This window comes from Amphibalanus amphitrite, unplaced genomic scaffold (genome assembly GCF_019059575.1).
Source record: "Amphibalanus amphitrite isolate SeventyFive unplaced genomic scaffold, NRLGWU_Aamphi_draft 001200F_arrow, whole genome shotgun sequence".
In the NCBI taxonomy this organism is placed as follows: Eukaryota; Metazoa; Arthropoda; class Thecostraca; order Balanomorpha; family Balanidae; genus Amphibalanus; species Amphibalanus amphitrite.
Genome location: NW_024882694.1, coordinates 111,624 through 216,265, shown reverse-complemented (window position 1 = coordinate 216,265; position 104,642 = coordinate 111,624). Strand labels below are relative to the sequence as shown.

The window sequence follows — 104,642 nt, the reverse complement described above, 5'->3', positions numbered from 1 at the left end:
GGTCACCAGGTTCCGTCAAGTGATCTTATCTCAGAAAAGTTTAAAGGCTCGCTGTAATACATCGACTGAACGATCGCTTTAAAACTTTAGGCGATTGATAAGAGTAGCAGTATGTATAAAATTTATATCTTGGAATTTTGATATCTGTGACCTACGGTCAGGTCAATTTTGCGACCCCTCCTTTATAAGTCAATGGGAGAAAATTGAAATGTTCCTCATTTGAACGAATGTCGTTCTAAGCACTCACAAACATCGGTTTATAAGTAAATATGACACACTGAATCTGCAAATTGTACACATGACCCCTCTCTGTGCCCCTGAGGTCATATCAGGCATAGACCCCTTTAAACATGGACTGTGCACTGGCTTAGCCTAATCGACATTTGAGGCAAAATTTTGCCTCCTATGTAAACAATGAATCTAGCATTACATTCGATTCGGTGCTTTTTGTTGCGCTTTAGATAATTCATAATCACAATAGCTTTAAAAGAAACGCAACTAACTTATTCTAAGGGACATGGCCAACGGAGAGGTCAGGGCGAGGGGGCGACCCCTGCACTTTAATGATCGGGGATCGACTACCGCATAAAGTTGCGTTTTCCTCGAAACTTGACGCTTAGTTAAACCCCCACCTTTCAAACGAAAACTATTAAAGAATGCTGCGAGTAGTTTATTTTGTATTGTGCAAAAATACACATGCATGCCTTCCTATTTACTTTTCTCACTTCTCAGTAGTTTCCCATCCAACTCTGACCCGAAGTCTGAATGTACCTGAGAACCTGAGATCAGGTACCGGAGAACGTAGGCGTTCAAATGTTCACTCATTTCGATCCAGTCAGCTTTCGGATCTTGTCGGAATCCGAGTTTCTTCGACCAGCGCGTCCCTGTGCTTGCTTTGGCCTCTTTTCGGCGTGTGCTAGGCTGTTCAGGTCCTTGGCATGATTGGAGACGCAAGCGTTGAACAGCGCCCCCGCCATGGTGGGCAAGATGAGTTTGCTGAGTTTGTGACCAGCCGCGCACTCCAGCTGGGAGCCTTCTTTTTCTTCCAAGAGGTTCAGCGAGATCTCCTTAAACACTCTCCTGGGGTTTGTGCACCCAAACAAAATGGCGCGGGTTTTAGCCTCAACTCTCAGGGACCTGAAGATGGAGCATATGTCCTCAGTGATTTTGAGACAAGTGGCAGATGGCTGGAGCAGCTTTCCCCGGTTCAGCAGGTCTGTGAATGTAGCGGCAGCCTCCTGCTCCTCAGCTCCGCTGACTGCTATTTTCACAGAAATTTTGCGATGGCAATCCGCGAGAAGGTCACAACAAGGGTTGCATTTGTGCTTCTGCACAGCGTGGGCCAAGTAGCCGGCCATGTGAAACACCGCGTCCTTGCCTTCTTCTGGACCTTCCTCAGCGGGGAGAGACTCCGCAGCGATCTGTGTTAGCTCTGTTGCCACACGGTGGTCGTTCTCCTCTCGCTGCTGAGTAACGAGCCGCGTATCTACCGCTACTTCATCCGGAGTGTACCCAGACAGCCACAGCAGGCTCTTGGCACGGATGATAGCCTCGCCTTCTGTAAACTGGCGCGGGCTGGCCCAGAAGTTGCCACCGGCAAGTTTTCTGAGGTGGCCGAAGTGACTCTCTATGCGGCCCGAGTGTATCTTACCTAAATCACACTCCTGCAGCAGGTACTTTGACAGGCCCACCAGGCCTCTGCATGTCAGGACGAGACCCCGAAGAGTGTCAGAGGAGATTTTTGCCGTTCCCGGTTGTCGATCCCAGTCCTCCATCAGAGCGCCAAACTTCTCCAGGTACTTCAGTCCGTCTTCATTCTCCAGGCAGATGGGCTTGAGTAAATCGTCCCTTTTGGCCACGTGCTTGTATGGCGACTTCACGTTCACAATGTTGAACCAAGTCCTTACTCTTTCTGGTCCTTACTATCTTCAGGAACTCGGCAGTGTCTGCGAATCCGTCACACCCAGGCTCCTTACTGTACACCATGAGCCCTGCTATGGTGGTCTCGTGGGTGGCGGAGTCTGCCAGCTTCACGTTCACGCGCTCTATGCTCGTCGGGTTGAGGACTTTATCGGAGAGACGATATGCCATCATCACTGGAGAGCCGAACTCCATTATGTGAAGCTTCTCAAGGTGACAAGATTTCACCGTTAGGGCAGCTTCGGTCTTTTCGAACGGCGGGCAGAGAAGAGTCTTCTTGTTCAACTAGTTAAAGAAGATGTTCTTGAACAGATGGACTGTATCGAACATCGTGTAGATTCTTCCCAGCCCATCACTGCTCCACGGGTTCACGATGTACTCGGGGTGGGTGCCATCTCCGAGCGCTCGGTGGAAGCTTTGATTTGTGCGATGTCCGTCGGTGGTGACAGAGACCACACGAAATCCGAGCTCCGTGAGGCCTTTCACTACGTTGAAGAACATCTTCACCATCTTCACTAAAATCTACATATCAGCGAAGTGTTAACAATTAAAACATGAATAAACTTACCAATACACTTCAAAAACTGACAGATGGACAGCAAGATGGACAGAGATGTCGGAGATGTCCTTCAATGTGCAATAACAACCATATTTTCCAAAATTTCGCTGCATGTCGCGTCACGTTTGTCGTCTTAAGGGACACTTCCGTTCGGTTGCATATTTTAATCCTGCAGTTGCGATAGAGAACAGAGTCTACAAAAGATCAATTTTATCCAAAAATATTTAATTGTTTATGATTATAGAACTTTCATTCAAAAGATGAAGGCCAGACGAATCTGTAGATAAATTTTCGCGGCCATTCTACCAATTTAAAGTGATTTAACCCTCGCATGTGTGCGGCGTTTTCCAGCTTCTAATGTGTAGGGGGGGGGGGTCGGTTGGACCCCCCCCTTGCCGTTTGGCCCCTGATCGAGCTAGAGCTTCGCGGAAAAAACGAGCGTGTTGCCCGTGACGAGAGGAAGCCGATGATACCCAATTTTAAGGTCCTAGGTCATTGGTTGACCTTCCAGGTCAGGTCAATGACCCAAAGTCGGGAAAATCGGGATCTGTTAGAAAGTCGTAAAGTGTGGCTGCTAAGGGGTTTTTCGGGGTGCTGATCACGAATATCGTGTTAGTTTTGATCACAGATGATGTCTTGAAGCATTTAGACCAGGTCGGGTCAGGTCAGGTCAGGTCAACCAGTAGGCGTCGTGACGGGTATTCGTAGTACGTGTCAACCGCCTCTGACAGCTTCGTAACATGTTACGAAGGCACCAAAACTACTTCGTAAATGTTCAAATGGTTGCTAAATTCGAATTCAGCTCAAAAAACTAGCCTAGAAACATGTAAAACTCAAAAAAGTGACCCGAGGTCACCCGAGGTCACCAAAGGTCAATGACCTGACCTGACCTTCAGGTGACCTTGACACACACGGGAGTAACATCAAATCACATGTTTGAACGTTTGAAACCACGAAAAGCTTGCAAACGCGCGGCTAGTGCGAGCCGACATACGCGAAATCGCGATTCCGGCCAAACATGGTCTCGGAAAAGAGGTCACAGGTCAAAGGTCATTAGGGTCAGGGTCATGAAATTTTCAGGGTAGGTGTAAAATTGATCAATGCGAGGGTACTGAAAGTTTCGTCGCGATCGGCCGCTTTTTACGCGAGTTATTCGCGAAAAACCATGGGGGGGGGTCCATCCGACCCCCCCCCCTACACATGCGAGGGTTAAGAAGCTTGTAAAATTTTGCCTCAAATGTCGATTAGGCTAAGCCAGTGCACAGTCCATGTTTAAAGGGGTCTATGTATCAGGTCATTAAAGGTCACCAGCAGTTTTTACTATAGCTTTTGATAGAGAAGTGCTAGAGCGGTGAAAACATGTCAGATGTGTTCAGCTCGACGATACGGATCGACTGATATGCAACATGACTCTTTCTGGTCAGGTCATGACCTTGACCTGAGGTCAAATTTTCAAAATGACCTTTCCAGGTCAACTTATAGTTCATTCCACGCTTCTCGACGAGAGGAACACGATGCTGGTAAAATTGATGTCGTGACTTATTTGAGTCAAAAGTAATTACCGAAAAACTTGTTTTCGTAAATACGGCTATTTTGGGAGTTTTGACCTCTGGAGGCTAATCCGTTGATCTGATGTCAAATCTGAGAACATTCCTCAGATAGGCCTGTAAAAGAGGTATCGAATGCGATCTTCCCCGGCGGTGTAGCTCTATTGGTTCCCGATTTATGCGCTGGGTATTTCGAAAATTGTTGAAATATATGAAATTTGACATTTGATGACCTCTAGTTACCTGACCTAAAAAGTGACCGAAGTATTTTCATAATTGTTTTACGCTTTTTCGAATGCCGTTTACCGCGTGTCGCTACGAGCCGAATTAGACGGGGGAGTGGTGAAAACGCACCCCCCCCCCCTCCCCAGCACGACACGGGAAATTCAGACAACCAGCACGGCGCGGTAAAAAAATAATATAAAAAAAAACATTTCCAAAATACATATTATAAATCTGCTGCAGTGCGTGCTTACCTCGACTGCGAGATGTATTTTCACAGATTGTCCTCATAAAGTCACGTAGGCTGGTCGTCCAAACCTGGTGACAGGTTTCCCAGCGATGAGCTCAACCTCTCTCTTTCTCTCTCTCAGTCCATCCATGGCATAAAGATGGATTCTGTTTGTGTTCCTTAGGAAAATATTGCTTTTACACTGTGTCAGAAATATCAAAGAGTGCAATGGGAACAAAAACTTCGCTTGCGAAAGTTACAGGCCTAAAAAGCACACTTAAATGCCCGAAAATGCAGGCCCCGAAACGCGGTCAACTCCACCTCACAGTTACAAACTGTCATGGCGGCGATAAAATGGCAGTTATGACCTTTCCGGGAATCATAGTGACATAATTGGAGAATCATGAGAGAGTCAAATGGGAATCGCGAGACAGTATTGAATCGTCAATGATTCTCGTAGCTGAGAATCATTGGAGAGTATTGCATTTCTAATCGGGTGATATTTACGTTCTATCGAGAGGATCAGCGCCACTGGTATAATATGAGAGTATTACGGACATATTTGGGGACTCGGATTCCCTCTGTGATGCCCGCATAATCGAAGGGAATGAAAAAATGGGTATAATCTATGGATCAAAAGGGAATCATGCGGGTATAAATGCCCATGACCAGGGCATCATGAGAATCATTTTGGTTTTCAGTGTTTTCACATAGCTGATAGTAACTCTTATGGTCTCTAGTTCCTTTTTATAATTGCGGCTGAAAAAAAAAAAACAGGACACGGCACATACCAATGATGCAGTGTCTATTGTGTCTAATTAACCTCTACCTCTACTGTGTCACTCGTGTTCTTTTCTGCGGCAAGCCATCTCGGCACTGTTGACAGCAACAGGAAGAAGTTACAGCTGGGGTCAGGGGACGGGACAGGGGGGGGGGGGGGGGCGGGGATTCTCTCGACGACCCGCTGAGCTCTGTCGTCGGCGCCGACGCTGTTACCGTCGCCACCGACGCTGAGGGCGTCGGCTGGGCTATGCGCTGTCCGACAATACCTCGGAGAGGCGGTGGAGACGGTAGAGACGGTAGAGACGGTAGAGGTAGAGACGGTGGAGGCGGTAGAGACGGGTCCAGCGGTCGTTAGTGTAGTTACATGGCGACAGAGCAGCTCTCGTGGGCGGCACAGCGGACTGATCAACACCACATACTGATGTGGCGTGGTAATGTCGAGAGGGATAGAGAGAGAGAGAGAGAGAGAGAGAGAGAGAGAGAGAGAGAGAGAGAGAGAGAGAGAGAGAGAGAGAGAGAGAGAGAGGAGAGGAGAGAGAGAGAGGAGAGAGAGAGAGAGAGAGAGAGAGAGAGAGAGAGAGAGAGAGAGAGAGAGAGAAAGAGAGAGAGAGAGAGGAGAGACAGACAGACAGACAGACAGACAGACAGACAGACAGACAGACAGACAGACAGGCAGGCAGAGAGACAGACGCCTATTGTTAGGTATGGAACGTAGTTGATTGGTATATGGCTCTGAATTGACTATAATTGTAGGTCATGGACAATATGATGTTATGTGCGGCGTAGAACACGTAACATAGAAACTTCGTTAGCCGGTCTCGTTGTGATCTAGTTCGTAATGATGCGGTTAGCAGAAACAACAATAGCCGAATGGGGGATCTTCCGGCATTTGTCCCTGATTGGAAACAGTCGCTTTATTACTATTCCTCCCACGCATGCGGGCCCAAATGCGGTCTGACAGAATATTCCACTCAAGCGAATGAGCGAGTGGCGACAAACAGCCGCCCTGTCGACAGAGCGATGCAGAGTGGCGAACGGGGGTCGGCCGCCGGCAGTGGATGACGGCCGAATGGGTCGACTGTCAACTGCTGTCGCCGCGTGGTCCGCACCCGTGGCGTGGGGAGGGGGGCGTTCTACGTGCCGTGCCGGACGTGGGTGGGACGTGCGCGGCGTGTTGGGGTGGGTGTTGTGGGGCTCACGCAGCCTGACATACCGGTATAGATTGTGGGGAGGGCGGTGATATTGATAGGTTCTGACAGCGATTTTTGATGTGCAAGCGTGGCGTTTGATGTGTTGATTTGGTGGAAAATTGATAGGCTGCTACGCACGCAGGTGTGATGCTGTGTTGACGGGCAGTGTCAAACGAAAAAACTCCGCTTACGCTACGCATATATATGTTACGGGTCATATGCTAACTTGGGCAGTATGCAAACTGCCCGGGCAGTATGCAAACTACCCAACAGCCCGGGCAGTATGCATACCGCCCGGGTAGTATGCATACTACCCGACCCCTTGGGCAGTATGCATACCGCCCAAAAGCTTGGGCAGTTTGCATACTGCCCGGCTCTCGTCTTGAAGTTGTGTATTCCATGTCCATTTTAAAAATGAAAAATGGATCTCTGAGTAAAATAGCTTAACTACGCAAATAAATAGCTGTTAAATAGCAAAAAAATAGCTGTTTTGCCGTCAAGTACGTTTTATCGATTGAAGGATGGAATAAGAATTAGAATATACAGACTTAAATTTCCCCCCAGATTTTCATTGTTTATTAGCCAGCGGCCAACAAGTCATTTTCATCTGAAATGACGACAGATCTATAGTATCATCACTCGATGGCTTTGGTTTGGCATCTGGACCTGTATCGAGGGCGTAAGTACAGTTTCAATAGCTAATGCTGCATGAAACCATTGGCATGTAAGTAAGGCGTAACAAGTTCTTATGGTCAGGTAACTGCAGGGCAGATCAAGTGACCTTACCTCAGAAAAGATTAGAACTTGTTTGACATAGCTACCCCGACTGAACGATCGCTTTGAAACTTTCAGCGATCAATATCAGTAAAAGCATGTATAAAATACATGCATTGGAACTTCGATGTCCAACCGATGACCTAAGGTCAGGCCAATTTTGCAGTCTCTTAGAAGTTGTCAGGAGAAAGTTGAAAGCCGCCTTTTTGGGTAAAAGTCCTTCTAAACGCTCTCAAATATCGGGTTCCATGTAAACACAACACAATGAATCGGCAAATTGCACTTGTGGTGCCCCCTCTTTATGGTCATGAGGTCATGTCAGGTCATAACAGATCTGCAGTAGTTTTTTACGATTACCTACTTTTTATGGAGACGTATTCGAGCAATGGAAATAACCTTAGATGTGTTTAAGTTGACGATAAGGATCGTCTGATAACCAACATGACCTTTTCATGTCAGGTCATGACCTTGACCTTAGGTCAAATTTTAAAGTGGTCTTAAAAGCCAAATTAAAGTTAACTCGACGCGTCTCGACGAGAGGAACACGATGCCGGCAAACGCAATGTCGTGCCTTTCTAAGGTAAAGTAATTTGGCCGTGAAATATATAAATCGTCAAAACAGCTATTTTAGGCGTTATTGCTCCCTGGAGGCTACACCGTTGAGCTTAGGTCAACTTTAAGGGCTTATTCCAGAAAGCGTTAGAAGAGCTACTGAATGAGTATCTCTGCGGCGCTTTAGCTCTATGTATTAGTTTCCGAGCTTGTGGGCCGATTTGTAAAAAACAAGTTAAAAATGTGAAAATTGACCTTTGATGACCTCTGGTGACTTGATTTGGTCTGACCTAAAACATGACTGGAGTTTTTTTCCATGATTGTTATGTTATTTGTAATGCCGCTTACCGCATCTTACGTGCAGCTTACTCCTGTGCCGCTAAGTGGCACAGGAGTCAAGTTATCCCCCCTCCCAAAGTCAAGTTATCCCCCCCCCAAAAAAAAAAACCGGCACGGCTGGTGCCGAGCGCGGCCCCGCGCGGGGTCAAGTGTCTGCCATTGACATAGTATGCGAGCTATTGCATTAACTAGCCTCACGAGCCACGGTCAGCATACTGCCCGAGTAAACATCTTGCCCGTGAGATGAAAGGTGGGTAGTATGCATACTACCCGGGCAGTATGCAAACTACCCGGGCGGTATGCATACTGCCCAAGCGGTCGGGTAGTATGCATACTACCCGGGCGGTATGCATACTGCCCGGGCTGTTGGGTAGTTTGCATACTGCCCGGGTAGTTTGCATACTACCCGAGTTAGCATATGACCCGTAACATATACATACCTACGCTGCGAAAGGATGTCGTGTTATGCGCGTCAATGTGCAAGGGAACGCAAAACCAACTAGCATTATTGACACATCAAACAGTCGGTTATATGGCATGTTGGCACTGGCACCGTCGAGTAGCAAGCTTCCGTGGCTAGTTAAGTAATCTGACTCTTGTGGACACGAGTTGCTCCATAATTCCTTGTTTTACGGTAGTGCATTCTCTGCTCCTTCCGCGTTGATTTTTATGTGATTCGGTAGTTCAATGGCTCCGGCGGATGTAGTGGAAAATCTTCACAACATAAGATTTTTCCAGTCCTTTCATCCCTCATATCAATAATTAATGTGTTGTTGTCTTTTCTTGACGCTAGATGTCGCTACTGATAGCGCCTGAAGATATGCTGCACCGCACAGCTTGACTATATCTCTGTGTAGTGTGTATTGCGCATTCCGGTATCCTTAGAAGTAGGGCACATACATACATAGGAAGTGCATGATCAATGATCGTCGATTGTTAAAGCCCAACCGTGTCAGGCTGGATTTGTTGCAAAAACCTTAGCTTTAGTGAATTCGGTGATGTATATCGATCCTTTTTGCACACACCCGTGAGAGTGTGGTTTCCAAGCACATCTGTCTCTCATATCGACAAACATGCACAAAACTTTGTTACAGTGTGAAGCAGAAGAAAAAATGACGAAATCGTCACAAATTTCAATAATCCCTTATGCATAACAATAATCTGATAGGTACCTCTAAAACCTCATTGAAGCTGGTAATTATCCATTGCTCATTAAATTGTTCTTATCACAAGCGTTTTACAGTCATTTCCGCTTATATGCTCCACACCAGTGCTTTCCATAAAACTCCCACGGGTGCGCGCGTCGCTGAACCGTTTGTGACCCGTGGGTCAGCACTGGACCCACAGCGGAAATGCGTCAGGTAATAGCGTGGGAAAATCGACCCATGAGCGGTGGGGAGGGGAAAGGCAGGAGTTGTACGGTTTGTGGCTGATCGAAAGGCTAAGCTGAAAAAAGAAGGGGACGACTCAACTAAAAAATGACAAGTCGTCGCGATCATGAGAGAGAATTGGGTCAGTCTTGGCAGACCATCGTTGATAAAAACAGTTGACGGGCAGATGTGATGATATAACGGATAACGGTTATAAGCCGTCGATGGAGTATCAAGATAGAAGCGGAAGGACAGAGTGAGGGAGGTGAGTCATAGAATGGAGACACCGTTCACATCACATCATATGAAGCTGACAATCAGTCTGTTGATCGGAACAGACGGAAAGATACCGCTTAAAGACTACTGCATGCGAATGGTAAATACGATTCTCATGCGCTTTCTAACTTCATCCAGGGACCTGGCCGGGCGCGGCCTCCTGGCGGGGCGTGAGGGGGCGGTGGCTGCGGGCGGTGGCCGGCGACGGGGCGGCGGTCGGGCGAACTTCTGACTGAGCGTATGTTCGAAGTATGAGAGATGATGAATGTGTTCATGCGTGTACGTATATATGTATGTATGTGTATGTGTATGTACGTATGTGTATGTATGTAAGTATGCATGTATGTGTGTCTGCGCTAGTATTATACCTACATATTTCCGGTGCACTGCATTACGAGAGTTGGCACCGAGACTTAAGCCCTTTGGCTTTTGTGCCTCCTCTTATTTTACTATATATTATGCGTTTAATTTGTATTACCAATAAACAGTTGGATGGATGGACGATGGTACACAACTGTTTAGTGTTTACGCCTCCAAGGCAAATCTGACCTAATATGATGATGATGTGTTGACGTCATCGGGAAATCGCGAATGTCCAGCCCATGGTCTTATGGCGCCCATTATATAGTCACGTGACCTGTTCTTGTCACGTGACCTGCGCTGGTCACGATTCAGGCTCCTGAACACTCCTTCGAGTGGAGGCATGACTTGATATCATCTGCGTAAGCGGTTCGCTCGACTTGCAAACGACAAACGATATGCTAATAGCTGCCACAACTTGTCGAAGGTATGCTGCTGCTTCATGGTAATGCGATGTGCAGTGTTTTGATTGGGTGAAATCATTCACGTGAGTCTGTTTAGGTCGTATACGATCGCTGGAAGACGCACGTATTATCCTGCTTACGTAGCCTGAAAATAATGTAAGTGCATAAATAAATGGAGTTCGCTGAACATGCTACGAATCTCCTTTCTGAGATTTTGCCCGATTCTGCAAGTGCAAACCCGGGAATGTATCAGAGATAAAGCGCCGATGCGGAATGACACTTGGTATGCTCAGAAGACCCTTGGGGTTTACTCCGTATAACATCTGCAAATGCTGTCTCGACACCATCCGGCTCGTTTCACAGGAGTCGGCAGGTAACCTTTTTGATCATTTATGCTCTACAGTCTACACTAAATTCTTAGCCTACACTCTTGATTCGTGGGTATGGTGTCAGTTGTCACCAATGGCAACGTTTATTGTAAAACATGTCGCAAGTACCATACATAAATGTAACATTATAAGTCAACTGATAATGTTTTTTTCTCCGCGGTGAGGGAGAGCGCCGCCCATGTGATTGCGTCATACCGCCCGCTCGCCAGGTCCGCATGACCCGAGCCCGGGTCATTCGCGCTCGCAGCGCCGCCGAGAGCAGTCAGCCACTGAGCCGTGGGCTGAGCGCGGCGCTTCCTGCTCTTCGAAGCATCATCCAACGGACACAACACTCGAGCTACATATACAAACAAAACAACAGTAATTTTCTAAGTGTCATTCTGCCAATATCTCAGGCCGGGTTACTCTAATGGACTCTGAAATGGTCGTGTATCAGGCGAGCTATTTTAGTGCACCGATGCTCCAGCTCAGAGAATGTTTCTGCCAGAAACTGCCATAGTTTTAATCTGCTCCGGTTCCTGTTCCCTCAGAAGTTTGCTGGCAAAAGGTCAGAGATATCGCAAAAAGAATGAAGCGTACCATCTGGTATGAGGAGTCTCCTTGTTAGGATCTGAAAAGTAGTGTAGGAGACCCAGTGGTAGGTAACGACCTCGGAGTGGAACATTATGAGGAATTTATCATAAAAATGCTGATATGCATTGGCGTTCATTATTCATGCTTCATGCACATTTACAAATGTACACCGTAAACAAGCACATATTCATGGACTCTGAAAAGGTCAACAATTATCATATCTTTACCCTCCTCCGCGTCTGCATATAAACCTCCACCTCACACAGCTGTGCGGTAATCAGTGCACTATTCCTCGGAGAAAATCAGTCGCCACAACACTACCTTTTTTGCTACCTAGCGACGCTAGCATATCCAATCTTTGCCTGGTCCTTGCGCCGTATTAGTTCAGTTCCACACACTCTAGCATTATGGTCTAAGTACCATCTTCAGGTCTGAGCCATGTATCCTCTATTCCGTACAGCGCACTATGAAGTCCGAACTGCGCATTTTCAGGTCGTCACCGCATATCTAAGATCCATGCTATGCTATACCCTCCGCCGCCGTCACAGAAGCCAGTAGTGTGGGCGGTCGTCGGCACCTCTAACGTCACAAGCTGTGACGTCGACAGGCATTTCGTGCGTCCCCTGGGACCAACATCGACTCTGATTACTAGGAATACAATCCAGACTGTCCGCAGCAGTTGTAACCATAGATAATGGGGACTGAACTGCTCCCAGACCCAAAGGGTGCAGTCAGGTCACATTTGCATGCCGTCTTGGCACCACCGTCAGCGGACTGACGTCACGTGCTGTCACAATGTCACCAAATTGGTGGTATTAGGTTGATGCTAGTAATAGACACTCGGCGGTCTGACGTCATTATGAGACTATGAATGATATCGATTGCCATCAAAGGGATTTCTCATAAAGTATTGACTAGTGCCAGCTGCTGATGGCGTAGATATAAGACGGCCTACATATTTTGTGATTTGTATCTAACATTTCCGGACTTAGGAACATTTAAGGCATCTTGTCTATCACATCTTTTGCATTGCTTCATGCTTATTTGCTAGCCAAGAAGCAATGAACACGGTTCATGACAAAAAAGAGCCAAGCCAGTTTCCAACAAACACTTTGAACGTCCGATGCCAATGCAGCCAGTAAAAAAGCTAAAGCTATGACTGAAACTAAATAACAACCTGACAGAGGCTGACAATAACGGTAGCGCGACTTTCCGCATGTTCCCTGAAGTGAAACAGCCATTTCCTTTTACAAAACTTATGTGAATCGCCATATAGGTTAGATGGTTGCTTTATTCCGCTATCGGCTGAAAGTATTTGAAAACAAAACAATATTCAACAATCTAAGACAATCACGCTGCGAAATGCATCGAATGATTACGACCACAAGTGTTTGCGGCTCCAGTTTGATTCCAGCGCAGTCGATCTGGACGTTCAATTTCATTTTAATTTTCCTTTCGGTCGGCCCTGCCCGATGTAAAATGTCGGAGAGGCCGACCATTAATTACCGATCAGTGGCAACGCCTCCGCGGGCTGAGTTGTGGCAATCTTTCCGCTGGTTGGAGACCCATCTGGCTCACATCAAATTTCCATTCCGCACGTCGAATGTCTACCAAAGCCACTGCTCTGCCTTGAACAGACTGAGCCACTTCCCGAAATGGCTGGAGGCTGGCATGCATGGATAAATCGGTCGCCAAAGCGAGCCCAACTGATATTTGGCTACCGCCGCCATTCACTTCCTCCTTGGGTGGAGCAGCGTTTTGATACCGTGTCATCGAAGGGTAAAGCCAAAACATAATTTGAGATTCATAGAGCTTCAGATCTTGTTTTGATATCTGTCCGTGCCCGTGGTGCCGGTAAGGTCCGGGGTTTCTATGCAGTGAGCTGTCTGGTCATATCATTTTCAATCGCAAATCTGTCTTTCCTTCGTGTCACTGCTGCAGTATAAAATCGTTTTGCAGCATTAAAAACAAAATAAGTGCCTTGCTTACTTGTTCCCGAGGGTACATGTGAGCAAATAAGTACACTCTACTCCCAGCACATTTTCGATTCAACTGTTACTCGAGTCTTAGCCAACACAAATTCGTTTTTGATTGGCCTAATTCCTCGTTAGCCTCATTTTTATATATACCTATATTTTTTTTGGGTGGGGTATTTAAATGTTCAATAGTTTTTCTTTTGCGATTTCGTTCTATACCTCAATCCTTCACGCAACACAGGCATGCTCCTGGTGCTTAGCAACGGCACACAATTACACAATAGCATGTATTCATTCGAGTTTGTGATTTCCCTGACGACAAATCATTCCAGCCTTAGAATAAAGACACAAACTATGAGGAGCGTAGCCCTTACATAAATGACGCGAGATACATATAACACAGAACACTGCGCTGTTACAGAATGGGCCATAACATTGAGACGCTGTCGTCTTCCATGTGACGTGCTATCAAATGTCGATGACCTTACACACATTTGGACACATTATGAGCAATTTCGAGATGGGAATGAAAGCGGGTGCGGTGGTAATTCAAGTCAAAACGAATTATGAGATGGTTTGGAACGAAGCATGCTGATTAAATTTCCGTTGAACTAACTACTGACACTTGATTAACGTCACAGTTAAATTCACGCACATATCGAAAAATGTCGCAAAATCATGCTTCCTATATTCATCGAAGATTGAATTCTTAGCATTACAAGATTTATGGTCGGGTCGGCACATGGTTTCACAGATGAAAAAATGTTCTTATGTGGACAAACGCACACACAACACACGTCGACTCTTAGCTCCGCTACCTGCACAGAGTTCCACGGAGACTCCAGTGAGCAATGCTGATCCGGTGGCCCAAGGTCAGGCAGTTACAGAGGCCTTCAGTTTCCACAATGGATGCCGCCAGTTGTCTCTCCGAGAGCAAGGGCGAATAGGGACTAGTGTTTGTGTGGCGCAAACCGTCCCAAAATTGTCAGACAATCACCAGTAGTTGCCACACTCCCGCACGCAAATATTTTCGAGCAACACTCCCGCGCGCTATCTGGACTACGATTAACACCATTCCCCGTATCGTAACATTATTTTTCTCACTTTTTTTCTCACCATGTGCTGCACTGCCGGGCTGATGCCACTCTCTCCCCCCCTCCCCCAGCCGCCACTGGGCGCTTCCCTAGACACCTCGTCTGTGTCTGGCACGCTGCTGCCGCCGTCCGCGCACTGCCAACCTCAGGCAGTCCCCCAGTCTCCGACAGCGGCCCACCAGCTGGTGCTGCACCAGGCTGAAGCACATGGCCACCACGGCCAGTCCGAGCGTCAGGTACAGACAGCAGAACAGCAGCAACGGCTCGGGGTGGGGCGACAGCGCGCCCGGCGGCCGGCGGCCGAACCCGATCGTCAGCAGCGTGACGCAGCAGAAGAAGATTCCGTCGGCGAAGCGCCAGTCCTCCCACCAGACAAGAGCGGCTGCGCCGAGGCAGAGGTAACCCACCGCTAACACTAGTACCAATACAGCCGGTACGGACACCGGGGCTGGCGGGGAACTGGGTGCAGTCCTCTGGCCGCTGCAGTCAACACAATCACAGTCGCAGGCGATGTCGGGGCGCTGATCGACGCCCGCAGAGACTCCGGTAGCTGCAGGAGCCGCCGACCGAGGCTGTGGCACCAGCCGCTGGGTAGAGACGGAACAGACACCAGAGTCTCCGCTGGAGGAAGCAGAGAGCGGTGCCGGGACCGTCACGATCGCAGCCGACGTCGATGGCCGCTGCATCACAGACAAACCCTGGTCTCCAGTCTCTCCGAACCGCTGCCGGACTGCCGGCAGGGTTAGCGAGCTGCCGCCAACCGTAGCCAGCAGTGGTGCCTCGCACGGTCGCGGCCAGGAGGTCGTGTCGATGTGACTGACCCCCGGACACTGCGCGGCGGGCGGGCGCGTCTTTGCGCAGCTGAGCAGACTGCTCTGGCGCAGCGGAGGCGCCGGTCGCGCCGCTCGTCTCCGCGAGCCGGGCGTGACGAACGTGACGTGATTTCCGGTGGTTGTCGTCACGGCGCTGCTCTCTGGAGGTTCTCTCGGAGATGGTGACAGCGTGTCGGTCTTCACTGGCTCGGCCGTGAGTTGGCTGTCCTCGCTCACGGCAGAGCTATCTGCGTCCGACGGGCCCGAGCCCGGCACACCGCCAGTCTGCTCCTCAGACGGCTCCGGCAGGGGTTCCTCGGCAATGGAAGGCACTCGCTCTAAGAAACTCACGCTGAGCTGCATGGATGGATGCGCGGCTCTGCTCGCGGCTACAGAGCCGACACCCGCTGCACTCGTCACAACTCCAGCGCCGGATTTCCTGACACCTTCTGTCCTCTCACTAGAACCATCAGTTGGTTCCACCCACACCGTATCGCGGTCATGACTCATGCCCATATTATCATCACCAACTCCACTGGTGATCGTCTCAGCACCACCAACCGCCACACCAGTTACCGCACCTTCACGCGACACCATCCGTCCATCCGCCCGTTTCGCAAACGTCACTCCTTCAGCAGCCCCTCCCTCCGGCGTCCGCGAGCTTCGCTTTGTCGTCCGATATCCCACTGCCGTTTCCGTCGCACCCCGAGGGCTCACTTCAGTTGTCCCAGATGGCCTCCACACAAGCACCTGGGTCTCACGGCCCTCCACCGCAGCTACTCCGCGGCGGCAGCACTGGGACGGCCCGCAGGCAGGCCGCTGGTCCGGGTCTCTCTCCGCGGGCGGCGCCGGCACGCAGCGCTGGTAGGAGCGTCTCACGGAGTCCGCCATCCGGTGTCCGCTCAAAGTCAGGCAGAAGAGCATCAGGGGTACTCCGAGGAGGGCGTACACCACGGTGGCCAGCCGACCGGCGTCGGTCTGGGGCGCCAGGTGGCCGTACCCTGCCGGCGGAAGGTGAGACTGGTGTCAAACGTGGAACATAAGGGAGGAATAATTAGATACAGTCCATCAAAAGCGCTGCTCGGCGCTAGTAGGCCGGTCTCTGTCGAAAAACAAGTCAATTGTCAAATGTGGGATGTAATACATCGCTTCAAGTCATGGAGTCAATCTCAATCTTATAGGGACAGATCCTGCTTTGTACCCTTCATTTCGTTTCGGGGCCTCATACATGCAAACTTATGCAACGTCATTTATGCAAGAGGTGAACCGCCGAAAACCAGACTGACGATCTGGCACGATGAACCTGGAATTCCTTACCCCTTTGCACCTCGGAATGACATCGACGCTTTTTCATTATTTACCACAGTGGAGGCCCGGCCGATAGTCGTCACCGAAGGAATTTGTGTATGACAGAATAATCATCGACTGGTTGCATCATGAAAGGATTCATAAGTAATTTTCCACTTCTCGTATGCGGCGAGGACTGTAATGCCGCATATTTCTATCTGCAAATGTATGTGTTGTTTACTATTTCTAGTCTCGGCCGATTATACCGTAGTTTATAACTTTGTCGAAAAATAAAGGCGCGTCCTGCGTGGTTGAGCAATGAATCACAGATTAGGAAGTAGGTGTTTGTTCTGATTAACCTCGCCAAATGACTCATTATTCATTCAGATGTTATGCAATAGGAAACAGCAAACACGAACCCGTGCTCATTAATTAATTACCGTGTTTGCCACACATTCGGCATCCCGGAGCGAGCCTCAGCGAGCGCCACTGATTCGTTCAGTGTTTTTCCATCAACTCTCAGACAGTCTGGGACCTCATGACAGCTTGAGGACATCTCAGACCGGTACCGACCAGCCAGCACCGGTGCAAGTTCGGCCCAGCGAGCGCTTCCCTCCTGCGAGCCCCTGGTCGCTGATGTCTGGATGACCCGCCTCAGAGAGGATGCTACTGCGCCGCGGCCGCTCCGACCTGCTCGCGGTGCTCAGTGGAGACGGTGCCTATCAATTCTACCGGTCAGATGCGGCAAGATGCAGTCTGGTGAGGTGTAGACGGCCATGGAGATGTGGCATTGCCGCCCCTCACATCGGCAGGCATATCAGAGAAAGGAGGGTGTCCGCACCTGTGTGTCTGAGACGGGAGGCTACTGCGTAGGAGTTGTGATGGCTGCGGATTGAAAGGTGATTATTTGACCTCCCTCCTTCAACTGGCTCCATTCAATTATAGGTGCCGTGCCAGTATCATGGAAACCCCGCTGTGAACTACATCTGTCTTATCGGTACACTGTTTGGTAAATAAAACATATCAAAAGTGTATAGGAAAGCCCGGGGGCCTAATAGCAGGGGTAGCCAGTAACAGTTGGTAGCATTAGGCTAAATGGGCGCTCAAAAACTACTACCCCATAGGGTTTCCATGTTAAATCGACCTTTTTCAAGCGAGCCCCATACGTAAGCTAATAAATAAAGTGCCAATATTATTGTGGGGAAAGGTAGCCTCAAGCTTCCCCTACAACCTTTCTATCTAGCGTTTTTCGATGCGGAGGGCATAACAGGTCCAAAAAGCATTGGGCGCTGCCCGAGGTACCAAAAGCCCCTCCATGAGAGCACAAGTTCCTGCGCATGCGCACATTGCCTCAACCCTGTACAAGCGTGAATTAGTGATACTGCTCACGGACTCGCTCAGCCAATCAGCATCCACGATTACATTCATAGATGTCGCTAGCATCACGTAAATCCTGCTTGCGAACACATTTCAAGAATGAAACAGCTGCGCCATTTCCGCCTTCCATGGATTCCTTCCATTTTAGTATCAACTATACGCTTTTCAACTAACTTTAAACTAAGTTTTAAACTATGGTTAGTATGTTATTTCTGGTACATATAATTTAAAAATAACTGCTTTATGAATTTGGCTTTACTCTTCAGAATGGAATACTCTATTTTTTTGATAAACAAAAAATATATCACCTACCCTGTAACTTGTCCAGGTAAAATGGGCGCTTTCCGCGTCGTTGGTGTACCCGTTGTTCTATATACCCTGCCTAATAGACCTTCTAAGAACAAATCAAAAGTCAATGGTTAGTGGTTCACGTTTCATGCCAACACGGGAAAGGAGTGCTTCAAACAACTTTGCTGTAGAAACAAAAATATGTGACAGAAAATGAACGGAAACTTTCAGCCACACTTTCAGGCAATTTCTGAGAAAAACAACCTTGCATATTTCAGGATTCCCAGACATTTTCATAATTACATAAGAGTGTTTAATTGACATCGCAGGATCGCTGAACTCCGCGAGCTCTACGCACAGCACGCATTAGCCTAAATTACTGCATAGTCTTTTCTGCGACTCAGTTTGTGCGCTGCCCAAAGGCCGTTATCCGTCACCTAATTCGGAAGGGAGCAGCTCCGTCAGATTTACAGGCAGCAATACACCGTCACGCCAAAACCAGGCACATAATAAACCGTGCTGCGATTCTGCTGTCAATAATTCAATTTGTGAACGTGACGTGGCTCCAAGTAACTGACCGGGGCGGGCAGCTACAGCGGCCACCATTTCCGCGCATGTCGGTATTGTTCCTCGGCGTCTGGCGGTTCTCCCAGCGCAACAATGCCTCTCTGTGTGCCGCTGAGAGTTGTTTTGTAACAGAAGACTGAAGGACGCAGACTCTGTTTTCCAGACCCCACCATCAGTTGCGAGGCACGCGATGTCATGGCATGCCTGCCGTCCCAAAGAAGACGCGGACTCGTCTGGGCTCTGTATGGCTTCCTTTGGAACGAGTACATCGACTAGGAACTATAGTTTCACGGTGACGAGGTGCTGCCCAAGGAATGCTAATTACTAGATAGGAAGGTAAAAATGACATAAATCTGATGGCCTATAAATCAGTTGCAAAAAAAAAACTAAAGGCGAAATGGGTAAATACATCAAAATCTCTTTTCCTGCAGCGAAAGTTTCTGGACACAGAAGCGAAACGTGACGAGTAATATGCGACAACAATTTTCTTCACTAGAGAGAACCAATAAAGACGAGCTGACAGCCTCCAAAGACCCTAAATATTTACCAGCAATCACGGCCAATACATGGCGCACTTCCCCAAAGCTGCCAGTTTCTGGTCACGCACAAACACGTGGGAGCGGCAGGGTGTGCTCAGAATTGGGACATTTATCAGGGACGGCGCCGCGTGTGGTCGGTCGTGGTCGACACTGCTAGTTGACCGCTGCGCGTCCTGTCGGCTTACAGCACTTGGTGACCCCTAACTGACCTGCTTGGTGGTGTGCTGGGGATGGGACCGATTGGGCAGATGGTTGATGGGAAGGAAGGGACGAACGAATGAGCTTGATCAACTATGTAGGTATAGAGTTTAGAAAACTGGAATAGGCGTGAGCACTGGCGACATAGGTATTAGCGCTAAATATGCTTAGCTCGTCCATCTGCTTTTTACTGTGGTGTAAGGTGTTTGACAGGTTTTTATATGTAATTGACTGAATTTCTACAAATTCTTCGGCAAGACAGTAAATTTAGGAAGTATGTTACAATACGATATGATTAGCTGCAGGACAGGGTTTTCCCATTTAATATTTTCTTATCATAAAAGTATGCAGCATTAGGCTGACCGTCCTTTATTTACGGACCAGCTTTTCCTCGTGATAGCACGAATGTTGTTCGAACTGTGTCATAAATACCTACTGGTGTTTATATCAGATGAGTCATTGTTTGTCTTTTATCGAAAACCGGCATTATTCATATTTGTGGCGCGGGCGGCATCCAGACGATCCTCTGTGTCTTATCGGTTGGAAACAGGGAAGGGCAGAGCTTGGTTGAATATTTTTTATGCATTAGTAAAAAAATATTCGGAGCCTCCCGCCACACCTTGACTACTTTCCCGGACAGTGACATGGTCCGTTACATTAGCCGTCCTTCATAGCTCGCTACGGTTGCACTGCAGATAATACAGCTGTCTGGAACAATAGCTTTGGTTATTCTCATTTTACAGTCACTCGTTGAATTTGATGAATGTGCACTGGGAGGTGCACTTGCGGTGTACATTATGGAATCGCCGAAGTCCAAGCAAAACTATTATGACATTTTTATATCTTCATGGACAGATATAGTTCATAAGCGATGCCTTGGTCGCCAACTTTTTTTCATAAAATGTTTGGGACGTCAAACAAATCCTGATGATTTGTGGCAGCCAATTACGACAATTCCACGGCAGACCTCGGAGTTATATTCGCCTGGCTCTGGCAGTTGAAGAGGCCACCGTATCGATTTGGACGGGTCTCGCCTGTCGGAGCGTCGTTATCTGGCCCGTAACATGGCTCGTTTCGCCGGCCTTGGTGACATGGTCTGGGCACACGACACCACGGCCCGTGCGCAGGTCAGCCACTGCAGCCCCTGTCCGCCTGTATCTGCGACATTGACCGTCACCGCTAGTCAACGACCTTCAGTCTGCCAGTCGGCCATTTCACATTATTTTCACACCATTCACATTCGCACTGTTCACTACGCACATTTCACGTCGTCTTCATGCGAAGCCACCGCCGGAGTCAGCGCACCGCACTGTAGACTATCCACAAACTCTCCTCTGCGTGCGTGTCAAGGAACAATCAGGCCGAGATCACAGCCATCACTACCGGGTGGAGCACCACAATTCCTCTGGAGGGAGAGAGGAAGAGGGAAGGGAGATGAATGGGAGAGGATGTGCCGACTGGACGAGTTAGGGTTAAAGTTAAATAGGTTAGTGGCTGTGGCAGTCATGCCACACTCCAGTCCAATCCCACTAACTGTAGCCCAGTTATGGATCCGATCTCCCCAGGGTCGGGGCGGCTGGGAGACACGTGCTTCAAATAGCTGCGTGGAGCCCCACAATCTAAGACTTCCGCATGGTCTCGACCGCCGGCGCACTACGGACGGGAGCTTTGCGCCGCCCAGTGACGTCACATGGCAGATTGATGACGACATGGGACCGGCCGCAGCCGACGGCTCCATTGTGATCAGAGACTGACGGCCAATAACGGGAACCCATTAGTATGCGACGAATGATCGGAATTTTGGTAGAAAACTGCAGACATTCGTGGTCGTGACCACTTGCCAGGGTAGTCTCGAGTCTCGGGCATCCTCCTTCGAAAAATTTCCGGTGGGTAATTAAAAGAAGGAAATGAGTCCATTAGTAAGACGTATGGGGTTATTGATGTTCCATAGGCGAGCCATCATTTCGCCATTGTTTGGCGGCCATGGCAATCAATGTTGTTGCCTTCAGTTGCAATGCTGCACGATTTCCAATTGCAATATACCAATGTCTATTTATTTGTTTATTCAGTCACAAAGAAGCATTTGGACTAGGTCTGTTTTCAGCTCAAGCTGTTACCTTCTTCGTTATCGGCACTGATATTTTTCAGCACAGTAATTTTGCCAGCAGCGTGACAGTCCCCAGTCAATTGCTTACTCAATTGTGAGAAAATAACACAAACACACGGTTGGCCTATCTTTCAGGCATCCCCAGCTGTTTTTGCTCGATGACACTGCTCATTTGGAGCCCGCATTTACTGCCCACGCAGTTCCAAATAACCCCTCCGCCCAACACGCATCATAACAGCACGCAGGGTACAACTCCACAGAGCGAGGCACCCGCCCAGCCCCGTGAGTCTGGCCAACAAGGACACATAAATGCGCTGATGACCTGAGCAGGAAAAACATAAGGGACCGTTACCAGGTTAAGGTCATGGCAAAACGGCGCGACACCTCATATTATCAGGTCACTAAATGACCATACCTTCACCCGGATGGCGTCACATCCCCTGACATGGAACCTTGATGCACATGCATGACACACTGCCTGAGACCGGCTTCTGAAGTCAGCCAAGGCCGGTCTGAAGATACGGATCCGTTGTTGACTTCCTCCTCTCACTAAGGGGCTCTTACGGTTGCACGGAAGTTGCGAGAGTCATACACCATGACCCTGCACGGTGCCACTGCGGGCTCAAGTCCTAACCCCATAATCACACATCAAGCGACTATATACTTGTAAAATAGATTCCAGACATGACACCTCTCACAAATTTACTGTCGTTTAATATAAAACAACGCCCTCGAGGGACGGCCGCATTTCTGGAGGAAGAGGCGCGCTGCCGTACCAGTTGGGAATATTTCTCGCCTTAATTAACTCGTAAGAGTGGCGTTTCTGACGCCTCGCAGCGCCTCCTGCAGACGCCGGACGGGGAGGGGCTGAAATATGGAGCGGCGGGATGAGTATCGCAGCTGAGACAATTGATACCGGCCCGGCTGACGGTGGTTCGGAGACTGGGCTTTCATGTGGAAAACTAGGCCACACCTGGCGAGAGCAGAACGATACAAACAACCACGATTGCCGAATACCTAAGTAATAAGCAAGGACCGATGAATAGTCCCAGCGTATATTTTCAGTCACATCTCTGATTTGCCGAATGACCCTTTTGTTGCAAGAAATCGAGCGATTTAGCCATCGATCATCCCAGCCATATAAGTAGTCCATCCTATAACGCCTTGGCGCATCTCGGATCGCAGTAATCACCTTTCGGGGACGGGACGGGCGTCACCCTCTCTCCCATCCACCCTTCTCCCGTCAAACTGGCTCGATCCGGTTTGGGGCTGTCACCTGGGCCGGCCCGTGAGGTGGGCCATGGGCGGGCGGCCGGGCAGGCGGGGCGGCCAGCCGCAGTACCTCGTGCTACCGCCGTCCCACTGCCTCCACCGCAGCAGCGGCGGGCACTGTCAGTGAACAGCTGATTTATCAGGCTCCCCGCTGCGGCCGGGGTTTAGATGAGGCCGACCGCTGCCGCCGCTGCCGCCGCCACAGGCTGAAATTCACCTCACTGGCTGGTTTCCACCTCCCTAGGCTCTGGGAATGGGAGAATGTGACCACTGATTCGTATAACGCAGTGTTGGTGCATAGCTAATTGTGATCGGATATGGATCGAAGGTCGAAGGATAAACAACAACAGCAACCGATCCAACTGCAGTGATAATTCAGAAAGCTGCCATGCGAGCGGAAACAAACACAGATGATAAAACATATAAAAAGTTCACCGCTGATTTTCCGAGCGAAATTTTCAAAATGCATATGCAATCTATTTCGCATCGTTCAAGTTCAATGATGTTCCAATACAATAATTATTGTAACACCCAGTCGTGCTGAAGCGTTGCGTAGAGTACTTAGCTCGGTAAAGACTGTCTGCTCACAGTGAATACAAATTTCCCCAAACATCCAGCAACCTAATATCATTCGTAACAGTTTTAATCCCGAGGTGACTGAGCAGTGAGCAGGTGCACGGACGTGACAAAATGACAGCATCCACTGCCGACAGGTGTTGATAAATGACCCTTTGGCATCCTTCAGAGACCAGAGACCTCGTCTCCATGCCACCAATATGACGATCAGCCGCACACCTGCTCAGGACTTGTAGCAAGGACATCCACACCCAGTGACAGGACAGGTGCCTCATTAGAACCCTGTAATATGAAGGAAGTGGAGGAGAAGACTTGTTATCACCAAACGACGGGACAGGCCAGGGCCGCCACTTCACTGACAGCTCATATAAAAATAAAAGCTTTTTGTCTCTTGTGATGGGGCAAGATGATAAGTTCGCAAGCATGGTGTCTAAAATGGGTGCCCATTTTGTCACTTGCCCTATTGTTATGCCTACTCTTTGCATCTATTCTTATTCTTCCCTTCTCGTTTCTCTTTAAGCTGGTAATAATGTCCTCACCGAGCAGAACTGGAGCCTCTGAGCGTAAAAGAACATACCCGATTTCTTTTTTCTCGGTCCACCAATGTGCCTGATTGTTGCTCAGGGAGCGAATCAGGGTCTTCATCCAATCAAGTAAATGTATTGGCCTTTCTTTACTCAAATGACAGACCTGAGCCGTCTCCTGCTCGGTGACAAGCGCTGACCATTCTCTGGTCGGTGACAGGTCAGATCCGTGTCCTGTTTCTATGCGGCGGTCGAACACGCTGCCTTCACAGCGCCATCAACTATGTCACCCAGTGATGGTATACAGTGCCTGTTGCCTTGTTGCCAGCCAGGCCACTGTTGCTAACCTTAGAGTCAGAAACCAAGACAGCGCGTCTTGGTTCACTGATCGCTGATAGGCCTCCCAGTACTCGGTGAAATATAGGTGATGGGTCGCGCCCGAGGCAGTCAGTTACAGGGTGTGAGACTGAGCTTCTGAAACTCAACGATGGCTTCTTTTAAACTTTACTGCCACACCACTCACTTAGATTTGTTTATTGCCAGGGCAAGTAACATTCGACGTTCAAAACATTCGGCTTTCAATTCGCTTATTTATGCACAAGCCTAAAATTGATCAGCATAAACATATTCTGTTTTATGCACTGAAATGATATGTGGGCTAGCCTCTTTTGCTACTTCAAGCAACGGTGCAGCATATAGGATGCGCGCTCATACGAATACATTGTGAAATACTCGTTATTAGATTACCGGCAAGCAGCGTAGTTTGAAAATAGCCCACTGTAACTGATTTAGTGCCTATAGCTACAAACCCACGTGCACACCGGTGAATTTATTATCAAATAAGGCTGTCACACGGCTGAAGTTACAGCGAGCAGGTTCAACAAACATGGGGCTCCGTTGTATTTGTAATATGCCCAGAATGGAAAAGCTCCAGGTTTCATGCAACCACAATCCACAGCATAGTGTTATGTATATAGGGTCAGTCCGCCAGAGACTGCATTGTCTGGTGTTACTCGCATCGTTGGATAGACTGTGCCGCAGGGCATAGCTGCGGCCGGTGCAGTCTACACCACACATCCGTTTCTCCCGGGCACGGAAGGAGGTTCCATGCCTGCACTCTGCAGTGAATCATAAAACTGACCGACTCCCAGAGCCTGCACTATTGGCGAGTGCGATTATTATCTCCAAGGTTTCTGACCGCAATATCCCAAACACTACTGAGTCATGTAGTGGAATGTTAGCGCTTGGACGGCATTGAGGTTGGGCAATTGACGCGTGAAATTGGTGGTGAAGAAACATGGATATTGTTGGACGAAACCATGCTCATGAAACTGAAGATGATATTTTACACCTGCCTGGAGGCTATGAGCATAGACAGAAACAAAGCCGTTTGATATTCAACACAACTCTTCACCTATGTGTTATATTCTTAGAGCTACAAAGGCCCATTTTTCGTGGACCAGAAATCCGTCTTCTAATGAATACACAATGGTACACGTTGAAGAAATTTCGTTGAAACTGTCTGACGTTGCCCGGCGTAAGGCCCGTCCTACCGCGAGTGACGTCATATGCATGGTGGTGACGTCATTCAACGACCGAGATGACGTCACATCTTCAGTGAAGCGCCGGTGGCTCTGGGCGGTAAATTAGCATGACCGGTTTTCACTGAAGGTGCGGCGGTGCGTCTGGATTATGGGCGATGCGCCAGGAATGCAGCTGCTGTATGCTGAAACTGACCGGTGACGTAGGAGATATCGGATGATTTCGGAGCTACTGGAAACACGAATTGGATAAAATATTGCGATGTGACTAGAAACGGGATACCTTGAAAGGGCATGCAACAAGATAAATGTATACCTCAAGGCCGCATGACCTGGGCATAATCCAATGTCGGTTGCAAAATTCAACAAGGTCGACTGATTCTGTGACATAATCGTCTAACGTAACGGTGCATGCCACACGCCATTATGTCAAAATGGTATTTTTATCTAAATCAACTGCAAGAGAAGCTAAAACACATCTCACGCAACGGAATAAAAAACGGAGCAGCATTTTTACAGCAAGAGCAAGAACACTCGTCGACTATCCAATAACACCAGCACACAGGCGCAGCGCACCATTCATCGCTGTGAAGCACGGCCTCTTCTGGCAGCGATTGCCTCATTACCTCTCCTCCCCGGTCATTTCTCCTGGCAGACAGCACGTCGCCGGGGACCGGTCATCGCTCATCCGCGGATTATCATCCGAGGACGGACGCTCGTATCTCCCGCGGGGAGCGAGCCCGCTGATCTGGCACCGTCCCGCGGCGGGTGGTGACCCTTCCCAGTGCAGAGCACCCTGGAACCACAGCTACCAAAAAAAAAAAACGGGTCTACTTATAAATATCTCGCGCCCCACTGGTGTCTGCGTATAACACGCCCTACTGGGGGGAGGGGGGCTATTCATAGCCCCCCTCCTAACTCCGAAACTAGTGGGCCGATCGTCAAAATTCAAACGGCGTCTGATAGCCCCGGAAAAACTGTCGAGGGAAACCTAATTTCCTTGACCTCGAGGTCACTGATGACGTCACAGGTCAGGTCAAAGTAAAAATATTATTAGCATTTTGGCTTCTTCACGTTTTGGGCTCTGGCCGCCGTCTTACAAGTCAGATGAGGCTCATTTTTGGTTCACACACTCTTGAACAGATGCTCAAGATACTCTGATGGTACCAAACTTGTACTTTGATTTTCAGGTCAAGGTCAGGTCATCCCAGGTCACGAAAATATTATATCATCCGTCGGTCACGTGACACATGTTTTATGGTCCACTTAGGCCAAAAATTTCGAATTGGATGTCGTCTGTGTCATTCTAGGTCATTTTGAGTCAAATTTAGCTTAGGTCAGGTCACTTTCAGGTCAAAAAAGGTCAAATTTTGAAGCTAAATTTTTTCAACAAAAAAGGTGTCTATTGGATGCATTTTGAGCTCAGGAACACTATGGTGCTATTTATATTGGCGTACGATGTCAAATTCGTGCTGAAAAATTGATTTGAAAAATTAATAATTGTTAATTTTTTGCAATAATGCGTATAACTTGGCCATTTTTGAAGATGTTTAGCTAAAACTTGCTAGAGTTAGTCATAATAATGTGTTCTATCACATATATTCCGGTTTTTCGAAAAGTCAATAAAAGTTTGAAAAAATGTAAAAATATAAATTTTGAATTTTATTATATAAAATTTTCGAAATTTTCAAACTTTCGAAAATCCGAGATAGAAGTTTGATAGCGACAGGCGCGGATACAAGGGGGGGGCCATGGGGGCCATGGCCCCCCCCCCCCTTGGCCGATTTTTTTTTTTCAAAAATAAAATAAAAAGTTAAAAAGTTAAACAGCTGAAAAGGGGGCCTCCTGAAAATAAAGTGGCCGAAATCCGATGAGTTTTTTTTAACCTACCCACTTAGTTATTTCTTAAGCCCGGTTCCGACTATGAGGTTGCTTCAGGCCACATCAGGCCACATCAGGCCAGATCAGGCCAGATCAGGCCCAATCAGGCGTTCAGGCCAAAGTTGAGCGTCGGACGCTCGGCCTGATCAGGCCGTTTCGGCTGGTCGGCGTGGTTGTGTGTGTTTTATAGGCGGAACATGTGTTTTATTTGTGTGTTTTTTTTTGTGGTTGTTATATTTTTTTCCTCAGAAGAGGAACTTCAAACATTTTCTGCAGCATTTCACCTCGACGAAAAAGCCACTTGGCTCGGTTATTACACCTATTACACTGAGCACGACGAATATTTGGATGAGCATTAATAATTAGCACGATGAACGGTTTGGTGAGCAGGGTTTTATTGGTTTGATAATGTAAACGTTTTTCTGCTTTTTTTTGTCATTTAAAAGGTAAAGCTTAAACACTTCTTTAGAGGAATAATATTAAGTCGATTAAAAATGTCAAGTGACAGTGATGAGGAAGATATGCTGCTTACACTGCTTGCAAGTAGTGGAACTCATGCCACCAAGAGACGACGCCCCTCCATTTGGGTACGAGAGGCGCTTCAGGCGCGCGATGATGATGGAGAATTCTCCTCATTCTTTTTGAAAGAGTGGAATGATGTTGAAGAGTTCCATGCTTCTTATCGGATGAGCCCTGACTGCTTTAGCGAGCTGCTGGACAGGCTCCGATGGAAGATATCCCACCAAGATACGCATTTGAGGTCTGCGATTCCATCAGCCCAAAGGCTGGCCATGACCATACGGTAAGCTGATAACGTTAAGATCGGGATACCCATTGTATTCACTGGCGCGGGTTTATTATCATTGCTTATGTATTGTGTTATTCAGATAACAACCTAATAATAGGTGACTACTGACTATACGAGTACTTAGTCGGGTACACATACGTAGTTTTGGCTAAGGTAGGCATTCAATATAGGCCATCAACTCCCAGTCATTTAGCTATAGCTGTAATACGCGTACCATAGGTCCATAATACTACAATTTGATATAGACTCTGGCCTGGTGCAATACACGCAACTTGCATTTATGTTTCATGTATTCTGATTTCTGATAAATGTTGACTTGATAGTACCTGTTTTAGGTTGGTAAGCATTTATGGTTACATGTAACTTGCACTGTTTGCAGATACTTGGCAACGGGAATGAGCCAAAAGGAAGTGGCCCGATACTTCCGAGTGGGAAGGAGCACCATTTGTTCCATAATACCGGAGGTCTGCAACGCCATATGGGAGGAGTTGGCGCCGACAGAGATGCCCTTCCCTGACACTCAGCGGTGGCGTGACATCGCCGCCGAGTTTGAGGACCGCTGGAACTTCCCCAACTGCCTCGGTTAGTATTGTAATTGCTAAATACATGAAGCGATGAAACACTCACCGCTGTGTTAGGTATGCATTACGGTACATTTCTAAGGGAGGATATTATTAATCCGCACTCCGTCTGACTATTCTCAGGCCCTGTCACCCGTGGGGGGGGGGGGTGTCACCCCCGCCGTAAGATTTCGGAAAGTTGCGTTCCGACTATAAATAATTGAAACGGCATTCGATAGCCCCACCGAAAACTACAATGTGCTCAAACTGCATTGACCCAAGTGTCACTGTTGACGTCACAGGTCAGGTCAAAGGACGCATTTTGGCCCGTTTACATTCGCTCATGTAAACAGGAAGCGTTAAAACAAACCAGTGCTTTATTGATGATGCAACGAGAGAGAAAATCAAGTAAAACGTTTAAAATTGGTGGCCTACAATTGAATATGATTCTACCCAGTGATAAGGCCTTCTTCTAACAACCAGTCCTTTTTCAGGGGCAGTTGACGGTAAACATGTCGTTGTTCAGTGCCCTAAGCTGTCTGGGTCGCAGTTCTACAACTACAAGGGCACGTTCAGTACAGTTCTTCTCGCTGTAGCGGATCCAAACTACTGCTTCACATATATAGACGTCGGAGCTTACGGAAGCCAGCACGACAACACCATCCTCAGCAGCTCGAGCTTTGGCCAGCGGATGGAGACCGGCGAATTGAACTTGCCGACGCCACCCGCAGGAGGCCTGCCCTACGTGTTTGTAGGAGACGAGGCCTTTCAGCTCCGACAAACCATCATGCGACCGTACCCAGGAAAGAGCACGGGAACACCGCGTGAGCGTCTTAAGCGCGTGATCTACAACTACCGTCTGTCACGCAGCCGCCGCGTGGTTGAAAACGCGTTTGGGATACTCGTTACCAGGTGGCGCATATTTAGGCAGCCAATAATCGCCAATATAGAGACCGTAGACGCCATAGTCAGAGCAACGTGCGTTTTGCACAACTTCTTGCGCAGGAGGGATGGACGGTCGAATGACAAGCGATACATCGAACCGGGGGATGTTGATCTGTATACGGGTGATCGCATGGCCCCCGGCCTGTGGCGCGAGGCAGGCTTTGGAACAGGGATGAGGGAGATCGGTCGCATGGGGTCGAACAACGCCACGCAGAGAGCTTTTGACGTGCGGGATAGGTTGGCTGAGTACTTTGTTTCGCCGGAGGGCAGGGTGCCATGGCAGGAGACGGTGGTGAATCGAGGGCGTCTGGAGTAGTGTGGTGTTGTCGCCACATCAACGTCAAACTGAGCTATTGGAGCGACAGCACCGCTTGAAATGTCAGTGTGATGGCCGCCGCCGTCATCGCCGCCGTCCCGGTCGCTGCTGTCGGGGGACCTGGGCTGCCCGCCCTCGCCGCCTCCGGAGAATGGCTGCCGCGGCCTGGCTAGGCGTCGCCCACGTTTCGGCTTCCGCGTCGCCGCGGTGGCCGCGTTGGTGGCCGTCCCCTGGCGGGGCTGGTCCGGCTGCTGTGCGCTGATGGCGCCGCGCCGGTCTGACATTTGTAACCGGGACGGACGCCGGCACCGATAACCGAGTGGTGTCGTGTCTGTCGGCCGACGCGCCGCGCTTCCGTATCGCAGTGGATGGGGACTGTCGGCTCGTCTCAGCGCCGTTCGTCCTCGGCCGGCCGGTGTTTCAGTTATGTAATACGCTGTGACTTTATGTGAGCTGTGACTTTCATGTTTTGTGTATGCCGCGTTTGTTCGCTATGAAGAAGCGCCGTCGTGGTTCGGGCGCGGTGCTTTCGTTTTGGCCGCATGTCAGCGGCAGTGCTGGGACGTCAGTTTTGAACCGCGGGCCCACAGAGCCGTCGGCAGGTGGCTCTCCGGCGGCGGAAAACCGTCTGCCCCTAACTGTGTTGACACTTGCCGCCTGAGAGTGTGAGCAAAGCAGGGTCGTGCTGTGACTGGCGCGGGACACGTGCGGCACGTGAGACAGATAGACAGAGATACTATTTAGTGCAGCTGCTGCTGCGCGGGCGGCGGCGCCGGCTCCGATTCTGTTAGCCGTAGCGGCAGTCGTTGGAGCTGTTATACCGGTATATGCGTTACGATCAGTGTATTTGAATTTCCGTTCAATTGAGATCGGTATATGCAATACACAATATCCGAAAAAAAAACAAAGAGCTATCGGAGCTATTGCATCAATCTCGCGGTGGTGATGGCCAAGCATTCGACCGCGAACCGTTTGGTCCTGGGCCCATCGTCCCAATATCTCATCCTGTCCGGTTTGTGCGACATGAAACACCGGAAATTGGGTAAATATATGAAAATGCGAGGGCACGTTGAACGCATGACGTTATAGCTCTGGCCCTCTTGGGCCGAATAAGCGGGGTGCTGGGTGGTGTGTGTATGGGGAGTGAATGATGCTGCCGCCTCTGACGTTGCTTTGTTTTGTTTTTGTTTTTTGATTGGACACATGTAGGGGGCTAATATTTAATGTATGAAGTTTTATTCGACTCTGATCTTTGTGCACTGCCGAATGCTGTATTTCTATCAAATAAGATTGACACAAGCACGTTCCAGTCGTAACAGTTATATTAAGATTTGATAGCCGAACTGCATGTCCTGCTAAAGTGTGAGAAGCAAAATACACGCGATAATCATGTGGTTCACACTACGCAATGCGCATTACACAAAACAAGTACAGCCAACCGTCAAAGATGGCCTCTACATGTCGTCAATCATGTTTAACGTCTCAATCACTTTGACCTGCGCTAAGTTTGCTTTCCACTGAGACATACGGCGAGTTCGGTCTGCCACGATGTTTCCCAGGGCATCAAATATGTCGGTCTTGTCCCGCCGAGCTTCCTTGGTGCGCAAGTAGGAAACAAGGGTCTCCTGCCATTCCTCTTGAGACGCTTGGCGAGCTCGCTTTGTACCGCGTGGTCCGGTAGGAGTCCGTGAGTCGGCAGCGGCAGGAGGTCGGCCACGTGCGGCGGCGGATGGCGACGGCGACTGGTTGCAGTTGCGGCCAGCCGCCGCCGGGAGCGACTGCGGCATCTCAGCAGAGGGTGGCAGCGGCGGCGACGGCGGGGAGTGGTCCCTTTCGAGCTGCAGCTCAGAGAGTTGGCTGTCATCCTCGTGCGGTGATTGCAGCGACGGCTCATGTGAGTCATGGTTGCCTGCTTGGGCTTGGGCTTGCAGGCTTGGGCCCGCTTCTTCCACAAGCAGCTGACCATTGGCGCTGTAATTGAATTCGGTACTCTGAGAGGAATCGACGTCGAGTGCCGATCTTGGGGCGTCCTTCTTTGCGGCTACCATTATGCTGTCGCCACCTTGCCGGCTGGGCTGGATGTGTTGGCTGAGCACCGCGTCCATTGACTCGTATAGCCACCATCGGGAGCCTTGATGTTTGGCGGCGTCAGTTGCTCCTGACCCGCTCGGCGCCCCGGCATTCACCCGAGCGTGGATCTTCCGGTATGAGTTCCGTAAATCAGTCCATACTTTCTTTGCCTCATCCTCTGTGGTCTTCAGGTTTTTGGAGATCTCGTGCCAAGAATTAGTTTTTTTAATGTTATCCTTATATGACCTGTGACTTTTATCGTACAGCCATGGGTATTTTGCAACAGTATGTATCAAGAGCTCCTTGTCAACTGCCATCAGGCCGTGTTTTTCTTAATTAACTGGAAATCTAATCAACTAACACCTGCTAGGCATATTTTCCGTAACAACTGTAGGCTTCAATGAATGAAATGCCAAATGCCGACGAAATGAATGGCAACAATAGTCATCTAAAAATCATGTGCAATGTCTCGTGCTTAATCCATGATGAATCTATTTTTGCGTGTATTTGCAAAAATAAAAATGGTACCTTCGTTTCGCAAAAGTGACACAAAAAAACACGTTTACCGTGAAATGTAGCATGTGCGCCAATGCAAATTCAAAATGGCGGGCGCAGCGTCAGGCCCGATCAGGCCCAAAAAGTTGACTTGAAGTTAACTTCGGCCTGATCTGGCCTGAAGGTCCGATCAGGCCAGTTCAGGCCGGATCAGCCGCTCCGGTTCGCACTGGCATGTCGTCAGGCCGAACGCCTTTTTCAGCCTTTTTGGGAATGATTGGGCCTGATCTGGCCTGATTGGGCCTGAAGTGACCATAGTCGGAACCGGGCTTTAGAAGACTAGCTGAGAAGACTTCTTTGTTAGAAGATTGGTAAAGCTTTTCATAACTTGGAGGTCTCTTATACTCACAGAGATGACCACTTTTACAGGGCCTCCTAACCTGCACAGAGGGCCTCCAAGCCTGCACAGATGTTGAGATGTTGCCTGAACAGCTAGATAAGCTCAATAGACGCAGTTTTTTTTTTTGGGGGGGGGCCAACAAGTGGGAAGATGGGGCCTCCAACAGGTGGGATTATGGGGGGGGGCCTCCTGGTTTCTAATGGCCCCTCCCTTGGAGATTTTCTGAATCCGCCCCTGGATAGCGAAGTCAATTCTGAGTCCTTTAATACAAATAAATTGGATCTAGCTTAAAAACTGAGCTCTTGGGAGCGATTGCCGTGGTTCAATGTTTTGCGTCGAAATCGGCCGAACATGACGTCACTCTGACGTCATTTCCGGCCGACCTATGGTAGGTACGAAGTTCAAATTTTGACACAAGGTGTCAAATTGATGCAGCCGAAGGTACTGAAAGTTTGGCGTCGATACGTCAAGTGGTTTGGAAGTTATTGCAGAAAAACAGGAGGGGGGGCTATAAATAGTCCCCCCGGCCCAGTGGAGCGCGGGATATCATGCATAAATGACAGCTTGGCTCTTCTGAGGGACATGAGAGGCAGCCTTATGTGGAAGAATGCAACACTTGTGGCTGGTCAGTAGAGCTTTCAGTATGCAATCCCAGTCTCAACAACTGGTTGGCATGTGACGTCACACATCGAGTGACGTCACTGAGTGTGAGTGACGACATCCAGCATCCTGTGTGAGGAATGACATCGCTGACCGGACAGTCGGACACGCCCGGGGGGGGGGGGGGGCTGACGAAGTGACGTCATCTGGTGTGACTGACGTCACCTGACCGGATCCGCCCGGGGCCGCTGGGTCGAACTCTGTTCCGACGAGCCCCGCCTGCCGCACCGTGCCCCGGGCGAGCAGGTGAAATCAAACCGGAAATCGTCGCGATGACTCACAGTAACACGCAGGGTTTGAGTCATCACCGGATGGGGAGGGTGGAGTCATCAGTCAATTGTGAGACGTCAGATTCAGTGGTGCTCAGACTGGCGTCACAGAGCACGCAGTACAACCATTCTTCATTCACCCACTCACCAATGTCAGGCCTCACTGCGTCTTGCATACAGCTGAGCAAGGGCTACCAGTCCTTCGTGCAGCGACGAACGAATGCAACCGACAAGGACACCTAACGGCCCTTGGTGATTCAGGAAAGACAAACTGCGACTCCGTCCACGGCAACAAAGCTCGAGCAAAGGCCATCGTTTTCATTTGGACAAAATCGGTAGCCGACATCCACACAGCCTGCATAAATCACGGATAGCGGTCAGGCCACATTTGGTGGATCGGCACTGGTTATCGCATAGACTGAAAGAAGTCGACGCTGTGCCAGATTGTTGCCTTATGTAACAGAGAAAGCCGGGAATGTCTAGATGCTGTGACACATGCTTAGCATCACATGGTAGCGCTAACGTCAAAGGCAAATCAGAATCTCCGAGCAGCTGCGTTGAAGAGCATTGGAATCTTTTCAAATGTTCATGCATTGTTCGGTTTTACCTCACCTGTCGGATTAAAAGTAATATTTCTAGCAAAGCACTTTATGAGTAGTACTTGAAGTTTCACTCGCAGTGTAAGGCCTTCCCAAAATAAGCAAATTAAAACCGTTTTAATGAAGGGTTAACTTTTAACAAGAGTACATACGTGGGATCTTTCCCGGAAGCATTATGAATGCAATGTGTCTTACCTTTCTCATTCCATATTCCTTGTTTGCATATGCCTCATATTAAAATGATCTTAATATTAGGTACTCATTTTACGGCGTCATTTCAAATACTGGCAACACACTTCAACTCCATGCAAGAGGCGATGGTAATAAAACCACTTATGTACATAATAACAAGAGTCTGATACTTTCGTTAGTTTGAAGAAGACGCTCTCCACAAACAGGTGCCTAATTTGTAGGTGTTCGTGACTATTCACTTTCATTCCGTCCTTGAGAAGTTGTTGAAACGTAACAGTCTAAACGCCACATGCAAAAGGAGTGACTAAATTGGCTAATGGTAGACCATGTCAGTCTCACTTGGCCGGCCAATCGTCAGAAAGCTATTGTTTTTCGTGGCCAACTCGGTGTCGCATTCTTGTCGGTCAGTGACCATGGCAATTCTACCGGACGTAGCCACATGCATTCATGCCAAAAAACGATAGGAGACAAAGTTTAAACGTGCAATCAGCTGCTGCTCAGCCTGTGGCTTTGCATGTAGGTACACACAGTTGTGCCCGCTAAATGCTCTTATGATACGTCCTGCGTATAAGTAGAAGGGACATGAGCCGTTCAGATCTGCTAGTACGACGTCTTTCGATGAAATCCGTAGCGTTTAACTATTGTCTTATGTTTATTGGCCTCCGCAATGCAGACAGGAACACACTGTGCAGTGGAATAACTCGGGTCAAAAGCTCCGTGCCGCCGCTTTGACCCGCGGACATGCATACAGCTAATAAAACAGCCACGAAAATGAACGCTCCTCTATTTCATCTGAATCAGCACACTGCATCTCTGCGCTCAAGAATGGTTTTATTATACCAGCTCAGAGTCGGGCAGATCCCATTCCTGAGCCGAGGATACACGAAGCGTCAAGGATCTCGTCGTCTTATATTGCTCTTATACCGCCACGCAGGTCCTGCCTTACCATGTCACTCAGCGACTGAAGGAGGTATGAGACGTCTTTTTTATCATACTTTATAAGGAGCAATATCGGGGATATTAGAGTGAGGACTAGTGGTGTCAATCGGAACTTGAATCTTCGGAATTCCGATTTTGTCCAATGTCCAATTCGGAATTCGGTTGGACAATGGCAGCAGGCTTTGGACAACTTTGGACAATCGCTTGCTACACCTCAACATTTTTAAAAAGTAGTCGTGTTTAACATTGATTGGCTATTAGAAAGCTCAGCTTTCGATATGATTAACACTTTTGAGCTTGTAACGGTACATGAAAAGCAAATTAAATAACAGTGTTGAGTGTAAACTATTGCGTAGGTGTCGGACATCTTTGGACAAATGGCTGGCTTGGACATTTTTGGACGGACAATCGACGTAAGCATTGGACATTGGACGGACTTTGGACATACGTTTTCTAAAATTGACACCACTAGTGAGGACCAGGGCAGCGTTCACAAACAATTGCAAACGCTTGAAGCTAATATTCGCGCGATAGAGCAAACTGTCCCGAGCTTCCTCCAAAATGCCATCGTCAGATACTCATGACTGGCATGCCAGCCATGCCTGTAGTATGGAGCTGACCGTCATTCCAAAGAGCGGTATAACAGGTAGGCACCTGAAGAGTATTGTGTCACTATGAGCTCAGCGATTACGTCATCGATGACAGCACTCTGATGCAGCAGTGATGTGACGTCACATAATATAGCTTCATCTCTTGCTGTTGTGCTACCAGCTACCGCCAATAAATTAGCGTGGGTTCGTCGGGACTGACCGCCCACGCAAACGCCGAGCTTTGGCCATTTGGCCGGGTTGCAAGGTCAGCTGACTCCTTCTCCCAGTGACGTCATCCTCCTGTGACGTCATCCTATGATGTCATCCTCCAATGAGGTCAGGGACCGGGGGCGTTAGAAACGTTCAGCCGGGTCGGATGAGCCGGTCGGGTCGACCGGTTCGGGTCGCCAGGTCTCCCTGCAGCGGAGCCCAGCTGGTCTGCCCGAGACCCGCCGACAGCCTGTTCGAAACCCGCCGACAGCCTGTTCGAAACCCGCCGACAGCCTGCTCTAGACCCGCCGACAGCCGCTCAGTGGCGTGCCGCGGACCTCTGACACGGTGCTGGTCGTGTCACCGGCCCGTGACATAGCGCCGCCCTAGTCAGCGTCAATATAGCGACATTGACGGTCATCGATCACACCCTCGGGGCCTTGTACGGACCAGCTGTCGGCGGGAGCTGGTGAAATTCGGCTGACGATGAACTCAGCCGCACCGGCCGGCGGTGGAGCGAGTCCGGCAAACTCCAAACCCTGACTCTTTCCCAGAGGGGATGGTGAGCGGTGCCCCACAGCTGGGACCTCCGTGATGTCTGATCTGCCTGAATGATCATCTCCCGGCGGAGCTCTGATCGCCGTCTGGGCCGATCTCCGACCTCTCCGAGTGGTGAGCGATGTCGGTGTCGGCACTGGCCGGCGGGGTCCGCCCTCTCCCGGCGCGACGTCCGCCGGTCCGTTCGTCACCACTGGCGACGCCGCTTTTTGTCATCGACGCGGACATTGTCCCCTCGTTGGCCAGGAAAAGAGTCCGGACAGAGCTAGGTCGAGCTGCGGCGAGAAAGGAGGCCGAACGAGCTGGGATCGAACGGGGTCGGATGAGACCAAGCGGGACAGGGCGTGATGGTCTAGACGATACAGCACAGTCCGCTTGAAGTCATGGACTAACAGCAGACACATCCCATCGGTTCAGAGCCCCAGAAGGACGGCATGATCTGCTCGTTGTCTGGGGACAGCGTTACAGACCGGTCGCAGGCTCGGAACGACAGTACGGGCCGTCCCGACTTCGAAATGGCAGCACTCTACTGAATGAGACCCATTAAGGCCTCCAGAATAGCCGCATGGCGTTTTTAGTTTATTGATGGGGACATGCATCAACATAATTTCATTAGATAATAACAATATTCCGCAGACGAGCACTTCGAAGAGGTACTTAGGAAATCAACCATGGCGTTTCCATTGTCTTCCATCATAATTTTGATTTTGTGTCAAGTAAACATACCAGCACATGACATGTAGACCAGAACCAGACCAAACATTGTCCTCTGTAGCAATGATATTTGAGTCATTGGAAAACTATCTTGCCTCCGGAAGAGTTGTCACGATATGCATTTCTCGGTTCATGATTTTAGGCAGAATCATCATTTACAAGAGCGTGAATAATTCATATGAACTGTAACCTCTAGGTCAAGACTTGGAACATACTGGACGTGGCATGTATGTGTTTGCGGTGATCTATGTCAGAAAGCACATAAACTCACAGGAGACGTGCTTCGGAAAGCATAGAAAGGGCTAGAAGGTGATTGAAAAATTTAATTCCGACTCCGAACACACCATTGTACTGCTTAAAACTTACCAGCCCGTTTTCTACCTTCTTAACACAAGCAAGCATGCATACATGCGAGGGCAATACGCAGCAGCACAACGCATGAGGCGCACCGAAGTCCCCTGTCCCGTATATCGGCCTGTATCAGGCGTTAGACAGCTCCACCAACGGCCCACCAAAATGAGCAACACCCTGCCGCAGACTGTAGACAATGGCCTAATTTGGACCGCGCGACTCCCTTCAGCCAAGACACTGCTCGGGATGCTCGAAACTTATTTCAGCTGTCATGGGCAGGCGCTCAGTTTGAGGAAGTGTTTGAAATGGCGGCGTGGTCAAGACTTTCCGAGCTGCTTTCTCGAACAGAAAAGTGAAAACGTTATGAAAGCATTCCCATTTAAAGTTGGATGATAGTCTATTCAAAACAACTGGAGTATCAAAGTAAAAGTGATCAGTTGGGGACTCCCAGGAAATATAAAAATTTGAAAAAAAAATGATTAGGATAATTATCTCCTGATTCCCAAGATTCAGCATCGAAACTATTTGGCTACAGACCCAATACAGTATTGCTACCTATTCTGGCAATGGGCACATTTTCCTTTTCCCTATAGGTAATACGCAACGAAGTGTATGCAAATGTGCCGATCTCACCTGATTCTTCCTCAAAGGGTGGATAACAAGGTAATCGCAAAAATTGAGCACAAAATATTCTTTTTTTCATTTCCCTTAGCCGGATAAAGACTATCACACGTATCTTTTAGAAACGGATATGCAGCTAATACTCAGTGAAATGCATTTAGTAAGGGTAATGCGCGATCACTTGCTGCAGCCTTTAACCTTCCAGGCGGTGGGGGGGGCATTTTTTTGCCCCCCCCCCCTTAGTTTTTTCGATATATCTCGAGAACCGCTGCACCGATCGTCACAAAACTTTCAGTATCCTCCCGGGAGCAGCTAGCGCACATGGTGACCAAAAATTTTTCCAAAGGCTATGATAGGTTGGCCGCTAATGACGTCAGAGTGACGTCATTTTTGCCATTTTCGACCCAAAAAAAGGTTTCGCGGGAAGAGCTGTCAGGCCTACAGCTTTAGAGATACAAAAAAATGCTTCAGACATAAGAGGTGTGGAATTTAACCCGCGCCCCCCCCCGTTTTTCGCCAATAACTTCTAAACGCGTTACGCCAGCGACGTCAAACTTTCAGTACCTTATCATACATCAATTTGACACGTTCCCTGAAAATTTGAGCGAAATCCGTCGGAAATATTTTTGAGAAATTGATGTTTTAGTGACGTCATGTTCGCCATTTTCGCCTCAAAAATGGCAAAATTTCAAACGCCGCTAACATCTTCATTTTTAAAGGAAGCAAGACGTAACAAAAAAGTTTATACGTGATTCTTCCTTGTCTATCAAATGGCTATCTCGATTTTTTGAAAATTTTGGATTTTGGCCAAAATTTTTCCAAAAAACTGACTTTTTTGGAAAAATATTTATAAAATCCAAAATTTTGAGTTTATCTAAAAAACCGGAATATATGTCAAAGAAGTTGTCTATGTGCACCTACATACCAATTTTTAGAACAATCGGTTCAAAAATGTGGGAGTTATTCAAAATTTTATGACTTCACGACACACAATTTTTTTGAAAAATGATTTTTTTTGGAAGTTCTAGACCTCGTACGGAAACAAAAATAGCACCATTCGATTCGCCGTGAAAAACTGCATCGGATAGACATCTTTTTAGGCCTTAACAACCAACTTCAAAATTTGACCTCACTTGACCTGACCTTGACCTGACCTCGACCTGAAATTCATCCAGAGGTGGTCCATATCACTTATTGAGTGTGCCCATTGAATTCCATGAGTAAAATGACACATAAAACATGTGTCGCACATGCCCTTTTCTATATTTTGTTTTTGGTGACCTGACCTGACCTGACCTGACCTTGACCTTGACCTTTGAATGACATTGTGTGCAACGAATATTGTCGTGGTAGTCTAAGAACACGTTTTGGGCAATCAGTCTTAGTCCATTCTTCGGCAACTACGGTGCAAGGCCGATACTGTAGAAACTTGCATTTTGTACCCTTGACCTGACCTTGACCTGACCTCTGACCTACTTAAGCAAAAAAAATTGGGCTCTTAAGATCCGCCTTGTTGAGAGCTTTCGATTGCCGTTTTCCCCGTCTTTCTACGACCATCGGTTCGGAAGTTAGACAGGGGGGCAGAATCTGCCCCCCCCCCAGCAGGGAGCGTATGGCTGAATAGCCCAGCGGGGCGCGGGTTAAAAGGCTACAAAACTGCTGTTTCGGTTTTTCGATTTTTTTGGATTTTGACCCCCAAAAATCAAAAAATATATTTTTCAAATATAATAGCCAAAAAATCCTAAAAGTTTTTTTGAATTTCGAAAAAACGGAATATATGTGATAGCCCCTACCACCTTCTATCTACATACCAAATTTGAGATCGATATCTCTTTTTTTGGCCAAGTTATAGTGAAAAAAACTGTTCAAAATTGATGGCGTCAAATTTTCAAACTCAATTTTTAGCAATTGTAGACCTTGTAGCGCAAAACAAAGACCACCATTAGACTCCCCGTGACGAGCTGCATCGAATAGATACCCATTTTATGCAAAAATATCAACTTTGAAATTAGACCTTTTTTGACCTGACCTTGACCTGACCTCCACCAGAAAGTGACCTAAACCGTGCCTGATGGTCTTATAACCAACACCATTGAGTTGGAAATGAAAAACTGGCCATAAAACATGCATCGCATAACCTTAGTAAAGTTGGGCTCATATGGTGACCCTTGGTGACCTTTGGTGACCTGACCTGTGACCTGACCTGGTATGACCAGTGACCTCTAATAGCAACATATGTACAAGACAACTGACGCCTTATCGCTGATTTTCGACAAAATGCGTTTTACTCGGTGTTATAGCGCTTTCCCTAGAACGGTGAACGGTGAAACATTTTATCTTTGACCTGACCTGTGACGTCATCGGTGACCCCGAGGTCAATGAAATTTGGTTTCTTTCAACAAATTCGACAGGGCTATCGAACGCTGTTTGAATTTTCCGGATCTGTCCAGTAGTTTCGGAGATACGGGGGGGGGGGCAAAAAAGTGCCCCCCCCCCACCGCGCGGAAGGTGGCTGGTAGGCCCACCGCCTGCCGGGTTAACACCGGCACAAAAGGTAGACAACATGATTCATATGCGCCGCGGACACACCAAACACAGGCCGGATCTGATTTACACATCCATTTGACATCGTTACAAATGACTGTGAATAAGAGGGTATGCTCGTGACATGCCGGAACGAGAAGGATATGTAATCAAATGCCTCCACATTTGAGGCGACCTTTTTCTATTCCTGCAGCATTCACGTCGCGTTGAGGTGCAAAACAGATATAAATCAAATCAAAGATGGATGAACCTAGCTTCCATATTTTGTTTTACACGAACATTATGCCGAATATGTATGCCCATTGCCAATTGCCTCTGTCCTTTTTTCGTTTCAGCGTTCTTATTTTCCTCCTTGGAGTTCCAGCCTTCAAATCCCACCAAACTGGTGCGAACCAGTTTAATTCGGGCCATCGCTGTGCTGCTGGCTGTAAGAACGGCGGCGGGCTGGGCAGACAGGCCAGCATACGGTCCGGTTCGCGCTGGCTTCGTCTCTCCCTCTGAGGGCATAGAGGCCGAGCTGGGCCCCTCACCATCTGTAGGTCGGGCCAGGGTCGGCCTTACCGCTGCCCTTTACCGGTGCAGACTGGACTGACAGTCTGACCCAGACTGATACAGGAATGTCAGACTGTCCTATACTGGTACAGACTGAACTGACAGTCTGCCCTTGACTGATACAGGACTGTCGGGCTACCCCATACCGGTACAGATTGGATAGACCGCAGAGTGTACTAGACTGATGCAGTGTGGACTTCAGACTAATCCCAGGCCCAGACTGTCCTTTGAATGGTACAGACTTGACAGACTTCGAGATTCCTTAGACCAGTATCTACGAGTAATACGTCAAGGCTGTCTGTTAGTGCCGAATCCGCAAATAAATTTCTTCGTCAAGATGCAAGTTGTTAGGCACGTTTTGCACATGCCTTCCATCGTTTTGTTCGTTTACCAGTTCTGTCTCGCGATTTAGAGTCAAAAAGAAAATATTAAGTAGGCTGAGATATGTTAGTTTAAGTTAGATTTGTGTTGTTTAAGTTATCTTTGTCTTCTGTTCTGTTGATTCGAAAGAACGAAATACGAAGCGAACGAACGAAAATACGAAGCAAAATTGAAGAAACGAAACGAAAAGGAAACGATAAATGCAAGTTGTCGCCCAAGAGCCTGAGCCGAAACAATCCGTGAGTGAAACGATTTGAAACAACCAGCCTATTGTATTCTTGTAACATTGTTTCATAGTCCAAATTGTGTATGTGTTTATGGTTTTATGTTTATCTTCATCGCAATTGATAGTGTTTTTCTACGTTTTCAGAAAACCAGTTGGAATACATGGACTAATTTGACAACTGTGTATTGGAGGGCGGCGGCGACAACAGTTTTGGATTTGGTTACTCGACCGAAATCATGAAGTAAGCGGACGACGAGAAGCTGAACGCAAGGTACGGTGCCGTTTCAATGATATCGCTGTTATTATTTCAATTATTTTAAATTCGCTGTCGTTTCGTCTTTTCTGCACCTGCCTTCCTCTGCTAATATGTCGGGAAAACTCAACAAATGGACGTTAGGACAGTTGCGGATTCGGCACTAACACCCGGCCCATTTGATGTCCTCGGTCATCAAATCATTGTGTCGCCGATCCTTCTGTTATTTTCACCACCTTGTGGATGGGCCGCCAGAAAGTACTTCCCTGTGATCGTACCTTTACCGACCTGACTCTTCCATCGGAACTTTCCTTCGTGACCTCGATCACACCCAGCGGCCACACACCTCTTGGGACCAAGTTGTCAACAATGAGCACAACGTCTCCGTGCCGTAAGTTGTCGTGGCTCCGCGTGCACCTCCCGGCCCGTTGCTGAAGCGGTTTCATCTACCGAATTTAGAAATGTCAACTGTTGATGGAGAAGTAGGCAAATACAAATGCTTCATGCGCGCTTTTCACAGTAATATAGTGTCAAGAGTCAGTCATGAGGAGGAGAAATTACATTACTTGCATCAATATACTGTTGGAAGACCACGAGAAATCGTAGCCACATGCTTGCATCTGCCACCTGAGCGAGGCTTTGCGGAAGCCATGAGTTTGCTGGACCGTCGATATGGGAGTCCAGTTCAAGTAGCAGCCGGACTTGTAGAAAATTTGTTGAGATACTCCAGTGTGAAGGCAGATGACGTAGAAGGCCTGGAGACGTTTGCGATTCAGCTGAGGGGAACTATGAACGCACTGGGAAGTCTACCTCATGGGGTGGGCTCTGTCGATGTGAAAACAATTCGATCGCTATTGGAGAAGGTGTTTATGGTTTTATGTTTATCTTCATCGCAATTGATAGTGTTTTTCTACATTTTCAGAAAACCAGTTGGAATACATGGACTAATTTGACAACTGTGTATTGGAGGGCGGCGGCGACAACACTGTCTGTTTGGTATACTGTCTGGTCTGTCCATTGATTCGTCGGAGCTAGTTAGTCTGATCCAGTTTCAGTCTGTCCACCACGGCTTACAGTCTGGAAAGCGACTATCACCCAGACTTTCCTGGCATGTGAAGGTCGGCTCCGCCTCCGTTCTTCATTTCAGCTTTGATGACTCAAAAAGAAGCCTGTACCAGCCTCACAGAACAACAGTGCTCTATAACGGAAACGGTGTCTGGAGCCTTTCACATTTGCAACCGTTAGCGCAGATTGTGATTACCAGGTATATAATGTTATAAAACAGAACAAGGAAGGCTGTGACGCAGTTTCTAGCTTTGGTAACGAGCATCAAGCCGAAGGCTGCATTGTTTGCCCTGCTTGTCGCAATAAAAGTTGCTTTAAGTAAGGCAGAAACAGCAGCATTGCTTGTTAGCTTAGGGCAGTTGAGCTATCGAGGTAATACAAGGGAACTCAGGACAAAGGTAGTCCATAATAAGCGTAAGACACTGCAGGTAACATTTTTCGTAATCAACTTATGATTTTGTTTGTTTGTTTTGTTGGGTTAGGCCCTTTCGGTCCAATGAGACCATTTCAGAGCCGGGAGGATGATAGGATATAGGGGGAGACATTGGTCTGGGCAGGCACCCTAGTGAGTCGCCGGGGCTGAGCCCGTCCAGAGGACAGGCCACCCAGCCCCAAGGCACTCACTGCACCCGGCTACGGGGTGCGCTCCCTCGGGAGCAGCGGTGCCGCTCCAAGGGAGCAGCCCGCATGAGATAAAGTTGCCTGTCCAGCCCGGAGGGGGTTGCGGCGTGGAGGAGAAGGATTTCAGTATCCTGAGGATAGAAGCACCGAACGGTGTCAACTTATAAATTGAATGCTAGCTTATATAGGTGAAACTGAGCTCATGAGAACTGCATGCAGCCTTTTCGTCGCCCACGTTGGCTCCCTGCCAAGGAAAGCATTAGCATTTTCACTAGAAAAGACATGCAGTGATAGAACATTTCAAAGGTGTCGCAGGCGGCGTTTCCGCCATTTCCACAGGGGAGGAGGAGTGGAGAGGGAGGGGGGGGGGTGAATCGGCACTGGAGTCCGAGCCATAGTTGACACAAATTACACTCGCGCGCGATTGATCAAACAAGACGTGATGGAAGCACGCACAGTCCCCGAAGCCGCTGGTTAAGTGAGTTTGAGGTGATTTATAAGGCACCATTTAGTTTTATTGACAGAGCGCAGTAAGTGTTTCTTTTCTAGTGAGGTTGTCATTTTCCATTTAAATGAGTGGCATGTTCGGTCTTTTATATTGGTTAATTATATGTTTTATACCTACTCGTACTTTCCTCCAAGAACGATAGGTACTGGTAAGCTGCCCAAAATGATTTCATATTTACATAGATACCAAACAAAATCTTGCTAATGCTGCTTCTGAAAAGTTAATTGATTTCATTATGCCATCAAACTTAATTTAAGTGGAAACAAGTGCGATAAAACATAAATAGCGTTCCTACTTCCCCGAGGTTCTACTGAAACATCACCATTAGCCGCCGCATATGGACCGATCGGACCTGGTGCGCGTGTCACTGTCACCTGTCTCCACTGGGTGACACGGAACGGTGCCGGTCGCGACCAGTATGGTCCCGCGGTGCGCACCCGATGGCCCAACTTCCCGGTCCGCCACCCGTCCAAACTGCCGACCGCTGGGTTACGACCGGGACGCGCGCGATGGCTCACAGCTGGCGGCGCGTGTGACAACTCCGGCGCAGAACCCAGAGCACCATGACCTGAGGTCGAGAGTCGATCATCAACACATCCGGGCTGAGCAATTGCTCCAATGGCTATGGCACTTAGTAAAAAAAACATTATTTTTTCTTCTTCAAGACACTGAACACTTCCCGCTTCCCGCAATGTGACAGACAGCCCTCACGTCCGTCCAAATAGCTCGCCAGCATACTCCATCCCGTTTCTCACCCTGTGCCGCTGACTATTTTGCTAACATTCTCTCTTCTCTTCGTATACTGCATTTCAGGCTCGCGGCTCGAGACTATCCCTCCTCAGCCGCACAGGGCCTTGGGCCGCACATCTGACAGCACCATCCTCTTCCAGGACCTACCCCTATCCATCCAGCATAAGCTGAGGCTCCTAACTACATTCTTCCTAGAAACAGCAGTCTCCGAAACGCGTCCCCTCCGACAACGAGCCGCCACGGCACTTGACCCCAATGGCACTAGTGGCCCACGACCTGCACACGACTGCCAGTGAGCGCCGAAAGAGGCGACATTTCAGTCCAACCTAGGAGACATCCGTCAGACGATCCGCCCCCGCACGAGCTTCAATCTGACGGCTAATGACAAGGGGCAGGAGCAGTGGCCCGGTTATTCTGCGCACGCTAACAGAAGCTGCTACTACAGACGCGGGAATGTGGACAAATGGCAGTGGAACAGGTCTTTGGAGGGTTGGGTATGGGAATGGGAGAGAGAGAGAGAGAGAGAGAGAGAGAGAGAGAGAGAGAGAGAGAGAGAGAGAGAGAGAGAGAGAGAGAGAGAGAGAGAGAGAGAGAGAGAGAGAGAGAGAGAGAGAGAGAGAGAGAGAGAGAGAGAGAGAGAGAGAGAGAGAGACAGCGAGATAAAATGAGAGTGAGATGATAAATGTGCGTTTTTTTAGAAGCTGAATAAAAATTATATAATTTAACAGATTAAATTCATCATTGAACGAAAAACTCTGATGGGCGTATATCCCTTACAAAACTGCCTATAAGCCGATTTTTATTAAAAAAACGTTCAGAGTTAATCGTCGTTTAGTGATGAAGGCGAGTGTTTAAGGTTTTCCGAGACAGAACATCAAGGTCCGCACGATTCCTTTCATCTAGGCTAACGCTTTCCGAGCGATTGTTTGCAATCCCTTGGGAGACGCCGAAATTGGGATCCGGCGTGGTGGCTATTTTGTCGGTGTGCCGACATTGAAATGGGCGTCGTCACTGTCGCCAGTGAATGGCGAAACGCGAGGAGGTGGGAGTCTCCAATGGCTTTAGGCAGGCGCGCTGAAAGTCGCCACATTGTGTATGAGCACCGGTCCCAGCACATTTGAATTTAACGCTTGAAATAGTGCGCTGCTGGGTCGTGCCACTGCAAATACGAGGCTGTGTTTCGGGCTGTTGGAAGGAGTTGTCACCTTATATTTATAAAACGAATTATAGTGGACGCGGATATAGAGCGTCTTGATTAGGTTTACTGACCGGCACCGATGCTTGTCAACAAGCCTGAGTAGAGCTGACAACTGAATGAAACCCCTCTGATAACCGCTCCGCTGCCATTGTCGGGGGCACCGCACAGCGGTGGCAGCCCACGGGGGCCATCTCCCCGCCATAGGCGCCGGCCTATCTGCCGGGCGCCGCTACAAAGCTCCGCTATCGTCCGGCGGCGGTCGCGGTTCCCTCGCCATCGGGGCGGCGGGGACGGCCGGCCAGCGGCCCGGCTCGTTCACGGCGCCATATAGCGGCCATCAGAGCGCCGTCGAGCTCGATAGTGACATCAGCGTCGCCCCCGATGGCCGACGGGCTCGGTGACAGCCGAGGGCAGTGTCAGACAGTGTCACACGGTGTACTGTGTGAGGGCGGTGGACGGGGGACGATATGGAGCGTGCAGGGTAGGCGGTGGAGAGTGGTGGACAGTAGACAGTGGATTGCGGCGTGCGGTGGACGGTGGACGGGGATGGTGGACGGTGGATGGGACGGTGGATGGGGACGGTGGACGACAGTGGACGGCAGTGGGCGGTGGACGGTGGACGGTGTACGGTGGACCGCGAACCAGGAGAATATGGAACCGACACCTTGAAGTGTCAGTTCCACATTCAACCCCCCACCGTATATTTCACACGACCTTCTTAGAAAATCGAACACTCCTTGTCACTAATTCCGATACCTGCGGTCTCCTCAGTTTGACCACCGAGGACGGTTCCACGTACGCAGTAACGCAGGTCATCACGCGCTCGCTGCGTGGGTCCGTGACCAGTTTGGGCAGTGACATTAACCGACATGCTAATACGCTGTTCGCTAAGGCGGTGATCGGTAACGGTGCTCAGACTGTGCACGGCGCCGTGCACAGACTGTGCACGGCGTGGTGCACGGACTGTGCACGGCGTGGTGCACGGTGCACGTCGTAGGATGTCTTTTTATGCGTAGTCAGCGTGCGTTTTTGCAAACTAAAAGCCAGTCCATCTAGGGAAGATATCCGTAAGGGAGTCAGCCGTGTTTCGTCCATAACTCAGGTCAGCGGCACATGCATCCATTCGTGGAGCCTCACGGGCGCGACCTGTTTCACGAGGTAGAACGATGTGCTCGGAGCATATCGCTCGGAGCACCAGCCATCACCACGACACGGTGTAACTGCCTGCCTCAGATATAACACCGCATTCTGACCACACACGAGCCGGAGCGTCCCCAAAGTGTCACACAGGCGCCTCAGGTGGTGGACGGAGCGGCGGGCAGACGGGTCACGTTCGCCAGATGTCCGTCCCGCCTGGAGGCACTGTCACCAGGCAATGGCTCGGCAGTTTACGGCACGAGGCGCCGACAGCACGCTGTGGGACGCCCAGCTCTGGCGATGATTCTATCGTGACAGCACCGCGTGAGGTAATTTGGAGAAAAAAGAAAACAATTACATAACGCTGTGCTCGTGACGTGACCAAATGAAGTAGCGTCTTCATAAGAATTGCGTGGCACAGTGAATCTTATCGTGATTAGGAAAGCCATAATTCGCCGTATTGGTGGAAAAACATGATCTAAAAGGGAATAAATGGCACAAAAAAAATGAAAGCCATGCACAGGATAAAACATCTTGTCTAGGGACGACAAACAAAGAGCCTCGAAAGAGGAGCAATAAAAAAAAACTATGCAATGCCTTACGTGTCAAATCGGCATCGCTTTCATCAACCACTCTGCTCTCTGCACTCAGACACGTATGCGAATGATATAATGCCAATGTGAGAAATTATACCAATACTGTATTTGGTGTGTTACATTCAAGCTGCACTGTAGCTGAAACCAGAACTAGGCGCGAATCGACGACCTTGTACTGTCCAGATTCGAGCAGAGCCGGGTTAACGACCCGCCCAGGAAAAATACGTGTAGTCAGCTGGGCAGGAGACTGACCTCGCATGAGCAAAGTAGCCCATCAGGGCACGCACATACAGCCCACACGCACACAAAGCACGAAATGTAACCCAACTTTTGCGAGATCAAGTATAGAGCACAACTGCACATGTCTGTCCAGCCTGCCATGAATACCAAGCGTTATATCTTTGTGATTTTAGCCACAAGCGGCAATTTATCATGTAGTGATGGACTTTGAGTTGTAGCTGGCCTCTCAAACTGAGACCATTTTAGCCACTTCAGGGAAGTGTCCTGCGCATCGTTTTCTCGGTATAATTCGATGGTGAAAACTCGGCCGATTCTATCGCAAATGCACCATCTAAAGTTGCAGAGTGCAGTTGGGCGACCTCTCTGGAAGGCCTGAGTGGCCTCAGGGCAACTCAGGCTGATGGGGTTGAACATGGCACACCCTAAGGTTTCTGATGCCCGTGTGAAATTGATCGTCAGGCCGATGCCCGACCGTCGAGGTCCCCACGTGTACATATTTTAAGCCACAGGTCACAACCAGGGCCTCGTCTAAGGAATTTTCACTGGGGGGGGCCAGAGACAACCCAGCCAAACCTAGGGTACCCCCAAATCCTGTTTTCTCACCGGATTTCGACCCCTTATTTTTCATCACAGCCCTGATACCATGATTTTTTTCTTAACTAAGAAAAAAAATAGTAGACGATCCGACCAATGCTATTATATTAGTTTGTAGTCTCCTCACATTGCCCAATTAGACAGTAATAATCACACTTCTCGGTGTTGAGCGTTTGTTCGAGTGGCATGGCAGTGCCTCGTCTAAGGAATTTTCATGACGAGCCTCATGTCGATGGCCCGCACGCATAATTTCTTTTGCGAACCACATCGGTTTCTGATGGGCTCCGCCGATTCTGAGCGCTCGGTACCGAACTCTGAGGGTTAATTCCAGCTTCTGGACCCACGTCGGCCTCTACATATGGTAGCCCACACTGGTTTTATATGATCCATACCGATACCAGGCTTTAAAGATCATTCTAAGTAGAGACCGTACTCTCCCACGTAGGGCCCCCTCAGACCAGTGTATTGCCTGTGTATCAACTTGGAGACTGACTACTGAGGGCTTCTCAGGTGGATTCAGGTGGATAATCGCCGTAGATCTCCGACACAACCTTAAGGTCGTCAGAGGCTATAATGTGAGACAATCGGGGCCCCGTGGCCGTGTAGTAGCGCAATTTGAGGCCCGTTGGGACCCTAAGTGACTGGGATTTGCCCTCCGGCACTCCATTTTTGTTTTGTTTTGTTGGGTTAGGCGCTTTCGGTCTGACGAGACCATTTCAGAGCCGGAAGGATGATAGGAATTAAGGACAGACATTGGTCTGGGCAGGCACCCCAGTGAGTCACCTGGGCTGAACCTGCCCAGTCGGACAGGCCGCCCAGCCCACTGGCGCTCACTGCACCCGGCTGCGGGCTAGCTCCAGTGGAGCCGTTCCCGTGTGGGTTAGAGTTGCCCGTCCCGCCCGGAGCAGGGGGTTGCGGCGTGGAGGAGAATGATTTGACTGTCCTGAGGATGGAAAGCACGGACCGGTGCCGGGACTCAATGCCGACCTCTTTAGATAACCCAGAGCTGTCAGTTCCCGTCCCCACAGACAGACCACCAATCTGCGCCTATGTACGACCACCCGGAACGGGAACCTGCTTCATTATGATTAGGAGCTTGACTCTAGCCGCACACCGGTGACCGTCCAGCCAGAAGTTGGACGCTGCATAGTGAGGACGAATACGATGATAGGCAAAAACAGATTGACGCCCCGAGGACAGAAACAACAGATTAATAGGAGAATTTGATACGTTGTTTGATACGTGATTGATAGGAGAGACTAGGCAAAAAAAGAGAATTTTTGCCGGTAGAGCGTTGGACCCCTCGTGGCTCGTGGTGAGGGCACGCGTCCCGGTTATAACAGTCCGGGTTCGAAGCGCGACGGAGTCGCTCGATGTTTATGAGCCTCCTGGCGAGTATAGTTGCGGTTGGTAGCGGGCTGCAGCCAGTCGAAGTCAGTGAGGGGACCGGCCGTGCGCGGCAATGTGCATATACGTTAAACTTTGGGCTCTAAATGCTGTCATAGATCAGGAATTGCGCGATCGAAGGGTAGAGGGCAGGGCCAACGCAACAAGCTCTGCTTAGCGGGGACTCTGTCCTTGTGAATCCTTCCATTCAAAAGGTTCGGACTTAATTTATAAAAAAGAATATCCAGGACACGGAGTTGGGCCACCTGAAAAGACAAAATGTAACGTATTGCTGAGCGAAAAAAAGGTTCAGGTAAGCAAAATAAACACTTGATAACAACCCTAGGTAATCGGGTCAATGTGCTCACATTGCATCCATGTGTCGTTTACGCGTTTGTTTTGATGTGCACTGACACCTTGCAGTAAAAATTCGTTTGCTCTTTCGCTATTGCCGGCCCCCCCAGTAGTGACTTTTTGCCCTGACTGGGGGGGCCAGGCAGGTGACTGCGGGGGTTTGGCCCCCCCAGTTAACATGTTAGACGAGGCCTTGGTCACAACTGAGAGTTTTACTCAGAAATGCTTTGCTTCGTTAAGTCGCCCTCACGCACAACATCGCAATCTTCATTTAAATTATCAAAGGTTAAGTTTGTAATCACAAGAAAGTTGATGGTTACAGAAGCACCATCCAATTAACTATATAACTAAAACTGAGAGCCACTTGCAGCTCACAACTACGCTGAAGCCAATAAAATGCAGCTTTGTTTCTTAGCACAGAGTAGGAAGGCATGCTATGTTCCAGATCAGAAAACATTGCATGCAAGCTAGATTAATGCAGCGTTATTGAGTATACTAAGAAAAATATCCATAAATTACGAAGGTGTCGCACCGATGCCAGCCTCGGCTGAGAGACTGCGAAGCAAAGCGTAAGATTTGGTAAAGCTTATATTTGTAAGATTGTTTAAAATCTTAAATCTTAATCTTACTTGTTTAAAAAGTAAGTTGGTATAGATTAGATAAATACTTGTAGTGAAATGTTTCTAACTATATTGTATTTAAATTCAGCACACATCAGTTCCACAACCAAATTCAGCTCCTGCTTGAACGCTGCTCAACACACAAGCATACGCATGCGAATCGCACTATTATTCGTCTGAAAGGCAGAATCTCTGCCCTACCGGCGTTCCGTAATCGCCGGTTAAAAATGGTTCACTGCGTTTGACAGCACTCCTGTATATCCGACTGAGCGGCCAAACGGCGAGCTCCGAGCTCGGAGTGGGGCCGGTGCGCCGCTCGCGGCGCGCCCGGTTCGGCCGCCGACGCTCTGCAGTTCCGTCTCGGTGGCGTGCCGGGGGCCCATTCTCAGGCGCAGGACACTGCCGAGCACCACGCGCCAAAAACAGATAGAAGCGCGGCACAATCGAGCCTGATTAGATTACGACCGAGCCACACCAAGTGGAAAGGCGTCGAACTCAAGCTTGAACAGGCCAATTAAACCCGCTCCTGAACAGGATCTATTGCTACAAATAAATACTCGGTCTCGATGGCGGAAGCTTCTTGGAACTGGGAGGCACCAAAAATTGTTATTCGCAATACATGTTGAGGCAATTAATTCAACATCAAGAACCTGAATGCCACGGGCGTCCCAAAAACACTGCCCGGAGGCTGATTGAAGCCGACACATCAATCGAGCTCTCGCGACTGGAATTAATTCAGTGTGGCTGGTGCACTGGGAACACTGGGTATGAGCCGACGATGTGGCAGCTTCGGGGCGGTTCACAGGGGCTGCCCAGGCGGATATCGACGGGCCAGTATCGTCCGAGCCGCCCCCGCGTCCGCCCCACCCCCGCTCGAGCGGGGAGACTGACAGCTTTGCGAGGACCGCGCTCCTTCCACACGCTCGTTATCGCCCCCACACACACATCCACCAGTGTGTTTGACGCCGCCCATCATTGCTCATATATGATATTTTGACTTTATACACTAAAAGCCTGGCCTTGTGAAGTATATTGCCCAGCCGATACTAAATCCTCTGTTGCAGACTTGTCAATCAGTAGAGGAAAATGTATCCCCGCGTCATGAGCCGGCCAAAGTGAATGACGATGTTTGGTGGGTGGTACCCACTAATATATTGTTCACGAAGCATGGTCCAGACAGAGTCTATTTCATATTGTTGGTTTCAGCTGCAAGTTAACCCGCGCCCTGGTGGGGGGGCTATTTTTTGCCCCCCCTCCAGACTTTTCGATATATCTCCAGAACCGCTGCGCCGATCGTCACCAAACTTTCAGTACCCTCCCGGACGTCAATTTTACACATTGTGACCAAAAATTTTTCCAAAGGCTATGATAGATTGGCCAGAAATGACGTCAGAGTGACGTCATGTTCTGCCGTTTTCGACCCAAAAAAGGGTTTCGCGGGAAGAGCTGTCAGGCCTATAGTTTTGCAAATACAGAAAAACGATACAGACATAAAAGCTGTAGAATTGACAGGGCTACAAAACTGCTATCTCGGATTTTTAAAATTTTTGGATTTTGACCCCCAAAAATCAAAAAATAGATTTTTTGATTATAATAGCCAAAAAATCCAAAAAGTTTTTTGAATTTCGAAAAAAACCGGAATATATGTGATAGTCCTTACCGCCTTCTATCTACATACCAAATTTGAGATCGATACCTCTTTTTTTGGCCAAGTTACAGCGAAAAAACTGTTCAAAATTGATGACGTCAAATTTTCAAACTCAATTTTTAGCAATTCTAGACCTTGTAGCGCAAAACAAAGACCACCATTAGACTCCCCGTGACGAGCTGCATCGAATCAATACCCATTTTATGCAAAAATATCAACTTTGAAATTTGACCTTTTTTGACCTGACCTTGACCTGACCTCCACCAGAAAGTGACCTAAGCCGTACCTGATAGTCTTATAACCAGCACCATTGAGTTGGAAATGAAAAATTGGCCATAAAACATGCATCGCACAACCTTAGTACCTAAAGTTAGGTTCATGTGACCTGACCTGTGACCCTTGTGACCTGACCTGTGACCTGACCTGGTAATGTCAGTGACCTCTTATAGCAATATATGTACTAGGCAACTGACGCCCTATCGCTGATTCTCGACAAAATGCGTTTTCTTCGGTGTTATAGCGCATTCCCTAGATGACCCGTGAACGGTGAAACATTTCATCTTTGACCTGACCTGTGACGTCATCGGTGACCCCGAGGTCAATTAAATTTGGTTTCCTTCGACAAATTTGACAGGCCTTTCGAACGCCGTTTGAATTTTGCGGATCCGTCCAGTAGTTTCGGAGATACGAGGGGGGGCAAAAAATAGCCCCCCCCCCCACCAGGTCGCGTTATAAACAGACCCCACCAGGGCGCGGGTTAAGTAGCAGCAAGTACCACAAATCAATATAATTAAAGACATGCCATACACATCCATGCGCTCCATGCATTGATCATAACGAGTCTCCACCTAATTCAGGTTTTTGGAATCGTATTAGGAATGATTACCGTAACAGCTAGAAGAATGAATTTATATCAGAAACATATTTTGGCGCTACCTTACCTTGACGCTGTAATATTTTGTTATCTGAATTCATCATTATCGATCATTTCTTTCTATCAATCCTTTTTGGCATTAGCCAGTTCGTTTTGCGTTATTCACCTGCAGTTTGAGTCCCCCTGAACAGCTCTGCTCTCTGCCTGCTGACACGGGGATGTAGCGAGACTTCTTTTGCTGACGGCACCAATAAACTCGTCACCCGCTCTTCATTGCCGGCGTCCGGCCGGGTCTGAGTCGGCCCCAACTTGTCCGGGCGGAACAGAAAATAGACCGCTTGATATGCCATGTTCGACGGCGCTATAGTTCGCTGCCGATGCAACTGTGAGGCAAGTTGACTACGACGGCGGACGAGGTTACGAGCGAACTTCGGTGTAGACTTGTGTCCGACAATGCATTTCGGCTAGTGGCTAATTGAAAGTTATCGAAGGGAATGGAAATGACAGACAAGCACGGAAGTTGAGCGCTGTTTTAGGTCGCCAAAAGTTGCATCTGAATCGTTTGAGCCACAGCCATAGAGGCGGCGACAGCGGCGTCTGTCCAGCCGTCAAACTGTAAACACGGAAATATCCATCCCACTTGATCTGAGAGGCGTTGTCAGTGGGATTCTCCACCGACATTGCAGTGGTAAATGCAGGCAAACTCTATTCAGAGGTCTGATGTTTGTCCATTATGTCCCTTGACAAAACAAGGAGAAACTCTTGCGTTGGTCATATACCGTCGCGCAGTTCCCATTTATGCATTACTATAGGCACAATTATGTTCCTGATTGACAAAAGATATACTGAAAATACGACATAACGTATTTTTTATACGTCAACTTTTACGTTCGCCTACGTTTTGATTGCCCTTGGAGTTGTATCAGCTATCTAGCATATAACAGCGTTGTAAACAGGAAATGAATAATGTATGGTAACTAGAGGATGCAAATAGCTGAAAATAGGCTCTAATACCCCCCTCCCCTCCTCCCAACAGTTCAGCAAATGAGGTGAGCCCTAAAAAAGCACATGCCCGTGATTTTACAAGCTTGACACACGCTAAAGTCTAAGTGGACGAATTAAAATATTACGGGCCGACGTTGCTCATCCACCTCTTGTCGTCATGCCACTGAGAATGTATACCAAAACCGGATAATACCAGTGAGCAGGTGGATACCCACGGATACCGTCTGGATCCTGGGTCCTGCCATCAGGCTCTGCGCGATGGCCGCACGCGACTGTGACTTCGTTTTCCTGAGTTCTGCCCGGTTACTTTCACCGGGCTGGCTGAGTCAGAACATGTAAATCGGTCCTAACTGTACTGCACCCTCTGCCTTTGTGTGTATAGCCTCTTGGTTCTTTTTGTATACTGGGGTATACATCGTCTTAAGTCGATCTCTACGGAATTCACTAATGGCTAGGCTATTTCATGGCCATGCGTTGCATTCTTCATGCCATGGTCCGCCACCTGGTGGCTGAATTTATATCCTCAAGTTGAATTTGTTGACGCCTCAGCGCTACAATTTTCCCGGTATCTAGGCGGTCGCAGCATAGAGGTACGTCTCCTAATTATTTTCCTGTTATTTCTTTTTAAGAGCATGACTCATCGAAAACTGTTGTTTTGCTAACATAACCATTCGTTGTTGATCATTGCTCGCAGGTTTTGTAAACAAAATTGTGTGTTTGAAACTTTTCCAGAAAGAATTAAAGTTCATGTATACTAAGGTATACAAATGTCCTTGGCCCGAAAAATTTTGAGGTGTGCTTAAGGAGTAGCACTACATTTATTGGGAGGAATTGACCTCTGAAAAAATAAATGTACACCCGAGTGACCAACGGGATCCTGCACGACGGAGAAATGTAAACGTCAGTATACAACGGACTGTGCCTAGGACTAGTCATGTATACTGTAGTATACATGGTTGCTGGGTTAGTTAAAGCCATTTTTTGTGGCTCACAAACAACATTATGCCTTCAAGTGGCTCTGTGGTTGAGCGTTGACATTCTTCGAATCGTTGGCGACCTCAATGACCGTAGATCCCCACTCAAAGTTTGATAAATCGCCCGATGAATTAGAATCCGACCCCTAAGCACAATGACATAGGCAAGCACCTCTCTAAAACACACCATACGGCGATTTTTTAGAGATGTCGCTTCAGATAATGCTGCAAGGTCTTCCTCTACTGTTTATCGATTCGCAACAGGTGCTACAAGTTCTATATCTTCAAAGGAAATGGCAACTAAAGACCTAAGAGCAGTGGGCAAGGGGCAGAAGAAGCGGAAGTTAAGGGCGAGCGGTGTTGATAATTAAACGTGTCAATACTATTAGCCATTGTACGCCCTAAACAAACGAAAAAAATACACTTTGGTGGTTGTATGGAAGTTTTCATGGGTTGCATTTCAGTCAGATTTTATAGGCTTTGAGTATTTTTGTATATCCCAGTATACATGTCATTGCGCATGCGCGATGACCTTCACGGCTGAAATGTCACCAATCTGGTCATTATTGGCACCAAAGCTCTCAGCCAAAAAAGTTTCGTTGCTCTCCATTCATGGGCTAATTGGCGGGACTCAAGAGGATAGAGGATATCGATACAAGAAGCCGAGTGGGGGAAAATCATAGATCATAAATCGTCCCTAGGGACATAAATCGTTTTCATATGTTGTAGACGCATTGTCTGTTAGCCCGCGCCCTGATGGGGTCTGCCGAGCAACGCGGTCTGATGGGGGGCATTTTGCCCCCCCCCTAAGATCTCGAGAACCACGCAACCTAGCGACAAGCGGTAAACGGCGTTAGATAGCCCCAACGGGGAACTACCTTGTGAGTTGTGACCCAATTTCATTGACCTCGGTCAAACCGATGACGTCACAGGTCAGGTCAAAGGTCGAATTTTCACCGTTTACAGGCATTTCAAGAAATGCGTTGCAAAATCGAGTAAAATGCATTTCATTGAAAATCATCGATGGGGAAATGTTCTTCAAACACATATTTTGCTATTTGAGGTCACTGATACCAGGTCAGGTCACAGAGGTCAGGTCACTGGGGGGTCACAATATGAAAGTGTCGTGTGATACATGTTTTATGGTCCATTTTACATGACAAATGCAATTGTGTGGGTCAGGCAGACTTTTGGGCCAGCTTAGGTCACGTTTTGGTCAAGGTCAGGTCAAGGTCAGGTCAAGGTCAGGTCAAGGTCAGGTCAAGGTCAGGTTAAGGTCAGGTCAAGGTCAGGTCAAATTAGGTCAATTTTCAAAGTTGATATTTTTGCATAAAATGGGTATCGATTCCATGCAGCTCGTCACGGGGAGTTCAATGGTGGTCTCCGTTTTGCGCTAAGAGGTCTAGAATTGCTAAAAATTGAGTTAAAAAAATTTGACGTCATCAATTTTTAACAGTTTTTTCGCTATAACTTGGCCAAAAAATGAGGTATCGATCTAAAATTTGGTATGTATATCGAAGAGCGCAGGGACTATCACATATATTCCGGTTTTTCCGAAATTCGAAAAAAATGGGAATTTTTTGAGTTTTTCTGAAAAAATCACTTTTTTATTTTCGGGGGTCCAAATCCCAAAATTTTGAAAATCCGAGATAGTAGTTTTGTAGCGCCGTCGTTTCGCTACACAACCACATAAAGAACTTTAAAATTGCTTGTTAACTGTAGAATTGGTGAGCGTTTCAAGATGTCATGTTTTTTGCCCATTTTTACTCGAAAATGACCTCAGTTTGACCTCAATAACTCCTGAGCTGAGGTGACCTGTGACTTGAAATTTTGTGTGAAGGTGTCAAATTGATGCCCGGTAAGGTACCCAAAATTTGGCCGCAGCGCCGCTTTCTCGCTATTTAAGAAAACCCACAGGGGGGGCCAAAATGGCCCCCCCCATCAGGGCGCGGGTTAGATGGACTACAAGCATGTGATAAAAAGTAAACAACCAAAACAAAAACAAGAACAATGTATTGATGGCCTCATCCCACGAATTTCTGGTTGGCACGTCTACACTTGTTTTCTTCTTTTTTTTTAAGTGTTAACCCGCGCCCAGATGGGGTCTGCCGAGCAACGCGGTCTGATGGGGGGGGGGGCCATTTTGGCCCCCCCCCCTCAGATCTCGAGAACCACGCAACATAGCGACAAGCGGTAAACGGTTGTAGCCATGTACTTCTGCCGGTCACCGCTAGGCCCATGTTGCTTCTGCCGGTCGCCGCTAGATGCTGTGAACCGCTAGTTACAGTTTTGTTAATAGGTGTCGCTTTTACCAGTCTCCAAATTGCTAAGAGCCTTCGATTAAGTTGTGCGCCCCCCTTTTAACGTTCCGTTCGCTTAAACTGCTGTATTGTTTGGACAACTGCATTGGCTATGTGTATATTGAAAACCATATGTATTCGTTTATTACATTCGATGTTCTCGCCAACATGTGTGCAATACTAGATAAGTAAGTTCGTATGTAAAACTATATATGTCTCGATTTTGTGGCGAAATACAAGAGATATCTGTATGTTACAGTGTTTCTACTGGCTACACCAGCCAGATTGGTGACCCCGCGTTCTACGCAATATGGGATCGCTATCCCCTCGTGTTCCCTGGCACACCGACACTGGCCTGCACCCTGAGCTATCTCCTCCAGCTCTCTTTGTGTAGGAAGGAAGTGGCGGATGGTGTGTCTTCACGAGGATCCTTCTTTTGTGCTGAGTGTAACTGGATAACGCCGACTACTACTGCTGCACTACGATCCAACTACTTCATCGGCTCACCTTACCGTCCGGCTACCTCTGCAGCTGCACCGCAGCACCTGCCGATCGCCGTGTCGCCGTCGCCGCCACCGATCTTCCCGACCATTGCTCTCGGCAGCCATGGACCAGAAGACCCAGCCTGCCGGCGCCGGTGCAGCCGCCGGCACCGGTGCAGCCGCCGGCGCCGGTGCAGCCGCCGCCGCCGCCTCGCATGCCGCTGCTGCTGCTGCTGCCGCTGCCGCCCAACCGGACTACCTCCGCGTGGCGACCGCGCCACGCAGCCACGTCGCGCCGCCGCGCTTCTTCGAGGAGGACCCCGTGATCTGGCTCGTCCAGCTCGACCTCTTCTTCTCTCAGGCAGCTGTGGACGATGAGCTCAGCCGCTTCCGGATCGCCGCTACTCTCCTTCCTGGCCACCTCCTGCGCGACTTCACCGACATCCTCCGCAACCCTCCTCCAGACCGACCTTACACCATCCTTTCCGACGCCATCCGTCAGCGGTTCGGCAAATCAGTCGAACAGCGTCTTCGCTGCCTGCTCTCTGGCCAACAACTCGGCGACAGGCGTCCTTCCCAATTCCTTCGGCATCTCCTGGACCTTGCTGAAGCTGAAGACTCACAAGATTCCCCGCTCATCCGCCAGATCTTCCTCAATGCTCTTCCGCCTCGGACTCAGCCCTTCCTCCAGTGCCTGCCGCCTGGGACGGACCTTGCGACCATCGCTAGCACTGCCGACCGACTCCTGGAGCTTCCGCAGCAGTCGGACGTCGCTGCACCTACCTCAGGCCTTCTCGCCGCGGTATCGACTTCTGCGCCTGCTGCAGCCTCACCTGCTGCTCCTGCAGGACCCTTCCACCTCCAAGACCTGATGAGCCAGCTGCTGACTGGTATCACGGCCCTCACAACATCAGTCGCCACACTGGTGGACGAGACACGCCGCCGAGAGAGGTCTGCATCCCGTGCCCCCGGCCGCGCTCGCCACCGTCCATCACGCGACCTGTCTGCTGCTGCCCGGTCACCCAGCCCTGCAACCAACACGTCTACCGGCGCTGGTGCTTCCTACTGCTGGTACCACCACAAGTTCGGTGCCAACGCGCGCTCATGTCAGTCACCGTGCTCGTGGTCTGCAACCGCAACTCAGACCTCGGGAAACCAGCAGTAGGACAGGTGACACAGACGTCTGCACCTGCCCTGCTCAACCCTGACGTCCCTCCAGCCAGCGGCCTTCTGAGACTCAAGGACAACAACACTGGCATCACCTTCCTCATCGACACTGGAGCCGAGTACAGTGTTCTTCCAGCGACACCCACCGATCGTGCTCGCGGAACCAACGGACTGGATCTGCAAGCAGCCAACAACAGCAGCATCCAGACCTATGGTCAGCGCATGCTCACGCTTTCTCTCGGCCTCAGAAGAGACTTCAACTGGATCTTCATCATCGCGGACGTCTCCCATCCTCTCCTAGGAGCCGACTTCCTCTCCTCGTATGATCTCCTCGTCGACACCAAGAGAGGCCGTCTCATCGACCACCTAACTGAGTTGTCTTCACCTGCTTCCCACTCTTCAGTGCCATCCACCGGACTGACAGCCGTCGTCGGAACCGACAACCCAGCATTCCTTAACCTCCTTCGAGAATTCCCCAGCCTCACCCAGCCGTCACATCATCCGGAGCCACAGCACTCAGTCCGACATCACATCGAGACTACCGGCCCTCCGGTCTTCTGCCGCCCACGCCGTCTGGATCCAGCTCGACTCGCCACTGCCAAGGCAGAGTTCCAGCGCCTCCTCAGTCTCGGAGTCATCCGACCCAGCAGCAGTCGGTATGCATCACCGCTGCACATGGTGCCCAAGTCGTCTGGAGATTGGAGACCCTGTGGTGATTACCGTGCACTGAACCGCATCACAGTGCCTGACCGGTACCCACTACCACATCTTCACGACTTCACTGCCTGCCTCGCTGGGACATCGATCTACTCTCGGCTCGACCTCGTCAGGGCCTTCAACCAGATACCGATGGCCCCAGAAGACATCGCCAAGACAGCGATCACAACGCCCTTCGGCGCCTTCGAGTTCCTCCGTATGCCGTACGGTCTCCGGAACTGCGCCCAGACCTTCCAAAGGTTCATGGATCACATCCTCCGTGGCCTGGACTTCGCCTTCGTCTATGTAGACGACATCCTCATCGCCAGCAGCAGCATCTCGGAACATCTCACACACCTCCGAGAGGTCTTCAGCCGTCTTTCCCGCAACGGTGTGCTCCTCAACCCATCGAAGTGCGCCTTCGGCATGGAGAGCATCTCCTACCTCGGCCACCAGATCTCCAGCGGAGGCATCACTCCTCTCGACGATCGAGTCAGCGCGATCAAGAACTTCGACCGTCCAGAGTCAAAGAAGAGCCTCAAGAAGTTCCTGGGGATGATCAACTTCTATCACCGCTTCATCCCACACGCTGCTGCTCTTCTGGCACCTCTCCACGGCCTGACTGCCGCAGACGACCGAGCTGCTTCAGTCACGTGGACCCCAGAGGCAGACGCCGCCTTCTCTGCAGCCAAAGCCGCCCTCGCTGACGTCACCCAGCTCGCTCATCCCGTCAAAGATGCAGCTCTGAGCCTCAGCACTGACGCCAGCAGCACGGCAGCCGGCGCCGTGCTCCACCAGCGAGTTGGTGGTTCTCTTCAGCCTCTCGCCTTCTTCTCGCGCAAGTTCACGCCCACCCAACGCCGCTACAGCACCTTTGGACGGGAATTGCTCGCCATGTACCTCGCCGTGCGACATTTCCTGCCCTATCTGGAAGGACGCGACTTCGAGATCCTCACGGACCACAAGCCGCTCGTCTTTGCTCTCAAGGCCAACGGCAACGCCAACCATTCTCTCCGTGAACAACGTCACATGGACCTGATTCTGCAGCACACCAGCAAGATCGGACATGTTCCTGGACACCTCAACCCGGTAGCTGACGCCATCTCACGGATCAGCTCAGTGTCTGCGCCAGCTTCTGCCGCAGCTACACCTTCACCCGGCCTTCTGAGCTTGGCCGACATCGCCCTACACCAAGCCAACGATCCTGACCTGCCGAAGCTGCAACAATCCTCATCTCTGGTCATCCGTGACTTCCCAGTCCCTGATCATCCGCATCTACGTCTCTGGTGCGACACCTCAACGGCCACACCTAGACCTGTAGTCCCAGCCAGACTCCGCCCTTCCATCATCAAGAGCTTCCACGACTTGTCTCATCCTGGCATCAACGCTACGCGTCATCTCATCTCATCGAGGTTCATCTGGCCCCACATCAACGCGGACATCCGTGCCTTCGTCCGGAGCTGCCAGCACTGTCAGCGTGCCAAGATCCAGCGCCACACGAAGCCACCCATGGGCAGCTTCCAGCCACCTGACTCTCGCTTCCTGCACATCCACATCGACCTTGTCGGACCACTTCCTCCGTCCCATGGCAACTCCTATCTCCTGACTGTCGTCGACCGCTTCACCCGATGGCCCGAGGCAATTCCTCTGCCCACCATGGACGCCGTCACGGTGGCTCGGCATCTCGTCAGCGGCTGGATCGCCCGCTTCGGAGTACCCGAACTCATCACCACCGACAGAGGATCCCAGTTCGAGTCCCGCCTCTGGACAGAAGTCTCCAAGCTTCTCGGCACCTCTCGGATCCGGACCTGCGCCTACCACCCAGAAGCAAACGGGATGGTAGAGCGCTTCCACCGCCAACTGAAGTCAGCTCTGCGGACCGATGACGACGCCGTCTCCTGGTCGGACCGACTTCCTCTGGTGCTACTCGGAGTGCGCACGGCCCTCAAGGAGGATCTCGGATGCACCGCTGCAGACCTAGTCTATGGTTGCAGTCTCCGACTTCCTGGTGACTTCCTCTCCCCCATGTCGTCGGACACTTCTTCTGATCCGGCTTCCCTAGCCTCTCGTCTCCGTGCCGCCATGTCGGAGCTCCGTCCAACTCCTCCTCGTCCTGGCTCCCGCCAAATCTTCATCTCTCAAGACATGCAAACCTGCTCCCACGTCTTCATCCGACGCGATTCGCATCGCTCTCCTTTCCAATACGTCTATGACGGTCCTTATCGTGTCCTATCCCGCGACCAGCACACCGCCACCATCGACCGTCTCGGGCGACGCGACACCGTCACCCTGGCTCGGTGTAAACCGGCCTTCACGGACAACATGCCTGCCGCAACGCCGCCTGCAGCACCGGACGTCCTGGTGAACGACACGCCTACTACAGCGACAGACAGCTCGGTGGACCGCCCGCCTGCTGCATCGCCTGCACCCAGCCGCTCAGGTGCCCCCGGCGGCTCTCGCCCGGCTCGCCGCGTGCCGCCGGACCCGCCGCCTGCTTCGCCACCCCCTCTCCGCCGTTCGTCGCGTACTCGCCGCCAAACATCTTTTTATGGTGTTTAACTAGGGCGGGGGAGTGATGTAGCCATGTACTTCTGCCGGTCACCGCTAGGCCCATGTTGCTTCTGCCGGTCGCCGCTAGATGCTGTGAACCGCTAGTTACAGTTTTGTTAATAGGTGTCGCTTTTACCAGTCTCTAAATTGCTAAGAGCCTTCGATTAAGTTGTGCGCCCCCCTTTTAACGTTCCGTTCGCTTAAACTGCTGTATTGTTTGGACAACTGCATTGGCTATGTGTATATTGAAAACCATATGTATTCGTTTATTACATTCGATGTTCTCGCCAACATGTGTGCAATACTAGATAAGTAAGTTCGTATGTAAAACTATATATGTCTCGATTTTGTGGCGAAATACAAGAGATATCTGTATGTTACAGTGTTTCTACTGGCTACACCAGCCAGACGGTGTTGGATAGCCCCAACGGGGAACTACCTTGTGACCCAATTTCATTGACCTCGGGCAAACCGATGACGTCACAGGTCAGGTCAAAGGTCGAATTTTCACCGTTTACAGGCATTTCAAGAAATGCGTTGTAAAATCGTGTAAAATGCATTTCATTGAAAATCATCGATGGGGAAATGTTCTTCAAACACATATTTTGCTATTTGAGGTCACTGATACCAGGTCAGGTCACAGACGTCAGGTCACTGGGGGGTCACAATATGAAAGTGTCGTGTGATACATGTTTTATGGTCCATTTTACATCACAAATGCGATTATGTGGGTCAGACAGACTTTAGGGCCAGCTTAGGTCACGTTTTGGTCAAGGTCAGGTCAAGGTCAGGTCAAGGTCAGGTCCAATTAGGTCAAATTTCAAAGTTGATATTTTTGCATAAAATGGGTATCGATTCGATGCAGCTCGTCACGGGGAGTTCAATGGTGGTCTCCGTTTTGCGCTACGAGGTCTAAAATTGCTAAAAATTGAGTTCAAAAATTTGACGTCATCAATTTTTAACAGTTTTTTCGCTATAACTTGGCCAAAAAAAGAGGTATCGATCTAAAATTTGGTATGTATATCGAAGAGCGCAGGGGCTATCACATATATTCCGGTTTTTTCGAAATTCGAAAATTTTTTGGAAATTTTTTGAGTTTTTCTAAAAAAATCAATTTTTTTTATTTTTGGGGGTCAAAATCCAAAAATTTCGAAAATCCGAGATAGCAGTTTTGTAGCGCCGCCTTTTTTCTACACAACCACATGAAGAACTTTAAAATTGCTTGTTAACTGTAGAATTGGTGTGCGTTTCAAGATGTCATGTTTTTTGCTCATTTTTACTCGAACATGACCTCAGTTTGACCTCAATAACTCCTGACCTGAGGTGACCTGTGACTTGAAATTTTGTGTGAAGGTGTCAAATTGATGTCCGGTAAGGTACCCAAAATTTGGCGGCGCTGCGCGCCGCCGTTTTCTCGCTATTTAAGGAAAACCACAGGGGGGGCCAAAATGGCCCCCCCCATCAGGGCGCGGGTTAATCTTTAGGTGGGTTTGATTTTATTTATCCATAAACCTCTGCATACCTACCGTCTATGTTATAAACAGAGTTGTACAGAGGTCTCTGTTTGATCATAATAAAATGAGCTGGGCTCTTACGATTGTTGAAACTACTTCGATCAAGTCACTAATTTTAATGACTGCACTGTCAAAAACATTTTTACTTGTCTGGAAAGTGATTGAATGCAAACAGTTTTAAAATTTAAAGCTCGTGTGAAGACGCTATAAAACATCAGTTTGTTATGTTCAGTAGTACTAAAATGAGTGAAATGTTTATCGAAATTAACTATTTTAATTTCAATGCCTTTGCTTTCTCCCAGCTATAAAACGGAATTAGCACCACAGAAAGCAGAATTTTGATGATGAAAATTATACTGACCAATATGGTCGTTCCAGCCATGTCACGTTTAAATCACGATGACACTAAGCAGTGACATAGAGCACTACATAGCACGTTGTCATCACATGCTCATCACGTGATCATTACATGGCCACCGGATGACGCCAGTCCAGCGCTCTGACGCTAAAATGCCCATATTGACAACAGCCATGGTCACAGAAGCCGTCGGCGCCTGGCACCATCTTCCCCTTTCGATGCTAAACCGACCGGTTTTGACGCGTGATCGTCCCTTTTTCCCACCAGGAACAGGCCTTTACCCTAGAAACTTCGTGGAAGAAGCTTTGAAGGACGCGGCGAACAATACCATGACCATTTTTCATCAAATTTGTTGGTGAATCCATGCACAAAGGGACGGTGCATAAGGCTGGAGCAGACAGAAAATGAAAGTCGACTTATGCAGTAGCAAATGGAAATGTCCCTCAGGCACCACGGGCGACGCAAATGTAAAAATGTATATTCTACGCACCAGATTTTGTTCTGGTGCAAGTAAATCCCCGATTCGTGCACTTCTTTTCTCAGTGATGCACATTTGTTTGTCATTTTGTTGACTGGTTTTTGTTGTAAGGGAGAGTTCTTGTAAGAGAGACGTTTTCACAAAACACAAAAAATGGTTTGTTTGGTTGTCACTTAGCCCGTTTATAACATATTCATTTCGGACGGAGGGATCCCACACTAACATGAAAATTGATTTCGTGAAATGTTATTTTCCTATTTTCTCACGCTGGTCTGACACCGAAAAGAAAGACCACAGTGAGCCAGTATTTCGTGAAGAGATCAATCTACTTGACTGGAGACGTTATCAATCCAAGTTTATGTCGAAGAAGCTCAATTACAGTTTTAATACCCAATTTAAAGCGTATGCTTATTCTCTCGTCTCTATCATCGCTTATCACAGTTTCACGTAAAAAAATGATAGAACTTACGCTCCATTTGATTTGAATCTAACATACGCTGCCTCAACTGTTGCTACTTCCGCTTTGTTTGCATGTCTCATCCTCAACTCAGCCCAGTCGGCAGTCGCTGTCAGCATCTTACCACCCTTCTGACATTTCCGCAACACTTCGGTCAGCTCCACTCAGCAGTTGTAATGTGATACGCCGCCGGCGGCTGAGCCCAGTGACTGGGTAACGGAAGTGGACCAGTGAAACCGAGACCGAGACTCGGGCGTGGGAGCTGGTTGACGACGTGAGAACCCGGCGGCAGTGGCACGTGTGTGAAATGACCGACTGCCGACGCCTCATGCCGTCTCACTCACACACCCCCTCCCCGCCTCTGTCGTTCAGATCGGTGTATGTACGAACGGGGTACCTACTTCACTTGTGACCACTGTTTCTCAATGGCTGAGCAGACGTCAGCAGAAAGCAGTGGACAACTGTGATGTATGCGGCTTGACCGACCGAATGATTGTCCGGGCTTCTGGGAAGCTCATTGCGACCCAGAGTATGCAGTATGCATGTATGCGCGGTCGATGCTGGGTCGTCTCGTGTCTTGGGGTGGACAGTAGACTCATGGGCTGATCCATGACACGCCCAATCAGAGCGAGCCGGGATTCAGCACGTGGCGAATTTGCACATCCCAACAGCACTGGTTGGTGTTGGCGGCACGTTTTGTGATCTCATGATAGTCAAATTGAAGTGCGTGATGTAAAACAGAGCTTCTTTGGGGGCACCGGCGCATGGCAACGGCATAACGTATTCACAAAATTCCACAGGAGACATCGAGCCGTATGTGTTGTGTTCTGGGCAGCGACCACACCTTTAACGGGAATCGTCCTGCACCAGGACGCTGCTGGCTGCCAAAGTTCCCACCCGATCCGGCCGCGGACGGGTGCCGTCTGCACGCGACTCTGGTCGGCTGTTTACCGTCAGCTGATCGCTCGGGGACCGGGTGGAGCGGTGACCACTGAAGGAAACAGTACAGCACAATTGCATGACGTCGCCGGCCGCGACGGCTGTTCTGGATCTGATCCGACGTGTCAAATGCACACGCTATGGTTAGACACGCGACTGCCGACATGAGAACCCGTGTGGCGACCGATACCCGCTCCGGTGTGGGTAGGCGAAAAGCGCCGCGCCCGGCCGACGCTCCGGGCAAAACCGGTGAAGACCAGCGACGCCGCCTTGGTTTCCTCCACTTTCAAAGAATGCCGGGGTAAAAGACTGCCATATATGGATGAGCGAAGGTAAATTGTCCTGTTTGTGAAGGTAAGTATAAGACGCTTGGTCGGAAGGTTCTGGTTCGGCTGTGTGGCGTGATGTTTCGCCGTTTACTTTTCCAAAGGCACCCGTTGTTCTCTACGTAAATTCGCATGATATGAAGCGATTGGGAATATCCGAATCTACATATTTTTGTAGTGTCAATTTACATCTTGACAAACAATGTTACACATAAGTTCCTGCCAATGGCGACATGAGCGAATCGATTCCTGTGAAGGAACCGACATTCCGCATGTGACATTCGCTGCTGTCAGTCACAGAAGCACAGACCTACCGATTGTGGTGATGACCGTGACGCAGTAGAGCAGCGCCGAGCAGAAGGACCAGGGCGGCCGGCGCGGCGGCTGGGCGGGGGCGGCGGCGGGGGCGGGCCGCCCCACCGTCAGGCTCAGAAAGCCCTCCTCCAGCTGCCGGAGCCGCCGGCCGGCCAGCTGGGTCCAGTTTCTCCGACGGAGCAGCGGCGCACTCACTGTGGCGGAAAAAGCATAGGTTAGACTACCCAGGGAGCATAATTACGTGGCTATAGAAATATCGTAGCAGGCACACCCGTGTCAGAATGCACAGAAAGTACGACGATCTCAAAGATACCACAATATACAGAGTTAGCTAGGCGTATCATCATTCATCAGAGAAGCTCACAGCAAAATACTCGCGTCAGCAGACTACACAGTACACACGGGACAACAAGCTCAGAGTCACCACGGTTCACATCCAAACTGCAGGACGTCCAACCACGAAACGAAAGACGCAGAGACAGATAGGGGCCTTGGGTATACCCTGGAAACTATTGGAACAGCAGTCCCTATGGTCATTATTGGTTAGATTTAGAGGACGAGCCACAGCTTCAAACACTTCATACACGGCCTCACACTAAGGGCGACAGCTTGGGTACTTTCACCTGCTACGGAGAAACCCTGTCGGCAGTCACAAGACAGATACGGCACGGTTATTGCTTCTTTTTCTGGCGCACTTACTGCGACATTTACTGACGCCGTTACCATTGCGGCACTTACTGGCGCAGTTACTGCCACCGAGCCATCGAGTTCAGGGCAGCTTCGTGCCTTGGATGGGGTCAGAGGCACTTTCTGCGGCACAGAATGCCTAATTGATTGGCTTCGGGGTCATTGACTGAAGGGCATCAATCGTGAGGATAGGTCGAAGCCGGTTCTGCGTTCAGTCGCTACTTGTTGCAACAACGTAAATAAGTGGGATAAGTCAAGGGAATATATTGTCATGCTCTCCTGTTCGCACTACGCCGACCGGCCGCCACAAATATGTAAACAATATGACATTATTATTACTTATTATTACTTCGTTTATTTCCACTAACCACCAGACCGTGGGCATTACAGGTATCGATATTTTGTGGGTATATTATAAAGAGGGATATCAAAGGGATATCAAATATCAATGAAATAATGCTTTGGTATTGTCACTTGCTTGGCTAATTGTCTGATTTTGGGTCTATCCGGCTTCAGCACATTAAAACAAGGCGCTCAATGATGATTCTTGGAATGTGTTGATAGTCGCGTAGTTATTCAGGCCCCAGGCTCTGGTTGCTGTGAAGGCTCATCGCCCATTAGGTGCCACCTTTGTTGTTAAGCGGAACTTAAATAACTACATTCCAGGAACCATTTAGTCCTATGTATAGTTCACACGTTAATACTCAACACTATTCTGCGAACGGAGGGCGTTATTAAGTGTTCGTGCGAGTCACCAACTGAACTTCTAACATAAAACCAAATGTCCTATCTAAGACCAAAAACTGACGGTAACACCAGTGTCCTGGAACTATAAGACAAAACCGCTAACAGTCCGACCAGCCGGTGCCATGCCCAGTCAACCACTTCCTCGGGCGCCATTGTGCTCACAATAGAAGAAAGCAGTCCATCAACAAATGGAGCGCAAGGCCGCGTCGATGGAAAAATCCGTGACCATATCGGGCCGCGCCGCGGCGGCTGGCCGGAAAAGTGCAGCTCGCTCCGTCCCATGTCGGCAGTTCCAGTAGCCAACAGGACAGTGAAAGGACCCCGCGCGCGGCCTTCAGGGCCGCCCTGCAACAGTCCGCCGGTATGGGGTCTATTTTCTCCAACTGTCCGCATGCCGGTCCATTTCGGTAGACGTAAGACGGATGCACCGATTGGTCATGATGGAGGGTATCATGCCACTCCGACCACGATCGTTCTTCAGTTGGCAGCCATATGTCGGTACAGAAGTTGGCAGCCATAGATCGTCAGTCAGCTGACAGCAATGAGAAGTGCTCCATGGGCTCCGTTACAATTTGTGTCGGACCTTCTGACGCCTTTTGGTTGTTCCATAGCCATGAAAAGACAAGTGAGTCACCTCAGGTCGCTGCTACGCTGTGTGATTTCCAGACCCACACTGTAGACTTTAGAGTTAGAACTTGCCTCGCGTGACTGTGAGGCGGAGAAGCAAGGTCTGTAACGCATTTGAGTACGATTTTCACCTAACGAGGAAATATAGGGTGTTCACTAAAAATTGACACAAACTTTGAATGGCTGCATATCAAAAGTGAAGCAAGCTATTACGATGCAACTTAGCATAGAGATAAAAGGGACGTTTTTATCATACCGAGCATAAAATTTCACGGATGTAATGAAAACAGTGGCGTTGGAGGTCGTTTTAAACAAGGACTACCAAAAGCCCATTGGCAGGCTTTCCGAAAATAGCACGTCAATGGGAGAGTTTGGCACGTACAAATACCTAATGAAAACTTAAAATGTCAAAATTAGTTACATACCGTACAGTGGGACGAACGTTCTAGAGGGTGTGGGAGTCCGAAAAGCTGAAGTGGTGTAATTGTGAAGATATTGACCTGAGGAAGGGTCGGGGCCCCGAAAGTGCACGTGGAGGGGCTTTTTGACACCTCACGGCGCAATGCTGCTGATCAGTAAGGTATTAATTGTGCCTAAGCGAAGAAGATATATCACACCTGAGACTAGGCTGAGTTACAACCGGCGCAAATGATTTCTCGATGCGACTGGGAACAACATAAGGCCAGAGAAGTAAATATGCTATAGTCAAAAAAGGGACAAAAATGCAGAAAAAAGTTAAACTATTTAAGGTAGAAAAATCATGTTTTTAGTTAAAGGGCGACAATTAGCTAGACAATGGAGTGTTCTGTTGTGATGTGATCGATGATACAACCTGGCTAATGTCCATTTCAGTGTCAGCATGCAAGCTAACGCTGGATGCCGTGGTGTATGTGTTATTTCAGAGAATATCATCAGTTCGACTTTATTCCTCCAGACTGGTCCTTTACAATATGATACTTTTTTAGCCAAGTGTATTATTAAGCACTGGAGGTTCATGCAGAACAACATATGTAACCAGAAGGTGATTTTCTGGTCCGACCTCGCGCCAGCACACTAACCAAGGGGCGCCTTGAGGGCCCCGGCCGATGTAAAAATTCCCATTGGAACGAGACCCGATAAGACATTTTCCACGCCTGAAATCTGACAAATGAGTATCTAACGTTATTTGCCTAAGGCTATAACGTATGTTGGTGTCTTTCGATTTCATACAAAATATCAACTGGTTGCTCATTACCACCATCAACTGGCCAACATCACGGTCCACTGGTGCCAGAGCTTGTGACAACACTTTCAGGGAAATGTCCAGAAAATGACCTATGGGGATCAGGCAAACCTGTTGACGCTCTACGGCTTGCAGCAGATGCAATGTGCATTACAACAATGCCTCGTTTGTTTAAATCGGTACATTTTTACCGAAGATACAGCCTGCTAAGCTTTGTGTCAATTTTTAGTGAACACCCTGTATGACGCGGGACGCAGCCATTGTTTTAACACAATCTGACATAAAATGAAATGAACATGGGGGAACAATGGCTCACAAAGTAACAAATTACCTATTATTAGTCCCAGTACCTACCTATCATAATTGAATTTGACTCACCATGGACTTCCAAGAAGCCATGAGGCTTCTTCGAGCCGGCAACAAAGAGTTTGTCTCTTAGAGCTGAACAGTTTGCGCTAGAGCTGACCGGTCTAATGACACTGCCGTCAGACCGTCGCTGTTGTGGAGAGCGTCAAGGTGACTTAACTTGGGTAGCAAAGCTACTGCGGGGAGAGCACCTACAAAGGACCTGAGCGCCATCTACAATGGCTATGAAGTGAAGCGCTAATGCCACCTGGTGGATAGACCTTTGACGTCTATCAGACCAGACAGGCAGTCCAGGGAGGTGAATAGAGCTACTGATAAAATGGATTGCAATAACAAGTCAGATCAGAACTAAATCGGCTCATCACGCACCCTTGACGCACTTATCGACGATAGAGCTCCCACTGAGATAAATAGCACCTGGAGCCATATTTGCGTCGTTGCCAATCGTTTTTCACGCCGCTAGCTTCAAAATGAAATCAGTGAACCTGAGACCATATTTCACGCGCGTTACGCGTCTCACTGACCGTATAAAATGACCCTCGTCTCTCTTTGGACATCCTCGGAGTGCGTCGTTTTTACCGGCCGGATCGGGCGGCGTCGGCGGCGACATCTCCGCCGGGTTCCCATCGACCGCCGCCCCAGCCCACCGTCCGGCCGTCAACACGGGTCGGCCATACATCATGCCCGCCTGTCTCCGGTGGCCAATCCATCGTCACCTGTCTGACCCGGGCCCTCCGACGCCGCGGGGCACCGCACGAGCTCCACTGGGGCGCCTGTTGCTCGGGGGAGCGGCAGACTGCGCCCATCAAGCCCCATCGCGAGGCCTTTTGGCGAGTACCCCTCCAGCTATCCCAACACATCGCCTTCGACACCCGCTTTCCTGCCGGCCTCCTCTGAACCCGCACCTCACAGACATCTCAGCGCCCGAATTCAGCGCCGCAGACACCATATTCAGCCATCCCATCTAGACTCGTGTCAGCGCCAGGTTCAGCGGGTTTTCAGCGGCCGTCGGCACCAGAGGAGATGGGGAGAGAAGGCGTCTCATTTCGGTCCCGGTGGGTGCTCATTTCGTCTCCCCGACCGACGGCTGACCGGCCCCCGTGCGCCAGTGTGCCGATCCATCAGCGCGGACCCAGGTGGTGGTGTAATTCGCGAGCCAAAAGAGCAACGCCCCACATCAGCCTCTCCTTCCAAAATTTATCCACGAGAGCCAAAAGAGCAACACCCCACACCAGCCTCTCCTAATTTTCTCCACGCGCCGTCTTTCTATGTATTCTGGGGGGCTGATGTGCGAACTGCGAACCATGCACGGTTACATCTCTGTTTGATCATCAGAGCAGTCCGAAATGAAAATGGGTCACTTGGTCGGGTGGTTCGGACATTATCAATGTCCACCACCACAGTAAGATTGGCCTTACATAAAAACAGTGGTGACTGTGGTGGTGGCCCTTACAGAGCTGCTGTTATTTCCTCTTACCTACCAGTAAGTTGTCCAAATGACGTGGAGAGTCTAAACGACAGCTTCGATCTGTTACAAACTTACATTCCAGGGAGTTTGGTGGTCAGCGTGCTCACTTTGGCTGAGTTACGGAAATCACGACTGTACTGAATTAGGGAACCGGCGACAGGTGAAGTGGGATCGGACCACACGGCAAGCAGCAGATTACAAAGGATAGTGTGGATCAAAACACAGAGCAAAAAGGAGTTTGCTCCGGGTCAGTGACTATGAAGGATAGTTATTAGAGCACTTCATGGGCCGGATAAATCCGTTATCCACGGATAAATCCGTGGACCGGATAGGATTGGATCCCAAATTTGGAAAAATAGAACGGATCTGGGCAGGCCGGATTTGGGAATTGAATGTTGAACACGGATCAGAACGGATAAAATTGTAGCATTCAATATTCATGTTAAGAATTAGGTAACTTAACTTGTTAGGCACTGCAGCAGAAGTATTAATTGATTTACATGAGATTTATAAGCATACCTTTGTGAGCCATGATAGTCTGTAAGGTATATGGCAGCACCAACCAAATTTTTAAATATAGATGGTCACAACATAAAATCTGCAGACTCAGCCATGTTCCTAACCGAGGAAGCGAGAACAACCGCCATGGCATCATATCCACCATGGCTCGCTGGTTCCTGAATGAGATACGAATCATGTAAAAAAATGTGTTAATAACTCACTTGTCCTGAGAACAGTCCCCATATAATATGTATAAAAACGATAATGCGTTCTCGAATTTTTCAATCTTCCAGACAGCAACAAACACTGCGCAAGGTTAGAAACACATGCGCAATAACAGATGCTTTTAACCAGCTGAATAAAACGCTGCAAAAAAAAAAAGTTTTAAACTTGGCGCAATGCCTCGTGGATGATTTTTTTAGAAATAAAAACGATCCAAGACGATATTAAATTCTGATGTTATCAACATTTTCAGTGTAAATGACGCCAAAAAATATTTCTGATCAGAAATTCAACTGAAAGGGTAAACGAATCAATATTACGTCATCAGCTCGCCTATTTCATAAAGAGAGAGCGGATCTTAAAAAAATCAATCCTTGCTTGCTTTTTTGCGCCACTATCGTCAATTTTGTCTGTGTATTGTGTTGTGTCGTCTTGTTGATACGACAAAATGCCGGTTTAACTTATCTTCCTTTCATTTTAGGACCAAAGTCAGGCTCAAGGCTATTTAATACCTACCTTTTCAGCTGGGTTTTCAGTGTCAAATTCTTTGTAGAGTGTGTCAGACCACATTCCAAGGCTAGTTTCCAAACAATGTGTTTTGAGGTGTTTTGATTCTGCCTTTTCCCATATAGAATGTTGCCAATGTCATGAAACTTTATTTATTCATTGTATTATACTTATTATTACCTACCATTTGACTTACTAATTGATTGTGGTTTTGCTATATGAATAAGTACTCTTCCTTTTATAGACCACAGTAGATTCTTAACAATTCTAATGATAGCCAACCTTGTGAAATGCTGAGGTCCATGTCAATGTGTTACCCCTATCCTTAGCAATGCAGCTTTTACCACAAAATGTATTTTGCAGTGGCTAAGATTGCTGTTATTACAATTTGATAGCTTCCTAGTGTCCAACGTTTGGATCTTATGGCGATATGCTGATAGTCTCACAACCGGTTTGTAATGAAACGGATTATTATGGATATTTTTTGGATGTATGGCTGAGATACGGGCCATGGGCGGGCCGGATTTTGAAATTCAAAGAAACACGGATAATGGGCGGATCTGGATATGACTTGCCGGATATGGGCCGGGCCGGATCCTGAAAAGCCTATCCGTGAAGTGCTCTAATAGTTATCAATCTGGACCTCTGACAAACGCACTTTATTTAATTTTGTGAAACTTCAATATGCGAATATTAGGAATTATGTTCTTGGATACTCGAAAATAATTCGCGGTATTACGTTGTCACGTGTATAAAAGCCTTAAAATGAGCGACCATTTTGAACGATCTCGGAAGTTTTTGCGACACTACCTTATCACAAAATTGATCGCAAATTTTTGTGAAAAAGGTAGTGCGTCTAAGAAGGTTATGTGGAAGAAGAGCTAAAGGGGCAGCGCCAGTAATAAACACAGTGTGAAATGAAATCTAGAGCGCTTAAGACATTTGCATTGTAGAAAAATTATAAATCAAAAACAGCCAACGGTAGCCAAATTGAAGCTGGAAAACTTTGCAACACAAAGCGACAGGTTCATCCGTGACTGTAATGTCTCGGAAAAAGTTCCAAGCACAATTCTTTTTAAGTTCGCGACTTGTGTCGGTGAGGTACAAAACAACAGTGCCGGATCCGAAAACCAGCGGAGCGACCTCCGTCGGCGCCTTTGGGTTTCCTTGCGCACTGTTCGACTGAACTCCTGAGGAGGAGCTGACAGGTATACAGACGGTGTCGTTCTAAGGAGCTTCTGGTGTCCCAGAGACTGGACATGAGCTGGAGTTGTGAAGTTTGAAGCCGGTGCGGAGAGGGATAAGCCGTTGCTAAGAGAAACCAGGAACCGCTACGGTGATGGCCGATCAAAAGCCGATAGTAAATAATGAGAAGGCGCTGAAAGGTTAGTCGGGGCTGGGGGGATAAGAACCGATACCGAAAAGTGATTAGCCATAGCTGGGCCAGTGGTAGAGATGAACTAACTCCCTTGTAACCGACCGAATACGATAGCTAAGAAATAACCGCCCAGCCACCAGTTTTATTATGATAGATGTCTCTATGTCTCAGTGATGTCTCTATCAAAGACATCGCTGTGTCTAATTTTGTTCTGCAGCGTCCGGTCTGAAGAGTAAAATACTTTCCAAAAAAACTAAAACAGTGTTGCTATTTCCACTAGACTTTGATCAACCTAAACAAATAACTCTTGAACGAAGGTTCGCAACGGAAGCAGAATAATTGAATAATCCCATACCGACTGACGACTGCGCCCTCTCCGAGGCACTGGCGTCCCTTCATGGGCAGACAGACGACGTCCCATCGACGGAGATAGCTCAATACTGCCATCAATTCCCAGCTTATTTCCCCATACGTCGCCGGCACTGCTCGATGTCACCACTGACCTTTACATTCGATATTTTCCACGTGCGCCGCAGCGCAGTTGGCGACGAAATTCACGAGAGATAGGCACAGTGGAGGGATGAAAAAGGCGATCGGCAACTTATATGGGAATGAATTGATGAGTTTCAAGATTGATTAACTCATTATTTTTATCAAATTAGAAGACTGCTAAAATTTATCTAGAGGAAGTGTTGAACGTTGTAGCACTTGTAACACAAAAAAAAACAGATTCACTATTATAGTTGCGTTTATTTTTTCCTAATAATGGGAACAGTTATATGCGCCATGTGCAGCCCGACGCTGAAATAACGTGCGGTTTTACCAATCTCAATGAATGGCTTTAACTGACGATTTTTTAATGCGGAGTGATCGAAAAGAAGACGTCAATAGATACAGTTGCAGCTGCAAGGGTGACGATACATTTAGGCAACATTCAAAGTTTCATTGTAGTCTGGCTAATCGTAAGCTTCAGAAGCAGAGCATATCCTTGACCGAAACTGCACATTTCTTCTGCTGTGGACTGTACTTTGTACTTTTTACCTACGTCAATTAATGCGGAATCATTTTCTACATTAAGGAATGACGCAGCCTTACTTTGTATAATTAGGTGTACCTATTTTTAGCTACAATGACCTCCAATCCTAAAAATGTCGCACCAAGTCATGAATGTCTGACACAAACTATGCTTGAAATGAGTACCTGTGAAGGCCCATTCAGCGACGCAATGCATAATTTACGGTAGTCGGGTCTGGGGACAGGCAAACCATTTCGCGGCAACATTGCCGTGTCATTCATGCCGTTGCATAACGAAGACGTGTGGCTCCGTAAGGACTCAAGTGAAGTGACTCGGGCTCCGTCAGGACTTGGTACAGGAGCTATCGCTCAGTATGTAATCAGTGAAGAGCTCAGGTTCTGTCAGGATTAGATGAGTCGCAAGGCTGCATTAAAATTTGAAAACAATTTTCGTTAAATTTTCCATTGAAAAACAATCTGTCCAGCTCTATAAAGGAGCTCGGTATTTTCTGCAGTTGATCTTGTCTTGGCATACTCTACCAGGCTTTTGCAATCTAAACAATTGATAATGTTCGCTTTGAAGGCCAAGTGTGAGAAACACTGCAGCTCTGGTACCTTCAGTACTGTATAACACAGTTTTCTGTCTTTCAGTGTTTGAGAATGCCTCACCACAGATCGAGAGGGGGAAAGAGCGGGACAGATGATGCTAGAGGGAAGGGTGAGAGGGGGTTCGGGAAAGATGACGGACCTCTAGCAAACGACCACGGTAATGGTGCAGAAGCGACACTAATGATCGCAGGGAGGCCGGGCTCGACAGGGTAATCGCCCACTAATTCTCCCATGTGGTAGCAACAATAATGAGAAAGGCTCGACGAGCATAGCGCCGACCGACAATACAGCGAGGTGTCGCTGGTGTGAGAAAATAGAACACGGCCGTGGAAATGGGTGGCCATTTGTGTAGTAAGTAGCATATCATTTATCAGCTATTGTCGCTTGAAAATAAACAAGATTTCTCTGAAAAAATTGACAGTACTGCTAGACGGCAGCTCTTTTTTACATCTACCAACAGGCATCGGACTTGCTGGGTTTCGTTGACACAGCCAAATAACTGAGCTTGCCAAGGGTATTGCGCTAGGCAGCATTATTGTTTGGTCAGCGGTATTCATAGAATCACTTCGATAGATTGCATTTGTCTGCGGTTCTCAACGCCCTACTATTCTCTGGGACAATCATCTCGCGTGCCTCCTTCCGTCTCCATACGTCTGTATCTTGTCTTTATATTTGTGATGCTGTAACACTAAAAAGAACAAAAGACAAACAATCACATCAACAGTCCCAGTCAGCCCACACTTGTGGCTAGAAGTGGAGCATCAACCATATATTGCAATGATTCCTCAAAGCCGTAAAAACAGTTATATGGCTTTTTTACGTCAGCAACTAAGCCACCGCCAGATCCCAGCTTTAGGGGAAGGCTAAAATTGCATTGCTTTATTTGTGCAAAACATTGACAAAGAAGAAAAAGTAAGATATGACCTGATTATATAATTTAGAAAATTATGAATGTTAGATGTAAGTACATACATACAACCAATCACATCAGAGTGGCAATGTTAGTTCAGGAGGAAACCAACTGAGCTGGCATATAAACCAACCAAAATGTCATTGTATTGTATTCATTTCGGGCTACACTAAGGTAAAAATTGTGTTATAACAACTTTTTACCTCAGTGTAGCCCGAAAGGAACACGAATTATAATCATTTACCTGAGGAAGATTAGAAATGACACTTCGTCAATACAAAATGCCATTGATTATAACGGTAACCATATTTGATCACCAGAAAGGATAAATGCCGTTACAAAGAGGCCAAGCCATAGGCCTGACACTTCAATCGGAATATTTCGGGTGTTGAGCCTCGTAATTGTCACACTGAATTACAAAACCACCATTCCGTAAATGTGAGCTACTGAAAACAGGGCGCAGCTTTCGATGATTGCAATTAAGAGTTCCGATGACTGTGATTAAAAGATAATCCTTCACCTAAATTAGTACGATGATGAATGTCATAGCGTCCGACGTGGATGCTGTTAATGACAGAACCATCCTGCAATGAAAGCCAGGCTCATTTGGGTCTATCCTTTTATTTCTGTATCAAAATCCTCTCGGATAACGGCTCCCGTAGCTCTCCTTCCCTAGCCTGACATTCTTGGTGGTCGCCAAACCAGCCGAACGAACCAACACATTTATTACGAGTTAATCTACGAGCGGGCCATTAAGTGCAGCCGGGCTGTGGTCCGAGCAGAGTGGAGCTGCGAGCACGAGTCGCCATACAAGCTGGCTAGGCCGGCTCGCGCTTGTGCGTACTGTGCGTTCGTACGGGGCAGGCTAGTTGTCAGTTGTCGGACAAACGGATGTTATTTTATGTCAGGTCAGGTTTTACCGGTCTATTTAGAACGTGCCCTGGAATGGACAAATAAGTTAAGAGGAATGTACGCTAGATTGACCACCAGCTGGTGCACTGCAGTGGCTGAGCCCATCCTTTTTGGACGGGAGTATACTCTGATGGGAGTGGACAGGCCACCCACGCACTCGAGAGGTCATTTCACAGTGGAGGGACCTGCTCTCGCCGGAGCTGCCTACCATCATAGAACAGGAAAGCGTAATGAAATTTTCGTTTAGGTTTGCCGAGAGGAAAGGAAAGAAAAGAGGAAAGATCCCATTCTTTTCGTTACGAGGAACAAAGATTGAAATTGCTCAGTCAGTTTCTTGCTGATCCCAATGTAACTTTTTGCGCTAGAAGAAAGACATTCTCAGGTTTGGGATGCTATTCTGTAAGTCATTCAATTACCCGCAAGCGGAGGAAAATAAATTAACGATGGGTCGTTTGGTGCCAAAGTTAATCAACTCAAGATGAAGGATGGAGCCCAGCCGTCTCCTCGTGGGCTCAGACCGTTGAATCACCGCACCGCAAAATGAGACAGGTGCTTCAGTATTTTTTTTTCTAAACCCCAGACCATCCACCTACATAACCGGCGGCCGGCTGTATTTTGCTAGCATACAAAAATGCATAGCAGTCGTCTCGTGACGCAATGAGCCCGTGTGAGACTGTCGATTTGTCAGTTGTTTTATCCATTATCTGATGAACTGATCTGGCATTGAGAACATTACAGCCGCCGCATTAGCATTCCACTTGCTACGTACTTGGGACTTCAGGTTGATATAAATAGACATCCAATTAATCAAGCGAACACATTCAACTCCCAAGCTATTGTCAGCAGCCAGAAAGCATTGCCTTAAATAAATATCTAACGTAACAAAAGAACTGAGTGATATCCTGTGATACCATGATACCGTGATACCATGATATCATTATATCACATGTGATACATGTGATACCCTATAGGCACTGCAGCTCAGTGAGGCTACGACACATAACATTACTAGAGAAAAGTGTGCTCCAGCAATACACTAAAACAATGTGTCTGACATAAGGCGCATACGACACGCGCCGGTATAATTCGGTCACGGAAACGTCCTCAATTCTGCGGACCGGCACAGCAGTCAACGGTCTGCATGGCGTATATAGGCCTTATCGCCGCACAGGCGCCCACAATTCAGCTGCCGAGACGGGTGAAAACTGAAAATATGCAATTGGGCAAGCATACGCTGACATCACTTTGCAACGGCGTGGTATATGGAGATTTGAGGCGAATCATTTTTTTATGAAATTATGTGCATATCGGCTTTACGGTGCAAAAGAAACTCAGTGTGATGAGCTAAAATGTCTATGCTTACATAATTTCACCAAAGTCATAACCCGCGCCCTGATGGGGGGGCCATTTTGGCCCCCCCCTGTGGTTTTTCTTAAATAGCGAGAAAACGGCGGCGCGCAGCGCCGCCAAATTTTGGGTACCTTACTGGGCATCAATTTAACACCTTTACACAAAATTTCAAGTCACAGGTCACCTCAGGTCAGGAGTTATTGAGGTCAAACTGAGGTCATGTTCGAGCAAAAATGAGCAAAAAACATGACATCTTGAAACGCTCACCAATTCTACAGTTAACAAGCAATTTTAAAGTTCTTTATGTGGTTGTGTAGAGAAAAGACGGCGCTACAAAACTGCTATCTCGGATTTTCGAAATTTTGGGATTTTGACCCCAAAAATAAAAAAATTGTTTTTTTTAGAAAAACTCAAAAAATTTCAATTTTTTTTCGAATTTCGAAAAAACCGGAATATTTGTGATAGTCCCTACGGTCTTCGATATACATACCTAATTTTAGATCGATACCTCTTTTTTGGCCAAGTTATAGCAAAAAAACTGTTAAAAATTGATGACGTCAAATTTTTGAACTCAATTTTTAGCAATTCTAGGCCTGGTAGCGCAAAACGGAGACCACCATTGAACTCCCCGTGACGAGCTGCTGCATCGAATCGATACCCATTTTATGCAAAAATATCAACTTTGAAATTTGACCTAATTTGACCTGACCTTGACCTGACCTTGACCTGACCTTGACCAAAACGTGACCTAAGCAGGCCCTAAAGTCTGTCTGACCCACATAATCGCATTTGTCATGTAAAATGGACCATAAAACATGTATCACACGACACTTTCATATTGTGACCCCCCCAGTGACCTGACCTCTGTGACCTGACCTGGTATCAGTGACCTCAAATAGCAAAATATGTGTTTGAAGAACATTTCTCCACCGATGATTTTCAATGAAATGCATTTTACTCGATTTTACAACGCATTTCTTGAAATGCCTGTAAACGGTGAAAATTCGACCTTTGACCTGACCTGTGACGTCATCGGTTTGACCGAGGTCAATGAAATTGGGTCACAAGGTAGTTCCCTGTTGGGGCTATCCAACACCGTTTACCCCTTGTCGCTATATTGCGTGGTTCTCGAGATCTGAGGGGGGGCCAAAATGGCCCCCCCCCCCAATCAGACCGCGTTGCTCGGCAGACCCCATCTGGGCGCGGGATAAAAATGATAGCCCGCGCCCCACTGGGGGGGGGCTATTTATAGCCCCCCTCCCGTTTTTCTGCAACAACTTCCAAACCGCTTGACGTATCGACGCCAAACTTTCAGTACCTTCGGCTGCATCAATTGGACACCTTGTGTCAAAATTTGAACTTCGTACCTACCATAGGTCGGCCGGAAATGACGTCAGAGTGACGTCATGTTCGGCCGATTTCGACGCAAAACATTGAACCACGGCAATCGCTTCCAAGAGCTCAGTTTTTAAGCTAGATCCAATTTCTTTGCATGAGAGGACTCAGAATAGACTGCACTATCAAACTGCCATCTTGGATTTTCGAAATTTTGAAAATTTCGAAAATTTTATATAACAAAATTCAAAATTCATATTTTACATTTTTTCATTTTTTTTTTTTTACTTTTCGAAAAAAACGGAATATATGTGATAGAACGCATTATTATGACTAACTCTAGCAAGTTTTAGCTAAATATCTTCAAAAATGGCTAAGTTATACGCATTATTGCAAAAAATTAACAATTAATAATTGTTCAAATCAATTGTTCAGCACGAATTTGACATCGTACGCCAATATAAATAGCACCATCGTGTTCCTGAGCTCAAACTGCATCCAAAAGACACCTTTTTTGTTGAAAAATGTTAACTTCAAAATTTGACCTTTTTTGACCTGAAAGTGACCTGACCTAAACTAAATTTGACTCAAAATGACCTTGAATGACACAGACGACATCAAATTCGAAATGTTTGGCCTAAATGGACCATAAAACATGTGTCACGTGACCGACGGATGATATCATATTTTCGTGACCTGTGATGACCTGACCTTGACCTGAAAATCAAAGTACAAGTTTGGTACCCTCAGAGTATCTAGAGCATCTGTTCACGAGTGTGTGAACCAAAAATGAGCCTGATCTGACTTTTAAGACGGCGGCCAGAGCCCAAAACGTGAAGAAGCCAAAATGCTAATAATTTTTACTTTGACCTGACCTGTGACGTCATTGGTGACCTCGAGTTCAATGAAATTAGATTTCGCTCGACAGTTTTTCCGGGGCTATCAGACGCTGTTTGAATTTTGACGATCGGCCTAGTAGTTTCAGAGTTAGGAGGGGGCATGAATAGCCCCCCCCCCCCCCCCAGTAGGGCGTGTTATACGCAGACCCCAGTGGAGCGCGGAATAGCATTGCTTAATTATTTTGTAAAATAAATTAAGTCCGAATCTTTTGATAGAAAGCATTCACAAGGACAGAGCCCCGCTAAGCGAAGCTTGTTGCGTTGATCCTGCCTTCTACCCTCCGATCGCGCAGTCCCAGGTCTACGGCAGAATTTAGAGTCCAAAGTTTAACATGCGCGCATAGCCACGCGCGGTCGGTCCCCTCGCTGACTTCGCCAAGGCGGTATGTAATTAACACGTCGTCACCATTTCAAGGGCAACATCTGGGGGTGAACCTCAAAGGAATAGAGTTCAAATGGTCAAACTACCTGTGACGTAAGGGGGCTGAGTTCTTCAGCTGCTGAGCGCGTACATTGGTGACGCCTCGATACTTCAGAGAAGAAAGATATTCCATCTAGCCCTTTTGAGAAGACTGATCAGCTGAGAGAAAATAATAGAGTGTGTTCTGTGTTCGACGGGACACCGCTCCGCGCGGCGCCCGACTCTCCTCTGGCGGAGCGGACTGTAAACACTCCTTTCTGGGGCTAATCAGACCAGCGGGTCCACGGCATTTGGGTGAAATGAAACTCGTGCACACCCTATTCAACACAAGTAGGTAGGCGAAGGGTTTTAGGCAGATCGATCGGATATGAAGGATGGCCACAATTCAGCAGCCAGGAGCCACGGCAATTCAGCGTGACACAGGTGAGAGATAGAAGTCACAATTCAAGCGACAAGGAGGCCCACAATTCAGCAGACCAGGAAGGGTAAATGGGAAGGTTAAGTGAGTAGAGATAGAAGTCACAATTCAAGCGACAAGGAGGCCCACAATTCAGCAGACCAGGAAGGGTAAAATGGGAAGGTTTAGTGAGTAGAGATAGAAGTCACAATTCAAGCGACAAGGAGGCCCACAATTCAGCAGACCAGGAAAGGTAGAGGAGTGAAGGTAAGGTAACTTGTGTAGAATGAAGAGTTGCGCACGCGCCGCACACGCCCGATTCTAACTCCGCCCGCTCACTGTTGCTCACTGTGTCTCGTTGCTTCTACACTTCCCGACACAGCACTGAAGAGGTATTTCTATATTGCGGTGTCCAACGAACGGTGCGACGGCTACGACAGGACAGAGGCACGTCCGCACGCTGCGGAGGCCAGAACAGAACAGGACGAGAAACATGTTTACATCAGTTTAAATATGGCGAGAAATGGGGTCACGAAGAATAGCACAGATGGGGAGCTGAAAGAATCCAGAAACTAGGGAGAAGAAAAAACACGTCTAGCGACGCGCAACGGTCCCAAAATAGCCGCACCTGGCCGGTCCGCGCGCCTACCTGGGACGGGGACGCCGGCGTGGACAATACACATTCCAGACGCCGCCGTCAAAAACAGGGGGGCCGGTCTCGGCCCTCCCAGGCTGCGCGGCGGCGGAAGGGTCAGGCGGCCCGGTCAGGCCGGGCCCGGGCGGCCGGCGCCCTCGCGGCCGGCCGGTCCCGGCGGTCTACCTGGCCGGCGACGAGCCACAGCCGGTGCATATACATTCATACGTACATGCGGCGGTCACAAGAGTTATCAGAGGTAAGAAGAGAAGAGATAATTTGGTTATTGGCAAGGTGACTAAAAAGGCGGTGAGATAACTTCAAGACGAGATGTAAACAAGCAGAGGAGCACGGTCATGAACAGATAAAGATGTCGAGAGGAACGGGACGGATATGAGAAGATAGAGGAGCGGTCCAATTGATGAGCATCGACCACAGACAGACACACATATGAGCCGCTCAGCTGCATGCCAACTGAGGCTGTCATCGGACGGAGACGAGGGCCGGTTCGATACAGCACGACAGCAGACAGAGGGGGAGGGAGGCAGCGTGAGGAGTGGGCGGAGGGGAGTTAATGGGCCGTGGGTGATCGGGACAGAGGACTGGAGGCTGGCGCACCAGTGCCGCTATACTCGAGTCCATTGGCCAGTGTCCCTGTGGAATGTCGGCGTGGTCTGGACATCGCGGTGTCGGTTGGAATGGAATGGCTCGTCACTCGTCAGTACCGCAGAATTTTGAGTGACGAAAAAATAATCGATACAGATCTTCGTTGTATAGGCTTTCGTGGAGGATTGAGGTTTTTCGGAGACTACTATCAGACCTGAACCCATAGCACGAGCAAAATGAAGACGCTGCCATTCGTGGTTAATGATGCAGTACAACACACAATACACACAACAAGGTCAGCAACACACACCATCAACGCCAGTCTGTTCAGCGAGGGAGGCAGAAAACGGAGACCAGTGCGTGATGTGTAGCAGATTTCCACAATTCACTGAAGACAACACAGAGGTCTGCGACTAGCTAGTGACATTTCGGAGATTCACCCGCTTCTCGCCGGCGATGTAAGTTGTAACAGAGGTGCGAGGCGCACCGATGGCATCCCTGAGGTCCGCGAGTTACACCACTGATATCCCAGAGGTCCACAGATCACCATTGGTGTTCCAGAGGTCTGTGACTCACCAGTGATGTTCCAGAGGTCCACAACTCACCAGTGATGTTCCAGAGGTCGTCCAGACAGGCGGTGCGCAGGCCGTCGGTGCTTGGTGCAGAGGTCTGCAACTGGTCGTCCTCACGCCGCTCGCGGCCGGCGGAGAGGGAGGAGCGCTCCAGCCTCTCGAAGAGGACGGCTCCCGCCACTGAATAGGCCACCACCAGACCGCAGAGTCCGGCGTGTGAACAGAGCCGAGCGCCGCAGAACCGGAGACAGCGGGCCACGCTGCTGCCGCCGTCACCGGCCGTAGGGCGCCGCGCTGGTCTCATCGTTCCGTGAAGGCTACCGGCGCGGTTCGATCGGGTCACAACATGTCAAAAAATAGGTCTTAGGTCCATGTGTGCCCGAAGAGAATCACTTGAAGCTATTCAGGGGTCAGTACATCGTTTGGCTGCACAACATTATCTGCATTGCAGAAAATCCATACTTCTCATTCAAAGAATTTAGTCAAAGCTGGAGTATGAATGGTCCCATCTGAGCCAGAACAGTGAATGCAGTTTTTCTTTAGACCTTGGGGTCATCTGAGTGCAATGCCCAGCCAGATCAGTAAGAGGGCCGAGGGATCCGCAATTACGAAAGAGCCGTGATGTCACTGAGTGTCACGAGGTGTGTTTTCTCACGACCGACGCTCACAGATCACGGTAACCAAATGTCGTCTGCTGTCTGCACCCGTTCTCGTAACGCAGATCTGATTTGATCTGACACTGAGTTGACCTGACCTGACCAGGGTCACCAGCTCGGCTTTGTATCGCGAGGAGTATCACTCAGTTCACAGCGGCGTATCACTCTTCCGAATCTCACTATGTCCGTTCTTCTTTCGCACGATCCTCGGCAGCTGACGGAACGATAGCCTCGCCCCTGTTGCAGCTGACTACCGACCGTCGCGTCGGTTCCACCGCCCGCGACCCCGCGAGCTGTCCGCGCCGACGGTGGGGGGGGGGGGTCAGTCTCCTCGGGGGGGGGGACACGAGCCGAGCCGCCGCTGTCGACGACAGTAGCCGTGACGTCACCACACCGTCATGACGACAGTTACGACCACGTCATAAGCCGCCTGCGGGCAAAAGAAGAAATAAGGGAGCGTCATACGGCGGCCGAGGAGGCGCGTCCGGACGATAGTTAGGGACGCGATGGGGCCGTTTGACCCAACTGGCCACTGGATATCTCAAAATATGCGGCGTAAAACAGAAGTGCGACGGTTAAATATAGAAAGGAATTGATATACGCCCGTTGTAAATGCAGTAATGTCATGGATATAAATTAGTGTGATTGGAGATCAGAAATGTAACGCATCGAAAACAAAAATAGATTGTTATAGTTAGGTACAACAGCAGTGGTTTCAGCACTACTTAATAATTTAATAATGAAAAAAGTCTCACTCTTCCAGATTTTGAATATTATATTATGGAGTGTCTGAAAAATGGCATGATGACAGTTCATAGTAAAACACCTAACTCTTCAGCATATAATGTGACAGAATTTGAAGCCGCTTTGGCACCCTGCATCGAGCCGCTATGCTCACAAACTTTCCAGTAGTTCCCCGAAGCCATCCGATTATCATCGCCAGCTTCGAGGAAAGTAATTAGTTTGGAGCAAGTCGTTTTGTTGTCAATCTGGCGTCAAAATTGGTCTTCCCACACCATTCCGGAAGAGACGGACCCGGACGAGTTGAGGACCACGTCACGTTAAGGCTGTAATTATCACCATCAAAAGAGCGCGCGGAGCAATGACAGTGTCATATCTCAGTCATACGATGGTTGTGGAGAGGCGTTGTGGGTTCAGTCTCTTTTGATCTCAGCAATGGTTTTCCAGTTCAGTCTTCATTGAGGAATGTAAAGGAGCATTGTAGGAAATATTATACGGTTAGACTGTTTGAAAAATTGACAATTCGTGAAGATGGATTTAGCATCTGTCTCGTATGAGTGATGCGCCCGTAACAATTCCGGCGCCGTGGATCGCAGATACGCTGCTTTATCTCTCACCAAAACTTTTATCCGCCCTCTCCCGCCGGCGGTCTGCTGTTAATTACCGCTCAGTCTTTGGTGGCCGGAGGCAGTGGATCCTCACACAGACACACACCGCACGGCCACTCAGAATCCGGGCCGTGGGCTCCTGCCAACTCCGCGGCGAAACTTGGACGGCCTTCCGACTCCGACCACAGCTCGTCCGTCACTTATGGCGCACGTCTCGTCATCGTGTCCTAGCCCATATTCTGATCCCAGTTCGTTTAGGTTCTCCGTTCCGACATCACTCCTACTCATTACTCCTTGTTCCTGCCCGGCTCTTGATCTCCATTCCTCGATGCTCATTCCCTATTTCCATTCCTCATTCCGCAACCTCAGTTCTCCACTTTCCGTTCCTCATCCCACGTAATCCCTTTCCTGTTCCAAGTTCGCCTTTTGTTCCACATTTCCCGTTCCTCATCACTGGTTCCCGTTTTCTCGCTCCCATTCCTTGTTCCCCTCTTTCTGTTCCCCGTCCCTCGCACCTCGCTCCCCGTTCCCGTCCTCAACCTTCAACATCGTCCCTTGTTCGCCATTTCTGTCCCCATCCCTGTCTTCAAATCTCACTGACACTGGACGGTGATACGAATATGACGTCACAAAACTCATTTCGTGCCAACGAGCTCGGATAATGACAGGAGCTTCAAAAGAAACAACGGAGCTTAAAATGATGATAAGCTTATGGATGAATGGGATATGTAACAAGCTGGTCACACATAGGATAAATGTCGTTATTTAAATCAAATTAGCCCATTTTTGTGACGCCACATTTTGATTGTAAGTGTGTCAAACTAGCAATTTGATGACCGACGCACTACGGTTTCCAGGGCAAGCGTTACATCGCTTAGCAAAAACAGAAAATTCACTCATAAATATCCGGAGAATGGGCATAAAATGTTGACTAACAGAAAAAATGACAAATCTTGTCTGCCGTTCATTTTTCTTTGCCGTCATAGGTATCTCTGTAACCATTAATGCGAGCTGCCAGTTTATTTCACCATAAAGTTAAATAAACTTGTTTTCGTGCGTCGTATTCCTACTTTCCAGCGGCTCAAGTGTTTGGGGCGCAGGTGCAGGCTTGGTGATCAATGTTTCTTCGGCATAAGATTTCAATCAAGCTAATTTTGTTTTTATTCTGTAAGTGAGCATTTTAGGTGCCGTAAACTGTCTAGCAGGCTGATCTTGTATGAGCGGGTAGGCAGATGCAAACTTTGTCAGATATTTCCTCTTCTTAGCCAGCCTTGAGTTTGCGCTTTTGTATCGTGGACCATTTCCATAATACTAAGCCAGACACTTGGAAACTTTGTTGCATCAGTGATGTAGTCTAACTTGGTTCATTCTCATACACTTTTACAATATTCATAGTAGATGCCAGTTATTGTGCAGAGCTTCAAACTTTTCTGACTTTTAAGTCGTGCTACTCACTGGCTAATTTGATAACCCGTGGGAGTCTGCATTATTTGGATGATCTAATTATCTTTCATTCTGCCCCAAATAACTCACTTTTTGCATGTTTCAGAACAGAATAAAAATTGACAAAAAGAGCTGCACAACTTGTAACTTAATTATCAGTTTTCGCTTATCATAAAAGATTTATAAGAAAAATGTCAAGACCACCTGCTTTGTAAGTAGCATTAGACTACATTGACGTATAGTACGTCACATTACAAGGGACAGCCATTCAATTACATCACAATTTTGACGTGAACTAATGGGACATGCCTCCTGGTTTTAGACAGCAAATCAGATAATGGTGATGTTTTAATGATCCTGCACAGGTGCACACGCTGCTAAAGCAGCTTTTTACCATCCCGAATAAACAGCTACAGACGTAATTCGGACGTACATACGTCGTCCACTCCAGGAGTTTTGAGACTGGCCTCGTAAAATCCCTATAAACAGCGCTAGATACTTGTTGTTCTCAAAAGTCCTTACAACAGTTGTTATAAACGTACTTGCGTAATTTTGTTTTTCTGCGTTGCAAAAGACGGCAACGGCGTCACCCTGAACATGGAAAGTCGCACGTGGTTTGTCACAGTGACCAATGTACAGCACAGTCAGGCTGTTCATGTGAAGAACAATTGGAGGGTCGCTATGCAATAAAGTTTTGGGATTAGCTTGGCAAAATGCCCGAGAGATATAGCAAATTGACTCTCAAGTGACTTGATACAAAAGCTGGATGTATTTTTACCATCATGAGACCAAGAGACAGAATGTCTAATGAAAACACACTGACTCCTGCATACCCAATATAGACAGACAGCGCAGGTCCACTGGGAAGCTCAAATTAATCCTTTATTTAGAACAAAAAGGCTAAAACTTCATAATCTGGGTCCCCTACACGGCCAGATGGTTAACAAGAAATGATTGTTGTCACGTACGTTCACGTGTCACATACGTTCGGCCGTAATCACCTTCACATTGCATCACCGGACTGGAACTTACGCATCAGCTCAGTCCATTAGCTCTATAGGATGAGACACATTGCGAGATTGGTCAGTTATATGACAGCAACTCAAGTGCCCACCCCGGCACTGCAACTGACCGCCGCCCCTGCCACTGCTGTACTTCAGTGCCGGTGGTGAGCGCAATACGAGTGTTGGCAAATTGGAGCCGTCAGCGCCAGCCTGGTCAATTGACAGGCATTGAAGGAAGACGGTAAAAACACTTAGCGGCTGGAGGACATGTTACCAGGGCGCTATGACTGCTCACCGCTTAATATGGCGTGGAAATGATGATTCGCTTATCCAGCACACAGGATATAACGTTTTTAAGGCCCCTACTACTATGCGATGTTTCTAACAGAGGTATTCCCAAGCTACGTATTGAACATAGAGATGCGTCTGATCAATGAGAAGAACTACACCCGTAGCTCTTTTCAACAGAAGAAAACAAATTACTGCACTGCAGTGTAAACTGCCTTTGTTTATAAGGTACAATGGACAGGGAGGTTCTTTTATTTCTACAACGGCCGTCATATGTATTTAAAAGTTATGTGGTCGCTGTACGTTGTGGGTGGAACACAGAGATAAAATATGAGCGGGTCGTCTGAACATGATCTCGAAATTACGAGCTAGCACTTAGCCCTATGACGTCATCGTTGTATTTGAAACCAGTGACGTCATGAAAGGCAACGAACCATGCCGGAAAACGGAAATAGTGCTGCATTAGCATTACTGAGTTGAGACATTATCTAAAATTATGCTGAGGGCAAAGTACGCTGTTCACAGCTCATTTATTGTGCAGACGACGCGGCGCTAAGCTACACTGGCCGAGTTTCGCTGGTTCGCTGTCCGTCTTTGGTCCGTTATCTTCCTCCTAAACTTCCCCGAGCAACGTTTAAGTTTCGCTGGTGCATCGTCATAAACGTGATAACGACGTTCTCGGCCCGGATCCGCGATTCAAAATGGACAGATAAAACATGCAAATGACATTCGATGCGGCTGACACAAAACGGGATGGTGCGCCCTGTTGAATGAGTTCTGTACTTTTCTGGTAATGTGCACGCTATTGAGGCGTTTATAATTCAATTTACTGTTTGTTCAAAATGTTATACGTCACGATTTGAATTCAAATAAAGGACAACAGTCTTAATCAGTTAACCCGCGCCCTGCTGGGGGGGGGGGTTGAACACCCCCCTTGTGGTTTTTCGCGAATATCTCAAAAATGGCGCCCGTTTTTGGTACACCTTATCATACATCAATTCTACACATGTTGTTAAAATTTCAGACCAAGGTCATTCAAGGTCAGGTCACCAGGTCACTTGAAGTGACCTCAACTCATAAAACGTTTCAATGTCTGTCATAGCTACACCGAGTGACCGATCGCTTTGAAACTTTCAGCGATTGCTAAGAGCAATAACATGTACAAAATGTATATCTCAGAATTTTGATATCGATGACCTAAGGTCAGGTCAATTTTGCGACCTCCCCATTATGTCAACTGCAACGGGAGAAAATTGAAATGCGCCTCTTTTGGATGAAAGACATTATAAACACTCCCAAACACCGAATTACAAGTTGTTTAGACACATTGAACATGAAAATGGTGTCCGTGACCCTTGTTTATGCCCTGAGGTCATCTTAGGTCACGAATGGTATCTAACAGTTTTTCGCAAATAACTTTTGATAGAGGCATGCTAGAGCGATGAAAACGCCTTAGATGTGTTCAGCTCGACGATACAGATCGACTGATATGCAACATGACCCTTTCCGGTCAGGTCATGACCTTGACCTGAGGTCAAATTTTCAAGTTGACCTTTCAAGGTCAAGTTATAGTTCATTCGATGCGTCTTGACGAGAGGAACACGATGCCGCACTGAAAAAAATCGGGGAACCCCATTTCTTACAATCTGACACCACACACTCCAAAATACTCCTAAATTAGGCTCCGTTTTCATGATTTTAGGATGTCATGGGTGTTGTGACACCCGACACGGGTGAGCCCCATTACCTTTTGACGCCGCAAAAATGTACATGACCCCCTTGGGAGAGGTTCGGCTAGCGAACTCCCCAAAAATTGCAGGCCAAAAAATTGGAGTGTCGCTGAGACACCCCCGTTGAAACCCCTCTGGGGTGTCATTATCCTGGAGTGACACCCCGTGTTTTCAGCTTCAAATCCTACCGATAGATGGCGCAAACTAAAGTTGGTAAAATCGGGACCTGTTTTTCACGAATGGCTGGTGTATGTTTGGAGCTAAGGCTAAAGCGTGCATAGCGTAGAGTGGCCAACTATATCATGATGATATCTAGACTGATTACCGTGTCATACGTTGGTCGTGCACACTACAGGGCGCCGCAAGGCCGCGAACGGAAAGAGTAACTCCTCACCCGGTTATAAATATAGTCTGAGATTCTCGTTCCGAAGGACATTTAATCCTCGCCGGGAGTTTTTTGGAAGTATAGGAGAGTGAAACTTCTCTGAGAGATTCCCTGCTGAAGGCGCGCGGTTCCCCGCGTGGGGGTCAGGAACAATATGGGGAGTTATATCAGAAAAATAGGGGAGTTGAGCTGCTATATTTTACACCCTAATTTGGGAGTTTGACACCCTGTCGGGTGCTTAGGGACCAAAAAGGGGTGCTCGGCTGATATTTGAGGGGTGTCACCTGCAGTCTAACGGAACCCCATGTGGGCCGGCGCTGACCCCCCTTTAGCGGCTGCGACTCCCCACTATGCGTCGAAACCCTCCTGGGGTGTACGCCAAACACCCCATTTATAATAGCTCAGCGACTCCCCTCAAAACACCCCACTCGGGTGTTATTTTTGACATGACCGTCAATACCCCGTACAGGGTGTCATTTTTTCTTTCAGTGCGGTGAAAGTAAGCTCGTGCAAGGCTTGGGTCAAAAGTTATTGCAGAAAAACTGTTTCCGAAAAAAAATCGGCTATTTTTGCAGTTTTTGCCCCCTGCAGGCAAAACCGTTGACGTTAGGTCAAACCTGAGAGAATCACTCAGAAAGGGCGTTAATAGGGCTATCGAATGCGCTTTTCTGCGGCGCTGTAGCTCTATTGGTTCCCGAGTTATGCGATGGCTTCTTGGAAATTTTCTACATTCGACCTGGAAATCGGCGAAATTTCGCCTTCAATGACTTCTGGTGACCTGATCTTTGACCTGGCCAAAAAAGTGATCAAGTGATTTCGTCATTATTTTTTACGCTCTTTCGAACGCCGCCTTCCGCGTATCGCTACGTGGCCCATGAGCCGAGCTACAAGGGGGGTGTGTGTTCAAACACACCCCCCCCCCCCCAGCAGGGCGTGGAAATCCAGGACCCCCAGCCGGGCGCGGGTCTACATCTTCTGGGGGTGACCTTCGACAGACTTCTACATTTTAAAGACCACTGCGACTCTCTGCGGCGGAAGGTCCGGCCGCGGACGGCACAGCTGCGGAGGATGACCGGCCGGACCTGGGGTCTCCGCGAGGCGCAGCTCAGGACAGTCGCGAACGGGTATGTCCGGGGAGCCCTTGAATACGCGGCGGGTGCCTGGCTCCCGGCCGCGTCCCCGTCACACGTTCAGCTGGTGGAGCGCGAGCTGCTGGCGGCCGCCCGGGTGGTGACCGGATGCCCACGGTCCACCCCCAGGGATCCCCTGCTGGCCGAGGCAGGCATCCCTTCAGCATGGTCCACCAGGAAGACGCTGGCCGCGCGAACGCTCTGCCGAGCGCTCGCCCTGCCGGAGGACGACCCTCTTCGCCGCGTCGCGGAGGCCGACCCACCCACTCGACTGCGGTCTACCACCGGCTGGCGACAACTGGGGCGATAGGCGCTGATCGAGGCGGGCGCCGAGGGAGTGACGGTGGAGCCGCGCCTCGAGGTTCCCCTCCTCCCGTGGACAACCTGCCGCCCGATCACCTTCAATCTGGACGTGGGACCCGGCGGTCGTCGAGCCTCCTCCAACGAGACGCGACGAGAGGCCGCGCGGCAGCACCTGGCGGCGCTCCCAGCCCAGGCCACGTGGATTTGGTCCGACGGCTCTGCGGACGCTGGGGTCAGGCGAGGAGGGGGCGGCGCCGTCATCTTTACCGCATCGGGGGAGACTCTCGAGGTGGAGGTGGCGGCGGGAGGCCTCTGCTCCAGCACCCGTGCGGAGCTGTTCGCCCTGAGGGCGGCGCTGGAGCGAGTCCGGGATGAGCCGTCCCCCGCCCCGTTGGTGGCGTGCTCTGACTCACGAGCCGCCCTGAGCCTCCTCAGCGCGGGAGCGGCCGCCCAGACTACCACTATCGGCGCGGCGATCTGGAGGACGCTGCTGGACATTGCCGAGCGCCGGCAGGTGACCCTGCAGTGGGTCCCTGCTCACTGCGGGCTGGCGGAGAACGAGCGCGCTGACGCCCTGGCCAAACAAGCGGCCACCCTGCCCCAGGGCGCCGTGCCCTCGGACGCTCGGTCCCTGACACGGGCAGTCCATCGGACGGCCACACGTCAGTGGCGCGAAAACTGGCCCGACTCCTTTTTTAAGACTATCTTCGGGAGCACCCTGCCGCTCCCCATCCCCGGAGAGGACCGAGAGGCCGCCATCTCGGTGCACCAGTTGAGGGCGGGCCACTGGGGCCGCTCGCTCCAATACCTGCACCGGATCGGCCGCCACCCCTCCGTGGCATGCCTGCAGTGCCCCGATAAGCGGTGCCCCGCGGCGCTCTGCGCCGTGTGCCGGGAGGAGGCGGACGTGCCGGAGCACGTCTTGCTTCGCTGCCCGGCCCTCGCTGGCGCCCGCCTGCGGCTAACTGGCAGCATTTACGTCGACCCGTCGCGGCTGCGGGACGCCGACCTGGTGGCTGCCTTGGAGGCCGGCTACCTTCGCCATAGGGAGCCTCTCGGCTATGGTCCTCCGTAAGGAGGTCCCAGGGGGAACAACAACAACAACAGGTGCCATGACCGCCTCTGCGCAGGGGTGTTAGAGGTGCCGTGACCGCCTCTGCGCAGGAGTGTTAGGAGTGCCATGACCGCGGCAACCGAGCACGGCCGGCAATATCAGCTAACTGGCCGAGTTAGTGGCCGATAACTCGGCAGTTCCAATACCAGTGACAGGGCTGACTGTTCTCGGCCCACGCGGCCCCGCGCGGATCGAGCTCCCGGCGCCCCGCGATCTCCCCAATTCCCCATTTCGCTGACCACCTCTCCCATCTTTCTATTTCCCGTGTCATCCACAGTACTGGATGCATGACATACATTCTCAACAGGGTGGCAAAACTCTCGAGCCTCACAGCAATATAATGCGGCAAATAAAAGCTGTACGGGTAACAAATCCTAATCTACATACGCCCTTTTGAGAGCTAGTTTTACATGATGATATACAGAACACCCTTTTGCAGATACCAACAAATAAATTTCAGGAAACATAGATAACACAATTTCCTCTCCAGATTGTTCCTGCCTTACTTCCAAGTATGGTCGATCGAGCGCAACGAAATGTCGACACAAGTCCTCTTCACATCGGCGGAAAGAGGCTCCTCAAAGGGTCTTTCCATCGCCAATGCAATCATTGCACACTGATGATCAAAGCCTTGTCCACTTTTCAGTAGGTTATCGGCCGTCAATTGCGGGTACGCTCTACACTGATCTTCGTTTATCCTGGATAGAAATGGACCAAGACACTGACTCGGACAGTACCCTGACGGGGATCGGTCCCGTCGCGAGCCAAATAGGATCCGGAACCGAAGCTCGATGGGAGCGGACGCGGGCCATCTGTGGAACGCTGGCCGACACCGGGAGGTCGATCGTCTCTGAAGTACCGCCATCAGCGTCCAACTGGCGCCAGTCATGCGGTCATTCTTAGAAGACAGGCCTCCTTGGACGACAGAGAGTTGGGTGAGGACACCATCCTCGGAGGATGGGTTGTCTTTGGAAAAGAGAGGACGAGAATTAGAATTGAACAAGGATCGTTGTATGGGGAATCGAAGGGAGAGGACAAACAGTCGGAAATATGAGGCTGTCCAGAAGCAAAGAGATCCGGCTTTTGAATTGGAAGGAGATCTTTTACGGAGGAGAGAGAGAGATATCATTATTGAAGAGGACATTTTCCAAATTGTTATAGGTATCACTGGTTCAACAGTCTTCTACGGATCCCCTCCCTCCAGTCTTCTACATATATATATATAGCATTAAAGCTACCTCCTGCAGTCAAGCATCAACAGTGAGCCACATCCCTCGCCTCTGGTGATCCATCTGACATCTCACACAACCGCCCACCACAGCTTGCTATTGTGGAGGCCGGTCGGCGTCGCTGTCTGGTCGGGACGAATCGGATCGGACCGTCGACAGAGACGGACCGCGGTCGGGTCCGGACCAGATGGTCTGGGACCGGAGCGGACGGTCTGGGACTGGATCAGACGGTCTGGGACCAAAGCGTGTTTACGGGACAGACGGTGTTTGGTTCGGCGGAACGGAGGCGCGACCGACGCGCAGTGGTGGTCTGTGAGTCGTATGGTGGTCTATGATTCGTATGGTGGTCCGATGGGCCGACAAAGGGCTGATATGGCTCAGAGGTGGGGGCGGTTTACTGACTAGAGTTGAAAGAACAATGGCGGAGAGAGAGAAGCATAGAAATGACAGCTCTTAGTGTCATTTCTATACTTCTCTTCTACTTATTGATTGTGATTGACAGATAACATACCATTCATATTCTGTTGTTCCCTGGTCCACAACGACGACGTGAATAATAAATAATGTGGATATGCTATGCTCCCTGTATCATCAAACAATCACTCATGAAAATGCAATCACAACAGCAATTCGCTTCATTCAGCCAATAGACAGCGCACTGTCGATCAGAAGCTCAGCGGTCGACTTCAAATCCAATTGCAATTTCATCGCCTATATGAAGTGCTCAGTGCTGGCTCGATCCAAGGAACGTCCTTTTCATTAGTACTTCTATGATACATCGGCCGTCCAAGCTCATTTCGAAGGCCATAACTGTCACCCCGTCCTATTGACTTCCCATAGCTTGTCCCATATTTCTATGTAAATGTTAAATGACTCGCGGGCAGACCGGTGGTGCGCGGTCGTCGTTACATTATTCGCTGTCGTACTCGTGGGTCTCAAATAAGGAGCAGCGTAGTCGCAGTCAGCGACCTTAGTAAGGCCACGAGTCAGAAACATAAAGCAAATATTAATGAAATAAAGGACGGAAAGAACACAAGTAGAAGTAGAGACCGGCACCTGAGAGAGAGAGAGAGAGAGAGAGAGAGAGAGAGAGAGAGAGAGAGAGAGAGAGAGAGAGAGAGAGAGAGAGGGAGAGGGAGGGAGAGAGAGTGAAAGAGAGAGAAAAAAGAAAGAGTGAGGCGTGACAGAAGAGCGAGAGAAAGAGAGAGAGAGAGAGAGAGAGAGAGAGAAGAGAGAGAAAGAGAGAGAGAGAGAAGAAGAAGAAGAAGGAGAAGAAGAAGAATAAGAAGACGAAGAAGAAGAAGAAAGAGTGAGACAGGTCAGAGAAAAAGGGCATGATGGGAGAGTCAGAGAAATGGATAGAGTAAAGGGTTTTTGTTAAAAGCGAGGGAAGAAAAACTTTACATTGTTGATCTCAGCAGCGGGGGTAGATTACTGAAAGTTCAGTCAAGAATTACGGTAGTTAGATCCGTTGTCTGCTGTTTTGTGTCTCAGCCTAACGACTTCGGAGTTAATTACGTTGAGGATGCGTTGTGATATCGATCAGGTATCTAAAAAGGAATTGGTGCCTATTTGTTGCTCTAATTTTCTTGCTAAAAAACGTTATGAATGAGAGTAAGCTTTCTTATAGATTAGTTAAGTCATTCAGGATGTTTTTTATTCGATAGTTTCAGACCAACTTGTAATTACACCAGTATCAAAATGTGCAGTAAAAGTAAAACGAATACTTTAAGCCAGTTTCATTAAAAGCTGCTAAGACTGTCAAAGTCCAATGATAGTCATCAGGCTATCCCTTCACCACTCATAACCAGTAGGTACTCACCTTTCTGTAACGATGCGACTGCCAGCCGACCTGACCTGACTTCTGTCCCTGATCACCCTCCCTCTGCGCCCGCACCACGTCCGCCTACCTCCACTGCCGACGTCCCACTAACCACCGCCGCCGTTCGACTGCCGACGAGTCGAGACCGACGAGCTGCCGGCGCATCGAAGTCGACGGACCCGCCACCGGCATCCGCGCGTCCGTCGAAACCCGAGCCGGGGATGGACAATCCAGGGGGCGGGGACGGTCCGGGGGTCGTGCGGGTGCCGGCGGACGACCCCGGTCCGAGCGGACCCCGCCGGTCATGGAGGTCGCCACTGCGCACGGCCCGTTAAATTGGCGATAGAGTCGGTCTGCCGTCGCTCGTCGTCGCCGCCGTCGGTCGACTCGGGCCGATTTATCTGCTGAGTTGACAGCTCGAGTCGAGCGAGACGATACCAGGCGGACGGCCGTCGGCCGCTTCCGGCGACCGAAACGCACGCCTTCTGCCGGCTTTATGGCTCATTTATGCCGGAATTTTACTCCCATGAGCCATTCCGGAGCCTTTGTGGATATTACGTCTGCCAGAGCATAGAATTAGCATACTGTGGAAATGACTTGGTGACACAAGGATGACATGAGTTTGTGAAGGATTGTGACTTTGATACGGGCCAATAGTAGTAGACTATTGTATGCGTACATATTTCATCATCTTAGCTGTTGACTGTCTACAACGCTCACGTGTACCTACATGTTTGGCGAAAATGCACAAAAATGGCATGGTGTCTTAACCCTATTCCTGGCGGGGGGGGGGGCCTCAGGAGCCCCCCTGAGGTTTTTTGGTTATTTCTCCCAAACGCGTTGAGCTAGGAAGCTCAAATTTTCTGACTTTTCCTAAAAGGCTTCTACGCAACATGTCTGAAAATTTTTAGTTGATCTGACCTCAGGTCAGGTCACCAGAGGCGGTTTGGTGACCCTACCTCAGAAACGTTTGCAATCACGCCAGAGCTAGAGTTTTTGACCGATCAATTTCTTCTCTTCAGGCTTTAGTTAGGGTACCAGTATGTGCAATTTTTATATCTCGGAATTTTGATATCGGTGACCTAAGGTCAGGTCAGTTTCGCGACCTCCCCATTATAAGTCAATGGGGGAAAAATCAACTCCCTGTTTTTACCACTAAAACGGGTCGGAATGGCCCCATATACCATACATGACTTCATATACGATCAACCCTCACTACCTTGAGGTCTGTTTTGCTGTTGCGCAGCTGTGAGGTCATGTGACGTCATCAAAGGTCACCAAAGGTTTTTGGCCAATAACTCCGTACAGGAACAAGATACAGACGCGTGGATGGTCTCATTGTGTTCAGCTCGTCAAGACGCATCGAATGATATACATGATGACCTCGAGGTCACGTGACCTGAGGTCAACCTTTGACCTTGACCTTTCGAGGTCAACATATATATCATTCGATGCGGATTGACGAGAGGATCACGATGATGCCCTTAGTTTGTTCCTATCTTGACTAATTCGAAAGTTATTCGAGAAAAACTCTCTCCATATCTAGCGCCGCCATTTTGACTTTTTCGACCCCTGTGACGTCATCTTTGACCTGACCTGAAATTGACCTTAGTAAAAATTGTAGATCTTGACCGTGCGTATCCGATGCCGTTTACCGTTTGTCGCTGCGATGTGTAGTTTTTTAGATCTGAAGGGGGGGCCGAATCGGCCCCCCCCCCCGCCAGTTTCTTGTCCCGGCGGAGCCCGCCAGGAATAGGGTTAATGGACGAAGCAAAATTTGAAAATCGGTGTCTGATTCAAGGTTCCTTCGTGTAAGCTAGAGAAACTTTATAATAGTGTATTGTAGTCAGTAAGCTGAATAAATATCTCCATTCTCCATTCAGGTGGAGGAATTCCTTTGCACTTTCTTGGAACCGATCGGAAACTGTCCCTGTGTATCGAAAGCCTATAAATATCGGACAAGGCGCCACAAATTGCGGAAACTGATCAAGTAAATGCAATAGAATCAGCCGCCGGCCGGCCGTGTAATCAGGCTTGGGGTAACAAAGATGGACACGTGTGCCTAATTATCCACCAGTGCGGCCGGTGAGGCGGCAATGTGTGGTCTCGCTGCTACACCGACCGGGCTACTGCGGTCTGAGATTAGACAGCATAACACCAGCCGAGTACTCTGGAATAATGCTTAAAATTTTTGAAATTTTGTGTTATTTATAGGTAAATATTTGTATTATAACAGGAGCGCGGGAACTACTTTCAGACTGGGGGGGGGGGGGTACACCATAATAGAGATCAACCTAGGGTAGCCCTAAATTTAGTTTTCTCACCGGTTTTAGGTCACTTATTTTTCATCCCTTGGCTTTTTCAACAAAAAGAAAATATTTGCAAAAAAGTGCGGTATTTCGTCTCAAAGTTGTGGGGGCACCACCCCCACGGCCCCAGATTTGGGGGGGGGCAAGCTGCCCCCACTGCCCCCCCCCCCCCGGTTCCTGCGCCTATGCATTACAACACTTCACTCATTAGATGGTTTGTATCCAAACGGATTGGTTCAGATCGCAAACAATTATATTACCACTACTCTTAGATAACTGCAAAATATCTGTTGTACATACTACATATGTATGGCGGTGTGGTGTGTTGTTACAAAATGTGTTGAGCAAAATCAAGCTGGGAAAAAACGAAGCAATACTTTTAGAACGTACTTAAGTTGATAAGAACCGTTAAATTGATAAATGCAGCTGCTCTCCTATTTATTGATAAAACATGGAATAAGCGTTGACGTATGTATAGAGGGTACCTATACAGCCGCGTCGCGCAGTTTCATGGGTCGGAGGTGTCACCACCGCGTTAATCAAGGCGAGTGTAGGTCTTCAGCCACGTCCGGCGATGGAAATAAGTGCTCTGCCGCTGTCGTCTAATGAAATCGCGCTCCACGAAAGGCACCGTTGTCAGGCTATCGTCATCAAACGAACGATTACCAGCAGTAAAACAATGGGCGGTCAAATTTGGTATGTAAAACTTTTCCTTGGAATTAATTTCAACGAGGTTAATGAAAGGGGCATGGAAGACCTTGACACAAGCAGCACAGCCCAATTACCAGCATAGCTGGCAGATCATTGATAGTGCCCCAAAATGTGCTCATTGCTTGTTCATTAGCTGCCTTCCAGCCTCGCTGCTGGTGCGCCTAAAACTGCAACTCATCTGCCTTCCACCGACGCCAATGAAAAACACGATTCTAAGGAATAATGTTTGCCAGTTTTCAAGCGCCCTATGGTTATCAACAAAAGAATAGACGAACAATATACCTTGATTTTGTTTTCATAGCTTCGACCAATTTGGGTGGTCACTGATCATGCAAACACCCAGCCCTGTGACAATAGATTTCAATCGAATAAGCGAATTATACTAAAGTAAAGCAAATAATTTAATTTACTATCAAAGTAGGATTAGATCAGAAAGAGTACCATCAAATGACACCTAATGGAGTCTGAGGTGTTTCACCAATCACGAAATGACGAGGGATAATATAATGGGCAATGGACATTGTGTTGTACCATCATCAATCGATGCAATAATTCGGGCGTCACTGGGTGCCAATCTAATTGGCGCGGAGGGGCGTTAGAAAAACAGGATGTTCCACCATAGCAAACTAACTGTCACGATTTGATTATTGGCGGTAGGTGGATGGGATTACAGAAACTACGGACACAAATACAGAGCAGGAATCCTTGGAGCGAGCCGGATAGTGGATGGGACGAGATACCAAGGAACTAATCAAGAAACCGTAATGAACACCAAGCGTGGCGATAGTTTTTAGACACCGAAAGGAAATTAACCCATTTACGCCCTTCGTTGCGTTTTCGCAACGCAAGCAAGCGTCGACGTGATCGAAGCTTGAGAAGTGTGTAAAAGAGACTAACCGATGAGACAAGTTTCAGCGTGTGTAGCATGGTTGTGCGCATGATACTACGCAGTTACAAGTCTGTGCGGCCGGTAAGTTACTGCCTAGAGCTCCCAGAGGGAAGTCGAAGGTTTTGTGAGTGATGACGTCACGAAAACCAAGATAAGTAGGCTAAGTGCTTAATAATATCGTAATGAAAATTGTGTAAACATATTCTGCAGAGTCCCTACAATAGCGTAGATATGCATTTTGTTAAGAAATAATGCTACAAAAAGGGTTTGTGACTATTTTCAAATATGACTACGGTCGCGTTGCGGGAACGCAACGAAGGGCACATCGGAAAGACAGCGGTGTTGCGAAAACGCAACGATGGGCACATTGGCAGGGTAGCGGAAGTATGAATATCAACAGTAGACTTCACTCGTGATACGCTGTGGGTTCTCTCTTTCTCTCCCCCATCTTCCTCCCTCTCCTCCTCGTTCCCCAACTCTCTCCCCCCCCCCTCTCTCTCTCTCTCTCTCTCTCTCTCTCTCTCTCTCTCTCTCTCTCTCTTTCTTTCTCTCTCTCTCATTTTGTAGCCATGAGGCTGTAGCGGCGGAACATCTTCAATTAAGGAGGGGGGAGCACTGCTGACTTTTGGTCTCATTCTTTCCATTTCCATTTCCATGCAACGCCTATCGGGATAATGTTAAAATGGCAAAATGAAGGGGGGCACGGTGCCCCGGTGCCCCCTCCCCCCGCTCCGCCGCCTATGCCATGAGGGACGTATATAGGTATGTTTAGTGCAAGGTGCGTTCGCACGTAAAATGTTGCGACACATTTCATAAATTTGCTGGCTCAAACAGCCACAAACACTCCTTTCTTTTTCTCTCGCAGATTTTCGGCCTCGGGCTGTTCGTTCACTAAGCAATGTGTTCCCATGCATCTGAAAATCGCATGGTAGGAAAAGGACCCATGCATCAAACGGTCGGCGATGCTAACGGAGCTGAGAGATAATTAGGTCCTTTGGAAATTGGATCTACTATGTACATTGTGCATAAATAATGAATAACGGGGATGTATTTCAGGCGACAGATAGGCATCGCCATTCTCTGGATAGAATCTGCTGACTACCAGCATTTACGTTAGAAAAGATACCTGAGGGTCGGCAAATAGTGGGATAGGCCCCCTCTGAGGGTAGCTGAGCCCTTCGGCAGGGGTAATGAGGGCGGACCCATGGGAAAATAATAATTTTTAGGATTCATAACTCGCATAAATTCATAAGCTGCTTGATGTGGAGTATACGCATGTTTTCTTACTTTGATAGGCTTTTTATCTAATCAGACCATTTTTAGAGCTAGCAGGATTATTGGAATTAGGGGAGACATTTGTCTGACCGGACACGGTCAATCGTAGACTGGAGACTGAGCCCAGCCAGTGGGCAGCCGCCAACCCATGACCCACCCCCTTCGCCCCTCCCAAGCACTCACTGCACCCGGCTACAGGCGCGCTCCTATGTGAGCTGCCCGATTGCGATATACGTTGCCGGTCCAGCCCGGAACAGGGGGATGAGGCGTGGAGGAGGATTCAACTATCCTGAAGATGGAAAGGACGGATTGACGTCGAATCACCATTCTGTCCTGGCATTGTCTCGAGAAAGAGGTTACACGTGAAGGTCGCTGAGAGTGGGGCCATGAAAATTTTGGATTAGGTGTAAACATGATAAACTGGGAGTCGATGTGTTGTGATGCGCTACGCCTTACGCGGGTAATTTGTTAGAGCCGGATCGGTCCTTTTTTTCTTTTTGCTGAGAGTGGGTACGACGACTAACCTGCAATGGAATTTAACTTTACTCCTAGGAGGGTGGTTAAAAATGATTGCGGATATACGCGCATACGAGAGGCACTGGTTCACTCCCAATCCTCCGTTTAATTGTATTCAGTGTGCACTGTGCAGGGTTTGATAGGTGGAGGTAATGGATCTGTCTAGCTTCCAAAAAGAAAGCATCACCCTGGATACGTGTCGACCACAACTTTAAATGAACAGCAATGGACAACGTAAATGGTTGATAATGACCGTGTTGCCATCTCCCCGTTCGCGAATCATGAAGTTATGCTTCCTCACTGAGGCTCTTAGGCGGGTTATAGAGCATGACGGATGTGGGTTCCGCATTTTCAAGCAATAGTTGTCAACAGTTGATTGATGTTTTGTCAAAATATATTAGCATATACGGCAGTTCAGTGTACTTTATGTCCGTCTGATGTGCCCGTCGTTGCGTTTTCGCAACGCTGATGGCGCCCGGTGTGCCCTTCGTTGCGATTTCGCAACGCATGTTTTTTACGTTTTTCTCGAGAAACTTTTGCTGCAGGCAAAAATTATTTTCGATTCCATACAAGGCCCTGGTAGGAGCATAACATATTTTGATTTCGTCGATTTTCATGATGGTCAATATTCCTGGGCATAAATGGGTTAAATTGCAGTTCTTGCTGGTGAGTGATGAGTCTTGGTGCGTGAGGAAACCAGCCGCCGGCCCGAAAGCTTGCCCACATGTCAATGATTTTCGCGCAGCTTTTATGAGAAAATAATGCACACAGCTGGTATGCCTTTTTGGTAGATGCAACAGGAATACCTACCACAACAGTACTAGCAGTGTTGAGGGACTAGCGGCAAGGTGCCCTTCTGTCGATGGTCTCGTGTGGTGCGCTGGGTGTCGGACGGACCCCGCCTAAATCGGCCGCTACCGGTCGCGCCATGGATTACCGGCACTGGAGTCCGGCAGGCCCTGGGTCCGAAGACAAATTACCACCGCACCGGTATCAGCTACGTCGATACGGGGCATCAATTGAATCGCCGAGCACGCCTCTGCCACGGCAGCCGCAACGCGATAGGCCCGTGATTCAGCGGCACGGCTTCTGTCGGTGCGATAGGGCCTGATTAAAAAGGTAATTTAGTGATTGACATGCCCTAAATATAGGCACATGAAACCATGTGAATTAT

At 48.8% G+C, this 104,642-nt stretch overlaps 1 protein-coding gene and 1 long non-coding RNA gene across 3 annotated transcripts; one reads left to right on the top strand and one right to left on the bottom strand.

Annotated features, from left to right (window-relative positions):
• Positions 1 to 13,732: 13,732 nt before the first annotated feature.
• LOC122371070 lies at positions 13,733 to 85,619 on the bottom strand. Its single transcript, XM_043347150.1, has 3 exons — positions 85,349 to 85,619; positions 67,931 to 68,125; positions 13,733 to 16,370 (listed from the first exon to the last, which is right to left on the bottom strand). The coding sequence occupies exons 1-3, from the start codon at positions 85,617 to 85,619 to the stop codon at positions 14,647 to 14,649; spliced, it is 2,190 nt and encodes a 729-aa protein (XP_043203085.1). The 3' UTR covers positions 13,733 to 14,646.
• Positions 42,242 to 43,735, top strand: LOC122371065. Of its 2 annotated transcripts, XR_006254663.1 has the most exons (3): positions 42,256 to 42,539; positions 42,671 to 42,797; positions 43,035 to 43,735. It is a non-coding gene; the product is annotated as an uncharacterized LOC122371065 (long non-coding RNA). The 2 variants fall into 2 exon arrangements; XR_006254662.1 differs by having other exon boundaries at positions 42,242 to 42,539; positions 42,671 to 43,735.
• Positions 85,620 to 104,642: the final 19,023 nt, after the last annotated feature.

Bases quoted from the DNA above. Each gene is read 5' to 3' on its own strand.
- LOC122371070 (XM_043347150.1), bottom strand. From the start codon at position 85,619: ATGAGACCAGCGCGGCGCCCTACGGCCGGTGACGGCGGCAGCAGCGTG. The intron at 68,126-85,348 runs GTGAGTTGTGGA...TTTCCGCCACAG, and splicing joins CGACCTCTGGAACATCACTG to TGAGTGCGCCGCTGCTCCGT. The intron at 16,371-67,930 runs GTAGGTCTGTGC...TTCCGCCGGCAG, and splicing joins CACGGTCATCACCACAATCG to GGTACGGCCACCTGGCGCCC.